At 38.1% G+C, this 121,896-nt stretch overlaps 1 protein-coding gene across 1 annotated transcript; it reads left to right on the top strand.

Annotated features, from left to right (window-relative positions):
- The first annotated feature begins 6,596 nt into the window (after positions 1–6,596).
- On the top strand, positions 6,597–43,820 carry LOC140237675 (uncharacterized). The gene is made up of 7 exons (XM_072317601.1): positions 6,597–6,727; positions 12,153–12,499; positions 17,597–17,733; positions 20,809–21,061; positions 36,763–36,942; positions 39,878–40,057; positions 42,949–43,820. The coding sequence occupies exons 2-7, from the start codon at positions 12,194–12,196 to the stop codon at positions 43,741–43,743; spliced, it is 1,851 nt and encodes a 616-aa protein (XP_072173702.1). The 5' UTR covers positions 6,597–6,727; positions 12,153–12,193; the 3' UTR covers positions 43,744–43,820.
- The last annotated feature ends 78,076 nt before the right edge of the window (positions 43,821–121,896 follow it).

The raw sequence follows: 121,896 nt of genomic DNA, 5'->3' as shown, positions 1-121,896 counted from the left end.
GTGACATTAGGCAGAATGATGAAAGTGAGATGTGATTCATGTCATGGTATGTCTACCTGCTGCATCATATATACTACTTGCTGTGTCTGTTTTTATTTCATTGTGATAGATATTCTGCATAAATGTACATCATGGATTCCCTTCATACCAAATGCTTATTTACAACACAGTACATGCGCATGGTGTATTGAGATCAAGGCACTCGTTTAATCAGTTTTGTGATATTTACAAAATTTATTTGATCTCCTTAGATGTGATTGCTCTCCAACCTTTGTCATGGGGGCAGACACTAGATATTTGTATCATTTGATATCATTTCAGGAGTGTTGTTGTTGTTTTTTAATTGCAAGAAGAAGTCTTGTCCTCCTCCAGTTTGTGTCTTTCCACCTGTATCAATTCAAGTTGTGAATGTGTTTAAAGTCTTGTGTGACAGTGTGATGATGCTCTTGTAAGCGTAGGGAGCTCTGAAGTCGCAAAACTTGGAAGATTTTTTTTTTTTTTATTTGCCTTTAAACATTCTTTGTAATGTGTTGGCATAGGGAGTGGGAAGATACTCTGAAGTTGAGACATTCTATGAAGTATATGTTTTCTATTCATTTTCATTGAATCAGTGGAAGCTGAGAAAAAAAAAATTGTTTACCCATGTCATATATGATATTTTCTGCTGTGTGTATCAGCAAAACTCCTGTATCCTTTCACTGTATAGCTTAGCTTCAGTTTAATCCCTTATGAAGCATGCACTCTTTTCTTCTTCTTTTTTTTCGGTCACAGATATTATGTTCAACCTGCTGGAAATATACCGCATTGGGTATGAGATTAATGACTGTTCACTCGTAGAGTAAATACTGGGGGTAGAATTAGCTACTGTAGTCTTTTTAATTGCAAGTGTTATAAATGTGTGGTTTTCATAAGCAGCCCAATAAAAGGCAAGAGTTTTCATAGATGATAATTATGCGTGTTCACTGCATGCATTGTAAGCCATTTAGGAATGGTTTGTACTAGTCCATTCCAATGTATGTTCTATGCTCTACATCATGCAGCTCTCTGTTTTAGAGAGTGTGGCGTGATGATGTGTTAGTCACCCATTCTCCGCTCGTGTGGACACGATGCTCAAAAGCGGAATTTTGTCCAGATTTTTAGGGACATAAAAGATTGTATTTCCGGCTTGGCAGCAACTCATACGGCAGGTGGAACAGCAAGCATCGACGTTTGACGTGATCCAGTGTTTGTGGCAGAGAGTGGCATTATTACCCTTTGGCTTGTTGGGAAGAATATTGCCATTAATGTCATGAGCACTACATCACGCTTGAACAGAACAACATTGCGTCCTGTGCGATGCTTGTGGTATTCTGGGTCAATGAAGCATCTATTTCTTTTTTCTTTTATTCTTTTTTTTTTTAAGAGGGTGCATGATAGTCAGAAGAGATTGCGAGAGCAATTGCCAGCGACTGCTGTGAAGCCAACGTAGCCAGTACATGATAGATGCAAGAGACTCTGATTGAGAATTCCCAGACATAATACATGCTTTGCTTTTTTTTTATTGCTTGTTAATCTCCATGCTTTTTGTTTTACATTGTGCATGCCAATGCATAGAATTCTGCCACATATTATGTTACAAGTATAGCGAGAATACCTTAATGAAATTAATATAATGTATGTACATTTCAATGATTACCATTTCAGTTATTGTTTGAGTGTTTTTAGCATTATTTTGGATTGATTTGCATTTAGAAACTTGCTGTAAGTAATAATGATAATTACCTGTCATGAGAAGTAAGAAAAAAAAAAAACACCTCCTAGTGACACATTACCAGAAGACCTATAGTAATGTGAAACTGCAATAATCTCAAGCTCCCTTTACTGATAACAATCCATCATGAATAACTCTGATAGGATATGTAATGGTGGATGAAGGTTGAACTAGGATCCCTGAGGAAGGTATACATACACAAATCTCAGTGCATGGGACTGTGTATAAAATGAAGATTGTGATACCCGAGCATGGTAATTCATTGATATGTCGTGTCTGCTATTTAAGATGATTATGATATGTGTGTAACCCTGTATGGTAAACTAGAAATATTAAAATCAAATCATGAAAGTTATCTACATCAGACCTACCTCTCCAAGGATGTGATTTGAGTGAATGTCATTACATGTAAGCTGTGAAGGTCTGTGAGTGTTGAGACTGAGAACCCCCTGTGCCGAGGCAAAACACAACATAAACAATCAGAACATTTACACATTTAAACAAACAAAAGGTTATTTGGGAGGAAGTAGCCAACCAACCTTTCACTCCATGTCTTTAAGTATAGTGTAATTACTGGAGTAGGATCACACCAACAGAATTACTGATTCGTATTAAAAACAAAACAAAAGTGGGCACTATGTAATCAAAGGAAACCCAAACCCGAAGAGAAATGTGAAGTGAGTGAAAGCAGCATCATTAGTAGAACACATCGGTGAAAGTTTGAGGAAAATCGGACAATGGATGCAAAAGTTAGGAATTTTCTAAGTTTTGGTGTTGGAACCACTGGATGAGGAGACTACTAGAGGTTATGATGTCATTGTGGACAACGACATAAAGAAAAATATAAAGGGAATTCAACAAAAATTCATTTTTCATGAAAATTTCATGTTCCATCAATTTGATACTGACATAATATGTTCAGGGTAGTAATTATTTCCTGAGCTTTCTGAAAGTGGTTAGTCAAGTGCTCTGTCATGCTAGAAAAGTGAAAGCATGTTGAATTTTCTTTATATTTTCTTTAAAATTGTTGTCCACACATATGTCATAAACTTATAGTAGTCTCCTCATCCAGCAGTTCCAACACCAAAACATTAAAAATTCATAACTTTTGCATCGATTGTTCGATTTTCCTCAAACTTTCACTAATGTGTTCTACTAATGTTGCTGCTTTCACTCAACCCACATTTCTCATTGGGTTTGGGTTTCCTTTAAAAGGCCTGTGCAATCGGCTGGCTAGATGTAAAATACATTCAGTACATTTGCCTACACTTTTTTTGTCTGAATACATAAATATGCCCACAGAGACCACTCAAACCTAGATGCAGTCAATAATATCATCTGTCAATCATTGCTGAGGTACTAAATATGATTTTTAAAACAAAAAACACTACAGGGAAACGTGGACATTTTTCTCAGTCTAGGAGAAGTTATACATTCCAATATCTTTTGTCAATCATGATACTGTACATGTAGTACTATACTAGTCATTGACAGAATCTTGGTTTTTAAGTTTGTTTTTGTTCTGTTTTGTTTTATTTTGTAGACATGATTATCCAGGTTCAAGAAAAATTGTACTTGTTTAAAAAAAAATGAAATATATGGCACATAATTGTCATTATATTCTCTTAGTCATCGGGGTATTATCAATACAAGTCAGTGTCAAAACGTGCATTTGCATTACATATAGTTCTTTTGACATGTGTACCTTGCGGTTTTTATGCTTCACTTGATTGGAGGCAACCATAAGATTGTCAATTAAGAGGAGGTGCATGTGATACTGTATCATCACTCCCCCCACTGTTCTGTAGTTGTTCTCTCTAATCAAATGCAGTCCGTGTGAGCGATAAAATTTTTCACTGCACGGACATAACCCTCCACACAATTGAAACGCAGTGCGCCTCATGACCACACCGCATCTGGGTTGGACGAACTTTTAGAACGCCGAGGTCAACGAAGGGAAGGAAATGCTTCATTCCTCTGACAGTTGAAAACAATGATTTTTTTCTTAATGGCACTCTGTTACAGATTCTCCCTTCCCTCATTTTGACATTTCTGTGAACACACGTACAGATCTTACCTAGTGAGTGAGAGGGCTTTGTGCTGATTAGCCGTACAGAATTGTGATGTTATGATGTTAGATTTTAGGTGGGTAGATCATTATTTTTTTCTTTCTTTCTTTTGGTGTTGCTCCTGCCACGTCCGTTTACTTCCAATACTTCACAAGTCACATATAATCACACCACTCAGATTAGGTAATTTGCTTTGACGTACTCAAACTGCAAACCCACAGCCTAACTGTATTTATGGTGGCCTCGCGCAGGGGTGCCACCCTCCCCCCCCCCCCCAAAAAAAAAAGAAAGAAAAGAAAACGAAACAACAACAACCAACAATAATAACAACAACAGCAACAGCAACAACAACAACAGCAACAGCAGCAACAGCAGCAACAACAACAACAACAGCATTAACAATCAGAAACAAGACAGGAAAAACAAAAACAAAAACAAAAAACAAAAACATATGCCATGGCCCCACTCATCTCAGCGTAGTGGCCTCAGTCTCCTGATTGATACGATCATGAGATTTTATGTCAAAATGTAGGCCCCAGATAGTTGATATCGACAGGTGGCGCTATGATTTCATGTTTGACGTACGTTGAAGTGTTAAGTCTTACTTTTCGTAATCATCTCACAACAATATAATGCTACTATCAATTGGACAGTACGTAACTATAAGTCCTTCTTCGTAACAGCCAATACATGTACTATGATGAAAGTTTCCACTTATTTTGGAAAGAGACAATCTAGGTCTTTTCGTGTCTCGAAACGATAATCAAATTATTTTGATCCAAACGTCACAAAATTTGATATCATAATCGGCCTATTATATGCTCTCTGTCATTGCATATGAAACTATGCCAACACTTCCTAAAGTTTACAAATTAGATAGTACTGTATGTTCTGAGGTATTTTAGCTTCTTCAAACTCCTTCAGAATATTCGCATATTTGTGTTTCGTATATGCCGGTTTCTTTAGCTATCATCTCTCCGTAGTGCAGGACACTGGTTACTTTCCGGTTTTACGCAGGTTGGCATGGAAATGAATAAAAACAGTATTATAGGGCTGGGTGATCGAGATGATAAAAAAGTGGACTCGTTCTTCAAAAACGTCCAGGTTTTCCTAAAATATAGAAATTATTCCGACATTGCTATTTCCTATATTTGCCCCACAATCCAGCATCCATACAAGATATTAAACACTATTACTAAAGAGATCAGAATGGATGAAAGGCAAGCGACATCTAATTTTCTTGTAAGCTTTTCTTTGAGAGAGGATAAGAAATAGCCGTAAATCGTCGCATTGTTTTGTTTTGTTTTGTTTTGTTTCGTTTTCCTCACAATTAAGATCCTCGAGTGAAATGACCCTGAATTGACTCTTTATTTTATTTTGATGTCATATTTATGTGCGGCTAGCAGACAACAATTAAATTTGCACAAGCCAAAAATGCGATCTTGACTCAATTTGCTCTCATGCTTTGTGCTTCCACCAAATCCTCCGCCAGTGATCCACAAAGGCAATTTAGCAAGCCCATTTTGGTCATCATTGATTTTAAGGACACGACATGAAACAAACCTCTATTAGAGTCAAATACCTCCTGAACACACACACAATTAACTAAACAAACAATCAAACAAACAAACAAACAAAACAAACTACACAAACAAAGAATAAACAAGCATAACAAGCAAACAAACTTAATACGCACTCACGCAGTTTTTTTCCTTTTTTTTTTTCGTTAACTAACAGGCATCGCATACCCAAAAAGGAATCACTAAAGTTAAGAAAGCAAAGATTGGAATTTCACATTTAAGCAAAAAAAAAAAAAAAAAAAAAAAAAAAGACATATTAGCATCAAGCAAGTGGCTTCATTTCACAAACGGAAGAATATCTAAAGGAAACCCAAACCCAAAGTGATTGAAAGCAGCATGCAATATCAGCAGAACACATTTGTGAAAGTTTGAGGAAAATCAGACAATCGATGTAAAAGTTATGGCATATTAAGTTTTGGTATTGGAACCGCTGGATGAGGCTACTTGAGTTTTTGAATCATGACTGTATTGTGTGGTTTCACTCAATCCACATTGTATTTTTCTCTTTGGGTTTTGGTTTCCTTTTAGGCCTATCTAATGCATTGTCTAGGTCTTTCCTTTCAGAATGATCTCCAATGTCAGCTCATTCACGGGGATGAGAGATCGCTGTAGGCTACGTTGGAATAAAATCTATAGATATTGAAGCAGATATGTGTCTTCATTTACATCAAATGCTGACTCTTTGAATAAGCTGCAGGTGACAACGTTCTCATATTGAGAGTTTTGAGAAGACATTCCGTGATAGATAGGCCCTACACGTATAGTCAACCGTGTCACGACATCTTTCAGAATGTTGGAGCATCGTGTTACCCGGCGGTCAGTCTCAAGAGGGCAGGCTTCTGTTCATAATTCTGACATTCTCTTCTGCTATCCTAGCGCTAGAGGTTTGACCCAAACTCCCACTAAGAGTTCCGTAGCGGGATTTTTCTGGAGAAGCGTTTCAAGTAAAAAATAATGTCCTATACTAGGAGAGGGCCTGTCATTACCATTTACCCATGCTTAGCCCGTTAAACTATGCTGCAATAGTTCAATGACACCATAAAATGTGGCCAATATTGTCAGTGGCCCCACCCCCTCCTATGTCCGGTCCGCGCCGTCGAGCGTCCCCTATTAACTGGCCTCCTCACCAATCACTCACAACATGGCGGCCTCCAGTGGTTGCGGCGGCACGACAACATCAAGCATGGATGTCTTGAATAAACCCACTGTTTTGAAAAGGTTCATCGACGACTGGCCATGTGCTCAATGGACAGTGGAGGATATTTGTGATATTCTTGGTCATCAATTGATATCCTTTCGTTTAGGCCTGAAAAACACTGGTAACTCTGGTAAGTGCGTGAACTGTAGTTGCCCGTAGTGTTTAGCAATTGTTTAGACAGCTTCGTACGGATTGCGAGCGGGTCCCAAGCCGAACGAGCGGCGGGGATTAGGCGTGGGTCTCCGCTCCGCTCCGCCTGCAGCTGCCGAAAACTAGACCGAAAAGATCAGTCTGTATTTATCGTCGGGATATGTTCCGCGGAGACAACGCCTGGTTTTACGGAATCACTCTAAGAGAACCGTTGCCAAATTAAAAAGTAAAAGTCTTCTGAACAGACGTATTTTTCCGTCTGTACCATAAATACCAGGTAGATCTACAGTATGGTAGGGGTCCAACCCACCGACCGGGTCCATAACGACCGGCCGCGCATTATAATGGCATTGCGCGTACAGAAAGAAAATGTACGCATGGGACTACGCGCAACGGTGTTCGATTCTTCACTGGGCTACGCTACCGTGTAAAATGTGGCGAAAACAACTAAGTATTCCCTCTAAATTACCGAAATTTAGCAAAATCGAATAAGGTTTATCGTGTAACTACATATAACTAGGCCTACCTTTGCTGACTCGTTGTTAGATGTAGAGGCGTATCCTTCCGTAATAAATTTGACGATTTTGACCGCAAAATTGTCACCGCCGCTTGTACGATCGTGCACAGTACGTTACACATACACATGACATAAACATTTTGTCGCCCGCTTGCGCTACGACCGTACGAGTTGATGCAGAAACGAGAAATGAATACCGTGAAAAAACAAACCGACTCATCTAATTTATTTCAATTACGATGAAAAGTTTCCTAATGAAAATCAAGTCAAATTCATCAAACAGTCCTTCAAAAGTAATATCGAAGGATTCAAAATATATTCAAATATTATTGGGGAAAAAATTACGACTAGAAAAAAACAGCAGCTTGTCGAAAAAACGCGTTTAAGTACGCTTTATACGTATTGTCAATAGAGGGCGGGGTGGTCGGTCGATATGAGCCGGGCAACTGAGTGCGGAAAAAATGACACCCCACGCGTTCGAAGCCGCCATCTAGAGCGCGTACCTCAGATCGCATTTTCAGTGCGCGCTTGTGAATCCGGAGTATTTTCTCCACACGTGAGTAAAATTTCAGGCAAATTGTGAGATTTTTCACGTTTCTATTGATAGAAAAACGTTAGGTGTCCGATATTATGGACACCCAACCATACTTGATTTTGAAAAAAAAAATGTGGGAATGCAAACTCCCCATGAACTGCGACCAGCCCGAACGCGAACTGTGTGCAAAGTCAGGCCAGCGCCCCGGCCGCGGCCAGTTAATTAGGGAATGCAGCAATACAGTGCGTATAGATCTAATTAAAAAAAAAAAAAAAGGTAGGCCCCCCTAGACCTAATCCAACTTTGGAGGTCTACTATTTCATATAGATTGTCAGTTATGGAAAGCGCAATAATAATTGTGAGGAAAGGTAGCTACACGCATGTACGCAGCCGCTGACACTGTAGAGACAGCGGCTGCACCTCTATTCCTTCGCAGACGTTGTCATTTTTCAGTGTGGTTGTGCGACTCCTTCATGAATATCTTTATTAATCGTGGAAAACTAAAATACAAGGAATTATCGTAATCTATGATAATCATTCAATAATCGGTAGGGCCTATGCGATTTTTTGTTTAATTACGTTAAAAACTCACCGAAATCTGTGGCTGAAATCAGGTCTGCACTCCTCATCTGCGTGTTATTATGAATGGCATTCACTCTCGTATACTACAACGTACAACGTAGGTAGTCGGAGAGGCGCCCTCTAGCTCTCCGACTACCTACGTTGTACGTTGTAGTATACGACTACGAGAGTGAATGCCATTCAAACAACACGCAGATGAGGAGTGAAGCAATAAGGACGTTTACAGACCTGATTTCAGCCACAAATTTCGGTGAGTTTTTGACGTAATTAAACAAAAAATCGCATACCGATTATTGAATGATTATCATAGATTACGATAATTCCTTGTATTTTAGTTTTCCATGATTATTAAAGATATTCTATATTCATGAAGGAGTCGAGTCGCACAACCACACTGAAAAATGACAACGTCTGCGAAGGAATACAGGTGCAGCCGCTTCGCTTCGCGACAGAGGCTGCGTGTAGTTAAGGAAAGGGGAACTCTTCCTCTTTCCATTGATACCTCTTTTTTTTAATTTTTTTTTTACTAACATCATGCATGACTGAGCACATGAACTTTGATTAGTTTGAAGAAAACAATGACAAATTGCACTTTTTCTAAGTTTGCGTGTTATTGTGAAGGAACAATGCATGTCTCACTGCATGGATGAGATCTGCCAAGAAAGTGGTCAAATCATCAGGCAAGCCTGCACAACTGCAGATTTGTGTTTTAGGGTTTCTTCTAACATTTTATGGTTCATAACCTTCAACATAATACCAGCTACGTTGTCGTTAACCTGATCCTTCCCATTAAGGCTAAACCATTATCCATATTACTCTTTTCATATTCAAGACACAGTTTGTCACTGGGAGCTATGTGTTGAATATGAACAGAGAAAATGGACTGTGTGGGTTGACCTCTGTGGGAGAGACCAAGTTTTCGGACAAAAGGCCATGTTATAGGTTTTGGACCATAAAATGTTAGGAGAAAACCTAAACACAAACCCTAAACACAAACCTGCATTCGTACAGGCTAGGCTGGCCTACTTGGCAACTTTCATTGACAGATCTCATCCATGCATTGAGACATGCATTGTTCCTTCACGATAACAGTAGCACTATAACTTGGAAAAAGTGCAAAAAATCATTGTTGTCTTTAAAGTTCATGTGCTCAGTCATGCATGACAATTGTCAACATAATTAAGTATCAATAAAAAGAGGAAGAGTTCCCCTTTCCTCACAACCAACATTGTGCTTTTCATAGCTGGCAATTAAAAAAATGGTAGCCCTCCAAAGTTGGATTACCTTTTTTTTTTTTATACAGCTCTGTAGATCTATCTCTAGCACTACCAGTAGTAGATCTACTCGTGCTAGATCTAGCTAGCTGCTGATGCTCATGATGCCTTGATCTACAGACTAGGTCTATGTCGGCTGAAGGCACGAAGCTTTACCTTGGCCAGTGAAAGTTTGGCCCGATGCCCTGGATTTCCACCGATATTCTGCGTGTGTGTAGTTCAAGTTGACTGTGGAGTTTGAGGTATAAAAGTCCTCAGCAGAGCAGGGATTCAGGTCATTTGGGGTCAGCCAGTTACTTGATGACGAGATCGAGTGTTGGTAATCGTGTGACAATGCAGTAAGGTTTAAGTCACAGTCAAGGTCGGGTTCAAGTTAACCCTGGGGCACTCCTTGTAGTAGTACACAGTTATACTGTGGGACCGACCACTTCGCGTTCAGCATTCAGGCTGTGTTTTGCAGTTAGGTTTAAGTCAGAATTAAAGGAAACCAAAACCCAAAGAGAAATGCATTCTTGCCAACTCTACCGCATTTGGCGGTAGACTACTGCTTTTGAAAGATTTCATTAGCATTCAAGCTAGCGCTGCTCGCATAGGCATCCTGCATTCTACCGCTTTCTCAAATGAAAATGTTGGCAAGTATGGAAATGTGGATTGAGCAAAAGCAGTGCTCAACATTATTATAAACACATCAGTGAAAGTTTGAGGAAAATCGGACTATCGATGCAAAAGTTATTGAATTTTTAAAATTCTGATACGGCGTCAGAACTGCTGGATGAAGAAACTACTAGAGGTTATGACGTCGTGCGTGTGGACAATAATATAAAGAAAATATAGAGAGAATTCCACAAAAATTCAGTTTTCTAGCATAATGAAAGAGCACGTGACTAACTGCTTTCAGAAAGCAGGGGGAGTAATTGCTACCCTTAACATATGTCGGTATCAAGTTGATGGAATGTGTAATACTCATGAAAAAAATGACTTTTTGTGGATTTCCCTTTGTATTTTCTTTATAATTAGATCTATATTGTTGTTCACACATGATGACATAACCTGTATTAGTCTCCTCATCCAGCGGTGCCAATACCAAAACTGTAAAAATTCATAACTTTTGCATCGATTGTCCAATTTTCCTCAAACTTTCACTGATGTGTTCTACGAATGTTGCTGCTTTCACTCAATCCACATTTCTCTGTTTGGGAAATCACAGCTGATTGTCCTAGTCCTTCTGCCAAGGGCAGGGGAGTGTAGAGTACTGTATACGCCGTTATTTTCGTGAATGACGAGGTCATAGACATTTTCGCGAGATGTTGTTTTCACGAATCGACGCCGACGCTTGCGTTAATGCTCTATTAACAAAGCGCATGGAGACAATTTCGCGTGTTGTTAAATTCGCGATCCAACTGCAATTCGCGAAATTCGCGAACCCTCGCGAAAATAACAGCGTATACAGTAGCATGTCAAAATTAGTGGGGGGGGGGGGGAGGCGTAAGGCAGTCTTTTCCAAGAATGTGGTGCTGCCTGGCAAGTCCAGCTACATGAACTTCCTCATGCATAGGCCTACCTATGAAGGGCTTGAGTGAGCCATACTTGTGAAGAAAACATTCTTCAACCCATTGAGGACAAGTCCCAAGTATACTTGGGCAGGTGTCTATGAGAAATGCATCATGTTGTAGCAAAATCAAACCGTCCTCAAGGGGTTAAAGTCAAGACACTGGCTGAAACTCCCAGACATGAAATGCTTGTGTAACAGTATGAACAATAATGATACTGACAGGCCCCCAGATCAAAGTCCTGTAGAAATCACATCCAAGGGGGTTGTCCCTATGTCCACATAGGGGTAGTCGACCATGAGAAATACGGTAGGGACTTTTCGATTTCAACCTGTGGACGTGGCCATCGAGGAAATGACGTCATTTTAAGGAACTGCGCATGCTCAAGGTTCTATAGCACGTCCAACGCCAGAATCGCTAACGCGTGTTCGAGGGATTTCACATCCACCCGAGATTTATGACATGATGACGTCATCGCATGGCACAACCAGTCGCCAGCCCACTATAGGAGACAGGGGCCATGACGTCATAGCAGTACGTCACAAACGGCGTGCACTGAAATTGAAATGTGTGATAACACCGCGGATGTGCCGAGTGGACTGCGGCCATTTTGAGCCGCTTTCGTACGAGACTGGCAACCACGTCCATGCAATCGAAAAGTCCTTATTAATGCTTTTAGCACACCATGTACAAGAATATTGGGGAATTATGATAATGTAATACATTACTATTATGACTTATATGTACAATGTATAATGACGTTTTCAGCATCATTAGTAATGCTATGTTTAGTGGAGAAATAGTATAATATTTATGTAATCATAATTTGTGTAGGCCACTTCAAGTCCTATCCCTCTCACTTGAACGTATCTGATATTGACAAACTTTGATTCAACCAGCACACTAGATGTATGTCTCTTCTCTTTACATTGGTATTAACCCACTAGATGTGAAATTTGAGGGAGACTGTGTTTACGAGAGGGCCACCATGAGAGATTTCTGTGATTGGTGTCAGCAAAGCAATGCTGCCTCAGATGAATCAATGAGAGACGGCCCGCCACTTGCTCCAGCCGACACCAAGGGTAGCCATGGCAGGTCAACCGACCTAAGAGCAAGGAACATCTCTCCTGATCTTGCATCCGTCCCTGAAGTTCCGCCGAGCAGGACAGATGGAACTCAGCTCTCTCTGACGTCCTCCAATCCGCTGATGTCCTACAGTCCCAGCAGGTACTGGTGCTATGCCGATTACAAGTACATGCTCGAACTGTTTCAAGACCACCTCCACCTGCTAGAGGTACATGGGATTTTTTTTTTTTTTTTTTTTTTTTTTTTTTGGGGGGGGGGGGGGGTTCTTGTAGGCCCTGCATCCCAACCTCATCATTTCCCCATCATATCAATTTCTGTTATTTTGTTTCAGGCTATATACAGTACAGTCAAACTTGGATACCTCGACGTCGGATAAGCCGAATATCACTTACCTCGGGGGGATATGACGTATGAGTGGACAACAATACAAAGAAAATATAAAGGAAATGCAACAAAAATTCACTTTTCTAGAATTATGAAAAAACAATGGACCAACCGCTTTCAGAAAGCAGGGGGAATAATTGCTACCCTTAACATATATCAATATCAAGTTGATGGAATTTGTAATTTTCATGAAAAATGGATTTTTGCAGAATTTTCTTTATATTTTCTTGGTATTGTTGTCCACTCATACGTCATAACCTCTAGTAGTCTCCTCATCCAGCGGTTCCAACATCAAAACTTTAAAAATTCATAACTTTTGCATCGATTGTCCGATTTTTTTTAAACTTTCACTGATGTGTTCTACTAATGTTGCTGCTTTCACTCAATCCACATTGTTCTTGGGGTTTATCTTCCCTTTAAGCATTATTGAAGTGATACAGATGCCCATGTCTAAAACAAATGAATAGAAAATTCAATCATTTTACTCTGTGTTTAAAGATTTGACAAATAGGCGTAGAGATTATTTAAAAAGTTGATGCCCATTATATTGAGGAGGTCAAAACTTACGTTTGAAATGAGAAAATGGGAGCATTTTGCTGACATTTGTTAGCATCCGACATTTGTTTTAGCATTGTAAAAAGCCGAAAGTTACCGTTATTCATTTTTAAATGTAAAAGCAAACAACCGACATTCATTTTAGAATCTTACGGAGCTGAATACTATCCTAATCCATTTCCAAACGTGAAAGCAAACATCCGCTATTTGTTTTTAGCATCTAACTGAGCGGATTAATACCATTAATCATTTCCAAATGTTAAAGCAACAATCTGTTATTTATTTTTGCTTCGTACGGAGCAGAATATTACCGTTATTCATTTCAAACATCCGACATTTATTTCATTATCGAACGGAGCCGAATGTTACTGCTGTCCACTTCTGAAAGTGAAATGAATCATCTGACAATTATTTTATCATCGCACGGAGCCGAATGTTACTGTTTTTCATTTTTGAACGTCAAGGCAGACATCAGACATTTTGGACCACGAAACGTATAGCTGAATGTTACTGATATTTATTTCGAAATGTACCGTAGCAAATATCCAATATTTTTTTTTTATCATCGTATGGGGCAGAATGTTTCTGCTGTTCACTTCCAAACATGCCAAACGTAAAAGCAATCATTCGACATGTATTTTAGCATCTTCCGGAGCTGAATGCTATTGACATTTACTTTCGAACGTAAAAGCACACATCCGGCATTTATTTTATCAGCGTACGGAGTTGAATATTATTGTTATTCACTTCAGAACATCAAAGCAAACATTCGACATCTATTTTAGCATCTTCCGGAGCTAAATGTTATTGCAATTTACTTTCGAACGTAAAAGCAAACATCCAGCATTTATTTCATCATTGTCAGGAGTTGAATAATCGTGTTACTCTTTTCCGAACGTCAAAGCAAACATCAAACATTAATTTTACCATTAAACGCAGCTGAATGTTACTGTTATTCATTTCGAAATTTAAAAGCAAACATCAGACAGTTATTTTAGCATCATATGGACATGATGGAGCAGAATATTACTGCTATTTTCTTCCGAACATAAAAACGATCATCTGACATCTATTTTAGCATCTTCCGGAGCCGAATGCTATTGCTATTTACTTTCGAAAGTATAAGGAAACATCCGACATTTATTTAACCATCGTACGGAGTTGAATGTTATTGTTTTTCATTTCCGAACGTCATAGCAAAAATTCGACATTTATTTCAGCGTCTTCCGGAGCCGAATGTTATCCTTATTCATATCCGAACGCAAAATCAAATATCTAACGTTAGTTTTAGCACCATACGGAGCTGAGTCTTATCGTTATTCATTTCCAAAAGTATGAGCAAACATCCGACATTTATTTTAGTATCATACCGAGTCGAATATTACCGTCATTCATTTCCACAATTAAACGCAAACCCCTGACATTTATTTTAGCATCTTACGTAGCCGATTGTTACCGCTGTTCATTTTCAAAAGTAAAGGCAAACATCCAATTTTTTTTTTTTTTTTTTGGTGGCGCGATCGGGCCACCAAAATCTTTATTTCTGAAATTTTGATTTCATTTCCGATTTTCACTCAATTCATTCATATAAAAGTTGATTCAATTCAAATTGGCAAGCATGCAAACAATCAGTAGGCACTATAACAGACACCATGTTGAACATCGATAAACGTCGAACATCGATAAACATCGGATAAGTCGAAGAAAATTCGACGTATGCGTACCTCGAAATTCGCGTACGTCGAACCATTTTCTTCAGTCCCGACGAATTTGAGATATCCGAGTTTGACTGTATACCATTGAACTGTATTGAAGATGTTTGTCTTTTTTTTTGGGGGGGGGGGTGGGGGTGGGGGGAGGGGAAGGTGGGGGAAGCAGGCGAGGGGCACTGTGATTTAGTGGGCAGGACTCTTCACTTTCAAACAGTGGTCCTGGGTTGGAGCCCTGCCAAGTACTTACACTGTATATCTTTAGAAAAGAAGTTTTTACCCATGGGCATGAGATGTCCCTCTCGACCCTGGTATAAGATTGGATATACCTTACCTCACAGTGCTGGGGTAATGACAATAGCAGGGCTGTTTGGAAGAGCAGTTCTAATGCTGAAGAGGTTACCATGGATAGATAGACAATGTTATCATTATTATTATTATCATTATTATTATTATTATTATTATTATTGTTATTATTATTATTATTAGTAGTAGTAGTAGTAGTAGTAGTAGTAGTAATAGTAGTAGTGGAAGTACAGAGACTCCAACCCCAAGCACCTTCTGATCTGGAGATTCTCCCTCCCGAAACCCCTAGCAAACGGGAGACTCCAAGTTGATGTGTGCGAAGCACGAAGTTCCTAGGGTTCTAGATGTTCTCTGGTGCTCTCTAAGGGTGGGATTTCACGGAGCACGCGAACGATTTGCGAAGGACGCGAATGACAAAATCCAACATTCGGAAAAGTTTCTCTCCGAATGTTTTCCGACAATGAAGCCAAAAACTATTCTTGCGCAATTTGTGCGAAGTTTCCACGACGTATGTGCGAATGTCGTGTGTATCATTGCTAAAGTACAGCATGTTACGTACACGAAGAACACGCGACGGAAATGCGAACAACGAAAAATTTTCAATAATCATGGGAGAAAATGTACCCAAGGAGAGGTGGAAGCTGGCTTGAGTTGAATTTTTTCTTTCCTCTATTTCTCCTTTTTTTTTCTCTCATTTCTCTATCGTGTACTTACCTACATTTTTTCCTAGGACATATCTCCACTAGTAAAGCATTTGATCTTTTTTTTTTTTTTTTTTGCAGTTCCTCCAACACATAATCTCTATAGTTCAAATGAAATTTTACATACTTTAGATTAATTTTTAGTGTATTCTGCGATTTTTTTGTGTGTATATCAACCATTCATTTCTCTTCGCTAGTCTTTAATTTCTTTTGTTACTATAGTTGTTAATAATTGTTTGATGTTTAGATGTATGCTACGATTTTTATTTGTAGAAAACGTATAGGTCATACATCCCCCAAACGTGCGCTAAACGTTCGCGAGAATGTCTCAAAAGGTACGCGAACAGTTTGCGATTACGTCGTAAAATGATCGGAAAACTTCGCAGATTTCGTGTAACATACGCGAGACATTCTCCAAAGTTTCGGAGTCTGTTTGGGGTTTCACGAACATTTTGCGAACATCGCGCGTGTCTTGCGAAGGTCTTGCGCATATGACGAGGCTTTAAAGACACTTTTGAGAACAATTCACGAGCAAATCATGACCAAGTGTGTAGAAAAGGTTCGCAAAAAATTTCAAACTTTTTTGAAATTCTCGCCGAAGTAAAAACGACATTCGCGAACAATTGACGACGCTTCCGAACCCTCACGTTCGTTTGGCAATCATTTGCAGACTAAAATACGAATGCTGGATTTTTCCATTCGCGTCCTTCGCAAATCGTTCGCGTGCTCCGTGAAATCCCACCCTAAGGCTTATTTTTTCAACACACGATAGCAATAAGTAAGAAATCCTTTCCACCGGGAGACACAGAGCCAGGGCGGGAGAAATCAAATCTCAAGCGGGAGAACGGGAGATTTGGCCAAAAATGGGCTTTCGGCGGGAGATCTCCCGTCGAAAACGGGAGAGTTGGAGTCTCTGGAAGTAGTAGTAGTACTGTTGTAATATTGTGAGAGAATTGCTCTTCAAAATTGTGGGGATAATGATACTTTGCATGAAAGTCTTGATAGTTGCATTCAAGTAAGACTCGGCTAGAGTTGTTGCCCAAGAGATTCACATTTGTGTTTACACAGTAATATAGTACATTTGGATACTTATCACGAAGTGCCAAGAAGTATACAGTGAAAGGACATGTATTAGCAAGAGTTAGTGCTGTTTGGACAGGTCATGTAATTGATGTGAAAAAAAAAAAAACTGTACAAGAAGAAATAGTAGAATAAGCTGTCTTCAGAGTATCAACTGCAAAATTGCACCCATTTTTTTTTTATTATTGTTATTTTTTTTTTTTTTTGAGAACAAGGGAAGACAGTGACTTTTGATGCATGGAACCAATGACAAGTACAGATTGTAGTATGCTCTCAAATTGTTATCATACTACCAACTTGGAGATAACTGCATACATTCCCAAAAGATACAACAATTGGTTGACAGTAAGGCAGTCATAAATGTGACATATCTGATTGATATGGGTACAATTTTAATCACCACTCCATGTTAAACAATCTGTTTTTTTCCAGTGATAATTTTGTTCTGGTAGGTCTACTCTCTTGAGTGTGACATCTATCCCTTGAATATGAGATGAATGTTTTATAATTCATGGTTATAGCAACACGGCTGGAGCTCAATATGTGGGATTTTCCAACTGTAATTCTCAGGATGTGAGGTGGAAAGACCTGGGCTACCCAGACTACGATGGCCGACAGAGCACAATTTGGATCGGGAGCGAGGGCGCCAGCACACCTTGTCATCAGGACACTTACGGCTTCAACTTGGTCGCCCAGATTGCTGGAAGGTAAAAGGCAGATGAGCATGAAGATGTTTGCATTGGTATGAGATGTGCTGCATCTACATAGCAGCCAAAAAAATTTGACCTCAAGTCTGTTCTGTCTCTCTGAAATAAAAGTCAAATCTAAGACATTTGGTGATAGGGCTCTTTGAAAAATGGCACCATCATTATGGAATGATCTCCCTCTCTGTATTATATGCATGACAGATTTTGATTTAAAATTAAAATCTGTGTTAAAAAACCGCTTTTTTGATAATTGTTAATTATATGTGAATAGAGAAATATTTGAAAGATTTTGTTTCCATGTGTATAGACTATTTTATGGTATTATGCATTCTGAGAACTGATTATTCTGAGAACTGATTATTATTATTTTTATTATTATTATTAATAATAAAAGTGCTGATTTTTGGGTCGCAATTCATATTCAGTGGGCATGTCTACAATTTAATGACTCCCTATATTTTGTATAGCCGTTCTTTCTCATCAGGATGTAGAAATGGCAGAGGATTGGAACCTTTGTGGTGCTTGACGGCTGGCCAACAAGCATGGCCCAAGCAAACCACAGGTTAAAGGGATCGTATAGTTTTGGTTGAGACCTAACTTCAGGGGCCCGTTTCATAAAACTTGTCATCAGTGACAAGTTGTCATACATGTGACAAGCTACTGAAATCCTTGCATCTGATTGGCTGAGAGCAAATTTGTCATAGAAATGTAGCAGTTGTCACTGATAAGTATTATGAAACGGGCCCCAGGTTTCTAACACTTTTTGGTAAGATAATGAGAAACCTCATGAAATATGAAAGAGCATGTACTTCAATGTTTAATTCAACGTTTATTTGATGAAAATTGGTTTTGAAATGGCTGAGATATGCAAAATAGAGCAATCCTAATAAAATGTGGGACTCACCCTTTATTATGATTGCTTTATTTTACTTTGTTTTTGGATGTCTCAGCAATTCCAAAACCGCTTTTCATCAAATAAACTTTGAATTTGTCTTAGAATGACATGCTCTGTACTATTTCATAAATGGTTTCTTGGTATCTCACAAAAAAGTTAAAAGCCTAATCCTCGCCTCCACCAATACTGTACCATCCCTATAATTTTAAGGAATCTTAGCCAACTTATCTTCATGAGGGCAGAGTGATTCGTAATGAGTAACTCGTGAAAGTGGCTTCATTTTTGGAGTAAGACAGTTGGGATTTGGACAGGACATCACTTAACCCATTATTTGACAATTAATCAAAAAAAGTCATTTTCACCAAAATTGCAGATACAAGGTCTTGTCACCCCAGCGACGATATGTTGTTCTTTGAACAATTGCTATCCGTTTGTATCCCTTGTATGTAACGCTGGTTGAAGGCGCATTTCCACATTCGCATTGTGGACAGTAAAACTATCAATTCAATTTATAAAAACAAAGAAAATGGGTATACAATCGTACAAGCATGAAGAATGAAGGTGCAAAAATTGCTATGTACTGCAGCATCAAATGAAAATTTAAAGAATTACAATATGGGGAATAATCATCAAATGAAAAGCAAAGTGGTAATGATATTGATAACATAGAAAACAGTTTAGACATATCTATAAATACTTCAGATTTAAAAATTGAAGTCATGTTAATAGATTGCTCCATCAAACATCAGGGGGAAAATAATGTGAGAGTGAGAAAATGGAAATGAGTGAGGGTAACAGAATGTGTAATGACAGAAGACCATCTCTAAACTCTAAAAACATAGGGAAAATGGTCTGGTGTACATTTTACAGTTTCCTGGATGTACCATGCAAAATCGGGCTTACTGATTAATAAAGCCTGAAGTAAGTGCAGATTCTTAAAGGGAACGTAAACCCCAAGAACAATGTGGATTGAGTGAAAGCAGTAATATTAGTAGAACACATCAATGAAAGTTTGAGGAAAATCGGGCACTCGATGCAAAAGTTATGAATTTTTAAAGTTTTGGTGTTGGAACTGCTGGGTAAGGAGACTACTAGAGGTTATGACGTATGAGTGGACTACACTATAAAGAAAATATAAAGGGAAATCAGGAAAAATTCATTTTTCATGAAAATTATACATTCCCTCAACTTGATACTGACATATGTGAGGGGTAGCACTAATTCCCCCTGCTTTCTGAAAGTGGTTACTCAAGAGCTCTTTCATTTTGGTAGAAAAAGGAATTTTTGTGAAATTCCTTTTACATTTTCTTTATATTGTTGTCCTCTAATACGTCATAACCTCTAGTAGTCTCCTCATCCAGCGGTTCCAACACCAAAACGTTAAAAATTCGTAACTTTTGCATCGATAGTCCGATTTTTCTCAAATTTTCCCTGATGTGTTCTATTAATGCTAATGCTTTTACTCAATCCACATTGCCCTTTGGGTTTGCCTTCCCTTTAACTCTTTATGTGCCATCGTGGAAACCCCCTGTGTGCCACATTATTCTAAGAAACCAGCGTTGTCATGCTTTGGGAAAATATTCTGTTTTTTAGATCCATGTAACTTTTATAGATTTCTGTTTAGCTGGACACGTAATGAGCAAAGTTGTAAAGAAAATGCCAAGCATTGTTGTGATGCACCGCATTCAGCCTTTTTTAGCTCACCTGAGCCAAAGGCTCAAGTGAGGGGGGGGGGGGAGGGGGGGAGGGGGGGGTTGGGAAGGTCCAAATGGGGGCCTGAATTGTACATTTTCATCTTCTTCCTGACAACCTCATGATGGATTTTCGTCAAACTTGGCAGGTAGCATCCCTAGGGGGTCAGGATCTCAATTTATCAAAATGGGCACCATGCCCCACCCAAAGGGCCCCAGGGGCCCCCCAATCCCCCAAATTAAGGAATCTTAAAAAATTTGGGCCTTATTGTACATTTTCATCTTCTACTTCAGAATATATACCTGGTCAAATTTTAGTAGAGCTGTGAATAATTTAGATTAGTGACTGCGTGAAAGGTGAACTTGTGATACTCAGGTGAGTGCTAGACCCGCGGGTCTCTTGTTATTTTTTATTTTTTTTCTTTGCTTTGACAATGAGTAATGAGCTCGGTTGTTCATACACAGTCCCACCTTTCCCTTTCTGCGCAGGAAGAGATGGCGTCTCTTCCCGCCTTCTCAGACGGAGATGATGTACCCGACAAGACTTCCGTATGAAGAGTCCAGCATCTTCAGTGCGGTCAACGTCAAAACCCCCGACCTCTCGCGGCATCCAAAGTTCTCCCAAGCCACGCCCTATGTTGTTGACCTGTGCCCCGGGGACGTCCTATTCGTCCCGAACCACTGGTGGCACTATGTGGAGAGTTTAGACACGTCCATCAGCATCAACTGCTGGATTGACGTGGTAAGTACAACTTAGCTGACGCCACCCAGTATGGCTGAAATCTTACAAGTGACTTTATTATTTTTTTTTTTCGTGCGTCACTCGAAGTAATGGAGCAATTAACTTCAAAAGCTGAAAATAGCAGAGAGTAGCTACATGTATGCACCTACTGTTCCTCGAGGGAGAGTTTTGACACCCTCTTACATTCACAGCTGCAAGGTAGCTGCTCTGTATAATATGAGCTATGTTAACAAGTTCTATTCTTATGAGGGGGGAGGGACAGGTGGTCCCCTCACAAACTTGTTGATCTGCCTTGCAACCGTAGAGATATTCACATTCATCCTTCATGATGTTGCTGTCTGTTTTCCATGTGTTTGGTCACCAAATTGCCTTAGGCACAAGTTCTTTTTATCAGATTACAATTACTGATCGACTGTCCGTCAATATGGGCACATTACACATTTGATCAATGTGTTGCCTGTTGACAAAAGCATTAATTTTCCCCAAGAAATCAATCCCATAAGTTTCTAGTGATAATTTACTCTGTCATAACTGTTTGTTGTGTGGCATAATCTATGTTTGTAAGACCAGGCGTCCTCTAGGGCGTGGACAAGACGCGGACAAGATGTGGAAAGCAAATTTGGTAATTCCGCACTCATTCGGCAACCTCACCACATGTTCTTGAAAGTGTCCTTTTTACTGTCCTAAACATGTCCGGGCGTTTCCGCACCTATGGGAGAGAGAAAAATTTCTGCTTCCAAATTTTGATAGAGACCAAAATTTGGAAGCAGAAATGAACTTCCTGACACCTTCGGCAACTTGTCATGAGGACATCGTCAGGACATCCCGCCTGTCTGTAACCCTTCAGCTCCTTTCGCGAATGCTCCTGAAAGAAATGGAATGAAAGAAAGGTGTGGGGAAGCTTCGTGAATGAAAGCGGAAGACACCTGGGGGGCATTTCATGAAGGAACTTGTCGGATAAAATGTCCGACAAGTCAATTATATCCGACAAGTTCAGAGAAATCAGCCAATCGGACTAAAGAATTTCTCAAAACTTGTCGGATATAATTGACTTGTCAGATATTTTATTCGACAAGTTCCTTCATGAAATGCCCTCCGAGAATACTTTAGGACAGCGCGGAGCTGATGTGGATCTATGTATGCAAGTGTCCGGAGCTGATGTGGACATTTTGTGATCAAGACATGAAAGAGTCATGACGTTCCACGAGTGAAAGGATTTTGAAAGTTAAAAAACTAGATCAATGCAGCATCATGTCAATGAAATGCAAAAAGACCAATCAAAAGGGAGGCGAGGTCCCCATGCTAACCCCACAGCCAAACCTCTCTTCCACTGATTAGGAACAGGTAAATATCAGCATTTCCCAGTCCCAAATGAAGAAAGCAAAGCAGAAGGCAGTGGATATTTTGCCAACAGTAACTAGGAAAAAGAGGGAGCAGCACTCTCCGCTCCGAGCAAACTTTGTTTTTTGTTGTGTTCTTTTAATAAATCATTTTCATTTGAGGAATTTTTAATAGTTGCCATTACATCGTATACATAGTGTATCGTTTTGTTCGCTTTAAATGTGACCGCCCAACTCAAAACCCACAAAAGTGGAACTAGGTCAAAATCTTTAATATATTTATATATCTATTTATTGGTAGTGAATCTCGGTAGATTCGTATAATTGAACGAATGATTAGAGTTATTTTGTGTGTGTGTGTGTGTGTGTGTGTGTGTGTTTCTTAGGTTAAATGTATGCTGATATAAGTTCATTTTAGTGGTTTTTTTTTTTTTCTTTTCGTCCTGAAACAGCTGTTCATGTATCATGTTTGTGTGTAAATGTACTTGTATACATGTATATATTTGTGTAACTGTCAATTGTGGTGTGATGGACCGGGTCCACTGTATTTCTTTCCTTGTACTTACCTGCCTGTGGGCAGGTAGTATCCTAGGAATATTCATCACATGCTTTAATTTGCAAAGGAAATAAAGTATGTTATATATATATATACTGTGACGTAAAAAAAAATAAAATAAAATAAAAATGAACTAGAGCAGCACTGAGAGCGCAGACCTCCGCCAAAGCAGCTCATTTCACTCACTGATCTTATTCTTCCGTAGAGATCAGTGATTTCTACCCATACGTATGGATCCTGAAAAATCACCCAACTTCCCAAAATGGAAGCCTTTTGTTACATCATCAAAGCCAGCTGTGCGGCGCGCCTCGCCCTGGACCAGAAACTACAGCACGCACTCTAGTGCGCGTATGAAAACTAAAAAAATATGCCGCTTGAACTCCCAAGTTTATTGACCCTACCGGCCAAAATATTGGAAATCCTTCATAAAATCCATAGAAATGTCTGGATCACTACCAAAATTTAATCATCTGTTCCTTGTGTCATTCTCAAGCTTTCCTGAAAGTTTCATCCAAATCCGTTCGCAAATTTTGGAATTATTTTGCACATGGACAAACAAACCAATCGTAATGAAAATGTAACCTCCTCCCTTGGCGGAGGTAAAAATCTGTTGCCCGTGTATTACAATGTAAGCGCATAGCTCCTGTGTGTGATACGCATACTGCATACCAGCCTGCCTGCGATGGTGGGATGTGGGATAACGCTTAGGCGCCTACTGCACATATGTAGTTTTGCCCCACAGCAAGTTGAACCCTGGCCTGACGATGTCATCGGCAACCTCATCTATAGAGTACCTATGGCAGCAAATCAAATGATAGACAAATATAGTGTACTTCTTTCAAGGTTTCATTGCTGTTGTTGTACACTCAGGCAGAAAGAGCTGTGGCAAAAACACATGATGAAAATGACCTTTTTTCATCATTATTTCATCTGTTGACGTATGACTGTCCGTCAGAGGAGCATCACAAAAAACATGTCTGACGCCACCATTTACTGCAAAAGTTTGAAGTAAATGATGCATAATCCTATATATCATAGCAATTTGTGTAGCATCTCTCACTAAATGGTAGAACTTGACCTTGTTTGTCTTTGCTGATTTAGATGATACTGATGTTTTGTTGTGAACAAAATATTTTCACTGAAAATGGGCTAAGAAAGTGGAGTTACATTGGAATTTTAATCTGAGACCTGTGGATTGCCAGATTGGTCCTCATGCTTTCTGCTAGAACTGAACTATGGAAAGCCCTAGTGTGGCGATTGTCCCTGAATCCACATAATTTTCATTTGCTTGTGTGGTTATCATAACCTGACATAAGTCTTGAAGATCCAAATCATGTGGGGGTGAATGTCAGAGATCCCAATGTGATGCAAATTTGTGTATAGGCCTACTATGTAAATGTAAATTCAAATAAATAGGGGAATGGAATAGAAATACATGCTATGAATGAAAACAAGGAAGAAATTGGGATTACATGAAATTGGGATTCTAACCCAATACCTCTGGATTGCTTGACTGGGTGCTCTTCTTGGTTGAGTTATGACGAGCCTTAGTTTGATCTTCATCCTTTATTGATGAACGGCTTATGGCCCTCACAATCTCAAACTTTAGTCACCATAGTCACTAAACTGTTATTGTCGTGATTCAAGTCAAAGACCATACAAAAACTGTTTTTGCCTTGTAATGGGACTGACTGGTGGCACTGCTGGCAACTTTGATATCCCACATTTGACTGTGTCACTTTGACACAACCACAATATTGATATGTGGAAGGCATGGGGGGTAAAATTAGTATAACTTAAAAGGGGCATTCCAGGCAATTTTCATAATTTCATATCATGTAGCACATAAATCAACAGCTCCATGTATAGATTTGTGGAATTTATTGTGGTGCTTGAGCAGTGTTGATGACATAGGAGCCTCACATGTTTCAGGAATGTAGCAGTGTAATTCTGTTACTGTGCCACTTGCTTAAGAAGTTCACCTGTGTAGAATCTATGCATACCTTCTTCTTTTATTCTGCTTCCTTGAGCCCCAACTCCTGCATTCTTATGGTGAGGCTGCCATGTCATCATCCTTGTTCATTGCAATTTGTTATAAATTTTGAAAACATTCTTATTTCTCATCCAAATCATTATAAATTCTGAAAATCTGTACTCAGTATAACTAATTTATAGTTGTTCAAATGTTAAAGTCTGATAATCATCTGGAGATCTCCTTTACGAACCTTTAAAGGTATAGAAATGAAACTCGGCAGATGTATGTATGATTAGTGAATAAAGTTGTGCCTATTGACTTGTGGTTGTACATGCTGGAGAGCAAAGGTCAAGGTCAAATTCTTAAAATTTGATTATAATTCACTCATTTTTATGCAATGCTTCAAGTTTTTGGCGTTTTTTTCCTTGAAACTTTGTTTTACATACATTTACCAGTTATAGATTCCCTGGTACAAGTTTTGGGTCATGGGGTTAAGGGTCAAAAGGTCAAAGTTTGAGAAAATACTCATAATTTGACTTGGTTTCACCATATCTTGGAAATAACTGAAGATGTGTTTATGAAACTTAGCATATATGTATGAGTGGACAAAGTTGTTCCTGTTGACTTTTGGTTGCATCTAGAGTGTTCAAGGTTAAAGGTCAAGTCTTTTTCATAGGAGTCTGAGCTGCTGGAGTGGAATATTACCCCGCATTCACATTGGTCCCCGTGACTGTTCACATTGGTCCCCGCAACATGGAGACAGCCACAAGAGATCTTATCTTTTTTTACGACTGACCGTTCACATTGGTATCTCATCTGTCCCCGAGCTGTGGGGGCATTTCGGGGCTTGGAGCGAGCTCTGCCACTTGAATGCAGGCATTGCGCATGCGCACATTTGATGACCACATCTGGACGCTATCAATTGGGCCCCAAGGTCACTCTCCCCTCCAAATCACGTACCCCACTTGCTTTGCGGGGACGAGGGGACAAGTCCCAGCGAGCATTCACATTATGGTTTTTGAGGAGAAAGTCCCACAGCTCGGAACTTTCCCCGCGTTGCAGGGACCAATGTGAACGCGGGGTTAGTCAGGGCCGGCGCAGTGTTTTCAAAAGTGTGGGGGCCCACTTCCGGGTTTTATGAGCTAACAAGCAAAAAAAAAAAAAAAAAAAAAGGCTCATCTCTTCTCCCCGTCCATTTCCTGGTTTCTTCGGCTGACAAGCAGAAAAAAACAACAAACAAACAAACAAACAAAAAAGATCCTCAGCTCATCTCTACCTGTCCACTTCCGGGTTTCTTCAGCCGACAAACAAACAAACAAAAAAAAAAGGTCTTCAGAGAAAAAAACATAACCTTACCGCCGCCATACTTCAGTATCGCTATCTATTTCTATTTTAGTGCCACTTACATACTTCCGGGTTAAAAAAAGTGTGAGGCCCAAAGTGATGACACCTTATGTATTCCTTTGTATGGTGCACAAAAAGTGTGGGGGCCCGAGCCCCCACCGTAAAAGTGATAGTTCTAGTTATGAATCATAGTGTGATATGAGTGTCAAATATAGACAAGTATGTATGTCTTCTTTTCTCTGCCATAAACAGCATAATTACTGAGTGAAGAGAAACCTTACGTGTGAATCCAACATGATAATATGTTTGGGAGAGTTTATTTTTGGCATATTGGCAGACAAAATCCTGTGTGAAAGGATGAAAAATATGTTGTTATGTATTAAAAGACAAAATAGCCTACAGGAATGAAAGAGAACTGAGCATGATTAACAAACTCTCTGACGTTCATGAAGATCACAGATCTTGAACCATTTATGACTGTGTATACGGTATGCATTATCAGATAGGACTACATATGTGACCCTGCACCACAAAACAAACAAAAAGTCGCCAGACATGACATTTTGGATAAGAGCAAAGTCTGAAAGAGAAAACTTTAAGCTTTAAAATGATGTATAACTCAAATCAAATGGACTCTCCTAACCGATCTACATATTGGAAAGAAAGCACACACTCAGGAAAGTGTGAACTGAGAAAAGAGCCTCTGAAGTACAGTTTCTATTCAAGCGCTTAATCTTTATACCGAGCCGTGCTGGCTGTGCGATGAATTGGACAAAAACAAAACAAAACAAAACAACAGGATGTAAACTGCTGAAGTAACAACAATGAAGGGATTATCAGATTAAATTTAAATTGAGCATGCTTTATTAACACTGTCTGTCCATAATTAATGCCAACTTTCAAGGCAGTAGCATCATCCCTTCAAAAGTTGTTAGAGTTGAAAGTGAAGAGTGTGTACAAGGTTTTTAAGAAATGAAAAGGGGACTCTAAAGACAGACCTAATCACACTATTCTACCAAAAATCTTCCGAGATAAACTGCTAAAAAATCACACTTTCCTCCCCGTTTTAGGATCCCAAATTTTAGCATAATGTAGAAGGAGACTTGGTCTTTCAGAAAATATGAAAAAGTCAAGATCGGCTAGGTTGACCCATTTCACCTGTTTTCAGTCCTCACACAAAATCAGTGTGTGTGACTTTCTGTTCGTATTGTGATGCATGGTCACATATTATCTTGGGAAAGTTGTTGGCCTTGGAGTCATAGGTGAAGGGTCAAAATCAAGTAAAATATACTGAATTTCCACTTTTTTCTCTATAGATACAACCATAGTAGGTCTCAGAAATGGCTCAAGGTATCAATTTATGAAACTGAGTAAGCCTGTACTATATGCCTGTATTGCCAGTCAGTGATCTTTTTGGACCCTTTTTGGTAAAAGGTCAAGAGTCAAAGATCAGGTTGAAAATGCTGAAATTCTACTCCTAGTGTATATGATGCTGAAGTAAAGCTATTTCTCCATTGGTGCTCCATAATGGCTTAATACTTTGCAACAATATTTTGTAATTTTTTTTTTTTTTCTGTGATCCTTCCCACAAGTTTTGATACCAAATTTATTGTAATTGGACCTACAGTACAGATGTCAGATTAGGAAGTTATAAAAGACATTTGTAAAGAGAAAAAATGCTATTCCTAAAACTTTCTGCAGTGAGAAATAACCTCCAGTGCTATGATTTCTTGCATGAATTAGCATGAATTCATTCATATGAAATAATGAAAAAGGACTTTCATAAATTCAGCTACAGAGCTTTCTAGTTTATTTCATCCTATACCCTCATACAAAGTTTTGAAGCAATCAGGCAATCCATGGCCAAGATTTTTTTTTTTTTTTTTTGGGGGGGGGGGGCGGGAGGGGGTGGGGGGCATAATGGCCTCCCTACAGTTATAACAAGAGTAAATATTCCCCAGGAGCATTAGGGTTAAATTATTCAGTGGGAGAAGCTATGGATTTTTTCCCTTTTATTTCACAGAGAATTTGAGATCTCTTACTTTTCATCTTTGGTAGCCCTTAGATGATATTTGAGTCAAACTTGCTTATATAAGTCAAACTGTGGAAGCAATATCAAGGTTTAAATATTCTGCCCCATCTCTTTGATTTTTTTTTTTTTGTGGTGGTTTTTATTTATTTATTTGTAAAGAAAAAAAATGTGATTCCTAAAACTTTTAATCACATTCTTTTATTTATTTATTTTAGGACAGGACAGGTCCCCCTTATATACATGTGGATTGAGTGAATGTAACACTATCAGTAGAACACATCATCGAAAGTTTGAGGAAAATCGGACAATCCATTTAAAAGCTATACAGCTTATGTACATATGAATTTCTTAGAGTTTCTGTGCGGTCCTGCTGGATGAAAAGACTGTTTAAAGTTTATTATGTCACATGGCTGTTCGTAATGATACAGGAAAATTTTGAAGGGAATTCCACAAAATTTAATTTCTTTGAAGGAAATACACATTCCCTGGAGTTGTCATTGACATCATACTATAAAGGGTGATATTGTTCCCCCTACCTTCTGAAAGAAGCAAGTCAAGTGTTCTGTTATTATGTGAGAACAGTGAAGATGTGTTGAAATTTCTTAATGTTTTCTCTGTACCGTTGCATATTATGCTATCACAAGCTGCAGTATTTTAGTCTTCTCATCCAGTGATGGCAGCACTGAATCTTTAAAAATTAATAACTTCTGAATGGATTGTCTGATTTTCCTCAAACATTCACTGATGTGTTCTACTAATATTGCTGCTTTCTCTCAATTCACAAGGTAAACTTGTCATTTAGAGAATGTGAAAACTTCACAATCCATTGACATGCAGCCAGTTTCAATGACAATATACTATAAATTTAGGCCCACTCAATTTTACAGATCTAGGTTAATATATTGAACAACATAGAATGTTATCAGTTTAAATTGTCATAGTCATTTCGTTGGCTGAGAACCAGAAGGTTGCTACAAATCGGTTTCTGTGTTTTGAGTGTAATGGCAAAGGAGCAATCAATTCTCACGAAATAAAAAGTTTATCTAATCAAAAGTGGGTAGATAATTATACCCCCGCCAAACGAAGTTTGAAGGGGGTATATAGGAATCAGCGGACGGTCGGGCGGTCGGTCGGGCAGTCGGTCGGGCGGTCGGGCGGTCGGTCCGTTTCAAATCTTGTGTCGCGAACTACTTCCTCAGTTTTCAACCGATTCCCATAAAACTTGGCACAGATGTGTGCGTTGGGTTGTAGATGTGCAAGACGTATTTTTTGACAGTACCCAAAAGTACGTTGCCATGGTAACGGCATATTATGGGCAAAAATGGGTACAAATCTTGCGTCGCGAACTCCTCCCACAGTTTTTGATCAATTTTTATGAAATTAGGTACAGATGTTCATCTGAATATGTTAGTGTGCAAGACACATATTTCTGCAGTGGCAAAAAGTGCATTGCCATGGTAACGGCATGTTATTGGTAAAATATAGGGCAAAATGCTTCATGGCAAAACTGCTTCATCAGTGTTCTTCCAATTCTCATGGAATTCATATTGAATGTTTGTCTTAGGATATAGGTCAGCATGACACATTTCTTGACAGTGACAAAAAGTATGTTCCATGGTAACAGCTCACATATTATGAGCCAAAATGATGGAAAATTTTGTGTTGCAAACTACTTCCTCAGTTTTTGCCCAATTTCCGTGAAACTGGGTACAGATGTGTGCCTTTGGTTGTAGATGTGCAAGACGCATTTTTTGACAGTACCCGAAAGTACGTTGCCATGGTAATGGCATATTAATGGCAGAAGATCAAGGAAAGATCTTGCGGATTTAACTACTTCCTCAGTTTTTGGACCAAAGCTTATGAAATGTGGCACACACCTTGATCTTGGTGGGAAGATGTGGAAGACATATTTTTCGGACGTGTCGGAAGCTGCGTTGCCATGGTAACGGCATATAAATGGCAGAAGATCAAGGAAAGATCTTGCGGATTGAACTACTTCCTCTGTATTCGACTGAAGCTCATGAAATGTGGCACACACATTGGTCTTGGTGGGAAGATGTGCAAGACATATTTTTTGGACGTGTCAGAAGCTGCGTTGCCATGGTAACGGCATATTAATGGCGGAAGATCAAGGAAAGATCTTGTGGATTGAACTACTTCCTCAGTTTTTGACAAAAGCTTATGAAATGCGGCACACACAATAGTCTTGGTGGGAAGATGTGCAAGACATATTTTTCGGACGTGTCGGAAGCTGCGTTGCCATGGTAATGGCATTTAAATGGCAGAAGATCAAGGAAAGATCATTCCTTGGGTAAGACCTTCAGTGATATTTCTAGTTTTATTAGCATTGTCACAAATATTGCATTAAAAAAAAGATGCGTAAAATTCCCAAGGATTTAAAGTGAATATTGCAGACTTTGTTTCTTCACCAGTGGAGCTGCCATTATAATCAAGATGTTATTCAATGTTTTGTTTTATTTTGTTTCGTTGTGGCTCATTAATGCAAGGTGTTAATACTGTTATGAAAGCTGACTAGAGTGTAATGTTTGTCTCTATTGTGACCCACTTGAGTTTCTGATAAATAATATGAAAGCACACCTGAGAGACAAAATTGCTTGGCAACTCTTCCAAGAAGTACAACCAAGGAGTCTTGTTTCCATTAAGCTGCCGAGCACTTTGCCGATGATTTAACCCTGGCTGTAATGTTATAATGGATCCCGTCATCGCAAATCTCGAGAGCGAGAATGTATCGCCCCCCCCCCCCCCCCCCTGTGCGGATTCGCTGGGAGGCACAGGGCGAGCATTGTCACTTTGCACTTCAAGTTAAGAGATCACATTTGCGACTGACATTATTTCTCAAGTGTCATACTCCACCCAACAGAACCTGCTCACCCGCACTGAGATTGCTTACTTTACACTTTAATTTGTGGGACCTCACAAGTTGCTCCAACTAGTGATGTAATTACTTTTTTTCCCAGTTTCTACCCACTATGGATTAAAAAAAAAAAAAAATCCTCTTGTTACAATAGTCATCCTCACATAGAAAGTTATAGATGTACATAATATGTAGCTGTTGTTAAAGGAATAAGTGCATGACTCAGATACTGGGTACCCCTTCACATTTGGGGCAGAATATGAACTTTGTTTAAAATTTAAAAACACTGTGTTACCATGATCAACACATCTCACAATTAAGAACACCCCAGTTACCATGCGTTGCCATGGAAAGTGATGGTCACGCTCATAACTTAGTGTCCTGTTAAGCCACATCATTATTTGGGTAAATTCATTTAGATCAATAACTGAATCATTAAAACCTTTCAAAACTCTGTTACTAACCAAAATATCACAGAACATGTACAAATTAATCAAATATTCCATATTATTGGAAGGAGAGGATGTCATTCTGCACATTTGATTTGCTCGTAATATTTCGTGCCACACTTTACACTAATGACAAAATGTGGACTCATTCAGAAAATTAATGAATCCATATAAAGAGGTGGCATTATTTTCATATGTTCCTTACTCTTTGGACTTAGGCTGAATTGTTCAATATATTCAATTTTTTTGAAAACTTAGTCCAGCTTAATGTAGGTGATTCGCTCATAACACATGGACACCCAAAAAATATGAAACAGAACATAGGTATATCTTAATGATTGTGATTCACTGATTTCCTTCATTTTTCTCTTGTTTGTAATTCAAGTTGTTTCCAACACTATATCAAAACTAAGGAACAATAGTTGTATGAACTGTGCTGTTAGTGTCCACTATCTTTTTTTTCCTCACCCTTGGACACCAAGAGATATGAGCATAATCACTCTTTTCTGCAGGTCCCACCCATGCATTTGAACTCCTAATTGTTCAGAAAGTGTTGTCATGAGAAACTTCCTTCTCTTACCAGTTCATCACTTATTACTCTTATTTCTCTCCCTTTAGAAAAGGACAAGGAGACAGATATTTTGAAATTTCACACGTAACAATTTTTCTTGTGAAATACAGCATAAATTACCCCATAATCCCCCGCAATTTGGCAAAAATTATGAAAAAAATTGCTATAGATGGCTTCTGTAGGTTCTGTGAGTAATTTTTGTCTCGCCCACCGGAGGTAAAGGCGAGACTAAGGGTTCCAAATGTCGTCCGTCCGTCGTCCGTCCGTCGTCCGTCCGTCGTCCGTCACAAATGTTAAAGTTTACCTGCAAGACTCTCTTACGATGCATAACTTGGCAACTGTTACAGCAATGGCAGCCAAACTTGGATGATAGAAGCACTAGGGGTATCTTCATGTTATGGTGTTGTTGGAGGTCATGTGATGATGTCAAAGGTCATTTGAGGTCATATATTATAGAGTATGTGCAAGACTCTCTTTTCTATGTAATAGTTTATCTGCAAGACTCTCTTTTGACAAATAACTTCACATAAGTTGCTTGGATTACAACCTAACTTGGGTCATAGATGCGCTGGGGGTACCTCACAGATATAATTAGGTAGATTGATTAAGCCCATTCACAACCCACGTGTAGTTTTATAGCCAGTTGCGCGCACATTACATGCCGACATTTTGATTAGTCTTTTGTTACGTCACGGCTTGCCATGAACAGGGGGAGGTAAAAAAGAAGAAGAAAAAAAAAAAGTCAGCGTAGGCCTGCGCTATGCTGCAACTCTGCTAACCCTGTTCTGCGCACGCAAGCCATGACGTAACAAAAGACTAACCAAAATGGCGGAGATCGTGTGCGCTGGCTATGCTTTCAGACCCCACTTGATCATTCTACCTATATAGTTCTGTGGGGTACCTTCATGTTATGGTGCCGTTGGAGGTCACAGGATAAGGTCAAAGGTCATTTGAGGTCATACGTTAAAGTTTACTTGCAAGACTCTCTTATCACACGTAACTCGACACATGTTGGTACAATGGCAATCAAACTTGGGTGATGAATGCACTGGGTGTACCTTCATGTTATGGTGCCGTAAGAGGTCACATGATAAGGTCAAAGGTCATTTGAGGTCATACGTTAAAGTTTACTTGCAAGACTCTCTTATCACACGTAACTACAATGGCAATCAAACTTGGGTAATGGTAGATGTCTCTTGGGAAGTTGAAGGTAACCACAAGGTCAAAGGTCACAGACGGGTCAACAAACTTTTAGGACCCAATGTTAAGTTTTTAGGGCGCATTTCGTTTATGGCTCATAACTTTTGATCCCTTTGTCCGTTTGTGACCAAACTTGGATGGAAGATGTCCCTTGGGGAGGTGAAGGTCTTCACAAGGTCAAAGGTCACAGACAGGGGTCAACAAACTTTTAGGGCCCAATGTTATGTTTTTAGGGCGCGTTTTGATTGTGGCTCATAACTTTTGATCCCTATGTCCGTTTGTGACCAAACTTGGATGGTAGATGTCCCTTGGGGAGTTAAAGGTCATCACAAGGTCAAAGGTCACAGAAAGGGATCAACAAATTTTTAGGGCCCAACGTTATGTTTTTATGGCACGTTTCGATTATGGCTCATTACTTTTGATCCCTTTGTCTGTTTGTGACCGAACTTGGATGGTAAATGTCACTTTGGGTGTTGAAGGTCACCACAAGGTCAAAGGTCATAAGCAGGTCAATTAACTTCTGGGAGTTATAAAAGATATTAATTCCTTGTACGCGAATGGGCGAGACACAATTTGGCACTTGCCTTGTTGTTGACAGATGAGTAAGTTTTTATTTTGGAAAACAACAATTATTTTGGTATAGCATTTTCTTCTTTTTGTCTGTGACCTATTAGCGTTCCCAGTATCTGAGCCATGCACATCAAACAGTTTTTGTTGACATGGGGGATTCATATTTACATGTAACTTTTTGCATGATAGTTAGAAGCATGTTTGAAAATTAAAGAGCATACATTCCTGAGAAGAACTCAAAGTTTGTTTGATGAAAATCAGATTTGAAATGGCTGATATATCCAAAATTGAAGAAAAACAAAGTGGTCCTGCCTGATAAAAGGTGGATTCCACCTTTTATTCAGACCTCTTTGTTTTTGGATTTCTCAGCAATTTCAAAACCAGTTTTCCGCGAGGCGTAGCCCAGTCCATGTTGATATTCAACAATTGCTGCAGGGGTATATGGATAGGCACTGTGCGTCATTATCTAGATGACTGTTCAAAAAACCTTCGTTGTTAATTGCTGCATCAAAAGTACTCTGCAGGGCAATTCCGCAGTTAGGTGGACATGACATGGATAAAAGAAATGTGCCTCTTTATCTTACCCTTTGATCTAGGTATCAACTAATGCCATGGATGTTCACCAATCATTAGGGTCTTTCAAATTCAGTAGATTTTATTTTTCGTATTTATTGATTTTGCGAGAGCTAAAACCATCATTTAAAATGTACATGTGGGACTGGGGACGCTGAAATTCACTTAAATGCAAATTACAGTGGGTTCCTTTGAAATTTTTTCCTCAAAGTTTTGCTAAAGGGTAAAAGATGAATACATTTAAATACTCCAGAAGTCATGTGACATTTTATCAATTACAAAAGGGTGAAATGACCTGCGGAATTACTCCGGACAAATGTAACATTACTAACCGTAACGTTACTAACCATGCTTTTGGGGGTCTAGCTAAAAAATTATCAGTCGAACTGCTAAAAAAATTTGCGTGAACATTTGTCATGATGCAATAATTGAAATTAATGCAACACTTTGTTTGAAGTAACTTGAATTTTTGCACACTTTTTGTTACAAGACATTGATTTTTTTGTCATGTCCTTTTTTCGTAACGTTACTAACCAGCCCTTTAAGTTGCTATAGCAATTCTAATATTTCTTGGATTGTGTTCATTCTTTTCTGTATCATAAACCTGGGGAGGATGAACATGTTTTTGACATAATTTTGACTTGAAATGAATAAATGGTAATTTAGTGGTAAAAACAAATATCTAAATTTGTTCAAATGTAACGTTACTAACCGCGGAATTGCCCTCCAGTTCATTTTTTTTTAATGAGTTTTGACGTCTGAAGTGTTTTCATGCAACAGCTCGTTGACATTTCTGACTCTGTGTCATTATTACGTGTACACACGTGTGTCCTCACATGTTGGGCTCTTAGTAGAGTCAAGGGGTCTAAATGTCATCCCCCGTTTTGGTTATGAAATCAGAAATTACTACACTCTGAATGCATCTGCCAGGAGGAGGCATTTAAATCCAAAGCATTCACTGTCAAACCTGTCCACAATGACCGCTCAAGGGAAACGATAAAATGTCGGCGTTATAGACATGTGGTTGTAGTAGACATGTTCAATGCAGTAATCATGATTGGAATAGATATTTTGACTGTCTCATATGAGAACATGTACACGGTAACACCCCAATGATACATGAGTATGCATGTATACTGTACACTTGTGATATTATAAAGTCATGTTATGTGTCACTTAGTGTAGCTATTACTCACCCTGCCCCTTCATAATGATCAGCAGTTGCCTTATGAGTTTACAAACCAGGTTTGGTTGTTATGGACAGGCAGTTGTGGATAGGACATGTAGTAAAAAGGTTTGATACAATTAACCTGTTGAGGAAGAGTCCCGAGTGTACTCGGGCAAGTATCTATGGAAAATGCATGTTGTAGCAATATCAGCCCATCCGCAATGGGTAAAAGGAAACCGACACCCAAAGAGAAATGTGGATTGAGTGAAAGCAGCAACATTAGTAGAACACATCAGTGAAAGTTTGAGGAAAGTCAGGCAATCGATGCAAAAGTTATGAATTTTTAAAGTTTTGGTGTTGGAACTGCTGGATGAGGAGACTACTAGAGGTTATAGTGTCATGTGTGGACAATAATATAAAGAAAATATAAAGGGAATTCTGCAAAAATTAAGTTTTCATAAAAAGTACACATTCCATCAACTTGATACTGACATAAATATGTTAAGGTTAGCAATTATTCCCCCTGCTTTCTGTAAACTTAATCAAGTGCTCTTTCATTATGCTAGAAAAGTCAATTTTTGTGGAATTCCCTTAATATTGTCGATATATCTTGGGAAATCTTGGGAAATTCTCTTTATATTTTCCTTATATCGTTCTATGCATATGACATCATAGACTGCAGTAGTCTTCTCATTCAGGAGTGACTGCTCAGATATTTTAAGAATTCATAACTTTTGAACAGATTGTCCAATTTTCCCCAAATGTTCACAGTGTGTAACATGAGTGTATATGAAACAGACTGCATGATAATGCATCCTCTTCCCGCCTCCTCCTCTGCCATCCCCCCCCCCTCCTCTGCCCTCCCCCCCCCCCCACCCCCCGGCTGTTCGTCGTCACTTGTTTGCATTTTTTTGCTGTCGCTATCAGTTGAACACAATTCATATTTTGTTTATGTGTAGGTATATCTTTATATCTATCTATTATATGTGGACAAGGCAAAAACTTTTGACAAAGTGTATCATGTAATTGGATCTGCTGCCCTCCACAGGAGAGCGACCACATCAGTCGGGTAGAGGAAGCCATTACAAGGACCGTGGTTTGTGGGCTGATGCCTCCTTGGACGGAGAGCGTGACTGACAGCGATGACGACCGTGAGGATGAAGGCGGAACAGAGGAGGGGAGGGAAGGACCGAAGGAGACAAGACCATCATGGCTGAATCCCAATGAGGTACCCATTTTCCTTCCCTCTGCTGGATGTTATTGATATGTGACCCTCTACAACAAAAGAATCCTAAAGTTGGGGGAGGACGATTTTTCTGAAAATGGCATGACATTATTCCCTTACTCTTCCGCTCTAATTTCATATATAAGACGACTCATAAAAGTACTCGGTTGCAGAGATATCAATGATTTTAAGAGAGCTTGTCAAGTGGTTAGAGAAATCAGTGTTTTGAGTAAACCACTGTCAAATTTTTCCTTTCGATGCAGTCGTGCTCCAGGGGAGATAAGAGAGTTTTCACCTCTAGACAATAGAAGGTACGCCCCTAGCAACCTCCGTGATGTTCATTCAAGCCTAGCGCCAGCAGTGTAGCACCATGGATTGGGCGTTGTGCGAGCTTTACGCTTCGTTTAGCATCAGCCAAACGACTGACTAATAAGATCCCTCCATTGTTGCCAGGGGCAGAGTCTCTCTATGGCACTAAATCCAAATCTTCAGACACGTTTCTGTTCTGTTGAAACTCTGAAAATCATGGCCCAGAAAAATGCTTATTTCTTCCTTTTCCTTTGATTATTTAGCTTCAAAACTTTGGCAGATGATAGAAGAAACATGAGACTACAAAATTATGCCAAAATCAGAAAGTCAATGATTTTGGCCGATTTCAATTACCTGACTTCAAACTCGAGTTTTCTCAGCTCAGCAGTCAGCGACTTTAGGATCCTTTCGACGTGGCGGGTCACATAATTTAAACCCTACGGTTAGCAGCAATATCGCAGGGCAATCATATTCTGCAATTATTTGTGCAGACTTCTTTGCGAGCAATTCTTGGCTTGACATCACTGTTGATGTTTGTTGATTCTTCATTCAGCCCCAGGCAGAGTGCACCATCTAGTCTAGACAGGGGATTTCATGGTAGTATTGGCCTGACTCGGCATGTGGTGTACCTCACCAACTCATCACAGCTGGAAGGAATAGAGAAAAGAAATGATTACCCAGCATTTAATTCTCCAGAATTGACTATTTTGAAAGAATGAATGGGCAGTGGGGAAAATGAGTATTGGAAGAAAAAAAAAGAAAGTGTGATTGTAATGTTTAGATGTTTCTTTCTCTTAGCATAATAAATCTGATGAATGTAGTTTATTTTCTCTAGCTTACCTGGGCATTGTTAAAAGCTGAATTGCCTTTTCCAGTACTTTTTACTTATTTTCATTTTCTCTACATGTATGGTAGGGTTTATTTTGTGTTGTATATGATTTTATACTGTAGTGTTACTATAACTTAATCATGTATATTATTCACAGAGTACAACAGTTCATGGACAGCAAATTATCCTTGTGAGATTACTCCTTGCCTTTCTGTGTTGTACCTGCGATGTCGATACTGATGAGAATCAGTCTAAGTATTAATCCGGCTGATTGTGTTTTTTACATTTTTTTTTTATGCCTCCGCCACGAAGTGGTGCCGGAGGCATTATGTTTTCGGGTTGTCCGTCCGTCCGTCCGTCCGTCCGTCCTTCCGTCCGTCCGTAATGAATTTTGTGGACAAGGTAACTATCGAAACCTGTTGAGGTATCCTTATGAAACTTGGCATGTATGTGTATTAGGGGGTGAAGTTGTGCCTATCAACTTTTGGGTGCACATGCTCAAGGTCAAAGGTCAAAAGGTCAAGGTCAAATACATAAAATTTCACTATTTCCACCATATCTATTGAATGCCTGAAGATATTTTCTTGAAACTTAGTGTATACATGTATTACCCAATTAAGATTCTCTGGTGAAAGTTTGGGTCATGAGGTCAAAGGTCAAAGGTCAAAAGGTCAGGGTCAAATACATAAAATTTCACTATTTCCACCATATCTATTGAATGCCTGAAGATATTTTCTTGAAACTTAGTGTATACATGTATTACCCAATTAAGATTCTCTGGTGAAAGTTTGGGTCATGAGGTCAAAGGTCAAAGGTCAAAAGGTCAAGTAAAAATATTAAAACTTCTTTTTTTTCTCCGTACCTTGGAAAATTGTTCAAGGTATCTTCATGGAACATAGTATATACATGTACTGACTGGAAGTGATTATCGAGAGAATGTAGGGTTCATGAGGTCAAAGGTCAGGGGTCAAAGGTCAAGTGCAAGACTTCAAAATTTTACTATTACCCTCATATTTATGCAATGCCAGCAGGGTTATTTTTTTTTACACTTGGTGTATGCGTGTGTAACCTAATAGAAATTCTCTGGAAAGTTTTTTTTTTTCTTCTTTTTTTGCCTCAAAGGTCAAAAGGTCAAAGATCAAGTGAAAGTGCTGAACTAACTTTTTCCTCCATATCTCGGAAGTGGCTCAAGTTATCTTGAAACTTAGTACATATTATGCATGTTCTACCTGAAAGTAATTATCTTATGAATTTTAGGGTCAAAGGCCAGATGAAAATGGTAACAATTTACTATTCAATTCAGAAATTGCACTTTTTCTCCACACCTGTACCTTGAAAATTACTCAATGCCTAAATGTATGAATGGGTCAAAGTCAAGTTAAAGTCCTTAAATCCCTAGATACATGCTCTCCTATTCATAAAACTAAACCTAGGTCAAGGAAGGTGAACATTCAACACATTTGTGACAAACTTGTCATTTCAATATTTTGCCAATTTTTTTTTTTGTTTTCTATCGTTACACAGTGTGTAACATGAGTGTATATGAAACAGACTGCATGATAATGCATCCTCTTCCCGCCTCCTCCTCTGCCATCCCCCCCCCCCCCTCTGCCCTCCCCCCCCCCCACCCCCCGGCTGTTCGTCGTCACTTGTTTGCATTTTTTTGCTGTCGCTATCAGTTGAACACAATTCATATTTTGTTTATGTGTAGGTATATCTTTATATCTATCTATTATATGTGGACAAGGCAAAAACTTTTGACAAAGTGTATCATGTAATTGGATCTGCTGCCCTCCACAGGAGAGCGACCACATCAGTCGGGTAGAGGAAGCCATTACAAGGACCGTGGTTTGTGGGCTGATGCCTCCTTGGACGGAGAGCGTGACTGACAGCGATGACGACCGTGAGGATGAAGGCGGAACAGAGGAGGGGAGGGAAGGACCGAAGGAGACAAGACCATCATGGCTGAATCCCAATGAGGTACCCATTTTCCTTCCCTCTGCTGGATGTTATTGATATGTGACCCTCTACAACAAAAGAATCCTAAAGTTGGGGGAGGACGATTTTTCTGAAAATGGCATGACATTATTCCCTTACTCTTCCGCTCTAATTTCATATATAAGACGACTCATAAAAGTACTCGGTTGCAGAGATATCAATGATTTTAAGAGAGCTTGTCAAGTGGTTAGAGAAATCAGTGTTTTGAGTAAACCACTGTCAAATTTTTCCTTTCGATGCAGTCGTGCTCCAGGGGAGATAAGAGAGTTTTCACCTCTAGACAATAGAAGGTACGCCCCTAGCAACCTCCGTGATGTTCATTCAAGCCTAGCGCCAGCAGTGTAGCACCATGGATTGGGCGTTGTGCGAGCTTTACGCTTCGTTTAGCATCAGCCAAACGACTGACTAATAAGATCCCTCCATTGTTGCCAGGGGCAGAGTCTCTCTATGGCACTAAATCCAAATCTTCAGACACGTTTCTGTTCTGTTGAAACTCTGAAAATCATGGCCCAGAAAAATGCTTATTTCTTCCTTTTCCTTTGATTATTTAGCTTCAAAACTTTGGCAGATGATAGAAGAAACATGAGACTACAAAATTATGCCAAAATCAGAAAGTCAATGATTTTGGCCGATTTCAATTACCTGACTTCAAACTCGAGTTTTCTCAGCTCAGCAGTCAGCGACTTTAGGATCCTTTCGACGTGGCGGGTCACATAATTTAAACCCTACGGTTAGCAGCAATATCGCAGGGCAATCATATTCTGCAATTATTTGTGCAGACTTCTTTGCGAGCAATTCTTGGCTTGACATCACTGTTGATGTTTGTTGATTCTTCATTCAGCCCCAGGCAGAGTGCACCATCTAGTCTAGACAGGGGATTTCATGGTAGTATTGGCCTGACTCGGCATGTGGTGTACCTCACCAACTCATCACAGCTGGAAGGAATAGAGAAAAGAAATGATTACCCAGCATTTAATTCTCCAGAATTGACTATTTTGAAAGAATGAATGGGCAGTGGGGAAAATGAGTATTGGAAGAAAAAAAAAGAAAGTGTGATTGTAATGTTTAGATGTTTCTTTCTCTTAGCATAATAAATCTGATGAATGTAGTTTATTTTCTCTAGCTTACCTGGGCATTGTTAAAAGCTGAATTGCCTTTTCCAGTACTTTTTACTTATTTTCATTTTCTCTACATGTATGGTAGGGTTTATTTTGTGTTGTATATGATTTTATACTGTAGTGTTACTATAACTTAATCATGTATATTATTCACAGAGTACAACAGTTCATGGACAGCAAATTATCCTTGTGAGATTACTCCTTGCCTTTCTGTGTTGTACCTGCGATGTCGATACTGATGAGAATCAGTCTAAGTATTAATCCGGCTGATTGTGTTTTTTACATTTTTTTTTTATGCCTCCGCCACGAAGTGGTGCCGGAGGCATTATGTTTTCGGGTTGTCCGTCCGTCCGTCCGTCCGTCCGTCCGTCCGTCCTTCCGTCCGTCCGTAATGAATTTTGTGGACAAGGTAACTATCGAAACCTGTTGAGGTATCCTTATGAAACTTGGCATGTATGTGTATTAGGGGGTGAAGTTGTGCCTATCAACTTTTGGGTGCACATGCTCAAGGTCAAAGGTCAAAAGGTCAAGGTCAAATACATAAAATTTCACTATTTCCACCATATCTATTGAATGCCTGAAGATATTTTCTTGAAACTTAGTGTATACATGTATTACCCAATTAAGATTCTCTGGTGAAAGTTTGGGTCATGAGGTCAAAGGTCAAAGGTCAAAAGGTCAGGGTCAAATACATAAAATTTCACTATTTCCACCATATCTATTGAATGCCTGAAGATATTTTCTTGAAACTTAGTGTATACATGTATTACCCAATTAAGATTCTCTGGTGAAAGTTTGGGTCATGAGGTCAAAGGTCAAAAGGTCAAGTAAAAATATTAAAACTTCTTTTTTTTTCCGTACCTTGGAAAATTGTTCAAGGTATCTTCATGGAACATAGTATATACATGTACTGACTGGAAGTGATTATCTAGAGAATGTAGGGTTCATGAGGTCAAAGGTCAGGGGTCAAAGGTCAAGTGCAAGACTTCAAAATTTTACTATTACCCTCATATTTATGCAATGCCAGCAGGGTTATTTTTTTTTACACTTGGTGTATGCGTGTGTAACCTAATAGAAATTCTCTGGAAAGTTTTTTTTTTTCTTCTTTTTTTGCCTCAAAGGTCAAAAGGTCAAAGATCAAGTGAAAGTGCTGAACTAACTTTTTCCTCCATATCTCGGAAGTGGCTCAAGTTATCTTGAAACTTAGTACATATTATGCATGTTCTACCTGAAAGTAATTATCTTATGAATTTTAGGGTCAAAGGCCAGATGAAAATGGTAACAATTTACTATTCAATTCAGAAATTGCACTTTTTCTCCACACCTGTACCTTGAAAATTACTCAATGCCTAAATGTATGAATGGGTCAAAGTCAAGTTAAAGTCCTTAAATCCCTAGATACATGCTCTCCTATTCATAAAACTAAACCTAGGTCAAGGAAGGTGAACATTCAACACATTTGTGACAAACTTGTCATTTCAATATTTTGCCAATTTTGTGAAAATGTAATCACACATTGTCCACATGTACTATCTAGACCTATTTGGAAAATCATGCATTATGGCGGAGGCATACCAGTCGCCAAAGCGACATTTCTAGTTTTGTTTACCATGTTTTTTAAAATGAAAAGTAAACTAAGAATGTCCAGATCTATTACCACAGTTCTGTATTATTACCAAGGTATGCATATTATGATGAAAGCTTTTCATTCCTTTTTCCTGAAATGATTTGTGTGTGTTGTATTTCTGCATTTAGATACTATCAAGCAAAGAAACAAATTTGAATCATCTTCAGCTTGCATTGCAAGTAGTCCTGTCTCGGGAGCCACTCTTGAGGAGCGCTGATGTCAAGCCGACCGGACAGGAGGTGAGCGACGGCGCCTCCCTCATACAGCGGGGTAGTGAGGATGGCGAGAGATGGCAAAGTGGAAGGAATGTGAATCCAAGGAGCGTCATGCTGACAGGAGCTGACTGCCTTGAAAGAGACGATATTGGCAGCACGGTTATAATGCAGGTGGAGGCGGATCGGGCAAGGACAGAGTCATACGAGGAATCAAAGGACAGTAATTTGGCCGACAGCCTTTCCCGTCTGCACGGGAGTTCCCACATAGGAGCAGCACATGCCACGCTTGAATGTGGCTCTCTGGAGCCCTCCATCAAGCATGCCTCCAGTCAGCAGGAATTAGGGAAATTAGAGAAGCGAACTGACCCATTCAGGGGCTGCGATTACGCCCCGCCGGGCTCGCGAGCCAAACGAATTAAAAGCGGTGGAGGGGTGTTGCTGCCTGGTAGTCGTGGGATCATACCTCAGTGTCGCACAATGGCTGTGCAGCGCCACAGGTCAGTAGGGAGTCTCACTCCCACTCACGAGGGTGGGGACATCTCTGACTTAGAGGCTGATCAGACATTAGCCACTGTGGCTCCAGGCTCAACACCTAACGATAAACATTGTCCCTTTGAGCTCACCATGGCAACATTGGTTGAATGCCTCACACAACCACAAATAATAGCTCAAGTGAGAACACTGCTACTGGAGAGAGTGGGAAGGTAGATGAGGGGAAAAAACATCAACAACATAACTTTAGCATTGTTGCTGAATGGCTGGCGTATTATGGTGATTACATACAAGTTTTTCCAAGTTAGTCTTTAGTTGCAAAGCTGTTTTAATCTTTAGTAATATACTGACATCTCTCTTGACATTTTACTACTCTGCTATGTCTGGTGAAAATGTGTAAAAGGAGTATTCACTGGGCAGAGAAAGTTATGGGGCCAGGGGTTGCTAAAAGTGAATTAAGTAAAAGCAGATCTGCAGGGATATCGAGCAAATCAATCTTAGTTGCAGCTGTGAGTAGAATTTAAGTCTCAGGTGGCCACAACAAACCATGGCTATGTCTAGCAATGGATACATCTTATTCTTATTGATTTCATGTCAGAAACGGAAATACAGATTAAGGCGCGGTCACACTGCTCAAAAGTCACATATTTTTCTTTCGAGCCTTACGCGATACATGCCCGATTTGCACATTTCATGAGTTTGTCTGACGTGGAACCTTCGTAGTTGTCCAGCATTGTGCACCTGATTGGCGCTTTACGCGATTCCAGGTTTTGAGCAGCTCAAAACTCGGCTTCGCGTAAGAGTTTACACAGTATTGCGCTGTTTTATGTAATTTTTGCGTAGTTTGCGTAGTTCTTACGCAGACGATGCGCGAAATATGCATGGAATATCAGTGATCGTTCACGAAATGCTGCAGCTATTGCGCAAATCATGTGTGATTCATACACAGTTCTTTAGTGATAATGCTTAGATTATGCGTGGTTTTCCATGGACCTCGCTCGTCGCGCACAACCATGTATTTCCCCTATTTAGGGTCTTTGCGTGCCTATGCGCTGAAAGTGAGTGGTTTTGTTAGTAATTTTTGCTTGATCTTTCCGTAGTTCTTGCGCAATTCATTAGTGATTTTCATCGCGTACATCAGCAAAAATTCTCGACAAGCACGCACAACCAAATTTCTTGTGTGATTCATGCGTTTACACGACTTTTGGCCAGTGTGACCGATCCCTAAGAGTGCAATGAGAGCTTTGTAAGCTGATGATGTCATCATCTTGTTCATGTTGATTATGTCAATTCAACTTATTTATGAACTCACAGGAAACTGTAAATTTCCATATCTTTCTCACTTAAAGGTCATATAGGGCCTACTGTAAAAGTGGACATTTTTGTCGCGCTAATTTTCATTGAAGCAATCCCTCAACATGGGTTGTTGTTTTTTTTGTTGCTATATCCCATTTTGAGAAATTAAAAACACGCAAAATTCATCGTTAAATACCTGGCTGAGCATGAATAATTACTGCCACAAAAGGTTCCACTTTTACAGTACCGGTATTCCTTTTGCAAATCTTACAAACTTTTACATTGTTGAAAAATAATGTCTCTGAACATCATGTATGAAATGTATGATTTTATTTTATTTTATTTCTGAATTTCTTTTTCATACATAAATGAAATACAAAGTCAATTGAACAAACTAATTGAGCACAGTATAATTTGAATCTTACAGTTAAAACAAATAAATAATTTAATTCACATTCAAATCAAATGTATGAAATGTTGCGGAAATACACCTCACAATTCTTAAACAAATGAAAGACTAACCCCATGTCACTCGAGAATATGATCCCATATTGTACCGAGAGTCATGGTTGATATTTTTAGAGGGTCCGAATCATATTTACTGGAAATTAATAGTATTGTTTCTTCCTCCATGGTAAAAAAAAAGAAAGAAAGTTTCCAGCTTTATTACTCTGAGGAAAGGCTTGAATTATATACCTCTACAATATACCAGCTTATGAAAGGAATGCAATATTCAGGGTTGCATAAGGGAGGCACAGCTTTGTATACCATTCTTTTTTTTCTACCTCTACTTCTTCCATTCTATTTCTTTGATGTATCTTTGTTCATTAGTGCTGATGTAAACGTGGCGTGGAATTTTATTTGAAAATGTCATCAGCTTCCCAGTACAAGAAGCAACGATATAAAAAAACAACCCAAGAACAAAGTAAAAGACAACGATTTGCAAAAGGGATTGTGGTTAGACTGTTACCATCCTATTTCTGTGACCTTATTTTGTTCATTAGTGCTGATGTTAATGATGCGTGGGATTACATTTGAAAATGCCATCAGCTTCCCAGTTAAAAAAAGCAATGATATAAAAAACAACCGGAGAACAAAGTAGAAGACAATGATCGGCAAAAGGGCTGTATGACTTTAAGGGCTGATTATAGAACTCTGCCTATTTCTGTGACCTAACTTTGTTCATTAGTGTTTATGTTAACATGGCACGGAATTATACATGTATTAGAAAATGCCATCATCTTCCCAGTACAAGATCAAAGATTTGAAAATATAACTCAAGAACAAAGTAGAGGACAGTGATTTGTAAAAGGGATGTACGATTAAACCTCTACCATTCTATCAAATGTGCGATCTAACTCTGTTGATTAGTGCTCACGTTAGCATGCCGTGGAATTATATTTGAAAATGTCAACAGCTTCCCAGTTCAAAAATCAACCAGTGATAAAACACAACCCAAGAACAGATTCGAAAATAATGTATAAGGCAAGAAGGAGAATGTTTTCCCTTTTGTTTGTGAGTGACACCTTCCACCTTCCCTGAGTGAGGTATGAGTGTAGTTGTGTGGATGTATTTGTGTGATGATCAAAACAAATGGATTACCTCCTTTCTAAATTCACACCAACTTCACAATTTTTCCCATATTTCTACAATGGGCTTGTTACTATTCTGTGCAATAGAACCTTGTTATATTGGATGCAACAAACAAGGTGACCAGGTAGTTTTTGTCCCAACTCTTTACATTTCTTTATTTCCATACCTTGATATGTAGTGAGAAACCTGACAAAGTAAGGTAATATTCATGGCTTTTACGTCCTCATAATAGGTACCAGTGCTACGATCACTGACATTGAAAGTGGTATTGACCCCTTTGATTTTGCTCATATGTCCATTTGCTTCATTTCCACACTTCTATTACATTACATTGGCGGATCCAGAGGGGGGCGCACTGGGCCCGTGGCCCCTCTTCATTTTTTGTTTAAACAAAAGAAATGAAAAGAAAAAATGGGGGTGCATGCCTGGATCCGCCCCTGTATTATACTAGGGCAAGACCCACAAATGGAGAAAAGATTTTGTCGTGAAGTGATTGGAATGGAAAGTTTAATGGAAGAAAACCATTTGGGTTTGGTCAGAGCTGATGGGTCAGCCATAGTTGAAGATGTGACGTGTGTGTTTTTTTTTTTTTTTTTTTTTGTTAAATTGATATAAATTGGGTTATTTCAACTTGCTATCATTGGAATTAATCAATTCTAATGTAGATAAGCTTGAAAAGGTGCCTGCAACAAACTTTGGCCAAAAACAAAATAATTAGGTAGTCTTGCTTGCAACAAATTTTGGCCAAAAAACAAACAATAGAAAACAAAAGGTCAAAAAAACAACAAAATACATAAGAAATTGAAAAACGATAGAAAACAAAAAAGAAATTGAATTTTATTGTGTAATTTTTTGGCTCGAAAATTGTTCGACGTGTCTTGAGGAATTCTGACACAAAAGTTTAGAAATCCTTCAATTTTTGATGTGTAATTTAAGATGATTTCATGCATAAATTTGCATAATTTCTAAAAATAGAAAATCAATATTTTTGAATTGTATTGTATGGCCATATAATCTTGTAGTTGGCATCTCTATGTTCGGGCAAATTTTGCAGCGATCTCACCAAAGGCGGCCGAGATATGAACGGGGGGGTGGGGGTGGGGGGGTCAAATTGACACCCCCCCCCCCCAAAAAAAAAAAAAAAACAAAAAAAAAAACTTGGTCTCAAATAGCCAAGTTAGAATATGGTAATAAAAAAGCAGAAGAAGAACAGATTGACTTGGTCATGACCAAGTCAATCTTTTCCGTTTTTTAAGGGAGTTTGGGGTGAAGTCAACAATACAGGACGGATGCGATATGCACTGTAAAAGACGTTGGTGTTGGTCTCATGAAGCTAATGAGAACCTGTATGGCTTTATGCTGACGCACGCAAAAGACGCAATTTATGTACATTGTGAAGGTAATCCCGGAGAGTGGGAAGGAGGGTGTGTCAGCAGACACATGGCTTCGATGTAAAGATTCAAAATCTACATTAACATTGATTGTAAAGTGTTCAAACTTTTTTTCTGCTATTTTTTCTTCAGGTTGCGTGTACGAACCAAAACGGCTGCAGTTTCTTTGTCAGTTTTTAAGTGGAAAAATAAATTAGGCACAAGGTATCTCACGTCACCACTATCGAACAGAAAAAAAGACTCCGGTTACCGTAGGTGGGGGTGTCACGTTTACGACAGCAAATTCATGTTTACTTCTGTCCTCAGTATTTACCTTGTGGTGAATATATTATGGCAGAGGACGTGTCACACCTTTCTGGGCAAGCCTTGCGTGTGACTTGCGAAGAACAATTTTTACTATCCGGAGGTCCCCGCAGATGACCCGCACATGACAGTACCTAGCACGTATCTCGCCCATAGTCGCCCGGAGGTGCGCACGCAAATCTTTTTACCCGCAACCATGTTTAGGCCCTCTCACACCTTTCCGGGCAAGCTACGCGGGCTTGTTGCGTGCAGGGATTTTCGAGCATACTGTACCGGGCAATTTCTGAGGGCGGACAAGGATTTGTGCAAGTCAGTGCATGTGTCTTACCTGCTGGACGCGTTCTACTTAAATTCTACCTGCGGGTATGCTGTGTGACCTGTGTACCAGTCGCGTTGGGGCCGACAACTCGGTGAAGGAATTCCTCTGAGGGAATGGCAAAAGTCCCACAGAATGTCATTATCTTGGCTGCATACCGGGACTGTGAAGTACCCGCGTGGAAGTTGCCTGCGAGGTGCTGCAGCTAAGGGCCTTCTACTGGCGTTCTGCGTGGACCTCTCCGGGCATCCCCGCGACTCACCCGGAAAAATTTTTGGTCATGCTCAAAATTTCGCTGCCGTTAAATCGGACTTGCGTGCGCACCTCCGGGCAACTACAGGCGAGATACTCGCTAGAGACTGTCAGGTGCGGACCAACTGCGGAGAGCTCCGGGTAGCAAATTTGTTTCCCCGCAAGTCAAGCCGCAAAACTTCCCCAGATATGTTACGACAAGGCCTTGAGCGTACTCAAAACTTGTTCCGAGTGAGTCGTGGGGGTTCGCTGTCAGAGGTACACGCAGAACATCAGTAGGAGACCCTTACCGGCAGCACCTCGCAGGCAACTCCAATGCAGGTACTTCTCAGTACCCGTAAGTCGCTCGTAGCAGAAAACGTATCGGTTTCAAAGCTCTCACGCAGGTTACACGGAATACACGCAAGTAGAAGGTAAGTAGCACGCGTCGAGTAGGTAAGAAACAAGTGCGAAACTCGCAAACATTCTTGTCCGCCCGCAGAAAATTCTCCTGCGTGCTGGAAAATCCCTCCTCGCAACAAGCCCGCGTAGCTTGCCCGGAAAGGTGTGACACGGCCTGAACAGAATCACAGAAAGTTTATGGGTGTGCGAGCAGAAGTGGCTTCGCGTTAGCTTAATGGGGACTTCCGGATTATTTTCAGACTTCAGCATTTGAACGTCTATAAATTTGTTACCATAAGTACACTACCGAGTTTCAGAATTTATTAGAGTCATTAGTTATCTTCAGACGGTGATCCATAAAGTTCGAGGATAAGCTAACTTCTAGAATAAGCTCGTATCTAATTATGGGGCGCCAAGTGTCGCATTGTCTCTTTCGTCACGAAATCTGTCATTTTCGTCGTCAAAATGACAATTTCGTTGACGAAATTGCCATTTTGTGACGAGAGAGACAATATATGCGACACTCTTTGAATATACTGTATTGTGATTGGCTATTTTTTTTTTTTCTCCATAGGGAGCCATTATACTGATGGAGTAAGAAATAAGTATTGTGCAATTTCAGGTGAAATTTATTGATTTTATGTAAAATGGGGCATTTTGTTATTCCTGGCAATGTAGATGGCTGTTGATTTCGTGAAGACACAAATCACGAAAATTTTTGAAATAAAACAGTACGAAATGTGATACCTGTACAATATCACCGTTACAATGTTCTGCGAAATATACCACGGGTATGCAATACATTGTTTTACTGTTACGGCGTTACAATCCATTTGCATGAGAATATGAAATTGTCTGCGTGTGCGCGCGCATGTATGTATTCGCGTTTACTGTTGATCTGTTTCAAAGCCAGACCAGTCAACATTGCATTTTCAAGGAACAATGATAAAAAAAGTGGCGTGTTTTCGAGTTCTGAGGTGATTATGTGGATCTTCCCTTGACGACACGCCTCCACTGACGAAGGTTATTAAGGAAGGGAAACGACAGAAAGTAAAAACAGAACTGTGCACACTGGCACAAATGCGTTTGATTACTATACAGAGGACAGTTGCCTGTGCCTCACTTATCATGTTCGTCGTTGAATGTGATACGTGGCAGGAAAAGGCAAAAATATTAATCCACCAAGGACCACTTCATGGTATTCCCACCAGATGGTGCATCCGTATTTTCTGATACCCCACTCTGCCCCCGGTCATAGGGCTAACCTTGCCCCCTTCCACCCACACGGTGCCCCCATTCTACGAATTATAGGCCATTAATTTGATATATATATATATATGTGTGTATATATATATATATATATATATATATATAGATATATATAGATATATATAATACCAGTCCTATATGCGCATACACGCGCGAGCAAAATTTATGGTGACATGGCTGAAAGTGTAATTTTTAGTTATACATTGTATTTCATTTTTGTTCAGATACGCAGATCACAGTGTTCGTGCATTCTAGCGACTGTTGCCACGACATCGCTCGTGTTCTTCATGTCAATCTATAGAATCAGTAAAGTTCTTCATTACACATTAGTTTGATGGATCCCTTGGCGGCAGAATTTCCTTCATATTATACATAAATAACTTATTTTCCGTCTGTGAGAAGCAAACATGCACAACAAACCCCATGACGTTTGTATGTGTGATCATTGAATATTGAGAAGAGGGTTAAGTCTCTGATATGAAAAATAACTAACAGTTATTATCATGAATAAAGAATGAGACTATCTATTAAAAAAATAATGAACTTAATATTTTATTTCTTACATGCTACTTTAAAGTTTCGATGTGCTCAGAGTCGTAGACTACACAATAGAAGCAAAAGAGTGACTGCATAATATAGTTCCTCATTTACTAAAACATCATAAGATATAAACAAACGAACAAAATAAAAATGCTTGGAAGCTTAAAAAAAAGAAAAGAACGTGGAGGCACGAGTATCGTGAATTCCTCAAGAAAAAAGGTTTACAGGAAACGTGGTTTAAACACTTGTTCAATGTAGTTTCAAGGATAAAGCCATTTTTGTTCTTTCGTTGGCGTCAAAATGATATTGCCACTCAGTGCAGTTGGGGAAGATGATCCTTGTACAGTAGTTCCGGTGCAAAAGAAAATTATATCAATTAACCTTTGAGACCACCTACGATTGAACTAGGCTTACAAGGTTAAAAATATTTAGATCTGTCGCCGGGGCAAGGAGAGTACAGTGTACGTAAGTTTGGTCCAAGGAAATGTCAGTGGCGGTATACGATGTGCTTAAAGGGATCGTATAGTTTTGGTTGAGACCTAATTTCAGGTTTCTAACATTTTTGGTGAGATAATGAGAAACCTCTTATGAAATATGAAAGAGCATGTACTTCTATGAGGAATTCCACGTTTATTTGATGAAAATTGGTTGTGAAATGGCTGAGATATCCAAAAACGAACGATTCTGATAAACTGTGGGACCCACACTTTATTACGATTGCTTTGTTTTACATTGTTTTTGGATGTTTCAATCATTCCAAACCCGATTTTTATCAAATAAACTTTGAATTCCTCTTAAAATGGTATGCTCTGTGCTCTATCATAAGTGTTTTCTTGGTATCTCGCAAAAAAGTGAGAAGCCCAATTCTCATCTCCACCAATACTGTACCATCCCTTTAACAGGCAGGGCAGTGCCAATCTGGCCAAAATGAATAGGGGCCGATATGAAACCATAAGCATGATACCCAAGTTCCAAACTCGCTGTTGTCATGCCAGTTCCAGCTTATTCACAAATACATGTAGCTGTTTGAGCATCTCGGAATGGTCGCTTCTGTCACGTGATTGAGATGTCACGTGTTCCGGTCGGCAGATGCAAGATGCATGTCAGCATGTCAGCAGATGCAATTACGGTGTATGTACCCACATAAGGTCACATGATATATCGCACCCGAACTACACGCGAAGGCTACACGATTACCGAAGGACACACCGAGGAAACACGTTACAGGACGTGGCTCCACAGTGATTTTGCCTCCGCCATAACAGTTGCTGCCGGAGACCATGAAAGTCCACCGGCAGTCATTGAATACAATAGCTCAAGATGAGTTCAGTGAATGACCCTCATGTTTAAACGATCAGAGCCGAATATGAACATTTCCTTAATCGTGTGTCCATCTTTGCTTATGATGACGCCGGCCTTCATAACTTTCCTCACGACGACATTCAATCAGATTCTTGTTATAATTGTTATAATGAATAATGGATTGCGTAACCATTGGGAATATCAATGAACCCAGCAGAGAAATAAAAATAATGATCAAAGTAGTCATCTGTCCACGCAGATGCGAAATATGCAATACCACAAGGATTTGATGAACGAGTAACATCAGCCAACATAAAATCAACGCAAAAAATGTAATAAGATGAAGAAAGTACATAAAGAAGAAATCCACCCGCACCACCTCATATTCTTTAAAAAAAAGAAAGAGAAAAATATTCCCTACAGTACGGTACAAAAATGACAAAAATCGGACAAGAAATAAGGAAGATATGACGTTTTGAGATTTCACTTTTTTTCGGAAAAAAAGAATTCGAGCAAGTTGACGATGGCATGCTCTCACAATTTCTTATTCATTTCACATACAGAAATTAGAAAAAAAAAATGGCCCTCAAATTGGTTCAGCCGTATGAATATAAAACTTCCCTTAAAACCATCCAAAATAAAAACAAATGTTAACTTTGAGTTATCTTGGTATGAGAACATGCTTTTACTTGTATTACCAAAAATAACAATTTTCCGAATTTCACGTATAACATGTATAAAATTGTGAAGGTATGACATCATCAACTCGCTCATTTGAATATTCATTATTACTGGTCAAGAAATGTTTTCCGAAAAAAAAAATGTGAAATTTCAAAATGTCATATCTTTCTTATTTCTCTTCCGATTTTTGTCATTTTGTATCGTTCTGTAGGGAATATTTTTCTGTTTCTTTTCAAGTTCGTATATCATTTTTTTAAGGTGAATTTTCTCCGTAAGGGGGCAGTTGCGTGATCATCGATGTTATCATCAGTCTGTTCACTCGCACAAAATATCATACAATACTAAAGTCATATCAGTCAACATAGATTTAACGCCCAAAAAAAGTGATAAAATAATGAAGGTAGGGTCTACTTAGGAGACAGTAACGCTACACATTCACTCTATCTAGTACTACCGGTGGCTAAACAAATGATACTATATTAAATGGTATATCGATATGTCGAGGTGTCGAGATGGTCGAGGAGATTTTTAAAATGGACAAACTGGCCAGGATTATTCCTAACAAGGACTCCTAGCCGAAATATAAAGATACAATAAGATCTAACCATAAGACACAGTTCTAATCTATTTCACCCCACACTCCACTTGATATTGGTTCAGGGAAGCCCTTATTCTTCGTATTCATTGATCCAATTCCCCGGAAATGGCAGCTTCCTTTCCAAAAGGCTGCAAACGATGAGGGCGGGATTTTAATGTGTTAGATGTCGCCAGGTTTAGGAATTCGGAGGTGATTTAAAGGTGAGTTCGCCCTAAACTACAATATCAATTACGAGACTATGTAATATAGCACACAAAAGTATACACAATGTTTACGGGTGATATAATGATTATTATGTATTTTAACACAACGAAGATTTAATAAACTCTAAAAGGTTTCATCAAATAAGCACAACTTTCACTTACATTGGCATGCATAATATGCACAATAATTACCACTCCAATAAGTTAACGAAAAAAAAAAACAAAACACAGATGTTGCACATGTTCTTGTAAGTCTTTGTTTTTAGACATACTTGTGTATACTACATGAAAAATGTGGCCAATGCATTTCAGTCCATGTCAAGGGAATATTTCTTTTCTGTTTTTCTTCAAAATATAATTTTGTTGCAATGCGAAAAATCTGGAGCCATTTGTGAAGGTGCTATTGTTATGTGGAATTAGGAGTCGTTATTTCGCCATAAGGCATAATTTTTTTCACTCAACCTGGGCTAATTTTCGCATTTCGATGCTGATCAGTTTCAAAGAAGCCATTATTAAGTTCATTGCCGTAAGAGGAAGAATGATGTATATCAATATACATATATATGATATATGAGTTGATTTCCAGAACAGCATGAAATAGAAATAGCCAATGCAATGAGTTGATAATATTTATTATATTTGTTTTTTTTTCCAAACGGAAACACCTAGTCGCTCCCAAACATCTTCTTTATCTTTCTTTTTTTTTTAATATTGTACTCAAATAGACAAGATTAGCAGATAAGATGCTTCCAAAACTTTTTCCCTTTTGTGTGTGTGTGTGTGTGTGTGTGTGTGTGTTTGTTTGTGTGTGTGGTGCTGGTGCTGGAGTTCATCCAGCGAAATATGAGGCATATCTTGTAAAAAGCTTCTCTACATGTAGGGTCTTACTTTCTTACCAAAGACATAGATCCTTTAACTATGGCTGCACGCATGTTGCTCACATCTCTCGAAATGTAGAGCTTCTTCCTAAACCATACGTGTCGGGGCCGGCGGAGCGTTTTCAAAAGTGTGTGTGTGTGTGGGGGGGGGGGGGCACTTCCGGGATTCATGAGCTAACAAGCAAAAAAGAAAAAAAAATGAAAAAAGGTCTTCACCTCATTTTTCTCCTTCCATTTCCTGGTTTCTTTCTTCAGCTGACAAGTGAAAAAAAAAAAAAAAAAAAGGGTCTTCAGCCCCCACCCTCGCTTCCGCCGGCCATGCGTGTGCATAATTACCGCGAAGAAAATCGGAACAGATCAAAATAGAATATCAGTAACTAAATTCAACTCCGGCTGGAAGTAGATAAAATTTTGCCCATTTATTAAATGCTCTGTAACACCCTTTCCCAATATGCAAAGTCAGTATTTTTGGTTACGTGTATTGCGTCAACAACCTCCCTTTTTGTAAGTCATCTTTGATCACATGTTTTGCTTTAAAAGGAGTGGGTTAAGTTCTGCCTGTACAACTGTGTAGCTGTACATCACTCTCCCTATTTCCAATAAAGCATTGGATTAGCTCCCGTGTATCGCTTCAGGATAATAGCTGAGATGTGATTTTTGTTCCAAAAATCCCTCGTGTCTTCATTTTTTTTTTTACTTCTTCTTCTGAGGAAATCTTTTTTTTTTCTTCTTCTCAAATGCCATTCTTTTTCTATCTCATGTCATTTCATTCTATTTCATTCACTTCCACAACTTAAGTAAAAAAAAAGATAAACAGCGTGAAAAGCATAAAATACATAAGACAGTGCAATATATGCACATGCACTACGTACCAATGATGTATGACAATAAATGTGTGGCGGATGAACCAAAGGCTATTGACCTACAAATGCTGTTCAGCGAGAATAATGATGAAAAAAAAAAATGAACAGGCATGACTTGTGTCTATATAATTGAGACAGAAACAGATACAAATTATTAACATTTACTACCATTAATCATAATAACCATATGAAATGACAGGAAGGCATTATCCGTATACATGTATATGAATTCACAATCTGACAATAGTGCATTTTTTTCCTAGAATGCGGACAAAGAAGAGCAATGTTTCAGAGAATTTTCATATACTGTATCAGGGCCTGCGGAATCGCCACACCCCGGAAGTGTGTAAGTGGCACTAGAAAGAAATAGGTAGAAACCTTGAAATGTGCGCGGTAAGCTTACTTTTTGCGCTGAAGACCCTTTTTTTTTATCTTTTTTTATTTATTATTATTATTATTATTATTATTATTTTTTTTTTTTTTGCTTGTCAGCTGAAGAAACCCGGCAACCTACAGAACTACAGAAGTTGCGCTGTAGACCTGTTAGCTGATAAAACCCCGGACCGGAAGTGGCACCCGTGTATCTACACTATGAAGCTAAAATCTTGCTGACTCGTTATGGTTATTAAAGAACCGGAGCATAAAATGTTCTTTTATTTGTAACATTAGGCTTTTGCTCAGCCGCTCTGACCATCCTTTACTTCTTGGCTTAGCCATCGACATTTTTTTTTTCATCTCAGCACCACGTTATTGGTTTCATTTTTCTCTCTCATCACACACACACACACACACACACACACACACACACACACACACACACACACACACACACACACACACACACACACACACACACACACACACACACACACACACACACACTCTCTCTCTCTCTCTCTCTCTCTCTCCCTCTCTTCTTCCTTTTTTTTTCTTTTTTTATACGACAGTATTAAGTGTTAGGATTTGTCCTGGGTCTACTGTTTTACAGGCCTATTTAGGTTTCTATATTTCGTATGATTAAGTTCTGTAATTCCACTTTTTATGCATAGCAGTATATCAAACATGTTATTTGTATTCTTATATTTGGGGGAAATACACCGTACAAGCATTGCTTCTCTAGTATTCTTCCTATTGCCATGTTTTTTGTATGCGCAAAATGTTTTGCAAACATCATGTTCGTTAATTGTACATGCACTTATTTTCTGAAGAAAATGGTAGTTAGTTATTTCTGTTGAAGATAGCAAAATAAATGAAAAAAAAAAGATGGACAATAACATACTTTTTTTTTTTTGCTCAAATATCTTATAGTGTATAGCATCGCAAGACTCGTAATTAATGTTTGGTAGCTTATAATTCTCCACCTTCTTGAACAATATAAATTCACTTTAGTGTTTCTTCGTTCATTTTAGATATGAATCAGGAGAGCATGGCATCCTATTACTTCTTTACAAATACATAAAACAAACGGGTACATTTTTTATAAATATGTTTATGAAATATTAAGCTTTCGTTATAAAGGCGAAAGATGCGAATGTGGCCTTGAGTTTCTTGATGATTTTGAATGCGCACTTCTGGAATATTTCAACTTCTATCCATACGTCAGGCTGCACATCAGTTCCCCCCAATGATAGTGAAGTATACTATGTGAGAAGGAACAGTAAGATCAAAGTTTTATTTAAAAAAAAAAATAACAAGAATGTTTAAGCATGTTAAAGGTAGAATGTTTATGCCTATTCAGTAACACCATTTGTGTTTCTTAATTCCAATCACATATTATAATCATTCAAATTAGAATATAATATCTATATTTCCCTTCCACGTTAATCATTCATCAATCACATCGCCTTCAAATTTCGCTGATTGACAAAAGGGATTTTCAACTGTTCATACATATAAGATACCAACTAAACATATATTATTACTATATTCTAGGTACGCAATACATTTTTCTCACTATTATAACTGTTTAAGTCGTACATGAATCTCAATACTGTCGACAACCTATAGACTAAAGTTCCATCACGCCCATAAGAAGCACCGGACGAAAACATAATGCCCGTTAGATATACCAGACGAATTACCTCGCAGGCATGTGTGGCTATGTAACTGGCTATCGCAGGGTTGAGCAAATTACATCGTTAGCACGCTGATAAACGGGGTAAGCTAAGAGTCGTGTTAGCAATATCCCTCGTCGCCAAACATCACAGTTGATGAAATATTAAGCTTTCGTTACAAAGGCGTAAAATGCGAATGTGGACAAGCGACACCTTCCCCCTCAAGAAATAGAACCAGGGAGTTCGTACGTGCGACCCTTCTTGCAACGTACAGTGCTCTTCGTGAATAACAGCATTATCAGATTAAGATCAAAATAATGTGATCTCAGTCACTATAATGGGCGTCATCTCCTCCTGGCTGATACTGTATACGTCTTCACTCTAGACCAGAAAAGAGCAATTTTGCCACTCCTGTATTGTGGACAGAACTGTTACCATGGTGATTGTAACAGGAAGCTCTGCGACATGCATGAATCAGCGTATAGATATCGGGGTTACAGTTCTCCTCATTTCGCCGACGCGAGAAAATTGGAACAGAAATTATGAATTGTACGAATTGAGTGAGTTCAGGATATGATAATCTAGCCAAGAACCCTGAAATGATGCTGCATGTAATTTCCCATTTTTCCACGATATTTACCTCCTCCAGTGTGTGAAACCTGCGACCGGCTGAGGTTATGTTTTCGGTTCCGTGTGTTTGTCTGTTTGTTTGTTTGTTTGTTTGTTTGTTTGTTTGTTTTGTGTACAAGATATCTCAAGAACAGATGAACGAATTTTCACAAAATTTGCAGGGTGTCATTCAGGAGGTAAGAAAGAAACGATTAAATCTGGGGCCATGGGTTAAAGGTTGAAGGTCATAGGGGTCATAAAGTACATACGCAGAATAAGCTCTCCCAATAAATCAACAATAGATGAGCAGATTATCATCCGTGTGCAGATGTCCCTACACCACTATGTATGTGTTCAGAGTGAAAATATACTTATACCTACGAAATGGCGGTATTTTTAATCGTAGATGCTTGGCGGAGGTCTACCTTCTCGGAGTGCTCCTCGGCAGTGTGCGACGTGGTGTGCTGTGCAGGTCGACAGGTTGCCGTTTCTTCGCTATTCACCATGCGCAAACATATACTAGTACACGAAATATATATATATATTTTTTTTTGCCTTGAGAGTTTCTTTTCAAATCTGTGAGCAGAGGTGACTCCAAAATGGTAGTATTTACTGAGGGGCATAGGCCTACTGGAGACACCTAGACCCAAAGTTTCAACCAGAAACTCGTAATTAGGCAGTATTTGAGGGGAGGTGATTTTTCATCACAAGTATGACTGGGACATCATTTCACAAATAGTGTACTATTTAGAAAATGTCATTCAAAGTGACGTCATTTTCTAAATAGTGTACCGTGGAGTCTCAAACATGGTAACATCTGTTCAAAGTTCATATAATCTCGTGAAACTCTTTCAAGCAATCACTACAGGATAAATTTGTGATCCAAAATATAATAAACGACTTCTATCAATGAACATCGTAATAATGGGAATTCATCGTCTCGGTGTCATATTATATGTCACACTTCATTGTTAAAACAACGGCAACCATCATCAACGAGCGAGTACCACAGCTACCACTTTGCTACTATTACTACATGTACTACCTACAATATTTCCTTTAACACTTCCACACACCGGTACTCTGCCTACTGCTTCAGTAGCAGTAACTGCCTACAGCATGTACTGCTACTACTACTACTACTGCTGCTGCTGCTACTACTACCACTACTACTACTACTACTACTACTACTACTACTACCATTACTACACTATATACTACTGTTACTACTACTGCTACTACTACTACTGCTGCTGCTGCTACAACTACTACTACTCCTACTGCTACTACTACTACTACTACTACTACTACTACTACTACTACTACTACTACCACTACTACTACTTTGGACTACGACTATACTACAACGGTGCACTCCCGTTATAACGAATACGGTTAATAGCAAAATTTTCGTTACAACGAAGTCAAATGCAGGACCCCAAATGTCATCTACATCGCTTTATGTACTTAACTGTTACGAAATTTTGATATAACGAACAAAACTGCCAGTCCGAGGACTCCGTTATTATGAGGGTGCATACTACTACTACTACTACTACTACGACTACTACTACTACTACTACTACTACTACTACTACTACTACTATTACTACTACTACTACTACTATTACTACTACTACTACTACTACGACTACTACTACTACTACTGCTACTACTACTACTATTACTACGCGCTACTCTATTACTACTACTACTACTACTGCTACTACTCTACTACTATGCTACTACTACTATGCTACTACTACTATGATAGTAATACAAAAATACAACTATGCCTGTTACTATTCCCGTTATTTTTACATTTTACTACTGCTGCTGCTATACTACTACTACTACTATACTACTACTAACATGGCAGTATATATTACCACTACTATCATGGTTCATCATAATGGTATGCTTTCTATTGCCATACAACTCTGACTATACTATTAGTTTCATCGATACTCTCAGGCCCTATACACTACTACTACTACAATTACCACTATTTTATTACTATGTTACTGCTTCTGCTAAATTTACCTGATAACAAACCCACCACTTCTAATACTACTACTGCTACTACTACTACTACTACTACTGCTACTACTACTACTACTACTACTACGACTACGACGACGACTACAACTGCTACTACTACTTCTACTACTACTACTACTACTACTACTACTACTACTACTATTACTACTACTTGTATACTTACACTGCTGCTGCTTCTGCTGCTTGAAGAGCCTACTCCTGCTATTACTACTACCCCACCTTACAGCTCATCCTGATGCTATTCTGTTTACTAATGTTCTACTGTTCTCATTTCTGCTAATACACTGTACTAGAGGGGCCGCGGAACGGGGGGGCTGGGGGGGGGGGCTGCAGCCCCCCCCCCCCCCCCCCCACACACACACACACACACTTTTGGTCGGCAAAAAAAAAATCGGGAAAAAAAATCGGAAAAAAAATCACAACCCATTAATTTTAATTTCCAAAGATTCCACCCTCAGATTCTTGCCATCTAAGCCGGGGGGGGGGGGGGGGGGGGTGTTCTTGACCTTGACCCGGCCCCTGTACTATGACCACTTTTACTCTCTGTGCCTAGTATTACTGATATTACTATTTCTTCCACCTGACCACTGCTTCTACTATTCATACTATATTTATTCACAACTCTGCCTATAATATGCAACTTTTTAATTTCTGGTTAAACTATGGGCAGAGGTGACTCAAAAAGAACTATTCAATGAGGGGTTAAGCTTCGAAGTAAAAAAGTTCTTTTGGAGGCATCGAAGCCTATAGTTTTAACCAGAAACTCGAAATTATGCCAATTATATTTGTTTTATATTTTGGATCAAGAATATGTTGAAACTACAGAAGGGGGAAATGGGGGAAAATGGGGGAAAATGCGAGGCGAGAAGTCGGGTTCTGTGGTGGATGCGATGTTGTGAAGGGACCCTACGTACGCTGACGTTAAGAAGCAGGACACAATGTCAGCACTGCTTTGTGATGTTACAATCGTTTTGTTCGAAAATGTTGCATTTCACGGAGTCACGTTACGAAGCAGTGCGCAAATAGTACTCTATGGAGTATCAAACATTCTGACAAAGCTAAAAATGCCTGTAATCACGTGAAGCTCTTTTAACCAATCACTAGAGGATATGTTTTTGATTATATATATATATATATATATATATATATATATATATATATATATATATATATATATATGTATATATATATATATATATATATACATATATATAAATAAAATGAATAAATATATATATATATATATATATATATATATATATATATATATATATATATATCCCTAGTTGGCACCTTAGGGAGACATATTGGGGGGAAGTGTCTTCATTAGGGAGACAACTGGTCATTAAGGAGACAATTTTCGTGTCTCCGTTGCGTAAACTGCCATTGAACATGTATATAATAAATTTGCATATAAAACAAATGGAAATGTCTTCCAAATGACCCATCTAAGAGTATATATATATATATATATATATATATATATGACCGACGAGCACTCAACTTGTATGAGTAAAAGGGAGTTAGTCATATTTTGTATATCAATTGATTGGTTAATTGGTAGGCCTATATACAAAGACTGACCAGCAGCACAGGCTGAAAGGATAAGTTTTCAACAGAATGGCTACAAAGATAGCTAATGTAGTACTATGCAATTTGATACATAAATCTAGATAAACAATAGCGAACAGTAGGTAAACTTACACTGTGTGTCCACATTCGTACCTGGAATTTACATCTACAGAAGAAATTGAATAAGGAGTGACGTTACGAAGCAGTGCGCAAATAATACTCTATGGAGTATCAAACATTCTGACACAGCTAAAAATGCCTGTAATCACGTGAAGCTCTTTTAACCAATCACTATAGGATAAGTTTTTGATAATATATATATATATATATATATATATATATATATATATATACACTTAAGTACGTGACATGTAAGCATCAAAATCAGTAATCGCTACATAAGTAAGTGCAGAAATCCAAACTGTATGCTTGAAGTGAAAAAAAAAAGTATAATTAAAATAAAAAATCAAAGGTGATGAAACAGATCAATATTATAGAAGAATAACAAAAACTATTGTGTTCATTCGGCAGACGCGTAGGTGAATAAAGTTTGGCTGCAAGACGGGAAAAAGCATCGACTGGCAACGGTAAGTACCGTACATCATTCAATGTCACCCATTCTCGCACGAGGTTTGAAACGTGTTTAGCTCACCAGGCACGTACGAGTACGTCACTGACAGTGTTGATGGGACATGTGTGATTAATTCGCCTATTAGCTGTGCGTATTTGGTTCTATAATGTCACTGATATTTCTTGCTCGTACTATGATTAATGCAGAATTGGAAAAGGTGACTGAACAGTAACTGTTTTGAGCAAGTACATTGTCATTGACTGTTCACAAACCAAAATATGCTCTTCAGCAACACAGTCTATTCTGTGAGTACGGGAATAGTAATACAAGCGGTTGATTCCCAAATTAAATCTTATTCAAATTTCCTGTAATTATTGTAGACTATAATAATGTACTCTAATATATTCTTGACTCGAAGTTGTTCCTCAATACTTAATCATTTCATAAATAACCTTCTCGGCGTTTTTATAAGTTTCACTTTCACTGCCTACCATGCGAACGCGATTAGCTCAGAGCACATGGTATTAATACTGGCCCAAGTTTTTGGAACTTACTGCATAACAATATAAGAGTTTTTTCTTTCAATATTCATTCTAAAAGATATGGAAGTCTCTTCTTTTACTATCTTATAACTCCACAGAATTGAATGAGCCTATACAGGCCTGTCATTATTATTCATCTGCAAAATTCTACATTGCCCAAATGTTTATCGTTACTATTACACGAGTGCAGTTACCACAGCATTTATTTATATACAACTTTGTTTCTCTTCTAGTCATTTCCCCAATTAATCTACTTTTCTTTCACTTTTTACACTTCACAGCTATACTTCTGGATATATATACCACTTCTGCAGATCGCTGCCTCATTAATATTTATTTGTCTGTTCTGTTGTCATGTCCTGCCAGTCTTGTCTCATGTCGCCTATTGCCATGTCAGTCTTTGTCTCTTCAGTGCATGGGCTTCCGAACCTATTTTGCATAGGCCTACTGACTTTTTATTATTATTATCATTTTAGCGGGATGGATTGTGTACGCGATTTGATACATGAATGTAGATAAACAAGCATTATACAATCATTATCTTTTCAGTGGGTCCCTTAACTTCTCGTACATTACATATTCTTTACTTTGCAATTTTGTTAATTACAACGCTGAGATATTATAATCGAATATCATTAATCGAGAATACATTTTTGCAACAGCTTTTTTTTTTTCCATGATCTCTTTTTTTTTTTCTTCAAGAAACCCCCAACAAACTGTTGGTTTTGTTGTTTGGAAATAAAGAACTTTATTCAAAAAGCTCTTTAAAAAAAAGAAAGAAAGAATAAAATAAAGAACTTTATTCAAAAAGTTCAAAAAGTTCAAAAAGTTAGACCACTTTCAGAATATTGTCCCTATCGCGCTGAGATTGAATGGTGTAAAAAGACTTGTTGTGGGGTTGCACCGCATTTCTCTGATCGACTAGCATCCTATTTATTTTTCAAAGTACATGTATTCCAAAGCGAAGAATGAAAGATGCCCCTACTTCGTACTGAAAAAAGAATTCTTTCAACATGTTTAAAGTAAATATTTTATCTAGACGGTGATTCTGATTCTTTTTAAGGGAGTGGAGGATGGAAGAGCCGGAGGGAAGGGTTTTGAAGGTAGGTCGTGTGTTGTGGAATTTAAGAGTTGGTTAATGCTATCGAAACAGTTTGTTGAAAGCTAGTGACCATAATTTATTATGTAGGATTAATGTCCACCTATAACGTGAAATGAGCAATGAAACAAAATTAGCGCATTTTGACGGAAATTCTCGATAGTGACCCCATTAATAAAAATACATATTTCCATATGTTTCTAGATTTCTTCCCCACCCCTCCTGTAGGTGATTTTATCATTCATATTTTCATATCACTTTTTTTTTTTACAAAACCGCTGCTGTTGCATACTTGTAATATGTGTAAATAATGATGATCTTATAATCAATTTCATTATATGAATTAATTGGTATTGATTTACACATTATCGACAGGTTATTTCCTATGATAGCGCTGATATTTGATTGGTAAAAGTAAAGAAACATAATCATGTTGCAACTTTTGTAATTCATCTTGTCTGAAAAAAAAAGGTTCACAGACCTCTTCAGTAAACTTTGATAGGGAAAATATCGTACATTTTGGAGGTCCCTGTCAAGCAGATTCTATCTCCTATGTGTTTTATTTTGCTCCTTATCATTAACTGTAATGTCAATATTGTTTTTGATGAATACGCCGCGATGGTTTGAGTTGTTTGTCATCTCACGGGGAACGAAAACCCGATTAGTTTCCTTCGATGGGGGAAAGTTGCGCAGGAATAGATGTTATCAAATGATACAGAAACATCTAACACCTGTAGTCCTCTTCGAAACTTGATTATCGCCAACTCATTCCCTTAACAAGCGTAATTTGTAACCACTAAATTCTCCATATTTGAATATATATATATATATATATATATATATATATATATATATACAGTATATATATATATACTGTACACACACACACACACACACATATATATATATATATATATATATATATATATATATATATATATATAATATATATATACATATACACACACATATATTATGTATATACATACATTACACAATAAGTTAATAAACACCAGCGCAAATATTTCACCGTTGTATATGTATGCAGTATAAACATTTCTAAACCCCTCCTAAATTCCAAGAAATTTTATTACAATATACTTTGTTATACAGTGTGCTATAATAGATTGCAATAGTTTGACAACTTTTGACCAAACAAATTTCGGGAAGAAAAAAAAAGTATTGCCAGAGAGATTGTATTGTTATCCTCAGGTAACAAGAATTGCTTTGACAAATGTAATATGGACAATCTAAATGAGAGATTGTCGCTGAATTCACAAATGAGATAGTATAGGTTTGTACATGATCGATGATCTATACATTCGTCATAACAAAATCCTTTGATGTATACAAATTATGAATATAGAACATTTCATTTCGTGTAGTTACTTTGATCTTCTGATTCGTTTGTCTACACTTTTTTGTTTTTCAATGATATTTTATTGATTTCATTCAAATCAATCATAAATCAACCCTTTCTGGGTGTAACATGAACATAAAAACGGTACAAATGCCATTCAAAAGACAAATCCATTACCAACTTATACTGCCAATCATCTCCCTTCAAACATAACAACTCGATTATAAATCAATCCTACTGACCATTTCTTCACGAGAAAGTATTGACAGGTACAAAAAAAAAGATATATATATATATATATATATATATATATATATATATATATATATATCTTTGACTATGGTATACTTATACTGCCAATCATCTCTCTTCAACATAACAACTCGATTATAAATCGAGTATATAAGGGTATATACAAGGGAATATACATAAAAAAGCAAAAAAAAAAAATCGTTATACAAAACTAGAATGAAATCATTTCATTGAAAATCAAATCCCCATCCCCACCAACCCCGATGCACTCAAACCTATCCCACACCCCCACCACAACCCCAAACACATACATCCACAACCACCACACACGTACACCCCAAACACCCACACACATACACACCAACACCAAAAACACACATACACACACACACCCCACACACAAACACACCCGAAGCGATACCACCTTCCTTCCTATAAATGAAAACGACTTCCAAATGTTGATTGATACGTACAACATACAAGCGTGTAATTGCCGTATGCAGAAAAGCATCGTCCGCCCGCACCCAAATACCGCTCCAAATACCCATTCAAATTCACCAAACAAAACTCATCAAACTCCTAGCTGCGGACAAAATCCTATAACTTTTACACCACCAAAAACTTATCCCTCCCCGCGCGCGGCCAATGGCACATTATATTGCCTTCACCACTGATAACTACACTGTACTAATAAAAAGAAAAAGAAAACAAAACAATACTTAAGCTCTCGTTTCAGAAACATTTTCCCATTTCAGCAAATGTAATCCCAACTTATTTCTTTTTATAGCAATTTCTTTTTCTTCATCCCGAAAACTTATTATTCTTTTACAAATTTCCTCCAAAGTAGGAATTTTCCCCTCCGACCTAGATCTGAAAATGATATATTTCAAAATAAAAATTATTGTATTATAAAATTTTACTTTTGGAGACCTTCCCGTAACACCAAAATGAACATCTCTCCACTCTATATTTCGAAGATCTGTCATCTCTAACCTATCTATCACTTCCTGCCACAAATTCTTAACATACACACAATCCCAAAATAAATGTTTATATGTTTCTACCGATTGCTCACAAAAAGAACACCGGTTATTTGCAACGAAACCAAACTCAAAAAGATTTTCCTTTGTATAAACAACTCCATGTAATAATTTATACTGAAATTCCCTAAGTTTTGTTACACGTTTTGTTACACAAGTTTTTTGTTACACAAGTTTTTGTTACACAAGTTTTGTTACACAAGTTTTTGTTACACGCACACGCACACACATAAACACACACACACACACACACACACACACACACACACCTGAGCATTTCACCGTCCCTGCCTGTCTGTCTGTCTGTCATATATATATATATATATATATAATTATCACATATATAGAGAGAGGGAGTGCGAGAAGGGGGTCTTCTCGCACTAAATATATGTATGTATGTATATATATATATATATGTATATATATACATACATATAGTTATAATTATATGAATATATGAATAAACTGATGATAAAGTATGTCGCAGGATGCCAGATTTAGACATTAATTGTATTCCTCAGCTCTACTGGTCTACTCGGCAGACAGGTGTGTGTGTGTTGTAGGCCTAAACTGTGGCGCGACTGTTAGCCGCAACATCTATTGCATCACAAATGAATTTATATTCATATATTATATGTATAATTTGTATACACATAGAAAACGGGGGAGGGAAGGGGAGAGAGAGAGGAATTGCGTGGGTAACTGTACGGATAATTCACGCAACGGTCTGCCTTTTTTTTTCTTCTTCTTCTTCTTTTTTAATGAATCAATACAACGCTGGCAAGTCTGCAATTCAAGTATTACTGCAATCATTGGGCGAGCAAACTGACTGTACACAGACAATAAAGTCCGTTTTGCAGTTAATAGATGGATATGGAGGGATATCGAATACAGAAATATCAACCGCTCGCATAGATAAAACTTGATTGAATGACGTTGTTTTGTTGCCGCCACGAGCATTTACTTAAAGATATCTCGATAAAGAGATTTCCTGTCCCCAAGCCATTCAATTCCACTGTTCAATGTGATTGTCGCGATATTTTATTTTTCATCATGTCATTATGATACGAATTTATCGGCCAGATTAATGATGTTCATATGCTATCAGCGAACATGGAGCTCTTGCTTGCCGAAGGTTCTCGGGATGAAGGAATGTAAACTCTTTCACACATGCCCAGTTTCAATAAATGACGTGACGCCATCGTGTCCTTTGCTTATGACGTCACCATGGCGAACATGTTGCTACGGGACGAGCCATTAGTGTTGAGTCAAAATCGAAAGTAGATTCATTTTGATTTTTATTATTCCCCGGTCGTGCATGTCAGTTATTTTTACATCGTATCGATAGTCACTCAGACAATAATTCACCGCAGCACACTGTTGTTGTCCATGCTTTCATCAAAAAAAAAAATAAGATTAATGTACAACAAAAGACTCTCTAGTTTGATCTTTCTTTATTCATAATTTCCACCCACACTGATGGGCCACATTACTCTTTTTTAGTTGGAGCGAATCGAAATGAGAAGAGAAGGCAAAAAAAAAAATCACTTTCGAAATAATTATGTGATACTATCTTCGGTAGATAGCTGTTGAAATACAATAAAGATTGAATTGAAGAGTGGGATCGACCTCACCGCTGATTATAAAACATCTAACATGTTATTCTATTGGTCATATTCAGTGGCCTTGAGTATACGGCTAACCTTTTCACATTGTTGTTTGTACTGTATACTTTGTCACAAGTTTCACTTTGTAATTACTTTTACTCCGGGAGGAAGCTGCAGTTTTTAAAAGCGATCAACTTCTTTACGATAGTTCCGTGGCCAAAGCAGGACGATATTTCAAGCATGACTACAACTGGTGTAACATTGTCGTCAATGTCCATATCATAGTTTTGTCCCATGGCTGGTCTTCGGGAACGATACTGTCAAAAATTACTATCGAATAATCAACGTCAAGACTCAAGCTACTGCATAATATCGTTTTATTGAACTCTTTACTCACCTTTATAATCACTGACCTTTCTTTGCTACAGCCTAAAATAAAAATCACTGCCAGTTATGTGACATGTCCATTCTTTATACGAGACCATTCATAAGATTGCATTTCAGACATTATCTCCTCATTCTGTTTCTTTTTTATCTCTCTACCAACCTGTCTCTTTCTTTTTTGTCGATTTATGTGTGTGTGTGGGAGTGTGTGTGTGTGTGTGTGTGTGCGTGAGCGCACCTGTGTGTCCATGCGGCTTTGAGCCCTCTGAAGTGGGTGAAATCTTTAATGCCAACATGCGAGAAGGAATTATTGGTAGGCGGCTTTGACATAAATAACCAGAAATGGCGTACTAAATCGGGACACACTGAAGAGTTCAATCAAGTTCTTCACCGGGGTGGCGCCGAATGCCCATTAAATTGTTGTCATTTTCTCTTCTTTTATTGTTTTCTTTTTCCACGGCGATCTCCAGATTTTGGTGATCCTTGGAGGAGAGTGGTCAATTTCTTTTTTTCTTTTCTCCTTTAGGGAGCTGTAAAAAGAGGCATAGGGGGGAAGAGGAAAGTGGAACAAGGATATTCCGTTGGGGGCAGGGTGGTCTACACGGGTTACACGCGACTGCGCAGTGGGGTAGCCACTTCCGATCAGTGAAGGACGATCGTGAGTGCGATCGATCGTCTGGCTTCAAATCCCCTGCCCCGCGCGCCAGCGAGAACCAGCGGGGACCCGAGCCTCGCAACACCTCTCCGCGCCTGATTATGCCGCCGCACACGCTCTTTGTCCCTCCAACTTTCTAGGCTTTCTGCGTCATTATCATGCTGAGAAGTCCCTTCCCTGGACACGGTGGAGTGGCATTTTCGCAGATTCTAAAACAAGATTCCTCTAAGATTCCTGCAATTATACTGTAAATAGCACCATACTGAAGCCCACTAAGAATTTGTAGACGTCTCTTAGTAAGGAATCACTTTGGCAATTAGCAAATGAGAATGCACCTCCGTCGACAGCTATGTATCATAAAAGACTTGAAAAGTTGTTTTTCCCATAGGGAATGGTCCTTGTACAGGGACCCTCCAACACGTAAACTGCTCTGAAGGGAAATTAGGATTAAAAGTCTTCATGAACTGTAGGTAGAAGTTGTGGCATCATACTCATCGTAAAAAATGGGTAAAAAGTGTCCTTGAAAGTCTGACATAACGGTGGTTTTTTTTTTTCTCAATACCCTTTAATCAGCGTCACACTCCGCTGGGTTTTTTTCCTCTCTATTTCTATTATAACTTCCTTGCCTTTTGTGATACGACCTTAACCGAGGATCGAACGTCCACATTTATCCGCGTTGCCTCGATCAAGTGAGTAGAGATGATGTTTCATCCATTTTGCAAATACATACACGAACAAACAAAAAAATGTTACGATATAGTATTGTCAGTTCTGCTGCCCTCAAACCACAAAATTCAGAATCATAAATAAAGTCGTCATTAACCGGACTGGGACACAGTATTGAAGATTTTTCATACTGTTTTTTTGAACAAGTTAGTCTAAACTATGAAAGAATTAGCTGATGGTGCCAAAGTACTAAACTGCGTATATTTAGTTTACATTGTTTAAACATGTTAAAGAAAAATCCCAATTTATACATTGTACTTGATCTCAAACACGCGAAGAGAGAGAGAGAGAGAGAGAGAGGGGGGGGGATTCAGCTGGAGTGTGGTCTGACCAAGGAGGTTGAAGAGATGGAGTAACAACAGAGTTATTCCCTTTGATCTATGTTCGAAGCCGCCGCTCAAAAATATTTGAAGCATGTGCCAAACAGGATCTGCCGCGCCGATACGAAGACAATTGACTCGTGTCTCATTGCATTATCACCAGCCACTTTCAAAGGAAGATATGTTTTTGTGATGGTAATTACTTTTCGCTATCCCTTCTTCTAAAAGGTAGGTAGTACAGACACGAGGATGCGCGAACAGAAATTGAGGAAAAAATGCTGAAATGAAAATGAAAATTACTCGACTGGGCATACGCGGGCACTAATCTGATATATTTATCAATAAAGAATTATACTTGAAGATTATTACATATTAGTTTCATTTGGGCTAATTAAGTCGAAAAGTAATAAAACCAGCTTTCCAGGATGGTACAGTTTTAAACATTTTCACATAATACAGCTCTGATTTACACTTTTGCGCAATTTTCTGAACGGAATTGATTTTTGTTTTACATGCTTTATTATTAAGTGAAATTTCATTTCATTTAATAAGTAAATAAGCAAAATATGGCCAACATTATGATAACGTTCAAAATGAATCTTCAGATTGCTCAGCAAGACGGCGGCTTGGAACATCGATCTTCAAAGGCACAAGTGCACCTGTGGAATTCTTTTGTACATCAATAGAAATCTGACAACTGTTTGAATAATTACAGCCAGTTGGAACTCCATGTATAAAACCTCCTTGGTCTGACGAGCTGTCATGCTTGAAAGTGTTCATTACTCACTCAAAATGGACGCCATTTCGTTGTTTAAAAGCTTTGCTTTACACTACAGGTGGTTTGATTTGACCTCGTCTCACGTGCTGCGTGCCGCACTTTATGGAGAAGACTGTGTCGCAACGTGCATCAAGGGAAGGACGCAAGTGTGGGCTGCTAGAGCATCACGTGATAAACCCAATTCTTGTTGCTGAACGCCAGCTATCCTCGTACCTCAGCCCCATCCCTTGTTTCAGCGATGCATGCAACCAAAGTGAGTGATAAGCTTGAAAACAACACAGGGCGGGCAAAATGCCTGCTTACAGAGCGGAAGTCTTGTCATAACAACGCCCAGACTATCGGACAGTTTAATAGTGAGAGGATGGATCAAACATCTTCCAGACAAGACTCATAATATGACGCCATGCTTGTCAGTCTGCACACTGATGCACCGCTGATCTGTATTTTAGTGTCATTGCTCTCCAGACACACTGTCGCTCAGTTTTCCTGCTTTTCAGTCGGTTTACTCCTGCCTGTCTATTTGAAAAGATGGCTGAACTCCGATCACCAAAGACCCGCACTTTTTTTCCCATTTTGACCCCGTCTTCTATAGGCCTATCATTTGACATGAACTGTGTGCTCTGAAGTAATTTCAACCCTCCAGCCTATAGGCCTACATCATAATTGTTTTCTTACCACAAAAGCCGTTCTATGTATTTAGTTTGACCTTGATAACTGTTCATTTCAATATATTGTTTGAACGTTAATTTACGCCGTACAATTAGAATTGCCAAAGCAGAATAATTTCTGAAAACGGGAAAACCGAAAACTTTATGAAGTAAGATTTATTAGGCTAAAAAGCGTTGTATAACAAGTTCAATTTCCATTCCATGGTCAAATTTATATCTCAATAACACAAGCCACCCATCTAATTTGCCCTCGTGATTAAGGCCAACATCGTTACAGATGGCCTACACATTATTGAAGCTTTGTATTTTCAATTCAGTTCAATTCAGTTCAATTCAATTCAATTCAATTCAATTCAATTCAATTCAATTCAATTCAATTCAATTCAGTTCAATTCAGTTCAATTCATGTGTTTTTATTTCTATCCAAACTAAAAACATGAAAGACCAATCAATGTCTTGTAAAATTCTTTTAGAAATTTAAAATCCGAAAAGGTTTTCTGTTGTAATCTTACCCTTTTTTTTTTTTTTTTGGTTGTTATTTTTCTCATTAAAGTGGTAAGTTGGGACCTATTATGTAAATATAGGATAATGATTGTCACCCCATAACCTGTTGTGTTAAGTTGATGAAATATTGGTATTCTGTTTGCATGAATTTACTCTGATTCGATAAACTGCATTTTAACCGTCAGTAAAATTCTGATTTGATTGATTTTCGAGTATATTTTACTCCTCTGAAGCAAATTGTTAAATCTTAAAAAGGAGACAATGGACAACTTTTTCCTGTTGTTGAAATACGGGAGCTAAACCAACTGGCGTATTTTACACACTCTTTTGTTGCTAATACATCATTGATGATTAAAGTTGATTTTTCTAATACGTCATGAAATATGAAAGACATATTTGGTTTTCTGTTTTTGTTTGCAGTGATTATGTCTTTGCATTTCCGCCCACATTGTCTTTATCAACCATGCAGTTACACTGCAAATTGTCATGACTTGTTTGCTTGCTCGGCTTTGCGCTTGTTCTTCTCGATCACTCTATACTTCCACACGAGTCATAATGAGTTTTGCTAAGTATTTCTTACAACAGAGCAAATACCATATTTACATCAACATTTGATTATTTATTTGGTTACTCGCTCTGTCATAGTGAAATCCTGATATCCTCTTCGAAGATAAACACCCCTATTCAGTGTTCAGTCGCTATGACTGTTAGAAAAGAAAAGAAAGGAGAGGAAAATACATTCAATTCGATACCCAAACACCTTTATTTTGATAAAGAAGAATCGACTATTTTGCATCTCTTTCTTTTGTCGAAACAATATTTAAGACAGTCTTTTCAACACACATACACACATCACAGCAAAATTCCTTGACACACTTGAAGGCAAATTCCGCACCACTTAAAAGTTAGCTTAAAACAAAGATAGAATTTTTGACACGACCAATGGAAAATTAGTGAAGAAATGACATAGTCGGCGCTCTCATTTGCACATTCACCTCAACTGTTTGAGAACCATTTTGCAAAACTTTGCCAATCCTTAAAATTTTACAGCTTCCTTGCTGTTAGTCCGATTTGGATCAAATTTATACTGTAGTGTATTGTAAAATTTGACTGTTTTATTTTGTGACCAACTTCAATTAGCTGGTCCGGAATGCCAATTCATCTAGTTTTGTGGAATAAAACTACCTCGCTGATGGTCTGTTTCACGTTATACTTATTACATCTCATCATGATAATAGGATAGGGTTCTGCAAGAAATGGCATCGCAAAGTTTCATCCACAAAAACACACGAGCTCGCATGCGCAACAGCACCTCGTGTTGGCTGTATAGCTTTGGCTGTAAGGTTGTAGTCTTGTCGTAGAGGAAAGATGTGAAAGGAGCCTGCGAAACTGATAGCCATCGGTAAGAGCTGGGCCAGAAACATCGCTGACTTTGAATACATTAGTAAACCCAAGTCCTGTGACCGAATTCTTTGAAGTCCTAACGTGTTTCTGATTTTAGAAAACGACAACACCAACAAGAAAGAGTGTGTATTCCAGTTTTTGGAGATGATAAAGCAGGCTCCACGCGTTGTGTCAGCCTTTCAACAAAAACAAAAAAGAAAGAAATGTGAGGTGTGAATTTTCTTTAAATAGTCACCCTCTACAAATGAAATTTGTAAAATCGCAACTGCTGATCTATAATTTAACAGATTATGTCGGAAAAAGGGAACCACGGGACTTGAACGGTCATCTACTGCTTTCCGGGCAGCGACACCCCCACCCAGCTATCCCTGGTTGCCGGCAGTGACACGATGAACTTGGAACAAATGCTCAACCGCCGAAATTCTGACATTGTTATGTTAGGTAGACCAATAGTTGGGGGCCTAAGGGCTCAAAATGGGTCGTTTGGTTCAGATTCTTCCAAAAGCACCAAATTTGGCTCATAGGTCCCTTGTACCATACTCTTCCAATTTTTGATGGGCGCCAAGACCAAAAACCCTCGGGGCCGCCATATTGGTGAAATCCAATATGGCCGCCATCTGGGTTAAAGGTCAACTGCAGCTACAAATTGAAAAGGTTGATTAATGTTATGAATCCCATGTGGAAGATTTTACAGGGTTAGAGAATGTGATTCTAAATGTCATATCTGCAATTCAAGGTCACTATCACCTCTCAAGGTCACTTTCAAGGTCAAATAAGGGTCAAATCAGGTATTTTGTTCATTTTTCGAAATGGCGTCTGTGAGCATTCAATTGCAATTCACTGCACCCCTGTTTTGTCCCATTTGCCATCTCTTCCGTACTCCATCAATGGTCAATTAGGGCCAAGAGCGGGTCCACCCCTACATATCAATGATTATGACAAATGAAAAAAATATATATCTAAGATATGTATACATATATACATGTATACATATTATATATATATATCAAAATCTTTCAGCACAGAAAACGGGCTTCCATCGGTTTCGTTTTCTTTTCTCATTTTCTTTGCTCAAAGTTTTCACTATTATATCAATAGTTTCTGGTCAGTTTTTCCTTTCTTTGTTTCAAATATACATGCTTAATACGGCCGCCATCCTATTCCGAGGTGCCGAATCAGGGTGCAATGGCAAAGAGGGTAATAAACACGCCTAATCTTATTTTGTCTTCGTTTTTCCTTCTGACGAGATAGCTGGATAGCCCGTATGCAACAAGCGTCAGTTGTATGTACTTGGGGTGGACCACTTTACCGGTTTATGCACCTTGAGTTTTCCGATAACGGAATGCCGATTCGGGATCTTTTCATGTGTCTGGGTTTGTGATTCTTTCACACAAGGGACTTCCACTTTTTATATCCAAGTGATGAGGTGCAAAGTGTTGTGCCTCTACTAGAGGGGACGGTATGACAACACAGCTAGACTTGAGATAAGTGGGATTCCAACCCGCGCCGGAACACAAGTCTTTAGACCTCAAGCCATACGCTACCGACTGAGCCACCTCGTCATCTTTCATGGTCAATTATATAACTTTCCAGCTGGCAAGCGATATGATTCTCCTCCGGCTGAAATTGGTGTATGCCTGCTCTCCCTCGACAAGACAGCGTCTGCTTCTTCAGTGAAGGAAGCAATGGCAGAAGCTTCCAGGGAATCGAGCTCCTCAATCCAGGTCAGACCAGTATTCTAGGGGTAGTTAACTAAATTCGATCATTAAAGTCCTTTAATGGCAGTATCTTATCCGAGTAGGTGAAGACAATTCAGCTGAAGGATTTTTTAAATCTTTTTTTTAATTCTCTTTTTATCAAACGAAACCGTTTCTTTACTGAAAGCGCAAGTGACTAGGGAAACTGAACACCTTTTGATGTGGTATGGTATACTGATCCTGAAGAAAATAATCTTAACATTTTGCGCAGCAACACTGCAGTCCTCTGACAAGAGATGGTGATGGCACCACTCAAATCTCAAATTATGATTGGAAGAGCGTAGCGGCTTCCTGAAAATTAAGATTGAAAAATAAAGAACTGCCCTCAATTATCAGCGCACAGATATCCAAGAATTAATGGGACGGACAACTCATCCTGAGCACCTGATTCAAGACGGAAATATCCAACAGGAATTGTGATCTCACAACCCTTCAGCTTTCCAACAACTTAGATGCGATTTACGCAAAGATATCCTTACAAAGGATGACATAATGTTTTCTGAAAGCATTTTCTGAAAACAGTATACAATCGCACGGATGAGCATAACATCACATTTTTTTTTTTTAATCCCTTGATCTGAGGGAGTTACGGGTGGGTCGTGGTATTGAAAAGATAAGGACTTTTCAGCTTTTTCTTGTACAGCATACCTCTCTTCCAGAGCCCAACATCTGGCACTGACAGGGTGCGACATTACTTCAGATTTGCTTTGATGTGGCATGCAAAATGCCTAAGTGAGTCAGCAAACCAGAGCTCACAGACACATTAACTACTTTAATAATCGTGCTTATGTCCAGCAAGGACTGATGAGCAACAAGGTTTATGGGGCAGCCAGCGTCAACGAGGGTAGGCATCATCTCGTCATAACGTGGGAGCAGATCATCAGAAACCACCTTATCTGCTCAAGCGGCGCTGTATTAACATTTCGAAGATGAGTGCTGCTGCAAGTGAGTTTCTACTGGAATCATGACAGCATGGGTCATGATGTGATCCCTGACTTCAGGGAGTGGAGTTGGAGGAAAGATGACACAGGTACATGGCAATTACTATCAGCCACTCTCCGCAATGCTTCAGTACCAAATTTCATTCTTCTGCACCACAGCTGTTTCAAGGCACGCATTGTGGAGGTGGAAAACATGGAAATGGAAAAAAAATTAATGAAATGAATGAATGAATGAATGAACATGAAAATGCACAATGTAGAGGAGGTGTCAGACGAGCCATAGTCAGTAGTTTGATATTGCTGCAAACTTAAAATGGGGTGGGGGAGGGGATTGAGGGCCTATCTGACGGGAGGAGACATTGTCGCAATGCCAGCGTCTCGAAGAAATTAACTAACGCGATTTCCAGGGTGACGTCCAAGAGGTCTTCAAACGAAGGGACAGCTTATTTGCTTGGAATTCACGGGGATTTTGGCACGGCTTTTGCAGTCGCAGGGATTTATCAGAGACGTCTTTTCACAGCGACTTCTCCCTTTCGTCGCCATTATGTTATTACGGTCTCCACAAGATGCGGGGACATCTCGAAAATGTTGCAGACAAATTTAGTCCCCACGACATGGCCACAGTGATGGAGACCTCGCAGAGACGTGTTTGGTTTTGTTTGGTTTTATTTCCCGTCATAAAAAGCATACAAATGAAATAACTTTACAAATATACAGAGTTTACAGAAATGCAATGTTATACAAACTATACAAACAAAAGAAAATTAATATCATTGAACAGTACGAGTATGAGTTTACAAACAGAGAACCTAAGCAATAATAACAAAGACAAAGTGATAGATGAGATAGTGGAAAACGGCCGGAAAACCCACATTCAGCGACACTGTTGTAGAGTCACTGGTCTTCCATGGGGACCAGAAGAAGAAAAGAAGAAGAAGAAGAAGAAGAAGAAGAAGAAGAAGAAAAAAAAAAAAACATAGAAAAAAAAGTGGGAGGAAAGGGGGTAATATCGTCTTGTAATAACAATAATGATATTCAATATTATCTTCTTATTCAAATTAAAAATCGATATACAGATCGATACATAAACATCATACATGACAAATCTTTGAATTGTTCATAAAATAGACACCGTTGAGTCTTATTCAGTCTAATTGTTTAGCAATAATCGCTTAAATGTTACAATTGTTGGGCAGTTACGAATACAAATGGGAAGACTATTATGCAACCTTATACCTCTATAAAAAAAAAATGTGCGTTTACAACTATGTGTTCGAGGTTTTGGTAAAGGAAGATTGTTATATCGAAAATGATAGGGTTTATCAACATATATACTTGTCTCGGAGACAAGCTGGAAGATGGAAATAGTCTCTGCAAAAATCGAAAATGTTCGATTCTCCTGCGAATCCTGGAGATTGGGCTCGTCTCCAGGAGACGTGCGTCGTAGAGATGTTGCGGAGAGTAGAGTTACTTCAGACCAACGAGATACCAACTTATAAAGTCTTGTGATATCAAACCAATTTGCGTCCAAGCACTTTGGATAGAATCTTAATAGACCCTAGAAGGTGTCATGAAAGTTGTACTATAGCATATCTAATCTGTACCCTGTTAATGGTGTCACTGTGGCACCTGCGAAATATGCTTGTTCCCTACATGGCGTCACCAGGACCGTCATGTTCTCTGAACGGCATATTTAGCTGTGGAGGAACATAAAATTTCCTATAAGGACTTTAGAATCAAACTTTCTTAAACAAGTTCGAAAATAGCAAATTGATGCCAACCTTATGTACTAAAAACTCTCTTAAACACGACAGATTTTGTTCTTTTTTTCATCCAGATTAGGAGTGAGCTTTATAATCATTATTCCACTGAATTTAAATCTGGATTATGAATATCTATTTTGATTGAGGATCCCTGAACTGCAACAGAGAAATAAAGACACTTCTCTTTTTAGTGGCAACGTCAAGGACGCCGGTAATATAGAGAACAGCCCCCCCCCCCTTATTGCTAAACTATTAATATATTAGGTAGGAATAGGATTCTATTTCTCATATATGTATGTTTTTATTGCATTCCTTGCAGATGAAGATGAAAATAATAATCCAATAATCAAATCTTGAAAACTCTTTGAAAGGGCATTACCCATAACTAGCACTTTTGGCTGTCATTAAAGCAAATGCAAATATATTGAATTTCGCAAAGATGACCAGTCGGTGAGGACATTTCCTCTTATAGCGCCTGTAATATAAAAATAATTAATGGAATGATTGTGACATTAACTATAATATTCCATAGCTTTGGACAGAACCTCACTTAAAAGCTTGTGTAGCCATATCATAACAGGCCATAATTGAAATGATGCAGACAAAAATTACCGTAAGTAATCATTAAAAATGAAATTGAAGGGTTGCCAAGTCTTCAAATTTAATTGTGAAATAAGGATATGGGTAAGATCCCTTAAACATAATTACTCTCAGAAAGGGGTTCTTATTATAATTCATGAGTGTATACCTAGTGTTTGAAATCTTAACACGAAAGCAGATACGTTGATGTTACTCGTGAGGAAGCCCACCTCTCCCTCTTCCACAACCCTCAACAACTGCAATTCTATTCGGGATGGCATTCCTCCTATATTGACTATAGGCAAGCCATTTTCTAAATTACCTACTGTGAATATAATGGTTTAACCCCAAATGACCTTTAGGGAGACCTTTTAAGGAAAAGTTGACATCAGACCATAAAAACAAATTTCTTGACCCATAAAACCTCTATAGCTGACTTTTCAAATTATTGTAACACTTTAAAGGTTTTTGATTGTTATACTGGCCTTTAAACGTACGGTGGCAGCCATATTGGATTTTGTAAATATGCCGCCCCGGAGGGCGCCCTTCACAAGAAATACGCCTTTTTCAGCCGTCGACAACTGCAATTCTATTACTAAGGCTGGCATTCCTGGAATATTGACCATGGGCAAGCCATTTTTTCAATAAACTGTCATGAATGAATGGTTTGACCCCTAAATGTCCTTAAGGTGACCTTATAAGGAAAAATTGACTTCATACCATAAAAACAACTTCAGATTTGAATTCCTTGACCCTGAAAACCTCTTAACCTGACTTTTTAAATGATTGTAACCCTTAGATGTTTTCAAATGCAAGTGACCTTTAAACCTATATGGCGGCCATATTGGATTTTGCCAATATGGCCGCCCCAGAGGGCGCCTTTCTTGGCGCCCATCAAAAATCGAAATAGTATGGTTTGGGCTACATGTGTGCCAAATTTGGTTGCTTTTGGAAAATTTTGAACCAAAAATCCCTTGCGCCCCCCACTACAAGGTGGAGAGAGCAAAAAGCAAACAGAGAAAAATTCACATCTCAACTGTCACCTCTCTGCTTAATATTCTCTTGCTTTCAAAAACCAATCTTTTTTTTGGGGGGGGGGGTGGGGGTCGTAGAGATTATTGTTCCTTAATCATTTTAACTAGGTCCATTTAATATATTGCCACGCATATTGTTGCTTGTATGTCTCATCTGTCCTTGGACACCGTGTAACTCCCTTAAAGTCAACTACCAAGAGGTATTCAAGTACTCACTCGTGGAGTTGATAGTTGTCAATGACTGACAGCCAATATTTGTTGTCTCTCTGAAGAAGATAGAAAATACGAACTGATTCCAGAATCTCGCATTCATTGACATATGGCAGGGCGAGACACTAACCTTTTTGTTTGGTGTTCCGCTCGGGCTACTAAACTCTTTAAATCTGAAATATTGGTGGCCCGAAAAAAAATGTGTTGGCCCAAGATCAAAGCAAAAGTAACAGTCCATTTTTTAATTGTAATTGCCATGTCGGGCCACCAAAAGATAAATTCTATGGCACGACACCAATTTTTAGTGGCCCCGGGCCACCTGGTCACTACTAATGTCGGGCCCTGCATTTGTGACAACACTAACATTCTTATTTAATGGCAGCGGTCCACAAACATCATAAGATTTAATTTCTTGGTATCCCGACAATGAAATTTGGCGTCCCCTCCCTCTCAAAAAAAAAAAAATCTGAAAAAATAAAGAAAAAATAGTTAAGAAATGAAATGATTTAATTCAACATGAAAACGTTTCAAAAATATGAATTATGTGAGAAATTACAAGGTACTAGAACGCGAGAACGAAAAAACGCTACAAAATAAGAAACGTTTTGATAACACAGTAATCAGCAATTATTTCTATACTTGAAACGTTTCCAAAACAATTGTAAACCATGATAATTGTGTTCAAACGAGCGGATAAAAGGCTTCTATGTTCCACGTACTTTGACAAAGCTCACTTAGTGTAACATTTAATTTTGAATTGAGACATAAACATGGGTTGTTGTTTTTTGAATATCATCGCATATTCATGAAATGATTACTTCTCACTGAGTGGCATTTATACTAGTATTTTTAGATAAACGTTTGTCGTGAAATTTGGAAGTGAGAAGACAAAAATAATTTGGCAAAATTTTGTCGTAAAATACTCTGAGTTTGGCCATGTAGTCTATCAAGTCAATGTGTAGTTTCATTATGTGTATTATCTGTTACTGTGGATGTGTACGCCTACATTGTATGTAAATGTCTTTGTATCTTTGTTCTACCTTTTATCGCTTCTCTTAATGTTTCTATACTGTGCAGTATGTGTGTACTCCTGTGTACAGGCGTTTGCATCTTTTGTTTGTTTGCTTGTTTGTTTCAATTTCCATCTGAGCAGATGGTTGGATGGTCCAAATGCCGCTGCTGTAGCTGGTAAAGTAACTGGATGTAATGCGGGACCACTTTACCGGATTATGCACCCTGTTTGCGATGAATGAAGCTGGATCTTTTACGTGCATGAGTTGTGAGTCTCTTACACATGGGAACTCCTTTATGTCATATATCCGAGGGACAGAGTGTTTTTGCCTCTTGCTCTGTGAAGGGACGATGTGGTTACACACAATATTGCTCCCCTAGACTTGGGGAATCGAACCCGGGTCCTTTGGATCAGGGCCCCATTTCACAAAAGATGCAACTCTTGCTGGAATGGCAACTTCCCATTGCAACAGGAAGCTGGATTTTTGTCATTATACCCTGACAATTCCCATTTCAGCAAGAATTCTACTATTTATAAAAATTGGGCCCTGGAGGGATCGACGCACTACGGACTGAGCCAAAACACCGCCCATCGTATCTTTATTCTACCTTTTCTGTTTCTCTCTGTCTCCTATTCTCCCTGTTCTGTACAATCTAACTAAGCTATTCGGTGCGGCCGCCCTTTTGTAAAACAACATTATTATCATTACGTCTGTTTCGGTGCTCCAGAGATCCTCGAGAAGTTCGGATTGTATATGGTTTGATATAGTAAGTACTTGTAACTATTTCTGTCAACTGGACAAAAGGAATCTTTGTGGAGATAATAGTTTTTTTTTGTTTTTGTTTTTGTTTTTGTTTTTTGTCCGCACAGGTTAATAAAGCATCTGTTGCGTAATTTGCCAAAACAAGGCGCGTCCTCAAGCATCTGCGCTGTGACTGTATAATCAATAGCAAAACAGCGTGTGTCTTAGTGCATGCGATGATTATACCCTCGGGTTCCAGAGGTTTACGTACATTTTCTTCTTCTTTTTTTTCTTACCAGTTTGCCTGGATTAAAATGAGAATATCGCTGAATATATGCAATATTCTTTGAATTTAAATCGCAAGCTGAAAGTTTGACAGATGAAGAAAGATTATCTCAATAATTCCCAAAACGCTATTTAAAAAAAAACAAAACAAACAAACGAACATGGAAAGTGTTAAAAAAATGACAATGAAATAAAAGTTTTTCCCCGTCATCTTATGTCATATAATTATATTAATCGTTATTAGCATTTGGATCAATCAGGTGGCATATTCGTCTATACACTAAACTGGTATTCTCGACTTCTAAACTGTTTTACTTGTTTTCAACTGTAAAGTCATATCATATTTATTTCTTGTTACGTTCCGAGCTTGCATGAGCCATGTTATTCCTTGAGAATTGAAACGAATACAAAATGTAAAATGAGAAATTGCATGTCCCGAAATATACCGTTGTAGAAGCCTTGAATGCCCCAGCAATGTGGACGGGCGACACATAACAGCAATAGTGTTTTTATCTTCCAATCTTTTAAAATGACGTGTAAATAAGCTTGATATTATATGTTTATTCGTTCCGAGACACCATCGTATTCTATACGTCTCCTTAGACACTCCTGGTGATTTCCGGTTTGCTTTTGTATTTCATATTTAGTTCGGTTGAATTTCGTATTTCATGTTTAGTTGGGTTGTGTTGTATAGTTCTTAGATTGATGTCGATTTAAGGGTGTGTTAATGGGGAGCTTTAGATTTTCGCGACGGGGACGTTCAGAGGAAAAAAAAAAATGTTCTGAACATTTTATAGCTTGCGTCGTCTGAGTTTTTCACTCTGCGTTCTGGGCTATTTTTACGTCCGCTCAATTCACAACGTAGAGAGCTACTTTATGCACCGATCATATGGAGGCGTACCAGAACTCTACACACAGTAGAGTAGAGTTCTGTGCTCCCGTCCCCGTATCTAAGCAGTTTCGCTTTGATGTACAGGACGGAGGCGTGGGGACAAGATCGCTGATTGGCTGGCTGGCTGGCTGGCTCACTCACTCACTCCTGCCCAGCATTGGGACCGAACGCTATTTTGGCCGAGTACCGTACTCGTTTTCTCCAGGACGGGACGTTTCTCGGATTTGATCATGCGTAGAAGCAAATTTTGCACACGGCACGCTCAACTCTAACGCGTCGTGCTTGCGAAAACTCCCTATTTTTCAACACGACGCAGGGAAGAGGAGAACGTCCAGCGGAAGCGTCATTTAAAACGTCCGCGTCGCAAATCTAAAGCTCCCTATTGCTCAATTTGCGAATGCACATCAAAACGCCGTTCAGGGGAGCATTGTTTATGCTCACTTTCTTCGAGCTTGGAAAGAGCGTTCACGATTGCTTCGTTGACCTCAGCAGAGGCAGGTCAAATTGGGGCGCGCGCTTTTTCGGAAGTTCTGGCCTGAGTATGTGCATTATTGTTCACGTTCAGTAGCATGTCTAATATCATTTCGATTATTTTACTAATACACACGCATGGACTGTGGACAATGATAGGAAATACAAGTATTTATTTCATCGACAAACTGTTGACAAAATCGGATTGTATTGTAAGGAGCTCTTCATGCACTATCGTTTCTTTGTACGTACTGATATACAAATGTACCAACAGGGATCTCGAGGGATTAACACCGCTGGGTCCCGTTGCATAAAACTTTTTTAGCAACCTTAAAAAATTCAGGTTGGGATTTGCCCGACCTGAATTTTTTAAGGTTGCTAAATTAAGAATGTAAAATCCGCTGCATAAAAACTCTGGTGGGAGCTTCCAACCGGAATTTTGCATGTGATTTCAACCGGAAAAAATTCCGGTTGGAGTTTTATGCAACGGGCCCCTGGATTGTAGTACAAGATTGCGCAGCACAGTACGTATTCGAAAGGTTCTGGCCTGGCGCGCGCATTTTCACGTGATCCGGAAAAGCGATGGAGATGACGTCATTTAAACGCGTATAGGATGTGACTTGCGTTTCATTACTTCCCCATGAAACGTGATTAGTCAGAAACGCCCATCGTGAAGTACATATTGATCTAACTGAGATATAACTAAACTTAATGAGACAAAACGAAAATGCTTGCATGCTTTTTCCCCTTTATCATTATTGCCATAATGTGATTATGATGATTATGAATAATGATCTCATCCTCATTATCAAAAGTAGCGATAATGCTATAGATAACTTTTTGATTATTTTTTTCAATCACTTAACGTAATACGACAGGTATTTATATCACACTGAGTTTTACTTCTTTATTCGTTTTTTTTTCTTTTCTTTTTTTTTTTTTGCTACCCGATATTGTGCAGGATAACGACAAAATATGTCAAAAGCGATTAAATACAAAACTTTCAATAGCACGGCAATATCCTGCACCAACATTTTGCAGCTTGCCTCGGGATGTAAACTGCTGAATTGTTCATGAGCATAATTATCATGCTTCCTCTTGCCTACCGAAGGCTGCATAATTATGAGATACAAACGAAAGTCGAGTCTGTTCGGAAAGACCAGAGTGCGATTTTCGCCGTATTTGAGAACATCTGCTATGCCATAATAGAAAGCATTTACATCGTCCGTCTCCCTTGTATCGTGTGTGTGTGTGTGTGTGTGTGTGTATGTGTGTGTGTGCGTGTGTGTGTGTGTGTGTGTGTGTGCGTGTGCGAGTGTGTGTGTGTGTGTGTGAATGTATGCTTATCTAACTGTCAATGAAACGTGCTATATCGCTAGAAAGGGGCTATGAGTTTAACCCTCTTGAAAGGGGAAAAAACCCTCAAGAATGCGATTAATGTATCATGCGTACGTTACTGTCGATGGTAATCTTAACGCCATATAAGTGTATGAGAGGATGGAGCGTTTTTACCGCCTCCTGCAGGCGGCTTATAGGTGGCAAGTGATATCGCCTTGGACACCTCTCTCAGGAAAAAAAAGTAACAGCAACAACGCCAACAACAACACAAACTTTAACAAGTGGTAGAGCAAGAGAATCATCCCCTCACTCTGAGAAGAGCCATCACAACGTCGAAGAATTCGGAGAATGGTGTTGCATCTCTTGTCTTATCCACACTTCAAAGTTTCTATTATTGCCCACATTAAAATTGCCTATCACTTAATTCCGCAGGAATACCCACTGTGTGTCATAGGAAATCACTGTGTGAAGGAAATCAATCACACACACGAACACACACACACAGACACACACACATGTATATGTATATATATATATATATATATATATACCTTATGTTGTCGAAATCATTCATTCCCCTTACAAGAAAACCGACTCGAATAACCGATGATGTATCTACTCTTATTGATAACATTTTTGTAAATGACTTATTTTCTGACATCACATCTGGCATAATAGTTTCTGACGTCACTGATCATTTTCCAATCTATGCCCTTGTGTCAAATTTTATGACTGCTAATGTTTCTCACACCCACAATCCGGGTATTCGTGTAATGTCTGAATCTAACCTTAATAAACTTAGGGAGAAATTAAGTTCAGAAGATTGGTCCACTGTATACTCTCAAAGCGATACTGATTTAGCATTTGAAAATTTTATGAATATTTTGACCACTAACTATGAATCTAGTGTTCCTCTTCAAAGACCTCACCATTCAAATTATAAAAAAGTACCTCGACAACCATGGGTAACAAAATCTCTACTCAGGTCCATTAACCGCAAGAATAGTCTTTTTCATAAATATCGCAAAGATCCATGCCCTCAAAATAAATCAAGATATACTCGATATCGGAATATATTGACATCCTTAATAGGTGTTGCTAAGCGGAATTATTTTTCGCGACAGTTTGTTAAATATAAACACGATGTGAAGAGTACGTGGAAGGTGATTAACGAGACACTCAAATACAAAACCAATACTGATCTTCCCAAATATATTTCGGCGGACAGCCGGCAGATTAACGATCCGGTTAGCATGGCGGAATCTTTTAATAATTATTTCGCAAGTCTTGGTCCACATCTTGCCAGTAAAATCCCGAAATCCCCAACTGAATATCATAGATATTTAGGTAATAGGAATCCTCAATCAATATTTTTTGAACCTATTGTTGAAGAAGAAATTGTTGATATCGTCAAGAATCTAAACGATAAAAAAAGTTCAGGATATGATGGAATTACAAATTTTCTTTTAAAAAATGTTTTGAATCAAATCATTTCTCCTTTAACATACATTTTTAATCAATCTCTAGTTAATGGTAAAGTCCCCAATAAAATGAAAGTTGCAAAAGTTGTCCCTATCTTTAAGAAGGGACAGAAAGATTTGGTGAATAATTACCGACCAATTTCTCTATTGACTTCGATCTCTAAAATCCTTGAAAGGTTAGTTTACACGCGATTATTGAAATTTCTCACAAATCATAATATTTTATCAGATTCTCAGTTTGGTTTCAGAAAACATTATAATACAACCCATGCTTTACTCACTTTTATAGACAAGGTAGCTCATGCTATAGATAATTTTGAGCATACAATTGGAGTTTTTCTTGATTTCTCTAAAGCTTTTGATACGATAGATCACGAAATTTTATTTTCTAAACTGTATCATTATGGAATTCGCGGGCCACCTCTCGAATGGTTTAAGAGTTACTTAACTGATAGAAAGCAATTTGTTAACATTAACGGCTATGATTCGCAGTTAAAACTTATTTCATGTGGAGTCCCACAGGGCTCCCTCTTGGGCCCACTTTTATTTATTTTATACATAAATGACCTTCAAAAATCATCGCCAATTTTATCATTTATTTGTTTTGCTGATGACACAAGTTTGTTTTGTTCTCATCGAGACCCTAATACATTAATTGATATAATGAATACTGAGCTTAGGTCTGTGCAATCCTGGATTTATGCCAACAAATTATCCCTGAATATAGAAAAAACTTATTATATGGTATTCAGTAATTCTTTGAATGTTGTCCCACATGAGATCAAAATAAATGATATATGTTTAACGTAGGTCAATAACGCAAAGTTTTTAGGGCTTTGGATTGACCGAGAATTATCCTGGAAAACTCATATTAATTTTGTAAGTAAAATTTTGTCCAGAAATATTGGAATTTTAAACAAGCTTAAACATTTGTTCCCTGTTTATATTTTGCAGAGTATATATTCTTCTTTAATATCTCCACACTTTAATTATGGAATTTTGGCGTGGGGAAATGCAATCAATTTACTATTAGATTCCCTTCTTCGTATTCAAAAGCGTGCAATAAGAATTATAAACCACGCCGGATATTTTGCTCATACCAACTGTTTTTTTCATCAAAACAGAATTCTGAAAATTCCAGACCTATTTCATTATAATCTTGGAATTTTCATGTATAAACTAACAACTAATGAGTTACCATCCGTTTTTATTCACATGTTCAAAAGAAATCGCTCTATTCATTGCTACCCCACTCGTCAGAGTGACGCTTATCACCTTCCCCGTACTCGCACTATTTTTGCAAAGAAAACAATTATGTTTACTGGACCCAGATACTGGAATGACCTCCCTCAAGATATTACTTCTTCCTTATCCTTATTCACCTTCAAACGCAAACTAAAACGGCTATTACTTAGTGGATACACACTACCCGGCTCTTAGCAACATTTTTTTAATACCCCCAGTCTTTTGTCTTTGTCTGCAGCTCCAAGTTATTTGACGATACCGTTATAGCACTTTTTGTGTGAGTGTGTGTGTGTAAACACGGCGAAATATGTACAGTCTCGTTTAAGCGATACTAAAGTATTCATGTGGTTCGATAGTTCGTTTTTAATACTGATTTTGCACTGGTACAATTTAAGTTGGTCGAGATAAACATGTCCGTTCTCCGTATAATTTCACGCCTATAAACTCGGGAACCTACAGTTTTTACAAGCATCTTTGCTTTTATGTAGGCCCCATCATATTTCTGACATTTATTTGTGATATCCTCAGATGAAAATGACCATTTATATTTGTGTGTAATGTTTGTTTGTCTTTTTTTTTCTTCAAACATAAGATATGGTTGTATATGTTTTGTACTTTTGTTTTATTGTCAATCATTTTGTAATCCCATCACTGAGAAATGGAAATATGAAATAAATAAACTTGAAAACTTGAAATAAATAAATATATATATGTGTGTGTGTGTATGTGTGTGTGTGTATGTATATAATGGGTGTAAGTATATATATGTATGTATATATATATATATATATATATATATAATATATCATAGCAGGAGAAACTTATCGTGCTTTACACTAACAGTTTATTTTCACTTCACACATTTTGGGTACCTTGCCCTTTGTCTAGTGATTTCCATTATGTGAAGAAGTCTGTAAATCACCTGTTAAAGGACAGGGTACCTGAAAATGTATGCACTGAAAATTACCTGTTGGTTTTCAGCATGATGGGTTCCCGGAGGAATTTCAATTCAGTTCAATTCAATTCAAACTTTATTTTTACTTTTTTTTCCAACAGAATGTACAAGAAACAATTATGATGAATTTGACCGTATATGCGAGTCGATGACAATATACATAACCAGACAGGGATAACAACATAACCAGTTCTCCTGCTACCGATATTGTTTTACCAACACGTGGATTACGAATTACACACACACACGCACACACACACACACACACACACACACACACGCGCGCGCACACACGCACACATATCCTTGTGTATGGGTGTATACCTGTACGCATACATTATATAGATGATGACTGGCGGGGGGGGGGGGGGGAACATACCGAATGTTCCACCCGAAGGGTTTGAAATGCTATTGAGGGAGGTTATAAGTCCCGAGACGAAGTCGAGGGACTTATAACCTCCCGAAGTAGCATTTCAAACCCTGAGGGTGGAACGTTTGTTACATGTTCCCGACAACAAAAGTCATCATCTGTTATATTATATGGATTAGTCAAATACGTTAAATACGTCAACGTCAACCACCAGCACAACGCACTCGATATCGATCGCTCGCTCGCGTGTTGTAAGGCCACCTCATGATTTGGAAATAACTTCAATTCAAATAAATTAGAAATCAAAATTCAAGATTCTTCATTTATGATAATGTCCCGGGTACAATTTTGTTGCTGTTTAAAGCATTTGTTCCGAAGGATCTATGAAAAAATTAAAAAAATGGACTATACGCCACACATCAATCATTTACACAGACTCAACAAAATGTAATCATCAATTTCAATCATTTTTTTTATCCGACTGTATTTTGTTATTTTCTCGTTTAAGACAATGGAAAGAAATGAATTGGGAAAAGGTGTCCATGTGTTTTTACAACATACCTCTTCTCTGTACAATTCGTAAAAATAAGTAATGATTGGAGTACATGTTTCTGTCTTTAAAGATTATCGTTTAACGTTATGTAAAGAAGTCACACCTCATAAAATATAAGTTTATCACAAGAGATTTCAAAACAAGGCCTTAGTACTACCCTGGTCATTTTAATATCACACCAGAAACAGCATAAAAAAGTAGAACTAACGGCTTCATCATTTCAACAGAATGGATGTTTATACGCATGCAGAATGGCCTCTACTCATCTTAACCGTCAGTAGACAGTTGACAGAAAAATTCCAGATGCTTTACTTCATATCTATGAACTTGTATTGTGAAAACCATTCAACAGTATAATCAAATACAGATATTGTCGAAATTAAACTTTCAGAAATGGCACTCAGACAAATAATTTTGTTTAATCCCTTTTTCGTTTTTACCCTCATGTAAATGAGGGTAAGAACGTTCATCATCACTATGCATTCTTACTCCAAACACCCACAGTAAAACATGGGTATGGTGATCGTGCTTTTTCCGTTATGGAATCAAAATTGTGGAATCAGTTACCTCTTCAGTTAAGGGAACTGTCATCTACAGAGTCATTCAAATCCAAACTTAAAACTTATCTGTTCCTTTCATACTGAGGACTGTAATTGCTGTATGTCATTAATATTGGATCAATATTGTATGTTTAATTGATATATGTTGTATTCTTTATTTGGTATATATTTGCTTTTGTTTACCATTTTCTTCTTTGTTGAAATGTTTGAATATGTATATGCATGTAAATATATGATATTTTCATTTTTGAAGCGCCATGAGCACTGAAAATTGGACCTGTGCGCTATACAAGTAGCCACTATTATTATTATTATCAAATGAGCAGAGGGGAACATTGTGCCACTGTGTTCAGATAATTGTCGCCAAACTTTAAGTTTCATACATTCAAAATTGTGGTATGACCATCGACCATGCCCAGCTCTATCATATTATCATTATTCGTCTTCCCCCGAAGGAAAAAAAATCAATAGCAGGCAGATCGTTTTGGGTAGATCAGTAGTTACACATACCTCCTTTAATGGTGCACTTAGTAGAGGCAAACAAGAAGAAGAAGAAAAAGAAGAACAACAACAACACAGCATGCACTCTTGTGATTACATCGGTGATGCAACTGTAGTGTCGAATCCCTATAAAACTAGAACTGGGGGAAGGGCTGATATATATCTGATGAAAGCTACAACAGTGTACTGAACTCTGAGGATCGGTCGGTGGCGTTTCCCGTGGACAGCACACATCGTAAGCCACATTACGACGTTTCCCGCACGTATGTACATGTATTTGCAATGGCTGCATGTTAGAGTCAACTACTTGTATGTCCACTTGTATGTCTTCGTTTACCTCGTTATTATATATATATATATATATATATATATATATATATATATATATATATATATATATATATATATATATATATATATGGGCAGAGTAAGAAAGCCTGAACACTGATTGACGTCAGTTCTCATGCTAACAGGGTTTCCCCTTGACGGTCTCTAGATACGTTTTAAATTGAAAATGGACGGAGGATAGAAAACTTCAGAGATGATGAGTATGCTGGGACTCGATTTCAAGCTCATGTCACATTATTAGACTCGCTAAGGTCAATTTTGCATGACTTTCGTTACACAAGAAACTTTGAAGTGTTCTTTCTTTTGCGATTTTAACGCCGTTTTGTGTTTGTTTGTTTTAGGTGGCAGAGCACTACATTTATTGGCAAAACGCATAATTGCTACGAGAAGAGATACGACCCCCCCCCCCCCCAAAAAAAAAAACACGATTCGTATTCGATGTAATGATCACCGTTTTTATCAGCAGCCCATAAGATAAACGCAGAAAAGGCGGAAAACTTCTACAAAGGCAAATCAATGTTTTTTATGTATACATAAATTCATATGCATATATACATACACACACTTACACTTAAATAATTATAACTGATTGTTCATAATCAAGTAGTAGGCGAAAGTTGGATTAACTGGATCCTGCAATCCTAATCCTAATCCTGGATCCTAACCTAATTCTTATAGTTCCACATGTCATACCTTTAAACATATCGAAAATGAAATTTCGTCTTATTATCATCCCAGGACACCTTAATGCCTGCGACTGTTTCAAAGAGCAAAAGTAATCATATCAATCTAAGGTGATGCATTTCCTGTTAAAAGATTCTCAGAGTACAGAGGTAAATTTTGGATTCTACAGTCAACGGTAAAGTTTTTGTTGTGTGATCCTAAGGTTCTTTTGCACTCATGGATTATTACGCTTTTACAAGATTATTAATCAGATAGACAGGACAAATCGATAATACCAACTACTGCTTGTTGACGTCACACTGCAAACATCATGCAAGTTGTTCAGTAGCGAGTGGCCAGTCAACAATGTTATGAAACTTTCATCTCAGTCGTATTACGTTAAAGCCATGTGACCTCGCCTCCAAAGTTTGAAAAGTCAGCTAGGAGATTTGTTTCTTGCAACATAAGTAGAGACATTATTACTTAAAACAATATGATTGTTAGATTTGCGTAATGTTCATAATTATACACTGATTGCGGTGATTGCGGTCGGGTCGCCGTTAGAACATTATTATAATTTTTTTTTTTCATAAACTTCTCAGAGTCAACCCTTCGATGTTAAACTCGAAATGAAATGATTGGCAAAGCCTATTTTGAGGAGAGAGAGAGAAAAAAAAAACAACAAGACGAGTTTGAGACAGCTTTGACAGTCCCTCATAGTTCCATCAGAGCCACTCATTCATGTTGAAAGGCATCGACACTGTAAGAGAACAAATAGGAATGGAGACAAAAAAAAAATCATTTACTCCCTCGTAGATGCATAGTTTGTGAACAGACATTCGCATTTAGTAATGCATTGAAATCTTCTGATGACACATTGTTGCTGCCCTTTCGCCACTAAAGGAATTAGGAGTTCGGTTTTATTTATTTCATTTTCCCCTCCACCCCAACATCTATTTAAATAGTGTGTAAAAGTAGAAGACGAAAAGACGGAACCTCTCCATAACACTGGATGAAATTGCTGTAAATTAAAAAAAAAAAACGCCTGTCGATTGATTTTGAACACAGGAAAACATGAACGACACTACTTGAGCGCAGTATCCACGTCACTTGGTTTCAACAGAAAATCCGCTGTTGACTGAATATTCACATTCAATCACCGACAAAAAAAAAAAAAATCCCTTTTAGAAACGTGCAGTTCTCGAGTACCGTTATTCTTGCTGTGTCTAACTCCAGTGTGATGGTGACAGTGACACTTATAGACAAAATCATCACCGAATATGAAAAAAACATTAACAGAGTGTGGGAGCCATTGAAGGTATTTGCAAAAATGTTGGACCAAAATATGTTGCCGGACAAAGGCAAGTGCTGATCAGATAGCCACATTCAAAATTCCATAACAAATGTCATCAAAATTTGTACGCCCACTCGAAGTAATTCTCTCTTTTTTTTCCAGTGAAACCCGCAAATCGATATATCTTCCAGCAATGTTTCTGTTGTGCCTGTCATAATAGCACGAGTACAGTCATTATTTTTTTTTACCTTTGGAGGTAGCTTTTTTCCCCACAATCACAGTCGAATCAATCGTGATCGTTGCTATGGCTTTGCATTGAAATAGAATGCGCCCAACAATAACATTGTGAGGTGAAACGATTCCTACATCAGCGTGTTTTTGAATAAAACGATTCGAGGAGAAATTCTGTTCGTCCTCATAACGAGTGTTTAATAATTGATACGGACAAAATTAAATTCATATCTGCGAGGCCGACGGGACATCTGCGATCTTGTTGTCTGTCCAGAACCATTTGCTTTCCTTTCCTTTCACTCTCATAAATCTTGTCCATTGTCAATGAATCTGACAAAATTTCAGGTCAAATGCGGCGTGAAATGTTTTCAGTTAAGTGGGATTTTTCACAATCGGCGAGTACAGTGCATGACGTTGATACGCAGTCTTCATGTTTGCCCTTTTTCAAAAGCCTCGTGATGCAAGCGCATGTTTTGTATTGATACATTTGCATATACTGACATACCGTGAAAGAGACTGCGACTTGTTGAAGAATTGGTAATTTTCTGCCTTGTAACAGTAATCATTTTCCTTCTACCCCCTCCCCCAATCACAATGTATCAAAATTCAATTCGTATTGTTAAATGGTATATCGTGGAAGTGTGAAGCAAGTTGCTCAGTAGCATTTGATTTTAAGACCTCGTGGCTTACAAGTATAATGTAGTAATGGCAGGGCCTTCTGGTAGAGCAGTGGCAACACTGAAGAGTCTACCCTTGACAAATAAGTTATTATTATTATTATTATCATTATTTAAGAGTAGATTTGTATTTCATACACCCCGCCTTATTCAATACTGACGGGGAGGCAAGTTGTTCGTTCGCCCCGTGGCCCCGCCTCGCTCCTCTCCACCGAATAGCAAGCTATAACAATAGCAAGTAATTTAAGTGATGTGGGAATATAAACCTATAAGCCACGAAGCCTGGCAAAAGACTACTTGCTCTGCTGCATCTTGACGACAAAGATACAGGTTCGCTTACCCTGTCGGTGACCTGTACGAGGAGCATTTGTAGATACCGCCCACTGCGACATGCTTGCATATTATTCGTTCGGATCCGAACACGGGAATCGTCAACTCGTCAAACGACTTCGTAGCTGTAGTGTCTTCAGTATTCGCTTTTGACGTTAGACCTTCAAAGTAAAATGGAAGAGAGAGAGAGAGAGAGGATGAGAGATAGGGTTGGGTTAAAAATGTAATAGTAATATGGCGTTTCGGAGAATGATAGTTTTCACAATGATGGAAGAACAGATCTTTCCATTGAGAACTGGTCAATCATGTCAATGCAAAATAATCGCACCAATCTAGGAGTGTCTTTACATATGAATACATTCTAATGTTCACAGTTGTTGTTCTTTAGGGGTTTTTTTCAGTTTATCTACAATACTTAGTCTCTATTCAAATAGAGTCTCGTGTAACAGCGACGGATACGTACCATGCTGCAGACAAAGCGAAGAGTGCAACACAAATTCTTTAACTCTGTTACAGTGACATTTTTTGACATTTTTTTTTCTGATCAGACCAGCAGGTCCCCAATGGTCTTTCCTCGCTATTAGTATTTACGACAGTATGATAACCTCTTTTCTTCAACAGTACATTAATAATCAATGTTTAAGTGAATGTCGTGAGTTTATATGCTTATATGCAAAACACAATATGTCAATGTTCATCAATTTGAGGTATTTGAGACTATGAGAGCTCCTGAAAAAAACAAAGGAAATAAACAAAATGATTTCAATACATGATATTATTTCTGCTGATGTCTTCATAAATATGTATTGTTACCATGTTACTCTATTTGATAACGACCTGGCCTAAAAAAAAAAAAAAAAAAAAAGGTTGAAAATGAGGATTATCTGTTTTTGCACTCAAACTCTTCATGCGTATAACATACATACGAAAGAAAGAGAGATCAAAGGCATAAGGACAATAGTTTTACAAACAAATATACTAACCAAAGAACAACATTCTTTGAAGAAAACATCTACATGTAAACCTAGTTGACAAAATAACCAACAGAGCAAATTCACGATGGTAATATTTGTCCATTTGGGTATACAATACAACTTGAGAAAGATTGTAGTGTGACCAAGACATAACGATGACCAAGCTGGGACAGCCAGCGCATAACTCTGATATTCTTCTCAAACTAAGTCTTCGTCGAGCCTTCGCAGATGCAAGCAACAGGTGATTAAGGAATTGGAGCAAATAAGTTTAAAAAATCTCCCCCAAAAACCAACAACACCGAAACAGAAACTTAGACACGCGGCATTTTTTTTTTTTGCGACCGTGTTCGGTGTTTTGAGATTTGTTTTCTTCAAAGTCATCGCTTTTATTTGCTTCTTTGTTTTAAAAAGAAAAGAAAAATCATTAAAATCCCTATCCTAACATATGCCTAACATGATTACAGCTTGTCCACCGTGTGCCGTATAGTGACACGATGTAGGGACCCCGCTCTCCATTGGGAAATAATACCGCGATACCAGTTCTCGTGGGTAATCGGCAGAAAAGTAATTGGTGCTTCTCTTAGCCCCCCTCCTCGGTCACATGGAAACATCGCGGTTGATGAGTTAAAGCGAACCTTCTCAAGGGGAAAATGGAATATGCTGGAGGAGAAAAAATTGCGCCAGTTGCGATTACCCACGTAATGACTGTGCGTTTTATAAAATCATCCTATCTGTTTACTTCTCTAATTCGCGAATCAAAGAATTCCCCCTAGAACAAGCGCTGCTTCCATCTTGGCAGACGATACGCAATCGCCTCTTGTTATTAATTTACTATACGGGTATTCGTCGTTAGTGTGCATATTTATCTCTGCAACTTATCTAACTCTCTCTTTGTCGATCGCTGAGACAGAATGTACACAGTGCAAAAGCATTCATTAGTCGGTGGCTTAAAGGATGATTAGGGTTTGACAGGGGTTGTCCGTCAGGAGAACGTGCTCCCAAACCTCGAATCAGGGAGACAAAAAGTCAAATTTATTTTGTAACATTTTTTACTTTGACATTTCTGATTTTCGACTTTTTTTCTAGTGGAATAAACGTGGAATAAACGTGGAGTAAACGTCGAAGCTGTTATGAAAAAGAAAAGTGGTTTGCGTTTGAAATCAATTTGCGTTTGAAATCAAACGCTGCGATTAGAATACGAAGTTAGATGAACATGTCATCATTATTACTTTTTTTGTCTTCTGCAAAATTCATTCCAGTTTATTCTCTTGGTAATCTTTCTTCTTTTCTAGTAGTACATTTTGGAGTCCCTATCCCTCCCCCAACATACATACGCACACACGCACAAACACACACAAACAAACAAACTTGTCTTCAAGTCCTTTTTTTTCTTCAGCCAATTGCAATTTAATGCAGATTGTAACGTAAGATCATTCATAGAATAAAGAAAGAAACGATGTATTTATCAATTTAACAATGGAGTCTGCCAAGATTCTCTTCAAGAAATGATTGTAGACAAGCAATTCACCTGCTTATAAATATCACAATGCCCTAGATTCTATATCGACACGTATCTGGCACCAATGAACATTTTCCCGCAGAACGTTTGATTCCAAGATGAAAATAGTCACCAAGATCAAACATTCCGACATACAACCTTTCCTTACATTAGCGGTGGAGACAAATTCTTGCGTTTCCTCTAATATATGCAGAGCTAATGGAATTAAAATGTATTGGACAGAACTAAATCTTTATTTATCAAATCAAATCACACCTTTCCCCCAAGAGGTTTGCTGCGATCGAATTTCGTTTGTACTGCTGATATGAAATCGTCGGTGCTTTGTCAGTTTGACTGCAAAATGTTAAAATCTCACTTTTTCATGCCAGAGTACGCGCATCAGCGTTGGTGGGGGGGGGGGGGGGATGAATGACTCGTCTTACTTTTTTTCTCAATGAAAGTAGCGTACTCCTGCTGTCCGAAAGGAAAAAAAGATACCATAAAAAGGCCACTAAAACAGCAACAACACCAATAAACCCCTCCCCCCGCAAAAAAAAAAGAAAAAAAAGACGACACCGAACAACGCTACCAAGGATAAGAGGCTTCACTGGTGATCGTGACTGTAGCGGGTAAACGATTTCTCACATTCAACATAATCTGTGGCTAAAAACAGAGCAGCAGAACATGGCCCCGCTATCCGTTCATGCCCGGATGACACTGGACAGTTCAAAGGAGGGGGGGGGGGGGAATATATTCTACGCAACTGTTGGCTCACGTTTTTATCAATTTGCCTTCGGACTTGCGTCTGTGCATCAGGTACTTGTTTTTTCTGTCGTTATCATTTCTGTATATACGTAGTGTGCTGTTGTCGACATTGATATCATCATTCCGATGTCTAAAAACTCGATAAACTACGGGGGGATTGTTGTTTTTATTTTTGTTTCGGTTTATGTTTCTGTTATTTTTTTTTTTTTTTTTTTGGGGGGGGGGCAATGGGGTCGGTGACATTCAGAATCTATAACTTAGATTCATATCGCATTAATTCAGCATTACTTGTACCTCCCAATTCGACAAGAGAGAGTAATGTACTTTGCAGTTGAAATCCTTGATATCGTCCTTTTCTGTTTCCTAGAAAGTTACCATTGCTGCACCTGCTATGCAGCTTGAGTGCTATACCCGTCCAACACTTGTCACTCCCGTTACCAAGGCTATCTTAAATCGAGACAGGGTGAGTGCGGAGGGAGCTGACACCTAGCTCTTGAGTTAGATCGGATTTTCAAGTATCTCAGAAGAGGTACTTGCAACAGAGTCAAACAAAGTAAATAAGGTCGAAGGTTCAAACGCTGCCAGTTGCTTCTCCTGATACACTAATACACAAACAAAACACGAAATGTCGGAATGTCGTGTTTTAATATCACTGCGAGGGTTTTATATCTTGCAGGGCACCATGAAAGCTGTTGAAAAAGGAACTGGCGATATCAAACTTATTTTCATCTTTGTATGGAGACAGTTTGAGGATTTTGGTCTTCCATGTGTCATCTATTTTATTGCTAATCTAACAGCAGAAGTTAATTATTCTGACTATCATTAGCCATAGCCATAGCCACAGCCATAGCCTGTAGCTCGTCACATATTTTCATACTCATTGTTGCCTCTCCTTTGAGGAATATCTCATTTCAATATTGTCATGGGAACTATTATTATGTTTTCGTTGTTTTTCGTGTTTGTGTTTGTGATGTAATGTATTTTGTAAGGCAGCTCACCACAAGCTTTGCTTTTTTGAGGTTCTGCCTTCCTGTACAATAATTTCATGCATGTGATTACCTACATGAAAAAAAAAATATGGAAAATAAATGTTATACAAACTTGAAACAAACTTGATTAGCTCACATTCCCCTTTGATTTTTTCCTTGTAGAATTTGGCCCCTGTGATCGCTCTTCTTTCTCATTTGATATCAAAGTTTGCAGTTTATTCAATCACCTTTGTCCCAATGCATTCTAGACTGAAACAACGGATGAGAAATGATCCTCTGAGAAAAAAAAAAAGAAAAAAAAAAGAGAAACAGGGAGTTAATCGGAAGCGTTGATTTGCTCAACGCTTAAGTTTCAACAAATATTTTTTCCGTAACAAAAATTTTGCCAAAGTCCAAAGATCACAGACGCATTCAAAATAATTCAGTCATTAACTAGAATGTTCTCGGAGTGTACATTATTGGATAAAAACGTCTTTTAAAGTATCCAGACGTTTATAACAATCACCAGCCAAACCTAGCAAGTTGTATATTGCCCCGCGCTTTCTTATGACAGCCAATATTTAAACAAGCACGAAGATACGAACAAACGATGACGGCGAAAATAGTCTAATCACGTCATCTAATCAACGATATGATTTTTTTTTCTTTTTACGATCGACTAATTTTCATAAAACTGTTATTCTCTCGGTATTTTTTTTTATTTTTTTAATGCAAGACTGGCTTCATATCAAAGAAATTCTCATCTTGTCAACTGTTCTCGACCAAACCATCTTTGGGGTAAAGAACAAGTCCTCCTTCATATACATGTGGATTGAGTGAATGCAACAATATTACTAGAGCACATCAGTGAAAGTTTGAAGTTGGTTTTGAGACTACTACAGTTTATGATGTCACATGCGTAGAACGGTAGAAGGGAAACATAAAGAGAATTTCACAATTTTTTTTTGAAGAAAAGCACACATTCCCTGAACTTGGTCACTGATGTATGTTAAGTATAATATTTTCTCCCTCCCTTTTAAAAAAGCGGCAAGTCACGTGCTCTTTTATTGTGCCAGAAAAGTGAAAATAGGTTCAATTTTCTTTATATTTTCTTTATACCGTTCTACATATTTGACATCACAAGCTGAAGTAGTCTTCTCATCCAGCGATGGCAGCGCTGAAACTTTTGAAATGATTGTCCGATTTTCCTTAAACTTTTACCAATGTGTTCTACTAATATTGCTAATGTTTCTCAGTTCACAATGTATATAAAGGTGAACTTTTCCTTTAAATTCTACTTGGCCATCAGGTGCTCTTACCCTGAGATGCAAAAGACGCGATGGCTGTAGTGTCTGTGGATACGAATCTTTGTGAATAAAACAGGTCAGTTTCTGACTGGATGATTTCTGATAGTGCGGCGGGCAAAGTACGGAGTGCATTTCGTTTATTTTTGTGCTTATTGTTATATGAGAAGACTCAAATCATAGACCGTCGCAACTCAAATCATTCCTCATACAAACTTATTTACGCTTTCCTTTTAGGATAGTAGCAATATTTACAAATATTTCACCAAACTCATGAGCTCATGACCCCGTGAAGTACAATGTCACATTTCAACTCAAAATAGTCAACTCAGCTAATGTAATATACCAAGTAACACAGTTTGATTTCAAAGGAGAACATGGAGAAATTGTTGTTGTTTTTTATAATGTTTGAACCCAATAACTACCTCAACTATGAAAGGGATCATGTTCTGATCCAGTCGCACATCCAGACATCCTATTTCTCAGCGTATTTTCAAATCTACACAAATTTAACCCGTGGTCACTTCACTCTAACATCAAAGGGGCATTCGAGACGATTTTAGTAATTTCACATCATGTAGTACATAAATCAACAGCTCCATGTACAGACTTGTGGAATTTATTGTGGCCCTTGAGCAGAGAAACCAATAATCTGAAAATCTTACACTGAACAGTGTTGATGACCTCGGAGCCTCACATATTTCAGAAATGTAGCAGCGTAATTCCATTACAATACCGCTTGCTTAATAAGTTCACCTGTGTAGAATCTATGCACGCCTTCTTCTTTTGCTCTTCTGTTGCTCTGCTTCCGTGAGCCCCAACTCATGCATTCTTATGGTGAGGCTGCCATGTCATCATCCTTGATCATTGCAATTTGCTTCAAATTTCGAAAACATTCTTATTCCTCATCCCAATCACTATAAATTCTAAAACTCTGCATTCAGTATATCTTGTTTATAATTGTTCAAATGTAAAAAGTCTGAAAATCATCCAGAGGTCTCCTTTAAGCCTAATTCGCACTACTCTTCTCGTGACCTGTCTTGCTGATGCTGTCATAACGACCATTCTCCATGACTCATGCACTCTTACCTCCATCATACACGAACACCGTCTCCCATGCCTGATCCACGTCAGCATGCTACACCATATCGTGCACTAATACCTAATTCATACTTGAGTTGACACTATACATTCATGTAAATTATTGTTGTTACGCATCATCACACCGATTGCATATTGTGCATATTATGCACCATCTTATCAGTACTGAAGATTCTCTCGTTAGCCGAAATTCACCAAGTTTTTTATGTCGGATGTCGGCATACTCTCACATCTAACGCATTTAAGAAAATTAAAGGTCTTGTTTCGCTCTCAATTTGACATTTTTTTTTTCTTTCTGATCTTGTGCAGACTGTATCATTTAACCAGTTACATGTCATACAACATCTTCTCTGAGAGATGTGCAGGCAATTCACAGTTGCCAACTTAGTGAATAGACTGACGAATGATTATGCAGCAAAATGACCACAGGTCCCGATGGGTTAAACACTGTACGTTTAGGTCTCTGCCTGATGACTTATGTACAATAATTGTTCCTTGAAATCATGGTGTACCGTCCTCTCTGTAACATTGAGGAGTGGTAATGACGTAAGGGAAAATGGTGTGTACGCATATATCTCGTTAAATCTGTGAAAAGGATTAGCACGGCGGCACGCAATTGCGAGTTCTACAAGGCTACCGACAACTATGCTCGTTTTTTCTGCCCACTTTAATAGTTGGATTAATTTGGCCTTTCTTTTGCTCCATGTAGACTTATACCTGACAGCAGGATGACTCAGGAAGTGATCCGTGTGAACGGCAAGGTTTTTACAGTGCGTATCAAAAAAAAAAGTAATCCAACTTTCTCTGGAGGGCTACTATTTTATAATTGCCAGTTATGGAGAGCGCAATGTTGGTTGTCAAGAAAGGGGAACTCTTTCTTCTTTCCAGTGATACCTAATTATGTTGACAAATGTCATGCATGACTGAGCACACTGACAAAGTGCACTTTTTCCAAGTGTGCGTGTTATTGTGAAGGAACAATGCATGTCTCACTGCATGGATGAGAACTGTCAATGAAAGTGGTCAAATCATCAGGCCAACCTGCACGATTGCAGGTTCATGTTTAGGGTTTCTTTTAACCTTTTATGGTTGATAACCTTCAACATGGCACCGTTGTCGAATATTGGTCCTTCCCATAAAGGCTAAACCATTATCCATTTTTCTCTCCTCATATTCAAGACATGGTTTGTCGCTGCGAGCTATGTGTTGAATATGAATACAGAAAATGGACTGTGTGGGTTAATCGCCTCTGTGGGGGTGACGAAGTTATCGGACAGGTGGCCATGTTAAAGGTTATGAGCCATAAAATGTTAGGATAAACCATAAACACAAACCCTAAACACAAACCTGCTTCGTTAAGGCTGGCCTATTTGGCCACTTTCATTGACAGATCTTATCCATGCAGTGAGACATTCATTGTTCCTTCACAATAACGCGCAAACTTGGAAAAAAAGTGCAGTTTTCATTGCTGTCTTTAAAGTTCATGTGCTTAGTCATGCATGACATTTGTCAACATGATTCGGTATCAACAGAAAGAGGAAGAGTTCCCTTTTCCTCACAACCAACATTGCGCTCTCCATAGCTGACAGTTATGATTATAGTACAGTAGCCCTCCAAAGTTGGATCACCTTTTTTTTCCTTTTTTTTCTTTTTTTTTTTGATACGCACTGTATGTGTCATCAACGCCCTCTAGACAACGAAAATGGTCACAAAAACTAGCACGCTTATAGACAGGATGTGCTGTTTGATCACACCGCATGTAAGACAAGTTACGGGTCGCTATTTAGTAAAGAAAATGCACCGCACGTAGGTTATGGTTCAATCAATGGTGCGCTGTTCAGTAAGGAAGTTACTCCATGTGCAGGTAACGGTTCAACTATACACTAATTAGCAGTGGAATTGCACCATGTGTTAATCAGAAATGAAGTTATACCTTGTGTGCTCTGGATTAATTCATATAATTTAATAATTAAGTTGGTATTGAATTATCCCCTTAAAAAATGAGTGCCATTGGAAACTATTGCATTGCTGTCTGTATTGTCCAAATCTTCATATACATGTGATTGTATGGCTATGCATTATTCTTATCATTATCGCAGTGAGTATGATCTGGTATAGAAACGATAAGCCGAGTCCTGGCGGTATACAACACGGCGTGGAACTGTCGACCAAAACAATAAGGTTGGCGCAAGTTATGTGATTCCTGAGATAATTATGTCTATAGCTACAATCGTTTCATATTTTTGACATCGCTGCCTAAACTAATCTTTTAATTCCCGACTTTCTGCTAATTGAAAATCCAAAGGTCAAAGAAATTCACTGTCGGTTGTGGGCTCTGATATTTGACAAAGTCATGAACATTGGTGCTGAAAATAATTGAGTGGTATCTATCCTTTCATATCTCAAAAATATCTGCACTAAAGATTGAGCGGATTAGTCTCTCTGAAACAGCGGCATTTGATGGGTCGAACGAATGAATTTTGCTGCGGGGACGAAGCGCTGTTAACAAAGATTAATCCTTTCGAGGCCATTTTTCTCACATTTTATTTGATACGTGTTCATTAAACCGACAGAGGATATTCCCTTCAAAGTCAGAGAGGACAAAAATACTCCTCTAAACATTTCGACTATTGAGTTATCATCTGCACCTAACGAGATTATCTAACACCCACATGAGTGGTTAGGTGTTTTTGTGGTTTTCTTTTTTTTTTTTCGTCCTGTGCGATAAAATCGAATGTGACTAGCTTTAAATGCTGGGAAGTCTGCCACGTTTGAATTACACTACTTAAAATAGACTTACTCACTTTAACTCTTTCTGCTTCAGACAGTGTAGTGTCTCAATTATATTCTGGTTGTTAGCTTATCACATTCATCGGCTTGTGATAAATGTGTCTATAAATCCAGAAGAATTTTATGTTTGTATCGTCAAAGTAGTGAGTATCGTAAACTAAAAATAAATATATCGGTGAGATACAGTACTGATCCTTCTGTTGATTACCTGCAGTCCCTCAAAGATTCGTAACAAAAATTTACTTGTGTGACAGTGGAAAGAATATCCATTTCGGGGGACTCTGAGATTTGAATGAAATTGGATGTAGTGCCCCTATGAAACAGCTGCTAACTTGGATCTACATTAAAGTCAGTCGCTGTAGTTATAATCAGATTAGAATCACGTGTTTTACCCGAAAGTGCACGTTTCCGGGAATGACTCTAAAAGACGACATCCTCACCTTCATCAGCATTCATGTTGTTCGCTCCACCCTTAGACTTGCGGAAAGAATATATTGCGACTTTGGTGGGTGGAAAGCACTTTGTATTGGGTTATCTTCTAACACCTCTCCCCACCTTCCCCTCCCCCCGTCCTGCTCACTGCCTCACAATCATCGATATAGATTCGTTGAAAATCAGCTAAAAGCGTTGTATGTCCCGTACAATGTTATTGTGAGCATGACATGCTGTCAAGAAAAACATAAAATTTGACATCAAAATTACAGCATGCACTCTTATAATAGATGAACATGTAATGAGGAAACGACTTTAAAAATAAATATGTTATTAAAATTGCAGCTTGCCGTTTAATAATATATGAAAATGTAATTAAAAAGTGACTTTAGAAATAAATGTGTCATTGAGATTGCAGCTTGCATTTTATATAATATGAATTATGAATATGCAATCAGAAAACCACTTTTAAAACAACCGCACGAGCACTGCAAGTATTATTACTCAAGCAACCATTGCTAATCTTCATCAACGTTTGCTGCTACCACTACTACCACTATTGCTACTACTCCTATACTTCTACTACTACTGCTACTACCACTACTACTGCTACTACTACTACCATGACTACTACTACTACTACTACTACTACTACTACTACTACTACTACTACTACTACTACTACTACTACTACTTTACTACTACTATTACTATACTACTATACTACTATACTACTACTACTACTACTACTACTACTACTACTACTACTACTACTACTACTACTACTACTACTACTACTACTCTACTATACCACTACTACTACTACTCATATCATAGTTTGTAAGATTATCTTTTATCTTTGGCCCCAGGGCGTTCAAATTCATCATTTTACCAGCATATTTTACTGTGTTGCTCTCCCAAATGTTCAATGTTGGAAAGATTTTTTTTTTTAACAATTTCCCATACAAAGCGGAACCAATGTTCTGAGTCCGAATATGACTCTACTCATCCGGAAAATTTGATCCAAGACCGTGCTTCTGAAATAAAATGTTTCCTTTTTTCTAATCCTTTTGGTTTTTATTGCATCTGTGTTTTTTCTATGCCTTCCCCTCCAATATCTCCTGCTTTTTTCCTTTTGTTTTTATGCCTTAATGGCTAGGGCTCTGTTGCATAAAACTGTTTGTAAAGTTACATACGCCTTTACGAATGACTTGAATATGACAAGCCAAGTGGGTTTCCTAATCATTGTTACTTTCAATAGCTAAAGTTGAAATCTGTCGATGATAATGATTATTCTTACACGTTAACACACGTTTTTAATTGAAATAGTACTTTGGCCCCAACGTAGATGGAATAGTGACGTACAGTCGTACTTTGTTAAAACGTAAGGTAAGGCACACATATTGACACTTCATATTCCAGTCCTTTGTAAAGTCATGCGTAACTTTACGAACAGCTTTATGAAACAGGGCCCAGAATTACCAATTCATTCTAGTTTAGCTTCTTGAAGCTGCAAGTGGGATTACCTCATCAGGTATCAAATATTGGACAGTGGACAATGGCGCAAGGTGCCCCCCCCCCCATAAAAAGGAAAAAATAACTTATCATAACTATGTATGTTTCTTTGTGAACATAAACATATAGGCCTGTATTCATATCCAGGGCTCGACACTAACGGTGGCCCGGTGGCCCGGTGGCCCGGGGCCACCAAAAATGAAAGTCGGGCCACCAAATTTCAGAAAAGGGCAAATTTGGTGGCCCACCTCGGGCCACCAAAATTTGTTGAAAAGTGTGTCAATAAATTCGTAACTTTTTGCGCCGGAAATGCATACTGGAATGCATGCAGTGAGTGTGCGATTTATATAAAAAAATGGACTTTTATCAATTTTTTTTTCGGGCCACCAAATTTTTCTCTTGGGCCACCAAAAATTTGAAATTGATGATTTTGGTGGCCCCATCGGGCCACCGAAAAATAAAGTTAGTGTCGAGACCTGTCATATCAATATCAACATTATTATTACGGGCTATCACATTGTGATGTTAAACTTTGATGTAACCTATCATATCGAAACCTAAAATTTGTAAGTGCAAAAGTAGAAGTATTAGCTCTGTTTTTTTGTTTTTTTTTATGTTGAAGTATGATGATTCTTTTTCGATTTTCCCTAATTCTGACGTAATTCTTTGCCTTTCGCCGATACAGGGCGCAAAATGTATGTATACTAAAGCAGTTGTAGTTGTTGTTGTTTTCAGTGCATTATAAGCAGTCGTCATTATGAATAGAATGTCCTTGTTGAGCACGCCAGGGTTCCGTCAAAGCTGTTGCCATACAATTCCTCGAATACCCTTTGGTCTCGCCGCAGGAAAGGGTGAATTAGTGTTTCAATATAGATCCTTACTCTAAAGCCTTGTTGTTGTTGTTGCTGTTGGATTTTTTTTTTACCTTATGAGAAATATCCAAGAACCTCCTGTCACTTATGCTTTGGATTGAGACTTAACACACCTATTGATTAGTTTCAATACTGAACATTTTTACTTTGTTTTTGTTACTGTCTTTTGGATTGATTTATCATGTACATTGTACTTTTTATGAGTTAAATAAAGAAGAAATTAAATAAAAAGTCGTATGCGGTATCCTTGAGTGAGTTTTTATTGGCTTTGTCATGTACTTTGTATGACAGTGCTTTGAATATGATATTTTATGTATATTCATTTGTATATATTATATGTATACATATATCATGTATATGATGGGATATCTGCTTTAAATGGAAAGTGTTTGGAGAGTAATTAGAGTGGAATGTTGATACAGTGGTAATCTCTCCTTGCACTTTGAAATCTATCAGGTGTGAAATTTTGTATAAAAGTTCCTAACGATTTTCTGCATCCAAACATCCAATTCACTGCCTAGATGTAATATGAGCTCACCCGGCGATATTTTTTTTTTCAACTCACATCCATCGCACAGCGATGTACGAAATACCCGTAGTCGTAAAAAAGATGAATATTGACTTTCTCCAATAGGCGTTGACGGACCCTGAAGCTAGTACCCCCCGCGGCTCTTCGAGCGCCGATAAAGATCGAACCGGGTCAATGGAATATCATTATAAAGGGGGGGGGGGAGGGGTGGGAAGGGTGGGGCAATGTGGATGAGTTTCGCGTATTGCACTAAAATGAAATTTGAGCAAAACTCGTGAAACAGCTGCTAACAATAGAACGGTGACCGAAAAGCGTTCTAACCACACGGCGGACGCACCCTACAAAAGAAGAAAATAACATGTCCCTCCTATTAAAAAAAAGGGAACAAAATGAGAAGCTCACAATTGGAATTATTGTATTAGGCACCTGAGCAGTGAACAAAATTTTCGCGCACATATTTTTTTTCTCCATGTCAATGCGTATCATATCAGTGAAAGTAGGTCTTAGACAATGTTGAATTCATTTGAACCCGTACCAATGACAAAATGACTACATTATTTAAATATCGTCCCGTGCATGCGGTGGTGTTTCCATTCATTCGATCACGTTTAAAAAAAAAACCAAAGCATGTACGTACAGCCATAAAAAGAACAAGAAGGTCTACAGCTTATTGAACGTCTCCCTCCTCAGCCGCTCAACTGAAAGCCGACAGCATTCATCCAACACAGTCTCATTGAAGCTCCACGATCTTGTTAAAGGGCAAATCGGAATCTCAACTTTTCATGAAACTTTCGTGTATTTTTTCTCTATTAATCATAAACTCAATACCTTTTTTTTTTTTTTTACCTTTTTGGATAAAATTAATTGCATTATTTATATTTCCGTGTGATATGATGAGTTTTTCTTCTTTTTTTTATTTGTGTGGTTTGTATAAAAACGGTGTAGCATGATTTTTTTTCCTGTCTATGCCTTGAAAAGTCGACATGTTTTCTTTCCTAGCACTTTAAAAGTCATTTGCTTTGTAAATGATATAGATGCTGACATGTTCTATAGTCTATGAGCAAAGCTGAACACAATTTAACCCGTTTTTGGTTGTTGATAAAGAAATAAAGAAAATGAAAGAACGTTAACATCAGTTCAAATGTAACTGTTGAAAGGGGTATATAATTATTTCAATGTTTAAAAGTACAGATTTGACTCGCAATAATCTACATTATAGAATAACGTGTTTTTTTTTTTCTTACCGACACACTGAGCATGAAAGCAGAAATGTCTGTTTTTAAAAAGCCTAAAAATTTCATTGGTAAAGGTTTTGAATGTCTCATCAAAACAATGACGTGTGTGCAGGTCTACACTTAGAGCAAGATGTAATTATTCTCGGTTGACTTTTAATCGGAACAGGTGTTCAAAAGAAAGACTACAATGTCAAAATTGATAATCTTGCATACAAAAAATCTTTTCTGAAGTGGATATGAAAGATAGACTTTTTGAATTAAGATCTTCAATGGACCAAACCTTTTAAAACTGTGAAAATCAATATTCCAAAGCAACTGTATTAATATATAAAACAAAATATTGAAATATTGCAAACTACATTAATCGAGCCTTCTGTTTATAAACCACAATACACCAGGCATCGCAAAATCTGTTTTTGTAGAGAGAAATCAATATTTACTCATTTTTAAAAGGGGTAATAGCTCGCTCGTGACATTCTGATTGGATCACCAAATGCTGTAAGTGGTCGGTCACAGAAAGTGACGTACTGTATAACGCTGCGTAGACAGTAAATGACAGTTTATTTGTGGTATATGTCGCTCGAAGGGAAAAGGTACGTAAACGTTCGACCGTCTGAACGATATGTCTCAATTCTCCTCGCAAAGATGGTTTTCAATGCCGCGCAGACTATACGTACGCCTTTATGTTCGTCGGCTTTCGTTTGCTCTCTTCATAAGGACTCAATAATTGCCGTTGATGCCTATTGCGAGTTTGCAAATTATGCTGACAAGGACGGTGGAGAAAGTTTCATGGTGTGTTTATCGAGAGAAAGACAATGACCGGATTTCTGCCCGAGACAGTCACCGCTTGCCCCAGGATGTAATGCAATTTAATGAAGGCTGTTGTGTTTATAAGACGGAGCTTAATTACGGTTTCTTTCTCATATAGGCCATTTCTTTGCCATTTCATTTGTTTCATTTCATTTGTTTGTAGAACTCGATGACAGTTTTCTTTAATATGAGGCAGATAGATGAAGAGGAAAATAGACTCAAAAGAATAAGAAAACTTGAGAAAATGATAATAATATAGCTGTCTCTTCTGTGTGGTCACTTTAACACTAGCGCATTATGCGAGATCAGAAGCCATGGTTATAAGAAACTGTTTCCTATTCACGACAGTATACATGGTATATCAATTCATACGCCGAGTTTATACGGGCTTGCAAGAGTGCAAATACACATGACACACGTAGACCTTCACACAGATAAGCAAAATACCACCCTTTATCAAGTTTAATGATATCATATCCGCAAGTGTGGCAAAACTTCTCTTTCTTGTCCTAAAACAACAACAACAACAATAACAAAGGCGCATGCACACACACACACACACACACGCACACTTACACCACATACTGCTACTAACACTGATAGCGCTATATTTTTCAACCGTCTCAAATTGGCGTGTCGTATTTTTTTTTAAGTAAAAGAATATAAATTATTAGTGGAAAAGTGAGCAAAGAAAATGGGATTCCATCGGGAGTCGAAACCGAGACCTCCGGATTGCTAGACCGGTGCTCTACCGACTGAGCTATAGAAAGCCCTAGTGCAGTGTTCGTCCCAGAAACCCTTAATTCTCAATGCTCGGGTGGTCAGAAGCTATATCAGTGTGTTTGTGTGTGACACACACGTACACACTTAAACCCGACATAAACCCGAAGGATAATTCAACTTGGGGACAAATGCGAGGGATCACCGAAGTGATGCAGCTTTTTGAGTTTGTAACAAATAAAGACAGAAGATTTTTTTTTTAAAGAATATAATACACTTTACTTCTGTAAGTCCCAGTTATCCTAATTTCACTTAATTCGTGTCGTTAGGCAGGCTTCAGGCTCACTTGATTACAGGGATGAAACCCCATAATTTCTGATTTGGTTTGATGGTAAGATTGCAACATTTTGTGAATTGCGTTTTCTTCTTTTCTTTTTTTAATCAACTGAGATTCACAACGTCAAATCCATTTGAAGAACATTGCAGTTTCCCGCTTGAAGTTCTGTGTAAGTTAGCCAGTTGACAATGAGCTGATTTTTCTTTAACACGCGTATCCCATAGACTCCCGCCAGAGTATACTCTGGACTAGACTTCAACAGGTTAACAAAGTTGGTTGCAATGCACTAATGCAACATTTCACAAGATTTGAAAGGCATGCCAGCAGTTTGAAGCTACAATTGAAGACACAAATGGCATAAACATTGTTTTGTACATATTACGTCATAATGGATTATCCAGTAATCGATGGAGAGATCGCATGTAACATAATAACGAACAAAATGTAATGATAACAAAATTAGAAAATGTATCTGAAGAAATAAGAATAAAAGACAACGTTCATGAGGAGTGTATGTCGGGCAGTTGATTTACCCCTATAAAAGGGATATCTTTTAAACTTATTCGAATCCAAGGAAAAGTGACACTGTGATTTTAATCTAGTTGTCTACCAGGGCGGCCATAGATTTCATCAAAACTAGTATAGCTGCACGGTTACGATGATCCGTAAATAAGATATTATTTTGTCTCATTTTTTTCAATTTCATATGATTTTATTTCCACATAAAGTAATACAAAGCAATATACATAACGCTTACATGAGTACATCATATTTCAAGAAACTTTGAATCACATAAAGTTTCACCAAATCATGAATACAATACTATAATGATATCAACTTTGGTTTGGATAAATAAACAAGTAAGCAATACAAACTTATTTTGTAACTCTACATGGAAAAGAGGAATTCACAAGAAAGGCATAGCTTATAAAATTTGTGAATTACTCTAAAAGAGTAGGGCATCTCAAGATCCGTCAAGGACACCATGCATAAAAATTTTGATATTCTGTCGTCAGGCGAAACAATCAGAAAATAAGAAATATATTTTTTTTTATTCATAAAACTTAAACTGAGCGTAAACATAATTATTCATCAATTATCTTGCCTCTACTTCCAAGAACCCATCTTGTCCCATGCTCAACCTATAAAATCTCTCTAAAGAAAACCAGTCAGAAGATTTTAAGATTGTCAGTGAATAGTAAGACAGACAGACAGACAGACATGCAAATGAAAGATTGAAAAGAATATCGCATAGATTGGAAAGGAGTACATGTATTATGAATACATTGGGTGGCTCTTCAAGAAATGTCAAAGACTTTGTATTTACCTTGGCTATTGTAAAATCTCTTGCCCCATCGCATGAATTTGTGAGGTTTCCCGCCCGGCGAGCGGATCTCCTGGGCCGAGGCACAGAGGGGTCCACATTGCAGGAGAAAACAGGCGACTAGGAGGAGGAGAAGGAGAACGAGGTTGGAGGAAGGGTGTGACGGCTGGATCCGGCGGAAGTTTCCTGGGCAGGTCGATCGGCTCCATTGCCTGCTAGCTGTGCCTTGTAGTGTGAAGAACATCGTCACCCGACTTGTGTCTTGCTGCTATTCGGTCGTGCGGGGGGAAAGACGTGGAGTTCTCGCTGTTGCTCTATTGAGGGACGACACACAAAATTGCCCGTTTGGTAGGAAGAAAAGAAAACGCAAACGATCCCTTGAAAGAGTTACCCGCGATTGCCTTTCCCCTCTATAACTACTTGGAGTTGTAAGATCTTAGACTTTACTAAACCATGAAAATTTTGTGATAAAAGTCGTGCTTTACTACTCAGTAAGGGGGTGGGGCGCTTTTTTTTTTAACAGAGCTGACTGTTATTCAGCATCAGAGCGATTCAAAGCTATCGAACGACACAATTCATCCGAGATGACCGCTTTTTCTCTGGCACGTTATTCCTCCCTCGATGGGTGTCCCAGGTGGCCGCGTCTTCGCCTTGGCGTCTTTCGTTTCTTAGCACTCGGTAAAGCGGAGAAATCAATGCCGCCGAGTAAGTCTAACGGTCTACTCGACATCTAGTGGCGGGGATCTCAGCGGGCGTCGGAAAAGGAAAAACCCCTTCAAGCGTTGCAGCACGCGCGTGTTCACTGCTCAATGTTCAATAGCTGATGAGGATTAACGTCGCCTCTCCTTTCTCTTTCGCTCTCCTGCTTGAGCTTGTTTAATGGCAACAGACCTGAAGCAGGGCATCTCTTATACATCTAATCGACGACAATTTGTACTTCGCCTGGTTTTCGTGACGTTATCGTGTGCTTGGCCAATGATATCGACGCACACTCCTACGCAAGCTACAATGATTTTAATTGGATACTGTCCCCCCTCTCTATCTATCTCGTTTCCATACTTCTCTGGTAATGTTCAGTGGACGACGTGCGTTCAAGTGATGTTACAGAAATGTTAAAAGGAAGTCTCAAAATAGTCATGGTTTGCATCAAACGACTTTTTGTTTTCACAAATTACATAATCGAACGGATGGTAAAGAGGCGTTAGTCTCTCACGTCAAACGCGATTACGTCTGGCACCTCGTCATTTACCAACACCTTGTATAATCAAATACAAACGCCCAATGCAGGCAGCCTTCTCTTGATCATGGTACCTGACGCGAAAAGTGGACACACACACGCACACACACTCATATAAATATATGTATATTTCTATATATTTATATGTGAATATATAAATGTATTAGTATACACACACACACACACACGCACATATATATATATATATATACCACGCAAAATATACAATCTTTGACAATATATATATTGTTTTCTTTTTTATACCCTTAGCCCTGTCGCCTTCTCTGTGCATGTGTGTGGGTTGAAATGTCTGCTTTTCTTTGAGGTCACTGTTTCATTTCTTTCTTTATTCTGTAGTGTCAACAATGACCATGCAATTCTTTTCATATATGTGCCAATACTTTGTAATGATGAAAAAGTAATAATGATAATCATAATATTAATAACAATAACAATGATGATGACAGCAAGGTTTTATGTGACGCATTTCAGACTTGAAATGAATTTCAATACGCTTTAAAGACAAATTATGACCTAGTACAAAATACACCAACAAAAATTACAGACAGCCTTCGATTTTGACTCTTGCAAACTTTTAATCTTTTAATGTCATTGGTGCGTCCATGCATTTCAGTTTATGTTACGCCAAATCCGCCGTACAGGAGAGAGTAATTATGTAGACATGTGTTTGTGTGTGTGTGTGTGTGTGTGTGTGAGCGTGTGTCTGTATGTGTGTATTGACTAATAGAATTAAATTCTATCAATTCTCTTCTGCACTGAAGTGGAGTTAAATCATTGTCACTATTAAAATCTGTATAAGAAACGTCTATCTCCTTGCTTGCTTGTTTTTGACAGAGATTTTTTTTTTTTTTTGCGTAAAGATATCTTGTAACAAAATGATGTAAGCTTTCTAACGCAAATCTTCGAAATTTTCTATCCTCTCACCCACCTACAAAAGAAATGGTTTACTAGTAATGCAGAGCGGAACTAAATCAAAACAATGAAATCAGCTAGATTGGATTCATTAATCAGAATTGGCGTTCTGAGAAACAGACCATTTCATCCTCGAATTCATAGGTTGATCGGAAGTATTTTCACTTGTTGCTTAAATTAATTAGATTGATGGAGGTGTGGAGTATGTGGTATTTTGCCTGTTTGCTTGTGTGTATGAACGTGTGTGTGTGTGTGTGTGTGTGTGGGAGAGAGAGAGAGAGAGAGAGAGAGTTGGTGGGGGTGTGTGTATGTGCGCGCTGAGGGTGCGTGGAGTGGTTTTGGTAGGTTTATCGGATAGCATTGAAGGCAGACTGATTATATGGAAAATGGCGCCTCCGCTTATAGGGTGCACGCCCGCACGTTGACGAACGTAATACTTTTAGCAAATAACACAGTATTTGATAATAACAGCGACATATTATCACATAAAACCGTATTATTTGATAATGACAAACAACGCGGTAAAAGGCTTTGATTAACAATTTTTGTCAGGAACTGCTAATTCAATTTTTCACAATGACTCATTTAGTGCAATATATGCAGACTCAAAGTTCTGATCAGGAAATTTTACTTGGAATAGAAAATCAACAATTATAAAGCTTAAAGCTTGGTAAATGGATTTATGAGATTTTCTGGTACCATTCTTCGTAAATGTCGTTCAAAATACAGGATTGTTTGTCTCTAATAATGTTATATATTTGCCTAGTCCCGATGAAGTAAGTATTTTAATGTGTTCCAAGGAACGCAATTCTTTACGCAGACTTTGTCTGTTTATTCCCTTAAGACAGAGACAAAGCAAAAAAAAAAAAATCGTCAACATGAAATGCACTTATTAATTCGTTTCTGATTGACACTTGAGTAAACCAGTAAGAGTGGAATTTTAATAGACATGGGTTCAGAAAATTCAACAATGGTTGACTATCAAAAGAAAAGACGCCATCTAAAACGCTGAAGCTGAACAAAACATAACTAAACAAACACCAATCAATTAACCACATTTCAACTGCCCAGCACTCATCCGTCATAATTTTTTGCTTGATTAGCAAAATTCTTTGCGTGTCTTTGATGAACCCACTATGTGTCTTACGCTATAGTATTGAGAGATAAAAATGAAGGAAATATAAAAGAAAAGATACCGCTGAGATTCTTTCTTTTTAGCAACTCTTGATCGCGTTATATATGTGTATATATGTGTATATGATATATATATATATGTGTATATATATATATATATATATATATATATATATATATATATATATATAAAGAGGAGGACAAACATGAAGTCATCAATATGCAGCCCCAGATTATGCAGTCATAAAAATGGTGCAGTTTACCACGGATTCTCTACTAGAGAAGCCGCTGTCTACATGGCTGACCCCTAAGAGTATTAAAGTTCTCAGCAAGACAGAGACATGCCAAAGCGAAGAACCATTAGAAACATTAATGTTTAAAATAGAATGTGTCACAAGTACGTATTGCAAGGAGCTTAAAGCTTCTAGCAATCAAGATATGGATTCGCATCTACGTAGAAAGCTGAAATATTATGTGTTCAGGGCTCATGCCCACGTAAATGTTGTTGTTTGATTGCTCATTGCTATTAAAGTTCTTTTTCGAATTTTTTATAAACAAGAAAAGAATAAGGTTATCAGAAATTAAATCTCAAAGACAAGAAAAGACAAAAACAACCAATCAAGCATGTGGAACCAAAGAAGAAAGACTAAAAAATACATTCCGACAGTCTAGTTTATCATACGTCCTCAACAGTAAACAGACCTCTGTTTAAACACACACCATGCAGACGCCCAAGATCCTACGTAAGGGGTGCATCAATCACACAGATGTAGTAGAAAGACAGAGATGACACGAAATATTAGTGTTATAATTTTCTTTTTATACTTTAATAAGTCATCTCGTCTTTTATTGATAGGAATTGCTCTTCAGTTTGCTTTAAACATCCAATTATTGTCGTCTCTACACCACTCAGACAAATGCCCGGAGTGTTAAAAATTCGCTCTTTTGTGCGTAAACACAAGCCAAAATAATTATAGGAAGGAAGGTTGCGTGTCTTTCATCCCTGACATGCCCGAGGAACTTCGGTAAATGGACGTGCATTTACCAAACATATCAAACTGCCATGCAGAATATATCCCAGCTAATAGTTTGCGCTCACTTATTAGCTTAAAGGGGAATAAAATGAAAACAGAATCAAACGAAGAGTATAGACGCCTTGGATCATCACTTCTCAATGTTTTCTCTTTTTTTTCTTTTGCTTAGTTACATTCTGTGTCCGTAATTCCTTCTCAACTGTCATTTTCTACATTTATTTTATTAACACCGTTTCTAACTACACTTCATGTATATTTCTTTACCTGTTGTGCTTCAAACTCACATGTTATGATAATGTGAAATGAGAAGATAATACTAGTGCTGTGAAATAGGAAACGTGAACTGCGTAAATTGGGTAGGTTTGGAAAGATCAAAATCACTTGAATCATTTATTTGTTTTTATTGCTATTATTATTGCTAATGATTCCCAGATATTTACAAATGTATAAGTACCTCCTTACTTACTACTGAATCCTACAGCGCGTCCTTTCGGCTTTGAATTTAAATGCTGATCAGGGGTATGTATAACCAACACAGCGTTCCTACATAGAAGTTGAATTGCGCCACCCCAACCCTTACCCACCCACCCACTCTCCAAACAACAGACAAGTATGTGGGAAATTGCTTGAATACTGTCCTTTCATTGCTGAGGGTCGTGTGTATCAAACTTTGATTCCATGACCTTAATAGTGTGTCACCATGGTTTGATCACTAGGATATTTTCCCTAGCAAGTTATCTACAGTAGATATTAAGAATTTAGGCCTGTTCCTCATACACAGGAATACCTTTTGATCAACACCTATTCCGTACCTCATCAAACAATTTGAGTGTGTGTGTGTGTGTGTGAGCGTGTGTGTGTGTGTGTGTGTGTGTGTGTGTTCTCTTATTCCCTTAAAAAGTAAACATGTATTATTTCTGTATGTATATAGATGTAAGTGATGTAAGTCACGCATTCCTTCCCACACGGGATGTTAACTCATTTCACTTCATTTTGTCTCATTCTTTGTTTTCTTTTCACAAGTCATACAATCGTGACATACATCTACGCATCAACCAAAAATAATGATACTAATAAAGATTCCACCTACACAAATGAACTTTACATAAGAATTTATTACCTGAATGGGAGCACGACCGTTCATTATTTATAAATTAATCGTTACATTATTCTTATGAGTAATCACTTATGTAGGCTGGAAAATCAGCTTTGCGCCCCATGAATAGGAAATGATACCTTCATGACAATACACTACTTTACGAAACTTGCTCGCTAGCCAAGAATTTCACCGAAGAAAAACCTGATATTCGCTGGAGAAAACTTGTTGTTTTTTTTTCACTCGTCATACAGACATTTATAAGTGTTTCATGTAAACAGAGAATCTCAGAAAATCAGTCAGGGCGCATGATGATATAATGATTTTGTTAATAATAATAGTGGTAATAATTTCAACAACAACGATAATGATAACCATGATAATAACAATAGTAATAATAAAACTTTGATAATGATGATCAAGAAATGATCAGTGTACCAGAGCGTTTATCAATGGAAGATTAGTGTTTTAGTTTTACACCACTATTGCATGTCTTCTCCTGTAACCTCAATTGACTACTGTTTAAACGTGCCTGTCGGGACTATTGGCTATGTTTCAGAGAGAGAGAGAGAGAGAGAGAGAGAGATCTTCTTTATAATGGTTACAAAGTTGAATTGACCTTAACATTATTCTTTAAACTGTTCATTTCTTCCGTCATACCTTCTGCAATATCAAGTTAGAATGATATCAAGAATGATCACACAATTTTTATTGACAAAAATATTTTGTGGTATACCCACAAACTAATATGTGCTTGTGTTAGTGCATGTATGTGTGTGTGTGTGTATGTGTATTTGTGCGTGTCATTATCAATCGTCAGTGATGCGTGTGGGTGTGGGTGTTTGTGTGTATGTGTATATTTGGGCGTGTCATTATTAATCGTCAGTAATCCAAAGAAATCCCTGGCAAGAAACATGTGCATCTTATGGAGAGAATTAACATCCTATATACGTTACCTTCTTCTACCAACAGTAAGTCAATGTAAATCCAATGAAGTCATGGTACTAGACAAACAAAATGAAATCGTGGAAGACAAACAAAATATGTATGCATGTATATGCGGCCTAATTTTCCGGCGGCAACAGCAGCGTTTCAAATGCAGAAACATAATTTCAAATTCCTCTTTTCCACTTCTCGTTTTTCTTCTCCCCCCTTTTTTGTGGTCGTCTTCTTCTTCTTCTTCCTCTTCTTTTTCTTCTTCTTCTTCATCTTTTTCTTCTTCTTCTTCTTCTTCTTCTTTTTCTTCTTCTTCATCTTCTTCTTCTTCTTCATCTTCTCCTCCTCCTCCTCCTTCTTTTCCTTCTCCATCTTCCTCTCCTCCACTCCTATCAAAATGTTTCATCTTTACGGAAAATTGTAGTGTCAGTCACGTGAAATTCAAGAAGGAGCATTTTTTTTTCCGACGCCGTCAAATTTGTATTTATTCATGGCATACCACTCCAGGGCACTCTCACACTCCACTCTCTTAAGGGGGCTGTCAGTGAGGTTAAATGCTCTTCCGTGTTATGTGATACTACCCATTCCATTTCAATTCACTTATATTTTCTTTGCTGCTACTTTACCCGATGATCCCGCTTATCCCCACGTACTACAAACGCACTTCGAACAGGAAGATAAAAAGGGCAAGTTATTTAAGATGAATAACTCAGACGCTTAAGTAGCTTTAAGAAGATAATAACAATTACAGCTGGGGAAATGATATGATTCTGTTTCCCTCAATATCTTCAGCCAACCTACTAAGGATATTTGTCCACTGGACGATTAAAAAAGGACAAATTTTTCATTTAGAAATGGAATACAGTAAAGTGTTGTTATTTCACTTTCATGACATCTTCAACGTTGCAGGGGTCGTCAAAATAACCAAACGTAGCATCTGCCTTAGAAAATGTTATTTAACCAAAATCAGTGCTATTATGTTATCGTTTGTCAATAGTTTTCTTCAAAAAAGTTGGAGAAATTAATAGATATTGAAAAAAAAAATCAGATATAAGTCAGTAGCTATAACATGATTTATACTTCACATTGACTACTTCAGTACTAATGTACTAATTACAACGTATCGTTGCTATAAGGTTCCAATTGTTGTTGTTTACACTGTTCAATTCACATTGTCATGCTTACATTATTTCTGTCACTAAAGAAAGTGAGATGTATATCATGCTCTTGTCAAAAAAAATGGAAATAAACGTGAATTTAATAAGAATGCAATTACATTTGAGGAAGTAATAAGACTTCGTTTTCACGCAGTATCATCAGTAAACCAAAAAAAGAATGTTTATTTTTCATTCACGGATGATAGAAAATCAAATACAAAGAAGAATGGGAGACTATTTGATGAAGGCTTACCACAATCTTTATATCGCGTAATATGATTTTCTGTTTTTATTCTATGTCCTCTTCTATCTTATTGCCAAATAAATGAATGAATGAATGAATGAATAAATAAATAAATAAATAAATAAATAAATAGATAATGATAATAATGATGATAATAATAATAATAATAATAATAATAATAATAATAATGATAACGATAAAAATAATAACAATAATAACAGGCTGGAAGTGTGCGGAAATGAACGATTTTTGCATGTGCCATCTTTTTTCAAGACTTTTTAACTTTAATTGCGGATGATTGTCGGTCACTATTTTCCTGAGACAAGCCATTGATGTTCCTCAGATGGTAAAGTAGGCCTATTGCATCGACGTTCAAGACCATCACACTCTATCTAGTAACATCCGAACTCCGATGTTTATTAAGTCACCCTCAACTACACAGCAGTTCTCTTGCTGACGGCAGTTTCTAATCAGCATAACATGTATAAGTTTGAGTCATTAAAAAAAAAAGAAGAGAATATTAAGATCACTTCAGGTTAGTTTCATATTCCACTTTGGCAATAAAAACTTACAATGAGCACACATGCAATTATATATATATATATATATATATATATATATATATGGTACCATCTTAAAGGAATATACAAACCAAAAGATGTAAGGCGGCTAAAATACTAAAGAATCTTTAAAGGGGAAAATCCAGTCCAAATACAAGTAAGTCTGATAAGACAAAGTAAAATATTACGAGTTTAACGGAATAATTTTGATCGAAATCGGATTAAAAAATAAGGAAGTTATGACATTTTGAAGTTTCGCTATTTTCAGGGGAAACAGTTCTTGAACAGGCAATATATATATATATATATATATATATTATATATATAGTGCATGAGGCTGAATGCACTATTGACTATAACAATATAAGCACCGACAAATTCTGAATTTGCCCCGAAGGCCAGTTATATTCAATGAGGCCGCAGGCCGAATTGAATATAATTGCCTGAGGGCAAATTCAGAATTTGGAGGTGCTTGGTACTTGTTATAGTGCAATAAGATGTCATGCACTATGTGTTATATAAAATAGCATACATACCCAGGCAAGATAAATTGAAAAAATACGAAAGCCTAGATCATTTAAGACTCTACACGTGTCTAGACAAGCAATAATACCAGTTTCTTTGAACCTGTGTAGACAAAATCCTGACGTGTTGGGGTCTACGTGGTTATATTTAACGATTTCTAGGCCCTACGATAGATTAGGTCTAGGGGCCCTGGCCTAACGTTATACTACTAGATCTACGTCACTTACGAGCGACAGAGCTAACGTTAGTTAACACTTGACCTACAATAGGTCTACCATGGATCTAACAGTAACACGTTAGACGCCCTAAGTTTACTTACTGCACTGTGGGTCCAGGACCAGGACTAGATGATGTTTTGTAGGATTAGGGATCTACTGGATTTAAACACAAGGCTCGTGCCAGGCATCATTGAAGTCACCATTGCTGCACAAGTGGATTCCGAGAGTGTGTTGTAAATGTCGTAGTAAAAGTTCATAGCGTAGCGTGATCAAAGAGCGCTTAGCGTATACCGTACACACGCTACCCATTTCCACGGCGCACTTCCGCGTAGAATGTACAGTACGGAGAAAGCGGCACAACTCTTGGGTTGACTTGCTCAATATCCGTCGGATTCTTTTCAGAACAGTAGAAGTCCAAAATTCGTAGGGCGTATTTGAATTGTCTAAGATACTGTTTATATAGATCAGTCTCTGTAAAAGTAGCGAACCTGTTCATTTCAGCTTCCATGTTTAAATCTACCGCTGATAGTCTAGTCCCACACAGATAACTTGCTGGTTATAGCCAGCGAGAATCGAGAATAACGATAATATCGAGCAAAGGATATCGCGGTTGTGGTGCAATCGCGTCGATGAGGTGCGGGATTCAGTACTCGATGATTAAAATGGGGGAGCAAAAACCGATATCAAATCGATAGTGGGTTATCGTCTGCAATCGTTATATTTTACGTGCACTATAACTTTTGTCATGCACTGCCGGCCTGTATCATAAGTATGTATGCTATTTTATATATATATATATATATACAAATGCAAAGTGAGCATGTCATTCCCTCACAACTTACCATATATAGTTTATACCTAAAATTTTTAAATTTCCAGTTTTTCATTCAGACACAATTATGCCCGAGGATCAAATCCTCGTATATCTAACTGATCACTATCTTGAAGGTAATCAACCAGGAATAACATAATTTTTCAGACTTCAATGAAAACAAGAAGAAGAATTTTCGTCATTTTTTTTAGTCTACGATCAATGGAAAATTGTGAGGTTATGACAAGGTTAACTCACTCATTTGCATATTCATATCCACTGTACAAGAACTCTTTTGTAGAAATCAGCAAAGCCTCAAAATTTCATAACTTCCTTAGTTTTCATCCGATTTCAGCATTCAGTGAAAGATTTACCGTTGAACTCGTAAGATTTTACTCTTTTTTTATCAGACTAACTTATGTTTGGACTGGATTTCCCTTTTAAAGAAAGAGCTTGTTGACCAGTGGATTGCCTTACAAGAGAAATGCGTTTAGCCTCGAGAATAGAAGATGACCCAAGAGTGTCTGGAGGTAGATAAAGAGTAGTTTAGAAATCATAAAAAAAAAAAACAGAAAGGACAAACGGAAAAAAAAAGAAACCATAGCTGTAGGAAATCTCAGATATTCCCACACTGATGGCGCACGTAATGACGCAGAAACACGCAAATGACGGTGTACTCTGAAAAAAAAAAATGTAATTGACATCCCCCCTCCCCCGCCAAGTAGGCCCTATCCAGTACTAGTATCAACATAGAGCCAAATTGGCAACAGGAATGACGAATTCGTAATGGAGCCTTTATAGATGCGAATGTTGTGGCAAATGTTCATTCAGCAACCAGACAGCATAAGTTTAATTTTCCGTTTGCAGGGGCGGACCCACGAATTTCCGTCAGGGGGGCGGGGGGGGGGGAGATTACAAAGGAGTTTATATATCTGGTGCCATACTTCCTGATTTAATCAGCTGACACGCAAAGAAAAAAAAACTTTATATAGGTATTTTCTCACAC

This window comes from Diadema setosum, chromosome 14 (genome assembly GCF_964275005.1).
Source record: "Diadema setosum chromosome 14, eeDiaSeto1, whole genome shotgun sequence".
In the NCBI taxonomy this organism is placed as follows: Eukaryota; Metazoa; Echinodermata; class Echinoidea; order Diadematoida; family Diadematidae; genus Diadema; species Diadema setosum.
The sequence above is the reverse complement of the archived record's forward strand: the minus strand, read 5'-3'. Positions and strand labels throughout refer to the sequence as shown.

What these genes read in the sequence shown, in the direction of transcription:
- LOC140237675 (XM_072317601.1), top strand. Translation starts at nt 12,194, where the DNA reads ATGAGAGATTTCTGTGATTGGTGTCAGCAAAGCAATGCTGCCTCAGAT. An exon ending in CATGGCTGAATCCCAATGAG is followed by an intron (nt 36,943 to 39,877) that starts GTACCCATTTTC and finishes TGCCCTCCACAG; the next exon opens with GAGAGCGACCACATCAGTCG. An exon ending in CATGGCTGAATCCCAATGAG is followed by an intron (nt 40,058 to 42,948) that starts GTACCCATTTTC and finishes TTCTGCATTTAG; the next exon opens with ATACTATCAAGCAAAGAAAC.